The sequence below is a fragment of the Leuciscus leuciscus genome (genome assembly GCF_965113295.1).
Source record: "Leuciscus leuciscus genome assembly, chromosome: 17".
Classification (NCBI taxonomy): Eukaryota; Metazoa; Chordata; class Actinopteri; order Cypriniformes; family Leuciscidae; genus Leuciscus; species Leuciscus leuciscus.
Genome location: NC_138741.1, coordinates 38,415,925 through 38,560,103, shown reverse-complemented (window position 1 = coordinate 38,560,103; position 144,179 = coordinate 38,415,925). Strand labels below are relative to the sequence as shown.

Genomic DNA, 144,179 nt, shown 5'->3' with positions numbered 1-144,179 from the left:
TCTTTTCTATCCCTCTCTCTCTCAGGTGCAGCTCTGCCTTCATTGAACGTGTTCCTCAAAGATTGGCGGACGAGAGAAGAGTCCTTTGAAACACAGTGTGGATGCTGATGTGGAAGAGAGATGCTGTTGGCGTTTTGTATTGAGAGAGTTTTATAGTGGTTGTCTTATTAAATCTCGGACAGCAACAAATTGTCAGCTCACATCTGGGCCGTGTGGACTCCAGGTGTACCACATCTGAGCCGGATCTGGGCCGACACTATGTTGGCTGTCTGGGTCTTGATCTGTAAATTGTATATTTTATTGTAAAGTGACCTCCTTTTGACTTTGTTCCTCATGTTCCATGTGTTGTATTTTTCATTTTGTCTTTTTATTGTGGCTGAAGACTTTGCTTCATTTTTGTTTTTGGCAAAGCTGAAAGAAAAAAAGAAAGAAAAAAAGAAAGAAACTGTTAAAATATTGTTTCTTTTAAATCTTCAAATCTCTCTATATCTCTCACATTTTTGTATTAATAATACTTGTACCATCTAACTTGAAAATGAAATCAAGATTTATATTAAAATTAGTGCTGGGCAAAGATTAATCGCGATTAATCACATCCAAAATAAAAGTTTGTGTTTGCATAATATATGTGTGTGTACTGTGTATAATTATTTTGTATATATAAATACACACATATGCATGTATTTATTTAAGAAATATTTGCATGTATATACTGTATATACATTTATACATAATTTATATTATATATAAATATAAATAATTTATATATAAATAAATAAAAATCTTAAATATATACATGCATATGCGAAATGCTAACAGCATGTTAAAGGGATACTTCAGGATTTAGCATTAAGCTTTGTATTAGTAGAAAACCTGTAGTATTTTCGAATTACCGTGCTTCCCTCCCTCATATCCCCCTGAGACAAGAGATTTATGTATTTTTTGTCTGGAAAAAATCCTCCTATGACGCAAAAATCATCATTTTACATCATCAGAGGATTTTTTGGCCAGAGGCGAGAGACTACCGGCAGTAGTAGGAGCTGTCCCGCATGTTCTCAACCCGCCCATAGAGGGATCTCACTCACAGAATAGTGTCAGCCATCTTTTTTGGAAGCTAAGCTAGCAGGCTCTTGCTCTGTGGAGCAGTGTTAATTTTGACAGCAAATTTTGATTTAGTTTTAGTCATAGTCTTTTGACTAAAATGCCATTTAGTTTTAGTCATATTTTAGTCATCTGAATTGTTTTAGTTTTAGTCTAGTTTTAGTTGACGAAATACAATAAGATTTTAGTCGACTAAATCTACAGTAGATTTAGTTGACTAAAATATAATGGGTTTCAATTTAAATGCATTTATTTAGAATTTATCAAAAATGTCCAAACCGATATACTCCCGGAGAAAACATATATTAACCTGCTAATATGAATGATTTTAAAGTTTGAACGTGCAATACAGATACAGATTTAACTACTGTAACTTAAAAAATATCTTAAAATGAAATAAAACCACTTTTCCTAAAGTAGAAGACAGTCTTTTTTTCAATGAATGATATATGAATTTTTGATAACTACTTGCATACATCATTCTCTATTCTTTCAAGCAGACATATTTATTTATTAAATATAATTAATCCTTATTAAAGCTATTAACGAACAGTGAATGCTTTTCTCTTTTTCTTTTGTTGCTTGCTCAATATTAAGGACACAGACCGCATTAGGTTTATTACCCACTGTCACTTTAAGACATCGGATCATGTCCAATGACATGCAGATCTAATGCACTGATGCACATATGATACACACACAACTGTTTAAGACATAACCGACATAATTTACGTGAATACTCTCCAAAACGTACATTTAGCCATAATATTTGTGTGTATTTGTCCATTCAGACACGAAAGAGAGCTCAATTCTGTACTCGCGCGCTGTATGTCTATGTGAATGGCTGCACGCTTCGGGTGTGTGCGCACAGAAAACCGTACCGAATATAGCTCTTTTTTTGCGTCGTCACTCTTATTCAGATCTTCATGTCTGCTCTACTCATTCTCCCAGACGTTTACATGTTTTAACGTTTTATGAGACATGCAGCGCATGCCAACTCGTGTGCCGCTGGGTAGATCACGTTACAGTACAATTGTGCGCATCTACCACAAATGCAGGACATCAGACTGGATCGCTTCCCAAATCGTCACTATCTGACATTTTCGTCTAGTTTTTATTCGTTGACGAAAATGTCAATAGATTTTCGTCATAGTTTTTGTCTACGGCCTCGCGCCGTTCTCCCGCGCCCCTCAGTCTCGTCCTGCTCGCCACAGTAAACATAATGAATGGCGACTGTAGAACGCAAAAAAAAAACCAGAATCCCGCACATTTTGGGCGATCTCGAAATCAGACTCTTCACGGAGACTCACTAGTAGCCTAGCCTTGTTGTTTTACTGTGCTCTCTTACCGGTAGGCGTGGCTTGGGAGTGGCCTCGTAGGGCAGCGAAGCAAGTCCATTCTGGGAGTTGTTGTCTTTCATCCACATGAGCCAAAAATACATTGTCTGGCTTTTCTCAGTCTAGAAAGCTCCAAATTCAAAAATAATTTCACATTTCTTCTACATAAATGACCCATTTTAAATACATATTCATCTTTCCAGCGGTGAAGTATCCCTTTAATCATGTTAGCAATATGTGAATCGTGGTAACAAAGTGCTAAAAATGCTAGCAAATTGTTAAATCATGATAGCAACATGCTAGCAACAAGCTAATCATTTTAACAACATGTTAGCAACATGCTAATCATACTATCAACATGTTAACAATATGTTAATCATGCTAATCTTAATAGCAACACACTATCAATATGTTAGCGAAACATGCTAATCATGCTAGAAACATGTTAATTGTGTTTGCAAACATGCTAATCATGCTAGCAATTTGTTTAACAATGCTAACAAAATGTAAAAAAATGCAAGCAATGTGTTAAATCATGTTAGCAACATGCTAGCAATATGTTAACAAGATGTTAATCAAGCATATAAAATGTTAATCATGCTAGCAACACACTAGCTAAATGCTAGCAAACAGGCTAAACAATGCTAGCAACATGTTAATCGTGTTAACAACAAACATGCTAGCAAATTGTTAAATCCGGTGTCATGGTGAGAAGCTGACAAAATGCTAGAAACATGTTAATAATGGGGGGGGGGGTAAAATTCATATTGAGCGTTGCACTTTCTCCTAGACGAGTGAATAGCGTTGCCACCCGTCCCGGTTTTCCAGGGATTGTTCTCTTTTTTGAGTGACAGTCCCGGAAAATTTATATTCTTTCCCGGGACACGAATTGTCCCGTTTTTTTGTACAAATGTACTTCTAAAGTAGAATTTCCTGGTTTCAAATTAAACCGTTTCCTTCTACTGTTACTGCAGAGCTGCCAAACGCAATTCACACGCTCTCACGCCACACATCCATTATCTCACGCACAGAAAAATCGCGAAGCAAAGAGGACACGGAGACCGACAGACTAGACAGAGCAGGTTACTTATGATATAAAAAAAAATCTCAGCTCTCAGATTCTGTCAATTTTATTACGAAATTCAAACAATACCGTTTTGGCGTTTGTAAATGTGATGTGACAGATCCCTAGCGGCACGTGACCCGATCTAGCTAATGGTAAATAAACACGAATGAACAATGTTAAAAGAAACACTACAGTAGCCTACAACTTACCGAAATGTATATTCATCATAGGCTACATAATATCGATCAATCAGTGTTTTTCAACCGCGGAAAGGGTCCATTAAACAGCTGGAGAACAATTGTCACATAACATTTACCTCAGGAAAGCCATTTGATGACCATAATATAGGCTATAGCACGTTAGATGGCTAGAAAAAAAAGAGCTATAGAGAGTATTTTGCTAAACATGTGTAGGCTACTATATTACATATTTATTATATTTTTACTTATCATTAAATAAAGTTGTTATTATAATAAAAAACGCATTATATTTAATTTGAGTTATTTTTAACCTTAAATAATACTACAAGCTGATAGGGCTCTCTGTATGTTTACAGCATTAGGTGAGATTTTTTTTCTTGAGAAAAATTAATGCCTATCTTGTGTACCTAATATTTATCCAAATTAGTCAATTAAATCAAATCACAAGAATTGAACTGAATTGAAATCCTGAAATTTGTTTCAAGCAATAATAAAAAAACGTGGCTTACCAGAAATTGCACCAGATATAAACATTGTAACATGTTGTCACTAAACCTAATAAAATTCAGTTTAGTTACTAAAATGTTTTGACAATCACAATACACTTATTGTGATGCAAGATTATTATTTTTTTACAGTTAAAAAAATTCAATTAAATATGAAGGAAAAACAGCGCTGGAAAATCATGCAAAAACAAAGAACAAAAAAAATCCCCTAAAAAATTAAAATCATCTGAGTGTCCCGAAAACCAGAACGGTTTTTCACAAATCAAAGGTGGCAACCCTACGAGTGAACCATCTTTGTGTATCTAAAGTCTTTGGTAAACCAGAATTAAGAAAAGTATATCATAGTAAATCATATCATAATTAAGAAGGATTATGTCTGTAAAGAATTAACTACTGTACAATAAAACAGTTATTTTTAGTAAAAATTATGTTTAGCAAAATGCTAGCAACAGGCTAAACAATGTTAGCAATGTGATAAAACATGTTAGCAAATTGTTAAATCAGGTGTGATGGTGAGATGCTCTTCTCATCTGTGTTCTGCTTCATTTGACAGATATATGAGCTTTTCAACTCCTCGTTCAGCTCTGAAATCAGCATTAAAATGAATATAAATGTGTAAATGTGATGTATGTGGTCCCACACATAAAGAACAGCTGCCATCAAATAACAAAATGCCTGATGTTCAGTCAGCATATGTGTGAGTGTGTGGTGTGTGGAGGAGCACAAGCACTGAGAGAACACACTCCTGATAGACGTTTGAAGCACAGATGAAGGTCTGTGATGTCCAGCTGCTGTTTCCCTCCGTCAGAACTGATTGTGCCGTTCACACTGTCCCAGGGTTTAGTGTGCAGTGACGGACTGGCCATTGGGCAATGTGGGCAAATGCCACTGCGGCCGCCTGGTCTCATCACTTGTTGTGGCCGCATCACAAACAAATAAATAGGCTAAATAAAGCGAGGAAGCGGGGCGCAATGGCTGCAAGCGGCAGCACCACCAGCGGCTCGCTCGCCGCTCATCACAACTTGTGGCGCACAACCATATAAAAAGGCTAAATAAATAAATAAAGCGGAGATGCGGCCGCCTTTTGGCGGATTGGCCGCCCGCAACCGGCAGCACAGCCAGCGGCTCGCTCGGCGCTCATCACAACCATATAAAAAGGCTAAATAAATAAATAAAGCGGAGTGTCTGCAAAGCGTCTGCCAAATGCATAAATGTAAATGTAAATGTAAATATGAATAAAATAATAATAAATTAAGCGGAGCTGCAGGCGGCCACAAAAAAACAAGGAAAAAAGCAAACAAACAAACACCACGGCCTATCTCTGAAAAATAATAGCCCTATGAACTAAATAATAATAATTACTTTTTATTTATATTTTTCCTGTGAAGGACAAATAGCCTAAATGTATGTAATCTCTCTATAAGGTATTTTGAATGTTTTTAGTCAGTGGAATTTCTCGCGATCATTGACCTGATGAGATGATAGATAATGACAAGTGAATGATGGGTAATGAGAGCATATCAACAACACGGACTGAAAGAAAATGGATCGAGGAATGAGAAAACGGCGAGTAGAAAAGGGTGGAGCAGAAAAAAAGAGAGAGAAGAAGTGTAAGGCTTTATTGGCTGAAAGTGGGAAAAGCGTGGCCTCTCTGCTAAAATGGCCAGGGCCTCTACACTGTAAAAAATAATTCTGTGGCTTAGTAAATATTACAGAAATTTTTAACTTTATTAACTTAATAAAATATCTGAATATTGTTTACTCGATTGTTTGAGTTAAACATACCAAAATAATTGAGTAAAAATCTAACAGTTAATTTTATCTAAAATTTACAGATATATTCAAGTTTTTTTCAATAAAATGATTTTGTATTTTACAAACCAATTATTTCTTTATAATATACTTAATATATTTGTAAAAAATGTTATAAAAATATTTGAGAATGTTGAATTAAACTGATCTGTTTCAAGAAACTAAAATATTACTTAATTCAAATCAATATTATTGATATATTTAACACTCTTAAGAAATTGAGTAAGTTTACTCAATTAAAACAATGCACCCCTCCCCCGCCCTCTGACGTGACGACAACTCGACGGTTGAGTGAGCGCGGGCTGTTTGAACTCTTCAGTCTCCAGAACAGCAGTCCTCTTCTCAGCGTCGCAGATTTGGTGCATTTCCTCTGTGAAATTCAGGTTTGTGTATATTTTATTTTCATCTATAAAATCATTACTGTGCTTTAAATCATTTTATTTCATGCAAAACAACATACAGAGGCGTAATTAGACACCTAAACGAGAGTCGCGCCTGTCTTTTCGCGTGATTGAAACGCCTTGCATAAACGCACGACTTTATTCCTAATGATAATGAATATAATTCATTTGGATGATAAAATGTCCTCAGAATTGTGCACTGTTTGTTTATTGGCAGGTTATGGAGTCAGTCGCTCGCAGTATCTTTCGGCTGTGAGTGAAACGCAGGACGGCGGTATGAAGTTCAAAGTTCACCCGCTGAGCGCGAGTCCATCTCCGGCTTGAGAACCAGCACTGATCCGGTGGAAATTGGATAACAGACCGATTGATTACACTTGAATTAGGCTACCTGAATGTTTAAATGTTTAATTTTTACTTATAAAATGTTTTTTTTAAATGAGTTTAAATGAAGGCAATATTGTAACTTATGTGTTAAAAGCCATGTAAAATGTGCTGTATTGCTGTACTCATCAACAATAAAGGCCAAGTCATGTAACGTATACTGGTTGTTGTATGGAAAAGGCTACCATTTTACAAAGGTTTAGAGAAAATAAAAAAAAGTTAATATTACTCATAAATAAAAACAGTTAATATTAGGCCTACTCATAAATATTGTTTTTTAAATGTTTAAATGTTAAATTATTTCTACTCATTTTTATTTGTTAATGTACCAGATGCAGTTACTCAGATTTACTTAATTTTTTTACTTGAATTTACTCAATTCATACAGTACATTTCATAGATTTCACAGCTTTAAAATGTACTCAATATTTTTAAGTGTAAAAATGTTTCACCAATAAAATTAAGTTTATCCCAGTAATAGTTTTTAGAGTGTATTTGGTGCCAGTCCGCCACTGTTAGTGTGGCATCAGTAGCAGCTGAGAGTTCAGTGCAGGTGTGATGGAGAGATGCTCTTCTCATCTGTGTTCTGCTTCATCAATCCTCACATACAAACAGAAAGAGACCAGCACATCATTCATGTCTGGAGACCTTCTTCACGTTTAACAGCAACTATTTCAGAATGTGTGATTCTTCAAACTCTGAGGCTTTACCTGCACGACTGCACTGAAGAAACGTGTGTTGCCCAGAGAGAGTTACTGAGAGCCCTGACAGACACGACACCAGCGCTTCATGTGGAGCTGATTTCAGGCTTTTGGGATGTTGTCCTGTTTTTATGTCTTTCTTTCAACCTTTCCGCTTCTCTTTCGCTTTGTCCACCGTCTCTTCAGGATTCTCCATGATTCTCTCTTTCTTCCTCGCTTCTTATTCTCTGATAGTTATCATTGCAATATGTTACAAGACAGTGTTTTTATTTTCAAACATTAGGTCATAGATCCTAAATAATATGCCTTAATATTGTTATGATAAAGTCACTAACAAAAACATTTAAATTCAGACAGTCTCAGGGGAATCTTGTCCCGACTGTCATCTGAAGTTTATAGAGTGTACGGTATAATATAAAGGGACAATGTCTAATAAATTCATTTTTGGTTAATTAATTGACACACAAAAAAAGGTATTTTAATCATCAAGTTAATGATTAAATAACAATTCCATTTATTAATTAATTCACATAATTATTACTAGTGTGAATTATGTTTAGTTGATGAAGGAACACAGCACACACACCAGATCATCATTCAGTTTTGGAGCGAATCAACAGAAACCAAATCTGGAAACTGTTAAAGGGATCCACCGTGTTCAAGGAGGCAGAATTAATTTCACGAGGACTTAAACCAGCAGGACAGAGAGGCTAGGGGAATACTATGGCCACGCATTAAACAAGCGCATGCTGGAGGGAAAGTGGCATACTTTCGTGGTCCCTTTATTTTCATTGAAGCGAAGCAAAGATTCGCCTGATGATGAAGACTTGGAAAATGGGAAATATGTTTTTTTGGGGGCTTTTTTTGTAAGTGTTGCACTTTTCTTCTTCTGATCTCATTGTCGACTGACACTCTCGGCCCGTTCACTGTGAGTTCCAGTGGTGTATGTTCTCATTGAAATCTCGTCTAACTTTTCGTTCATTAAATGCAAGGGGACTAAAGGACAAAGTAGAACGCAAAGGTATATTTTTGTTTTGCAAGGGACAGAATTCACATTTTGTTTTTCTACAAGAGACTCACTCTACTGAAGAAGATGCTGCTTTTTGAAAGATGCATTCAGGAGAGACAATTGTGTTTAGTCATGGCTCTAATCGATCAGCAGATGTCGCCATACGCCTTAACAATTGTGTTTAGTCATGGCTCTAATCCAGGGGTGGGGAACGTTGGTCCTGAAGGGCCACTTTCCTGCAGAGTTTAGTCCCAACCCTAATCAAACACGCCTGAACAAGCTAATCAATGTCTTCAGGATCACTAAGGCTACAATCAGGTGAGTTTTTTTCATGGTTGGAGCTAAACTCTGCAGAACAACTGAAGGTGTTTTTCAGGCTGTGCCGTGAAGGAGAAAACATGATATATTAACGGAGAACAAACGTCAAGACAGTAAGTACTTTAATGAAATATGCGCATGAAATATGCGCCGCCACCACCACGGATAAGACACATGCCTTTGGTGTGAGAGACCCGGGTTCGAATCCACTGTGAGACACCAATGTGTCCCTGAGCAAGACACTTAACCCCTAGTTGCTCCAGAGGCGTGCGACCTCTGACATATATAGCAATTGTAAGTCGCTTTGTATAAAAGCGTCAGCTAAATGAATAAATGTAAATGTAAATGTAAATATTTCAGTGCACTGGGACACATGGATCATATTTGCTTTCAAGATGAAGTGAATGAGTGAAATTAAGTATGACTTGGCTTATAGATTATCACATTATATATTTAACATAGACTTAACTTCATTCTCTGAGAGTGTCTATCATTTGTTAACTGCACGTTTAATGTTGGGATTTTGAGAAAACAAAATATCTGTGATAAAATATTAATAAAAAATTATAATGGACATACATTTAGTAATATGGATATTATTAATCCATTTAGTGGATCTAAACAAAACTGAAGAATAAACAAAAGAAAAAATATATGGTAAAAAACTATCACAAAAAAAAAAAAAAACTTTTTAACAAAAAAAAACTAGCTTGCAAGGTTTTCTCAAAGTTCTGATCCAGTTCATTCAAAGTTATCAGGTCTTTAATAATGTTCTCAGAGCATTAGCACGCAAACAGCTTATGACCTTTGAATCTGTGGAGAAAGTGAGAAACAGGATTCGTTTATCTTCGGAACACAAATTATGATAATTTTAAAGGTATTACACTACTTTTGTAGCCTAGAAATCTAGACGCACCCTAGCGGCAGCAAAATTATTTTGCAGCCAGGGTGGGTCTAGCAACTCTCAATAGACCTTTTTGCTGCAAAAACCTAAATTGGGTCAGGCCAATCACGTTGTGTATAGAGTAGGCGGGGCGGGCTTAACATATGACGACAGAGTTGCGACGGTTCCTGCCACTTGAAAACAAAGAATGACGGCTGCTGCGGATGGAGAACAGCGGTCTTTCGAATCGGCTTTGGCCGCAACTCTGGAGGACTTGGAGTTAAGTTTTTCTTTGAGAAAAGAACAAAGAATGGCACTTAAGTCATTCTTAAAAAAAGGAAGATATGTTCGTAGTTTTGTCGGCCAGATTTAAAAGTTGAATCTATCAACTAACGTTAGCTCCGCTGTTGGGAAAACGCTCTGGGGTGCGTTTCCCGAAAGCATCGTTAGCCAACTATGGTCGCAAGTTCCCTCGTTGCCAATAGAGTTCAATGGACATTGCGATGAACTTGCGACCATAGTTGGCCAGCGATGCTTTCGGGAAACGCACCCCTGGTTGGTTGAAGCGCTGTCCTATTGTGTGCAGAGGGAATTTGAAAGACAGCCGTTTATCCCACCCATCAGATTGACCGTGTCTATGGTGAGTTGCCAGACTAAACATCTTGATGTACGTCTGGTGCCAGGCTACTACTTTTGGTGCTCTAGCGGTTAATAAACAAACTGCTGCGTCTTGCGGAAGAACATTGTTGCCGGATCTACTTCTCTCTGTTTATGTCAATGGCGAGTCACGCAGGTACTGTGCTACTCCGCAGCGGTTTAAAATAGTCCGAATATAAACACGTATTATTACACGTAGTGATTCAGGATAACACAAGAACATCGGTTGGATGATGGATTCGTTATATACTCGCTCATTGTATACATTTTATGAATTTTTACAAATAAAGTTTCATGTTAGGCATAGTATACCTTCATTAACAGTCTACGCAACTAAAGTGAAAGTAAGTTAGTGTTCACCTGTCGACATTTTAAGCAGGTAAAATGCCAATACTATACGGAAAAACAGAGCATCAAAGTGTTTAATAGAAACGTTTACGCAGGAATTTCTATGTATCTTTATGATGTTAAAGCTGGAGGATTTGAGATCCTGTATCTGGTAAAAGTTTGATCAAGGTGAGTGTTCATGTGTGACTTCCTCATATTAATATGAATCTCCGGAGGACATTTTAAGTGATTGTTTTATATGAAATCTTTAATAAAGGGTTTCTTTCACTTCAATGTTTCTTTTGTGTTTCATGATGTCTGTGATTCTTCAAGAGTTTAACAGCATATGTGTAAACATGAGCTTGAGCAGTGGCGGTTCTAGACCATTTCAACTGGGGGGGGGGGGGCCAAGCTGGGGCCAGTTGTACTGTTAGAGGGGCCAGTTACATTTAGACCTTATTGTTGTCATATCATTTTCTGCACTGCACTATAGGCATTAACAGGCAAAATACCATGTTAACAATCATTCAACAATGTATTTGCATTTCCATGATATTTTTTAGATTTGCATTACATATTCAGAATCAGTCACATTAACTGTATTCTACGATTTTTGTGTTTTTTTGCAAAAAGATCAGCAAATTCATCTAGATTTAAGGCCTTTGCCCTCCTTGACTCAATACTTAGAACACCTAAATTGCTTAATCTGTCATCTGACATTGTGGACCTGAGATAGGTTTTCACCAGCTTTAGTGCATACAGTATAATATACAATTAAATTATGCTTATTTTAAATGTATTGTGCAGGCTAGGTATAACAAATATAGGAAAAACCATGATAATATGAAACGCTTCAAAACAGAGCGCACAAAGAGCGTATGCGCATCGCGGGTGCAGAATGATGTGCTCAAAGCAACATGGAGTCACAGTGTTCAGCGCTGCACAAGTGCGCATTTAAAAGTTCACGGCACAAAGCGAAGAAATGTTGAGCGCACAAATCCTGGTGTAGCCTATATCTGTCCAACAGTTTATTGATCATTTGTTTCTTCACATAGTGAAGTTTAAAATTCCAGTTATTGTGGGTTTGATGCCGATTCATAGTCCTTGTGGTGTGAACAGGCACACGGTAGCGAGTCGTTTTAAAACAGCAACAAACATAAAATACAAAGACACAAAATAAAGTCATTTTATGCAAATCCACAGCCTTTTATCTACAGATCAAGCATTATAATGTGAATATATCATATTGGAGAGAGTTTTACCGTGCATCCTGCTGTAACCGGACGAGGCGCGCGCGCTGTTTGAATACTGAATGGAGAATGATTGACAGATGAGGGAAAACAAGTTTCCATAAACTTTAATTTAATGATGTAAATAGACTTCTGTCCCTCACATTAAGCTATGGAATGGCTTCAGATGACTTTGTGAAATCATAATCAGACCCTCTCAGACCCAAGTCACCCAAACTGACGTGAAAAAGAGGCGCAGAAAAGCGCGCTGTTTGCATCCCTGTTTAAGTAAAAATACTCAGCACCATGAGTTTGTTGATCATAATTTGATCCTTTTTCAAACTGCCACAAACTAACAAACGGCCAGGTTAAGATTAGCTGATCTAACGTTACACTTCTGTAATGCATTTAATACAAATAGGCCTACAACATAGGCTATTAACAACTTTACTCACCTCTATATTTCCTTCTTTGCTTTAACTATAATATTCGCGCAAAACGTCCACCAACTTCTGAATAGAAAAAAACCTTTTTCTTTTTGCTGCAGCACCCCCTGTTTTCACAGAATTGTAAATGCAATGCATATGTTAGTTCATTAAAATGTATTCATTTTTAGCATTTAGTCATTTATTTGTAATAAACACTTTAAGTGGGCTATTTAAAAATTGTTATATATGTTAAATTATGTTTTTAAAACATAAGCGCAGAGTGTAGGTGTGTGTGTGTCGAAAGAATTTGTCCGCAGCTGCAAAAAAAACAAAAAACAAAAAAAAAAACAGTCAAAAACCCCACTGTTAGTGTTTTGTAAGGAACAGGCAAATATGTAAAATATAGCAGGAGACATTTTAATTGTTTACTAATAAAACAGTTTTTTTTTTATGTCAGTGTGGGCTATAGCCACGAAGTTGACGAATCGCGATCTTCGCAGCGCCAGAGAGAAATGCACATTTCATACGAATTACATAAGCAGCGCAGTCTGTTTTCTTTCGTTTTGAATTGTTCTGCTTAAAAGTAGACATTTCAAGCTATCTATATGTCTCAGGTCTGTGATGCGATAGGCTATAGGCCTACGCTGAGTTTCGGTTCATTATGAGACGATTTTCTAATAGCCTATTTTCTAATAGCCTTCTTATTTATTAGACCAGACAATTTTTTTGATGAAACATCGATTAAAATTAAGATACAATTAATACAAAACGAAATTAAATTTAAAGACAGGCTTTGTGCTTTCAGTTTGAGGTCTCTGTGAAAGTTTTAAAACATTCGTTTAGTGCCGCTTTAGAGCGCTCACGTCCGTAGCTGAGAACTGTCTGTAACATGTTTTTTTCTTTTTTTTTTGTGAAATAAATTTCTAAAAAAATGCGACTTAGTCCAGTGCGACTTAAGCTATAGGCCTATATGTTTTTTCTTCCTCGTGACGCATTTTTTGACTGATATGCGACTCTGGAGCGACTTATAAAATAGGCTACGGTAAGTTATTTATTATTTTTGTGCAAATGTCCCATACAGTCCCATCCTTTAAGGATTAATTTATGTCCCGTTGACCGGTCCATTGCGTTACGAATAAAAGCAGAATCAATAAAGTAAAAAATGTGATGTGCAGTCAGGTTTAAGTGTGTGCTATTTGAACAAGTGTTCTCACTGATACGTTTGTTGTGATACGCGGAGATTTGACGAGTTTTATAGTCTTGATATTGTTTCTCATTCAAAAGTGGTGACGCCCCCCCCCCCCCCCCCCCCCCCAAAAAAAAATCAGCACCCCCAACCTAAAACCTCTTCCCGCGCCCCTGGGTGTTGCCACTATCTAATAACGGATCATGTGAAAGCGTTTTGAAACGAAAACGCGCGTTTTCAAATGTATCCGGATTAATGTAGACGAAGCCTTAAACTGAGCTCATCTTCATGCTGGATGATAGTTGATGGAGCTCAGGTCATTACCTTCCTCTCCAGCAGATCCGCTCCTCCGGGTGGAGTAGAAGATGTAGTCGACCATGGCCGCCCCGTCTGAGTTCAGTGTGGAGACCGCAGGGGTCTGAGTGTCGGGACGCACCTCGCTGTAAGCTGACGCCAGGCTCAGCGTGTGATGTAAGGTGAGCCCGAACCTGCAAACACACAATCAGATTCATGTGAGGAACAGCAGATGCTTCTGATCTGGGGTCATAATAACTGTACATAACTGTGCGTAGGATCCTTACTAAAAGTGTATGTTCACACGAAAGCCAAAAATGGCTTACGGCAAAGAATATTCAGACTTATAAAACCGTGCGTCTGCCAGAACCTGCACAGAATTCCCTTTATAAATCCCAGTCAGCGGAAGATTGTGCGCTCATGATTCTCCTCCCCGAAATAACCATATATGGCGCTTACAATGCCTCGTTTTACTATGCATATCCTCATCTGCATATCATTTGCATATGCATATTCATCCACGTGATACCATGTTTAATTCTTGCTGTATTAAAACATTAAAACACAGAATGCCACAGGAAAAGTGTTCAAAAGCAGCGCATCCACTGCAAATATTTATATTTATTAGAATGTTGTAACTTCTCAGTAATGATTTCATGTAGGTTAAGTGCTTAACTCCATTAATGAGAATGGCATATTTAATCTAAATGTGTATATCAGATGTAAAACATAGTTTAAATCATTATTTTATTAATTTAAACTGTTATTGTGAACATGCACTGTATTTATGATTAGGACTGTATTTATGCCGTCAGTCCCTCAGCTCACCATCGGTGTCGCCAAACGTCTACAGAATGTTCGTACGCATGGGTCAGATTTTTCTTACAGGTCCGCACATTCTCCCGTCAAGTTTGCTTTTAGAAATCACAACTTGAGCGTGGGAAGTGGCATACGACTCTTTCAGGGCCTGTTTTGTGCGACGCAACGGTTATAAATGAGGCGGCTGGTGTTTCAAACGGCTGCTGAGTTTCTCTTCGTTTTCTCCATGGACCATAAGGACCAGCTGACCAATGAGCTTCCAGATGTGAAGCGCTAGAAATGTACAGCATTGAACTGAAATTATGGTACAAAATAAAACTATAGATTAAATGTATGGCTCTGGCAATAATCAATATATCGACTTATCGCACAATATATGTACATGACCTCAATCATTTTTGGTGACGCAATATATCGGCCATTATGTTTTTTTGTTTTTTTTTAACAAGGTCTGTTTATTCAAGATTTTACAACATACCAAAAAAACAAACAAAGGAGAACTGAAACAGTACAGTGTACAACAAAACCCCAACACAACCCATCCCTCTACCCATCAGACAAAAATTATTGGATATATACAGTTAAAAAAAAAAAAAAAGAATAAAAAAAAGAAACACTTGTAAAAATTATTAGAAAAGGATACATAAATATACATAGACATGAAATAGATACAAATATATATATAATTTTGGGACTGTATTCTCTACTTGATTTTTTCAACAAATGTCAAGAAGGGTTGCCAGATTGCATAAAATCTCTGGACAGACCCTTGAAGAGAGTATCTTATTTTTTCTAGTTTAAGATACTGCATAATCTCCTTAATCCAATGAGAAAAAGTGGGAGGAAGAGAGTCTTTCCATTTAAACAATATTAATCTTCTGGCAAGAAGTGTGCAAAAGGCCAACATTTTACAATTATAGCTGCTCAGGTGCATGTTCTGTGGTGTAACACCAAATAAAGCAAGAAAAGGAGATGGTTCTATTGGGAATCCTATTGTTTCTGAAAATGCGTCGAAAATCAATTTCCAAAAGTTATACAAACTTGGGCATGTCCAGAACATGTGTAAAAGGCTTGCAGGAGCTTGCCTACATCTATCACAAATAGGATCTAGTTCTGGTCTGAATTTAGATAACCTAACCTTCGACCAATGGAGCCGGTGTACCGCCTTGAATTGTACAACCACATGACGTTGACAAATAGATGATGAATAGATCTAGAGTTTAATAATTTTTGTAATTTTTTTCACATTGTCTCTGAAATTCGTTCGTTCAAATCTTTCTCCCATTCATTTTTTAGGTAATCTAAATCTGTCAGGCAATGCTGAATCAGGAGATTATAAATTCTACCAATGACTTGTATTGGATCTTTTCCTTTTACTACCTTAAAAACAGAGTCTAATAGAGATGCAGGAGGATGTGAAGGAAAACAATCAGTATGTGAAACCAAAAAATTCCGTACTTGCAGAAATCTAAAGAAATGGGACCTGGGAATCTTAAATCGATTAACCAGCTCATCAAAAGATGCAAAGGTGTTCTCAATATAAAGATATTGTAATGTACAGATCCCACTCTTAACCCAGATATCGAAGGCTTTATCTAATATTGAAGGAGTAAACATAAGGTTTTTACTTAATGGGGCACATAAGGAGAGGCTACGAAGAGCAAATGATTTTCTAAATTGATTCCAAATTTTTAAGGATTGTGACACAATAGGATTGGAGGAATAGTGAGAGGCAGGTTCAGGCATTGGAAGTTCAGAGCATATTAAAGAGGATAAAGAGACAGATTTGCAGGAGATTTTCTCCAAATTAAGCCATTTAGGGATGTCAGAGCTATCATTATACCTCATCCAATAAGTCAGTCCTCTAATATTGGCCGCCCAGTAATAAAACATAAAATTGGGGAGTGCCATGCCGCCTAAGGTGCGAGGCTTTTGTAATACACTTTTCCGAATCCGAGGATTTTTGTTGTTCCAGATAAATGCTGATACAAGTTTATCTATGGAGTTAAAAAAGTATTTGGTCAAAAAGATAGGAAGATTTTGAAACACATATAGGAACTTAGGCAATACATTCATCTTAATAGTATTAATTCTACCACTTAAAGAGAGGGGCAGCAGGTCCCAGCGTTTGATATCCCGTTTCAGACCTTCTATCAAGGGCAGGAGGTTAGCTTTATAGAGGTCCTTGTAATTATGTGTTTCCCAGATCCCCAAATATTTAATCTTTTTGGTGGTGACTTTAAAAGGAATCGAAATGGGGATAGATAAGTGAAGCAGCTGCATTGATTGGCATTAACTCGCTTTTTTGAAAATTTATTTTATAGCCAGAAATCTTACTGAATCTTTCCAATATATTCATTAATTTAGGGAGACACGACAAAGGATCTGATAAATACAACAATAAATCGTCCGCATAGAGCGAAATTTTGCACTCCACATCTCCCCTACGAATTCCTTTAATAAAAGTGTCTTGCCGCACAGCTATAGCCAGTGGCTCGATTGCGATGGCAAATAGAAGAGGGGATAGCGGGCAGCCTTGCCTGGTACCTCTTTGTAAACTAAATGGGGCAGATCGATGATTGTTAGTGCGAACCGCTGCCATTGGGGAGGAATAGAGAATCTTAACCCACAATATAAAATTAGGGCCAAATCCAAATCTACCTAGAGTGTAGAAGAGGTAGTCCCACTCCACCCGAGCAAAGGCCTATATCAAAATCTCTGGTATGTCGGGTGAGGAGGGACTGTAAATAATATTTAAAAGATTCCTAACATTAAAAAAAGAGTAACGATTCTTTATGAAGCCAGTTTGATCTGTGGAAATAATGGAAGGATCAAGCGCCTCAATACGTCGGGCTAGCAGTTTCGCAAGAATCTTAACATCAGAGTTCAGGAGGGAAATCGGACGCAGAGCCATATAGAGAGAGAGTTGCGACAACTCCATTGACAACAATGGAACGCTTTTTTACAGCAATGGTGGCTCGTGGAGCCCCTCAATAGTTCCCGGAAGTAGCAGCAGCGCAGTAGAGCAGACCGTTTGTGATGGACTTTTATAAAAGGTAAGACGTTTAAAGAATACGATTGTATATTATCAGTACATCTGAATCAAATTAACTTGTATTAAAGCATGCTAGTTGATTATTGCTCTCTAAATTAGTAGTTTTAGGGGACGTTATCAGATAAAAGATAGGTCATTGGATAAAGTTAGTAACGTTAGCGCATAACAAACCACGAACAGTCTATTAATGGTTAAACCCGTTCTATTAATGCAGTTTTATCCTTTGTTGTGTAATAAGAGGGAAAGGCTTCTAAACAGGGGTTAAATATAACATTGGAGAGTGTGATATGTGGAAGTGATAAAATGAGAATATCCGTTTCATTCCTCATTAAATGTGCAATAACAAAACAAAACAAAAACATTATTTTAGATTGCATTTTGGAGTAACAAAAACGTATGGGTGGAGTTTTTTAGACATTGTGTTTCTGTTGACTGTCTATATTATGTTTCAGCTCAGCTGATTTTTGGATTGATGGGAAAGGGAAATGGAAGTTTATTTGTGAGATTAAAAACAATGCTTAAAAGCAGCAAGCCATTTTAAAAAACAAATCACACTAGACTTAATGGGGAATAATACTTATACACAATACACAATAATATGTATATAATTTGTCCCGTTTTTGTCTCCTTTATCTCTCTCAACACAAGAAGCTCAAAGGGATTCAGTGGATCATGAAGACTCCCTGCACTGACGCTGTACCCTCACCTTCAGTTTCAGCATATTTTCTCCTCTGTGTCAGACACCACAAGAACAACATAGAGGAAATGACAGACAACATGCTTGACGTGCAGTTTATTAGTCATTTATAAATCCCATTGTGCTAAATCAATGCAAAAGTATAATATATATATATATATTAAAACTGATGTAATGTATATTTTTGAGTAGTGAACTTTGACTTTTTGAAATTTAAACAAGTTTCAGCTGTAAACATTTCTAAATGTTTAAATTCACCTGACATGGAAAGTGTACCAACCAACCCATACTTGAAAGCAGTTTTTACCAGTATTTGAGAGATCTACAACCCTTTTCACTCATCATTAAGGCTCCTCTGGACGATGCATTATCATGTATACTTTAATTACTATAATAAAATAACCAAATAAATAGGTTTTATAGATTAAAGTGATGTAGGTCATGAATTTATCAAATTATGTTAAAAGTAAATGCACATGGACACTAATGAAATAATGTGTGTGTGTATAATCATGTTTTGTTTGAAAATGTAATATTATACATTAATATATTATGTATTAATGTATACAGTAATAAGTGCATGGGGTTCATAAGCATTGTAAACATTAAGATTAATGAAATTTCACTTAATTAAATTCTACATTTTACTTGTTTGCGATGGATTTTTTTTAAGACAATCACCTGTTACCTGCAAGTCTCTGTCCTTGTGAAACCATAGTGAACATTACGTGATACCTTTAAATATTCTAGTTTAAGAACAATAAATAGTCAAGTCATCTTCATTTATATAGCGCTTTTAACAATGTAGATTGTTTCAAAGCAGCTTTACAGAGATTCACGTATAATTTATGGTAACAGAGATTGTTTTTTGCTTTATAGCGGTTCTTTAATGAAGTTATTTTCCAGCTAAAGTTATTGTTCATTGATTCGCTTCCGTCGGAACGATCATTTGTTATTAAATTAGGGGCCGCTAAGACGACACCATTCTCTCTACATAGACTTTAAACGCGAAACTAAATGAAATACTTGAAATACTTCAAAACAACTGCAACACGGTCTTTAACCAAGGTAACAGTTAACGTACGTAGCCAGAAATATGTTAACAAACGGCAGGCAACGCTGGTTGACCACTATAAACATTAAATACTAGCAGATTTGTATCTTTTAAAAATAAAATTACTGTAACTACAAACACATACTACATTCACATATCAGTGTATTATATACATATTGTAAATCAATTAATTTATTGACTACAAACTACCAAAAATCTAAGTTCTGCTCTCTAACTCCATCGATTTGAATTGGCGCTGAAGCACTTCCTGGAACTATCTGAGGTCTACGCGAATCACGTGACAACTAAGCATTTTGAACTTCCGTTGTCGCAACTCTCTCTCTATATGGCTCTGATCGGACGATAGGAGCTGCACTGAGAGGGATTCTTGTCTTTCTTCAAAATAAGAGAGATAGTTGCTTCACGCATAGTGTGAGGGAGAGAATTTGAGGACAATGATTCTTTGAATACAGTGAGGAGCAGAGGGGCAAGTACGTCTGAATTTTTTTTAAAGAACTCAGATGGATAGCCATCTGGCCCTGGCGACTTGCCATGTTGCATACTTTTAATTGTGTCAATAATCTCTTCTACCGAAATGTCTTTCTCTAGATCTGATGCCAAATCTGAGTCTAACTTAGGAATATCCAGGTTACGAAAAAACGTATCAAGGGCAGTGTAGGAGCCATTTATATATTTACCTTCTCTGGATAGGTTAATATTGCTATTATTATTCTAGCCACTGGGTGGGAGTGTTGCACTATGTGTGACACGTCACTGGGAGGTAGATATATTTACAGGTGTTGCAATCAGTTAGGAAAGGGTGTGGATGGCGAGGAACACACGGTTCTTACCGTAGCCGTGAGCACTCAGGTTACCAACAGCACGACAGCACTTTAATATTCACCACTGGGTGAAGTATCATTTTATGTAAATTATCCCTTTTTTACCTTCATAATAAACGGGAACACCACCCAAAGAGAGTTAATGTTTGGACTCAGAATTTTCTGCTACGCGTTGAGAACACCATGCCATCTATGCCGAGGCTTATAGGATAGCCTCAACACAGTAAGAACTTATTCCTTTTCGTTGGGAGATGCTTCTGAACTGGACAGGAGTGGCCTGATCGCTTGGATATTGAAAGGATTGTCCATCTCATTGGATTGCTTACCTGTCACGGAGCCTGGAAGTTATAATTGAAACATCTGTAAGTCCTCACGCAGACCGCAATCACAGAAAGCTGGTGGATACACTTTCATATATTTCTGCTGATGTATGGAATTGGAAAAAGGTGGACTCTCGAAGTTGAAATGAAAGACTGTTTCAGTGTTGTTGCTTCGTAAACTTGAAAGTGCTATGTTGTGTGTGCTGTTGGTTGCCTCTGCATGAGCAAGATTAATTGTGCTGTTATCATTGAGTGCTTTGAACTGGATGCGCTTAATGTATAAAGATGATTGCAGAGGAAGAAACTGAGCTCGATAGAGCCAAAATTGCTTCTGTGGCTACAGATGAAAATTATATTTCTGATAAGTCTAGTGTTGCTGTTGATGACTCGGGGAAACGCATAAGAAAATTAACAGCTAAGGGATTTACAATGTTGTTCGAAAATCTGCAAAAAAATCGGAAATCCCAACTTATGCAAGCTAATAAAATTAAGCAGAGGATTAATGAGGTTCTTTCTGGAAAAATAACATCTCAAACTGTGTTTGATGTGAAGAAATGTCTAAACAAATATACCACGTTGTGCAATGAGGCTTTAGAAACCCAAACTACGTTGCTGGAAATGCCTATGCCAGATTCTGAATACGACAAACAACAACATTGGCTTGCACATAAAACAGTGGAATGTAATACATTTGAGGATGAGGTGAAGAAGTGGTTGGCCGATGCTGCTGCAAAAAATTATGACGAGAATCTTGATGTGCTGTCTATAACAAATGTTGATATAAGGCCTGAAGATAGTATTTCCAATGTTTCAAGTAAAGGGTCAAAACATAAAGATCACTCTTCTGTCCATTCAAAGGCTTCCAGTATTAGTTCTGTGCGTTTAAAGGCAAAGGCTGAAAGGGCTGCACTTTTACAGTCTGCAGCTGCTTTGAGAAAAAAGCATGACATTGACGCTGAAGAAGCAGCCCTTCAAATGGAAAAGGCAAAGCTGAAAAGGAAAAAGGAACAGCTAGAGGTTGAGGCCAAATTGGCTGTTGCTACGGCTAGATTGTCTGTGTTTGAAAATGTGCGTGGTGGTGAAGATGTGGATGAGTATGAAGAGGATAATGGAGAGGATGCCATGAATGCCTATCTTCATGCTCATTTGAAATCACAAACATCAAGTTATGCAAACACAGTTCCTGTCTTGCAACTTCCTAAAACTGTCTCTTTCCAACGGGACCATTCTCTGCCATTGGCTGTACGGCCTAAGGAAAGGCCGCATATTTCACAAGCCCAGTCTTCTGACAGATCCAGACTCACCAACGCTTCAACAGCAGGATTTCAACCACTGACCTCACAAGGGAGTACACGTATGCAATCACAGTCGCACCATCATTCCTCTGTTGACAATGTTCAACACCCTACTTTGTATGACCTTATGCAACAGCAAACTAACATAATCGGTCAGCTGGTACAGAACCAAGCCTTAGCCTCTCTTCCGCCACGAGCTATCCCAGAGTTTGATGGTGATCCACTTAAGTATGCTGCCTTCATTAGAGCTTTCGAGCAAGCAATTGAAAGGAAAACTACAGATAAACAAGAATGACTTTATTATCTTGAACAACATACCAGAGGGCAGCCCAGAGAACTGGTTCGGAGTTGCTATAACATGGCTCCTGGGCATGGCTATGAGAGAGCAAAGAATCTATTGAAAGAATTCTTCGGAAATGAAATAAAAATTGCTGTAGCTTATATGGAGAAGGCTATGACGTGGCCTACGATGAGGGTTGATGACATTAATGCTCTGCAGTCCTTTTCAATCTTTTTAAGGGACTGTTGTAATGTTATGGAAGATTTACAGCATATGGAGGAGTTGAACGTGCCATCCAATCTTCGCCTGATAATGATGAAGTTGCCATATAAACTGAGGGAAAAATGGAGGTCTGTCGCTTGGGAGCTACAGGAGCGCCGTGGCTACAGAGCTATGTTCCCAGACTTTGTGGCCTTCATTGAGCGTCAGGTAAAGATTCTGTCTGATCCTCTCTTCGGTGACCTACAGGGTACGCCATCAGACTCTTCTTCTAAACAAAAGAGTAGACATACCGGAAGAGGTCAAGCTACTGTTGCTGCCATCAATACTACCTTAGGATCAACCACATCAGCAGCTTGGTACCAACAGCACAGAGGGCCAGCTTCACAACGGAATGACGAAGAGTTATGCTGTGTTTGTAAGAGTTAGCATCCAGTGGAGAAGTGTTCACAGCTTGATGAGATGTCACACAGGGAGAAATTGGAGGTTTTGAAGGTGGGCAGAGTGTGTTTCAGCTGTCTGAGGAGAGGTCATATGAGCAGGGACTGTGATAAGCCTTTGACTTGTGATATATGTAAACACAAACATCCAACTGTCCTACACATTAAACTTAAAACACATGAAGTGTCAGTCAATAATGCATCTGTGTCATTGGAGACATGTGGCCATACTGGGGCCGGAAGTGATGAATGTGTTCTCTCCATTGTGCCTGTACAGGTGAAGGCCAAGTCCGGGAGCACGATTATGAACACCTATGCCTTTCTAGACCCTGGGAGTTCAGCTTCTTTCTGTACTCAACATCTCATGAGAAAACTGAATCTTTCAGGAGTCAAGACTAGCATTCTTCTTCGTACTCTTGGCCAAGAGAGGTCTGTAGACACATTCTTGCTTAGTGGTCTTGAGGTGTCTGGCTTAAATGAAGAAAACTTCCTTGACTTACCTGAAGTTTATACCCAGAAGACCATGCCTGTGAGCAGAAATAACATTCTCACTCAACAGGACCTAGAGGGATGGAAATACCTCAAAGGCATTACAGTTCCCAGTCTTGAGGCAGAGGTGGAATTGCTGATTGGCACCAATGCACCGAAGCTCATGGAACCATGGGAAATAATAAATAGCCAAGGCAAAGGACCTTATGCTGTCAGGACTCTACTGGGGTGGGTCGTGAATGGCCCGCTGAGAGGTGGTGAGCCGCGTAAAGGCAAGATAGGCCTTCCTGAAGTCACTGTCAATAGGATCTCAGTCGCCAAGCTACAAGACTTATTGGTTTCCCAATACAATCAGGATTTCAATGAAAAATCAGACGATGTTTGCCTTTCTAGAGAGGATCAAAGATTTATGCAAATAATGGAGTCTTCAATTCAGCTTGACGAAGGACACTATTGCTTTGACTTGCCATTTAAGGCTAAAGATGTCATCTTGCCAAATAATTATAGCATCGCAAAGCAGCGTCTCTTAAGTCTTGGCAGGAAGTTCAAGAGGAACAAAGATTATCATCAAGAGTACACAGCTTTCCTCTCTGAAGTAATTGAAAAGGGGTATGCTGAGCTTGTACCACATCAGCAGTTGAAGCGAGATGACGGCAAGGTGTGGTATATTCCCCATCATGGGGTATACCATCCAAAAAAGAAAACCCTTCGAGTTGTCTTTGACTGTGCTGCTGTGTTTAAAGGAATTTCATTGAATTCTCAGCTGTTGCAGGGGCCTCACCTCACAAGCACCTTACTTGGCGTACTTACTAGGTTTAGACAAGAACGAGTAGCGCTGATGGCAGACATCCAAGCCATGTTCCATCAGGTGAGGGTGACTCCGGAGCACACAGACTTTTTACGCTTCTTGTGGTATCCTGATGGCGATACAAGACAAGCTTCCATGCAATACAGGATGAGAGTTCACCTCTTTGGGGCCGTGTCTTCGCCCAGTTGTGCGAATTATGCACTGCGGAGAATTGTGCAAGACCACAAAGAAAACTTTGAACCTAGTGTTCTGAACACAATACTCCAAAATTTCTACATGGATGATTGTTTAAAATCTGTGTCATCAGAGGCTAAAGCCATAAAAATGGCGCATGAATTGACTGAAGACTGTGCGAAGAGAGGATTCCTCCTGTTGAAGTGGACAAGCAACAGCAGTGAGGTCTTGGCTAGTATTCCTCAGCCACAGCGCTCCAAGACCACCAGGGGGCTTAACCTGGATCAAAAGGCAAGTCCTGTCGAAACAGCTCTTGGTCTTCATTGGTGCATAGATACAGACATGCTGACCTTTAGGATAGCCATCGAAGAGCGCCCACATACAAGACGTGGCATATTGTCTGTGGTGTCGTCTATCTATGACCCTTTGGGTTTTCTTGCACCATTTACTTTACCTGTTAAAAGGATGCTGCAGGAGATGTGTAGGCTGAACATCGGCTGGGATGCCAACATACCTCATGTCTTCTCCGAGCAGTGGTCTAAATGGCTGGCTGATCTCCATCACATCACTGATTTCACTGTGGACCGGTGTATCAAGCCGAAGGATTTTGGAACACCTACTCACCTGCAGTTGCATCACTTCTCCGATGCCAGTGAGTATTGCTACGGAACTGCGTCATATCTCAGGATGGAGAATGAGAGAAATCATGTCAGTATTGCTTTTATCTTGGGCAAGGCCAGGGTTGCTCCTTTAAAGCAAATAACAATTCCTCGCCTTGAGCTGACTGCTGCTGTCCTGGCTGTCCGGGTGGACAACATGCTGAAGAGGGAGTTGCAGCTGGATTTATACCCATCAGTATTCTGGACAGACAGTACAACTGTTTTAAAGTATATTGGAAACGAGATCAGGAGGTTTCATACATTTGTGGCTAATAGGGTGGCTGTGATTAGAAATGAAACGGATGTTGCACAGTGGAGACACATTGGCACAAAACTTAATCCAGCAGATGAGGCCTCCAGGGGTCTAAGTGCTGAAGAATTTCTTGCATGTGGGCGGTGGCTGAAGGGACCAAACTTTCTCTTGAGGGGGAGGTGGAATGGCCTAAGACCATCATGGAACAACCTCTAATCGCTTTGGGTGACCCGGAGGTGAAGAAAGATCTACTGGTGAATGCCTTTGTATCCCATCGTCCACTGAATGCAACAAAGGTGTTTTTAAGCTACTTTTCAGATTTTAAGAAGCTGAGAACGTCTGTGGCATGGATGTGCAGATTCAGAGATGTGCTTCTAACCCTGTCCAAAAGGAGAAAGGTTCTTGAAGCCTCCAAAGGCATTGGCCACGATAATGGAGGCCGAAGAAGCGACTACCTTTATGCCGAAATGCAAAGGGAAAAATTGGCACTTCGTGGACAGCCACTGACTGCAGGTGACCTTGAGAGGGCAGAAAGTGCCATCATCTATTTTTCCCAGCAAGAAAGGTATTCCGATGAGATTGCAGTTTTGAAAAACGGAGGATCTGTCAAAAGAAACAGTGACCTCTACAAATTGGACCCAGTGTTGGAGGATGGATTGCTGCGTGTGGGAGGAAGGCTTAGTAGGGCTGCCATGCCAGAAATTGAAAAACATCCTGTCATTCTTTCTAAAGAGCAGCATGTGTCCAAACTCATCTTAAAGTATATCCATCAAAGGCTGGGTCACGCAGGTAGAAATCACATGCTCTCTTCTCTCAGGAAGCAATACTGGATTACTCATGCCAATTCTGCTTGCAGGAAGGTCATCTCTGAGTATGTAGTTTGTCGCCGCCTCCAAGGAAAGACGGGGGAACAAAAAATGGCTGACCTACCAGTAGAGAGGATTGTGCCAGACTTACCTGCTTTCACAAATGTGGGAGTCGACTACTTTGGGCCAATTGAGGTGAAGAAGGGCCGGGGCAGAGCAAAGCGCTACGGCGTTCTCTTTACCTGCATGGCGAGCAGGGCAGTTCATCTCGAAGTTGCTTATGCTTTAGACACTGACTCATGCATAAATGCCATTCGCCGTTTCATGTGTCGCAGAGGTCAGGTGACACACCTGACATCAGACAATGGCACCAACTTCATAGGAGCTGAGCGGGAGTTAAGGGAAGCCATTGCTGAGTTAGACCAACAGAAGATTCAGCATGTCTTACTGCAGAATGGTCTGACATGGTCCTTTAACCCTCCAGCTGGGTCTCACCATGGAGGGGTTTGGGAGCGTCTTATTCGTCTTGTGAAAAAGGTCCTTTCTTCCACGCTCAGACTCCAAACACTGGATGACGAAGGGTTTCATACCATTCTTTGTGAAGTCGAAGCCATTCTCAATAGTCGTCCCATTACAAAGGCTTCTGATGATGCGAATGACCTCGAAGCACTTACACCCAACCACATCCTGCTCTTAAAGTCAAAGCCACACCTCCCTCTTGGGCTCTTTTGTAAGGATGACCTGTATCTGAAGAGAAGATGGAGGCAGGTGCAGTTCCTATCTGATCTATTTTGGAAACGCTGGGCGAGGGAATACTTACCACTACTCCAGGAGAGACAGAAGTGGATGAGACCAAAAAGAAGCTTTTCTGTTGGAGACATTGTGGTCATAATGGATCCTGTCGCTCCACGAGGGTCCTGGCTGATGGGAAAAATTACGCAGACATACCCTGACAAGAAAGGTTTCGTTCGCTCAGTGCTGCTGAAAACAAAAACGGGTCAGCTGGAACGGCCAGTAACAAAGATCTGCCTATTGATGGAAGTCGAAGTGTCACAGATGAGGTCCTGACTAGAGGATCTGACTACAGATGTCCTAAGATCAAGAGAAGAAGATTTTACTTAAGATTAGCATTGCACAAATGGCTCCTTTAGTTAAAATTGGTAATTTGGGTAATTGTGGTTAAAGTAAACATTCACAATTATGGGGCCGGGGTGTAGGAGCCATTTATATATTTACCTTCTCTGGATAGGTTAATATTGCTATTATTATTCTAGCCTGACAACTGATGTGCTAAAATTTTCCCAGCCCTCTCCCCGTATTCATAAGAAACATGTCTGGATTTTACTAAAAGGTTTTCTGCTTGACAAGTTGAGAGGAGATCAAACTCCATCTTAAGCAACAGACGACGTTTAAGTATATCCTCAGAAGGTGAGTGGCTGTATATAATATCTAATTTCAAAATATCGTCCGTCAGCTGCCTAAGATGTTTGACGGTGGCTTTCCTTTGCATTGAACCATACGAAATGATCTGCCCCCTCAGATAAGCTTTCAATGCTTCCCAAATTGTTAAAAAAGACATACCCGGGGTCTTATTGTGGGATAGAAAGAGATTGTCATAAAATTGACAAAAGTTTCATCCGACAGAAGGAGGGGGTTGAATCTCCATGGGCGGTATCCAGGATCTGTGCCTGGAATATTTAACTCAATTTTCAAGGGGGCATGATCCGAGATGACTATGGAATGATATTCACAATCAACAACCATGTGAAGAAGTTTATTATCAATAAAAAAATAATCGATTCGTGAAAATGAGTTATGTACTGGAGAAAAAAAAGGAATAACCCCTAGAGGTAGGGTTTCTGAACCGCCAAATGTCTGTCAAACCATATGTCTGAAGAAGATGATTAACTGTTTGGGATGACTTAGATTCAGGACACACTTTAGATGAACTGCGATCTAACTTGGAAGAAAGGACACAATTTATGTCCCCCCCTAAGATGAGGTGGTGGGTATCTACATTGGAAATTCGGGAGAAAGTATGGGTGAAAAAAGTATTATCATCCCAGTTTGGGGCGTAAATGTTTACTAAAATAACAGGGAGTCCATACAATCTTCCCATCACAATGATATAGCGCCCCGTGGGATCTGAGTCTATATTAGACACCACAAATGGTATATTCTTACGCACTAGGATTGCTGCCCCCCTCGTCTTGGAATTAAAACTGGAATGAAATGTTTGCCCTATCCATCCTCCTGTTGGTCTAATCTGGTCCGCCACCCGGAGATGAGTCTCCTGGAGAAACACTATGTCAGCCTTCAGATAATCAAGGTGCAAGAGTACCTTTTTTCGTTTCACAGGATGATTTAAAGATTTCACATTCCAACTAATAAAATTAATCATGCACCCTGCATTTCCCACTGAACTGGTGTTAGCCATTAGGAAATTTAGTTAAGGGAACACTGAGAACACAACCCCACAAGATAAGACAGTGAAATGATAAAAAAATAAAACAAAACAAAAAAATAAACCCTTCCAAAAAGTCAAGTCTGATAGGACCCCCACCCCAACCACCTAAATGAACCTGGTGGCTGTAACACCCATTGCAAGATGTGCCATACATTATATTATGGCAAAGGAGAACCACTTTAGTGTCAAATAATAAACCAGCTTCCATCCAGCTTAAAAAAAAAAAAAAAAAAAAAAAGAAAGGAGAGGGGAGGTATAATAATAAATAGTAAAAAAAAGAAAATATATATATATATGTATATACACACACACATATTATATATATATATATATATATATATATATATATATATATATATATATATATATACACACATATATATATATATACACATACACACACATACATACACATAAAAAAAAAAAAACGCTTCACATTGTATTGACATTGAGCAACATCAGTAGAATATTATTACTGCATACATAAGAAGGACAATTGCCATGGAATATTACCGTTTAGATGAACCAAAAGGTCCCAAATTGGTCTCTTATTACTAGTATTGAACCAAGGTAAGTGACATCCCTGCGCTCTCAGTTTCCAAAGAAGAGAGAGGCTAAAATGTAAATGTATATTAATAGTTCTTTACTATAATACCAAAGCAAATGCCACGAGATGAAAAATTGTAATGGATTGGTCTTTGTCGACGTAAAGAAAAGGCAAAGTCCAAAACAAAGTAACGTTAGTAGAATGGCGTATTAAATTCACTTGTTTGATGTTTACTTGCCTTGAATCGTGGACTTCACGTAAGCCATTGCTTTCTCCGGGACCAGAAATTCCTTGTTATCACCCTTGTAGGAGATTCGGAGACGGGCTGGGAACATTAGCCCGTAACGAACATCACGTCGGCCTCGAAGAAGGTTCCTGACATCGTTGAAAGCGGCCCGTGCTCTGGCCACACTTGCGGTGTAATCTGGAAAGATGGCTATCGGTTCACCTTTATAACGAAGTGGGCCTTGTTCTCGGGCTCGGCGGAGAACTTCAACGCAGTCCTGGTAATAATGGAGCTTCGCGACAATTACCCGGGGCTTACTGTTAGGCTTTTTAGGCATTAGGCCTCTGTGTGAACGGTCGATTAGGATGTCTTTCTCCAGGTTTAAAATTTCCTTCAGCAGCTTAGAGACAGCAACGGTAGAGCTCGAGCCGGTCTCCTCTGGAATCCCCACAATGCGTACGTTACATCTCCGCATCCGTCCCTCCAAATCGTCGTTCTTTTCCTTCAGGTTAGCCAGCTCTGTTTTAAGTTCTGCAACTGTCGCCTGTAATGAAGTGATCTCGTCCGACCATGATGATATTCCTGTCTCCACATCGGTGATAGTAGCCTTCATGTTATCTATTTCAGCACGTACCGCCGCCGTATTGTTCGCTATTTCCGATTTGACTTCTTTTAACTCATTCTCAAGGAAGCTAAAATCTTCAGCAAGAGCATTTTTAAGTTCCGCACGGATGAAGACAGAGATATCCTCTCTCAGGGATGTAAGAATATCTGCTTTCCAATCCTCCGTGTCCGTCACCGACTCTGGATGCGAAATAGGAGGCGAATCAGCGGGGGCGGTATTGGCTTGCGTCGAGGTTGTCTCCGGCCTGGTGCTCGCAGGGCCGCTGTATTTATATTTACGCAGCTTAGACGCCATTGCAGAGACTGATACGGATGGCAGTTGTTCAGAGGGGTGTCACGAATATTAGAAAACGGCGTCCACAATAAATTCACTGAAAATGCGCTATAAAATAATAATTTTAAAGGAAGCTAGACAGGAGCTAAGTTACACATGTCTTACTCCATTGAATGCTCACTAGCGCCCCCATATCGGCTATTATGTTTACATGACAATAAATGTCACCAACATTTTGCCAGTTGTGCTGTGATCTTGTCTGTTTTCCATGTCGGAGGCAAAAGTGGGGATCGGTCAGTTCCTTCATACACTTCGACAGGTGAAAAAAAAGCGTCATTTGAGCCGTTATAGTGTTTTACTACAGACAGTTTGGAAAAATAAGTCCAAATGCACTCGATTTAAAAGCCACAATCCACTGTTCTGGTGCAAATATAAACGTCACAGTGCAAAATGGTGCATATTAAAATAGGTTTAGCAGCAGATATGACCTGTTGAGGCATCTGTGCCTTTGTTCATACGGACATCTGACTGCTAAGTAGGGTTTGTGTGAACCCGTACTTTACAGAGAAAAGAAGGGCAGGGAAATATCTGTAAATGGAAAATCTCCATAAGTGCCTTTTGTGCATGATACCTAATTTACGATGATCACTAAAATATGCGATAGGAAAAAAAGGCAATTTAAATAAGTGTCTCAAGGAAGAAGCCGATTCTCTGATTAATACTTTTCTCCTCAGGATTATGGCTTGGGAAAGACTTGTTAAACCTGAACAGCTGACTCACCTTCTACTGAACATTTCCATGTCTTCTGGGTCTGGAAATAAACACAAGAAATACCATCATTGCAAACACTTCGTCCACAGTCCACAGTTACGCTCATTAAAATCCACTCTAGAGACTTAGTAACTACTAGTTAATAAGTTTGTAATCAACTCTGTACATTTGTTGCACCACAATTGAATAGTGCATAAATTGTATCTCAGTGCGGATTAATGTCAGAACTAGGCTTAGCGTTGACTCGAGCGCAGCCGGTGTGAATCGATCACCTGGTGTTTTGTCGGTGACTCCTGGTATGAGCTCCAGATCCGCGGGCCGCACACACGCCGCCGGACAGTAACGCAGCTGAAGCATCGAGTCATGGCTGTACTGGCGATTATACACTGGGAAAATACCTTAATGCACAGAATTAAACACATGCATGTTGGGAATCAAAACCAACTGATAATTTTGGTTCCTTAACGATTATATACATTATACACTGAACAAAAAACAATGCTATGTTTGATATCTTAAAGGATGAGTTCACTTCAGAATTAAAATTTCCTGATAATTTACTCTCTTCAACGTCAATCAAGATATTCATGTCTTTCTTTGACCTTTCTCGTGACCTTTCACGACTCGCATCACAACTAGTGCAAGACCAGCATTAGTGGTTTAAAAGTATATAAATGTTTATTTAGTTATAAAATGTCGGCTGGTTTGTCTAGATAAGACTCTTATTCCTCGGCTGAAGCTGCACTGAAACTCACATTTGGAACTTCAACCTGTTGAACCCCATTGAAGTCACTATATGGAGAAAAATCTGAGCTCACTAGTTTACAACTATGAAAACAGCTCTCTATGGCAAGCCGTTTTTTACTTTTATTCATTTCCAGGATATGAATTGTTGATATCAACAATTACATTTTTGATATCAACATTTACATTTTTTGATATCGAAAATGTAATCGTTGATATCAACAATTTAATTATTGATATCATCAATTGAATTCTTGATAGCAAAAATGTAATTGTTGATATCTGTAATTATATTTTCACTAGTGAAATGTCACAATAGGCTGCCATTCAAAATCAATTGTTGATATCAACAATTGATTTCTTACTAGTAGAAATATAATTTTTGATATCAATAATTACATTGTTACTAGTAAAAGTTCGAATTACTGATATCAATAATTAAATTGTCACGGTATGCAGAGAGAGAGTGAATCCAAAAGGCGAAAAGCAGGTGCAATAGTTCTTTAATAGAAATAAGACAAAGCCGCTGTGGCCGATCAAACAAAGGAAGTTCACAATAGAAATGTTCAGGTAGAGACTGTGAGAAAACTCAAACGGCAACTGAAGCGGCAGGTCCGGAAGGCTTGTATATAGCGAGGCCAGGGAAGCTGGTGAGGCGTCGGACCCTCTGCTGCTCTCCACGGCAGGTAACTGGGCAAAGCACAAATCAGGTAACACACGGCAGATAAAGACCAGACGGGACAGGACAAGACTGGACTGGACTAATCTTCTGTAGGTAGAACACAATTGTAAGAACATACGTGACGGGCAAAAATAATCCGACAGAGAAAAGGAGAAAGATAGAGCTAGAAATAGAGAGACTAATGACAGGAGATAGAGAGCAGGTGTGAGGATGAGAGAACGAGGAGCAGCTGAAGGAGATGAGTGAGTGATAACGGGTGAGAGAGAGAGACCGGAGAAACAGGAACAGAGAGAAGTCAGCAGATGGAGACAGAGAGAAAAGAGAAAAGAACCAGGATCATGACATAAATTGTCACTAATATTGTTGATATCAACAATTTAATTGCTACTAGTAAAATTTTTCATTTTTGATATCTGAAAATGTATTTCTGATATCAATATTATTTCAGATATCTTAAATGGCTTTCTTACTAGTAACAATCACATTCATGATATCAGAAATTAACATTGTCACTAGTGAAAATTTAATTATTGATATCAAAAATAGACATTGATCAACTAGTGACAACTGAATTCTTGATATCAAAAATCAAGGTTTTTACTAGTAAGAATTGTATTTCTGATATGTGAAACAGGAATTTCAACTAGTAAGAAATAAATTCTTGATATCAACAATTGATTTTGAATGGCAGCCTATGGTGACATTTCACTAGTGAAAATACAATTACAGATATCAAGAATTATAGTTTTTACTAGTTGAAATTCAATTGTTGATATCAAGAATTATAATTTTAACTAGTGAAAATTTAATTGTGGATATCAAGAATTAGCATTGTTACTAGTGGAAATGTAATTTCTGATATCAAAAATAGCCATTGTTACTAGTAGAAATCTAATTCCTGATATCAATAACTATCATTTTAACTAGTGAACATTGAATTGTTGATATCAAGGATTCATATCCTGGAAATGAATAAAAGTTAAAACGGCTTGCCATAGCTCTCACAATATTCTAATTTTGAATTTGGGGTTTTCATAAGCTGTAATCCATAATCATCAAAATTATAACAAATAAAGGCTTGAAATATCAAATTTTGCATGTTATGAGTCTATATAATATATTAGTTTAACCTTTTAAGTTTAATTACTGAAATAAATGAACTTTTGCAAAAAATTTCGAGTTTCACCTGTAGGCCTATCTTCCTGAGATTCAAACAGACATACTGTATCTGACCCTTTAGAGTATGAATAAACATTTTTATATTTATCTGAGATCACAATTGTTACATTTATAAAATCGATTTGTCTGATATAAATGGTCAGTATATTTTATAGGCTTTATAATATTTATATACTATATAATATTTAGCCTAGGCATACAAAAGCAGATAGGGTTGCAGTTTTCGCTGCATTTCAATGTATGGTAAAGCGTATTTCTATGAAATATGAGACATTGTCTGTTCCTGAAACTTCCGTTTTAATGGGAGATGAGGAAAAATGATGTGGAATATCTCATGCTTTTCCGAATTAGCCGTCAAAGCATGCCCGGTTTGATAATAATAGCCTCTGCTACTTTATTTAACTTTAATAATACACCGCACATAACTTTCTAAATCAGCCATTGCAATAATCAAAGGTGGACTAGTTAGAGGATACAATCGAAGCATAAGAAGTTAAACTATGGTAAGAAAAACATATACGTGTTACAACCACTGATCTATATAGAATTACTGGATAGCTCAAAACAACACGGGCATAGCGACAATTGTGCATATAAATGACTATAGGGCTTGAATTACAACCTGTGGGCAGTTTTTCTACATCCTTTTGTGAATGTCATTTTACACTTGTATGCTGCACAAAAGTGCCGTCGGAGCAACCAATCTCTGTATAACTGTAATAATCATAGACAGTATATAAACTGGACACAGCGACCCCATAGGTTTCAACGGAGACAAGTGAAGTCAATTAGAAGCTCTTCTTCCTGATGGTCGAGCGTACAGCGCAGACTCAAACTGAGCTTGACGACGTAGATGTGACGTGAGCAACCCATCTGTCTTCTAGTAGCTGTGCCAAGAGAAATCTAAATCATTCCCTTCCGAAACTTGCAGAGACGGAGAGTGTAAGTAGGAGGTGTCCATGAGCTAGGAGCAGGAGAAACTTTTGCTAAGTATTCTGATGAATTACTTTGTCATTTTGCCTCCACGTCCCCCCGATTGCCCGCAAGCTTCTCCTCCTGTCCATACGGTAATCTCTCTACTGTGTGACAGAGAGTCGCGTGGTTATGACGCAATCATTAGCTTATTTTTACAAAAACTGCTTCTACGGGGCCATAATGTAAGATACAAGGTAATGGAGCCTTTTATACATTTTCGTGTTTCTTTAGAAATAAATAATGGACAAATGGAGTCTTTAAACGCCTCAGATGTAAAGTTATTCGCTGTCAAAGTGACGCCAAAATGAATGGGAGTCAATGGAATGCTAACAGCAGGTGATGGTCCGCTAATCAATGGCGGCGCCCGGGGAAGCTTCAATATTTTATGAAACCCTGCCCCCCGGTAATAATCTGCTGGTAGGGAATCGTAAGATGGCCGTTCGAACGCTTCCGGTGGTTTCAGGAGAAGAGTATTCCTGCACAACCGGAGGCTGCCGTTTCAGGACCTTGTTTTTTTGTGACAGTGCCACCTACCGGACTCGATCACCAAAAACACTAGTTTGACCGCTTTCAAAGATCACAGATGGCCCCAGATTATTGTTGTTCAACATTCATTACTCGTTAAAACATCACACTCTTACTTGATCTGGACAAACTGAGCATCATTAGAAAGATTTAAGACTCCAGCTTCGATATTTGACGACTGTTTATGATTAAACTGGTTTGCAGTGACATTAATTTCTTAATTTATGACAGGAGTAAAAAAATATTAATCTGTAACGTTCGTGATTTTGAATAGAAATCATCACTCATAAAGCAGTCATTCACGTCTTCTCCGGTTTATTTGTGTTCACACAGGGCCGGCCCAAGGCATAAGCGAACTAAGCGGCTGCTTGGGGCCCCCTCACCACCAGGGGGCCCCCAATCGATTTATTTTTTTTACATATTAATTAACTTAAACAAGTGACATATATGAATGAAAGGATTAATAATTCAAGACAAGAAAATTCTGATTTCATGATCAATATACCTGCCTACAACTGCTGCTGTGTCTCAGTGTCTGCCAGTGTTTGAGTCATGTGCATAACCTCGCGTGCATAGACAATTTGTGCGCAAAGTCACGGTAATGTTAAGCCATGTCACAAAAATTTGATTTGATCAATGATTTATCCTTTAAATGTAATGATATTCAGAACAGAACAAGAATAAAAAAATAACTATAAACAAGCCAAAACGAAATAATTTAAAGTGAAAGTAAGCGGCATTGGGCTCACGTAGGCTATCTCTCTCATTAGAATCAAAATGTTTGGATGGTAAACTATTCTTTATCATAGGCTTTTTACTTCACTCACGTTCCAATATCGGCGGAAAAAATCATCCTCTTCACACGCGCAAAAATGTGCTTGGAAACATCACAGTGGAAGATTACAAAGCTGGAATATGTTGTGTGTGTGTGTGTGTGTGTGTGTGTGTGTGTGTGTGTGTGTGTGTGTGTGTGTGTGTGTGTGTGTGTGTGTGTGTGTGTGTGTGTGTGTGAGTCGCGGGCGCGATCGAACAGTGGAAACATAAAAACATACTCCGTCATGTTTCATACAAGACATCATTCAAACTGCAAAGTGTTGCAAAACGTTGGAGGATATTTTGCAAAAAAATTTTTTATATGTTTTGTGACAGTTTGTTTTCAGAAGTTTCCAAGAGTTAGTAAAAGAGTAAAGAAAAAGTTAAAACTTTTTTAAGTATCTATTTTTTATTAAGTATTTATTTTGTATTAATACATAACCTCATTGTATTAATTTATAATGTAACATTATAGCGTGACATTGTGTCAATAATCGTCAAGCACAGGTGACTCTGCGTGGTGGGAGGGGGCCCCCAAATCAAATTCTGCTTAGGGCCCCAAAAAGGCTCGGGCCGGCACTGTGTTCACATACATGCAATATACAGCATCCGCCAGGGCTATTAGTACAATGGTGCGCTTATTTGGAGAAATAATGATTTATCATCACATGTTTGTAAAATATTTTGTCATACAGAATAACATAAAATAAACATTTTCCACTGAATTATGCGATCTGAAGAGCTCAAACAGCGAACACAGCGAGCTCTGTCTCTCCTCTTCCTGATTTGCGTCAGTTATGATCTCAGCTCTCTCTCATTCGCTGTACAGCTGTCAATCCTCTCACGTGGTTCAACGTGACCATAATCCGGTGTGGTGAACAAATGAGTCCTATTGAAGAGATGAGTCCGAGCTTAGGGCACCATTAGTATGCCAGTAGTATGCCTGATCTAAATCTGTTCTTGCGATAACTTGTAGCCAGTGATGGGAATAACGGCGTTATAAATAAACGGCGTTACTAACGGCGTTATTTTTTTCAGTAACGAGTAATCTAACAAATTACTGCTTCCTCCATTACAACGCCGTTACCGTTACTGTCAATAAAAATGCGGCGTTACTTTAATTGAGCTCACTGAAGCGGTTTTCATCCGAGTAGGCTCTCTCTCAGCCATAGGAGCTGCAAAGTTTTTTCTCTGGTGTGTGAGTGTTTATGAGGCGCGGGACTCGACAAAAACGAGGCGAATGCCGCGAGAGTGCTCGACAGTGCAAGAGAGAGACCGAGTGTGTCCGAGAACGCGCTCGACAGTGCGCGAGAGAGACCGAGTGTGTCCGAGAACGCGCTCGACAGTGCGGGACAGTGACCGAATGTGTCCGAGCATAAATACTTTATTTATAAATAAATTACACATATCAGCATTTGAATAATCTCTGTAGCATATTGGTATCATATGCAATGTTTTAATTCGTTTATATAACATAAACTCCAAAATAACCTGCAGGGAACGTTCAAACATACTTGTTTGACGGTTGTGAGCACGTGCGGCAAACACAACTAGAATTTGGCTAAAATAACCTCTGATGATGACGTTCTCTGTAGGTTATAAAAATAAACCCCCAAAAGATTATATTGCATTATTATTATTTATGTTGATACATTGTTCAGTATTATATTGAAAGCACTTTTTGTTAAACTTACTATTGTGAGGAAGAAAATACTTCAAGTAGGCTATACAGAATGTCTACCAGTTGTAAAGGTGTGTGAGTTTTATCATTTTAATTATATGCACTAGTGTATGTGTATGTATATTTTTATTAGGCTACTAGCCTATTTATTTATTTTTGGTACATTTCTTAAGAAGCATAATTTATTTTTGCCAGTTGTGGTCTGTGCAATAAATATTAAAAGTTCTAAACCATCTATTGTTTTATTGTTGCACTATAGTAATGATAATATTTAAGTTAATAGGTGTCTCTCACATTGTCCCACAGCAACATTAAAATAGTGTAGATTAGTGTACAATGTTTTATAATAAAAAGATGTTCTATTTAGTGTCAATTTCATTCATTTAACATTTCATATTGGGGGTATCCAAGAAATTTCTTATATTTAAACTTTTTTTTTTTTTTTTTTAAGTAACGCAATAGTTACTTTCCCTGGTAATTAGTTACTTTTGTAATGATGTAATTCAGTTACTAACGCAGTTACTTTTTGTGAGAAGTAACTAGTAACTATAACTAATTACTTTTTTTAAGTAACTTGCCCAACACTGCTTGTAGCTAACGTGAGCTGTCTAAACTGTTAACAAGTAAAATAGTAATATACACAAATAAACATTATTTTATGGTTCTTTTAATTTTAAATAAAAAGTGTACTTGTAACATATTGTGCTGATTATTACGATTAAAAAATAATGACAATTATAATTGCATTACGAATTGCTGTGAATACGGTAAGGCAGTATAAGCTCAGGTAAAGCTCATAGCACGATCATCGGATAACGTTGGCTGTATGCTATGCTACTATCTATGCTAACTAAAAAACACACTAACAACGAGAAATGTTTAATTTCACAATCTATAGCTGTGGTTAAAGACTAGTTTATGAAACGTATAAGTTAAAATACATTAATGACTCGTTATAACGTAGTACAAACTTCTTCTATAATAAAGTGATTTTGTATGATTTGTAACCAGCCACTAAAGCGATTACCCATAAAACGTGCTTTGAACCAATCCGATCGCTTGGGTCTTATGCTCGGACTCATCTCTTCAGTAGGACTCATTTGTTCACCACACCGGCCCTCTGCTGCATGACGCGGTCCTGTGTACACTTCCTCATTCTGACCTCCGTGATAACAAAGCTAAAGACACATCTCTTCACCTGAAACAAGAAGCTAATAAATGCACAATTTCGAGTATATGTGGTTTGTGTGTGATTTCCGTGCGATTTGGGGTATTTTCATATGAATAAAGAATGTTTACAGTACTGCTAAGCAAGGTGTAGCCATTAGCTGCATATAAAATGCTAAATATAACATATTTCATTTTTTACTTAAAACCATTTTAAACCATGACCGGAATATGATACAAATACTCTATGGTGGTTTAAAGTGAGCTTTAAGTAAAAGTGTAATATTATTATTTTAAATTGTGTCATGTAGCTTGATGCTACTTGTTGCTCTAATCCACCTGCTGCAGGAGCTTTTCTATTCCATAATCTTTTTTCACATAAGGTCCCAAGAATTGTTTTTTGTTTTTGTTTTCTAACAAGACTTAAGATAATAGGTGGATCTTGATACTATGTGTAAACTAAACCACCTGGGTCTTAGAACTATGGTCCTGAAACTGCAGCCACCGCTATATTATCCAAGTCTGTATGTGACGCTGTCACAAAAAAACTAGGGTCCTGGAACTGCGGTCCTAGAACTGCGGTCCTGAAAGGCAGCCTCCGGTTGTGCAGGAACATACTACTGGGCTTCACTGCCTGCTGGCAGTTTAGAACGTCATGAGCTATCCAGTCATTATATAGGTCAGTGGTTACAAAGGGACTTCACACGTAAACAACACGTTGGGAAGACGATCAGTTACTCGCGCTTCCACCGGTCACCATAGGAATGCGTTAACAACACGTGAGCACATGTAGGAACGTGTTACATATGATTTTATGAAAATGATCAATAATTTAGTTTTTGCTCATTGTTTATACGTGGCAGACATGAAAATCAATGAAACTTAATTACAAAGTAAAGTATATTCAGCAGATTATGTCTAAATGTAATACTTGAACTCTTATACATGTTTTTAACCTTTCCACTTTAACATTTATGATGTTTATTTGTGAAAGATTATGATAATTTAGTAATTTTATTAGGATGTTGTTTTATTAGGACATTTATTAGGTTAGTGTTTAGATCTCTTAGTTCTTGAAATAAAAGATCATGTTTGATTAGATTTTATCCACTTTTTATTTGTTTGTTATTTGTTTGATATTGCCTGTCTGTGTTTAGCATTTTGAAACATACACTCACCTAAAGGATTATTAGGAACACCTGTTCAATTTCTCATTAATGCAATTATCTAATCAACCAATCACATGGCAGTTGCTTCAATGCATTTAGGGGTGTGGTCCTGGTCAAGACAATCTCCTGAACTCCAAACTGAATGTCAGAATGGGAAACAAAGGTGATTTAAGCAATTTTGAGCGTGGCATGGTTGTTGGTGCCAGACGGGCCGGTCTGAGTATTTCACAATCTGCTCAGTTACTGGGATTTTCACGCACAACCATTTCTAGGGTTTACAAAGAATGGTGTGAAAAGGGAAAAACATCCAGTATGTGGCAGTCCTGTGGGCGAAAATGCCTTGTTGATGCTAGAGGTCAGAGGAGAATGGGCCGACTGATTCAAGCTGATAGAAGAGCAACTTTGACTGAAATAACCACTCGTTACAACCGAGGTATGCAGCAAAGCATTTGTGAAGCCACAACACGCATAACCTTGAGGCGGATGGGCTACAACAGCAGAAGACCCCACCGGGTACCACTCATCTCCACTACAAATAGGAAAAAGAGGCTACAATTTGCACAAGCTCACCAAAATTGGACAGTTGAAGACTGGAAAAATGTTGCCTGGTCTGATGAGTCTCGATTTCTGTTGAGACATTCAGATGGTAGAGTCAGAATTTGGCGTAAACAGAATGAGAACATGGATCCATCATGCCTTGTTACCACTGTGCAGGCTGGTGGTGGTGGTGTAATGGTGTGGGGGATGTTTTCTTGGCACACTTTAGGCCCCTTAGTGCCAATTGGGCATCGTTTAAATGCCACGGCCTACCTGAGCATTGTTTCTGACCATGTCCATCCCTTTATGACCACCATGTACCCATCCTCTGATGGCTACTTCCAGCAGGATAATGCACCATGTCACAAAGCTCGAATCATTTCAAATTGGTTTCTTGAACATGACAATGAGTTCACTGTACTAAAATGGCCCCCACAGTCACCAGATCTCAACCCAATAGAGCATCTTTGGGATGTGGTGTAACAGGAGCTTCGTGCCCTGGATGTGCATCCCACAAATCTCCATCAACTGCAAGATGCTATCCTATCAATATGGGCCAACATTTCTAAAGAATGCTTTCAGCACCTTGTTGAATCAATGCCACGTAGAATTAAGGCAGTTCTGAAGGCGATAGGGGGTCAAACACAGTATTAGTATGGTGTTCCTAATAATCCTTTAGGTGAGTGTAAGTGCATCACAGTGAGAAATGTGTTTTAGTGAGTGAGAATGTGTTTAGAGTTTTGCAAAAAGAGTGCATGAGATTTTCAAACAGTGTTTTAACTACCTGAATTTGTTTAATGTTTTACATAAGGAGTGATTTATTCGAAAAATTGGTTTAGGCTATTGAGAATTTGGTTCAGAGAATGGGGTTGAGTGTTTTAGCAATTCAGAAAAACTGTAAACACAAACCCACATTTTCAAACTAAACTCACAAAACCATTGACTCAAAAAGTCAAACAATTGCTGTGCTAAAAATTAAACAATGCTTTCAGATCATACACACATGAGTCAATAAAATAAGCACTACAAATAATGAATTAGACGCTACATAAAAAAGGAGAACAAAGCATCCAAAACGTTACAGAAAATAATAATATTGTATACAGTAAACAATTTTTGCAATTACATAAAAAGTATAGTAATTGCAAGCAACTGATAAGGAGAACATATTGTATAGGTAGCTCGAATGCACTGCAAGTATAGTATTTTACTGAGTATTGAATAGTAGGCCTATTGAATGTCTGTATATTCAGCACTTGTCACAAATCTCTTAGCATTTTTAAATCTTACTTTAAAACCATTTTTTAGGGTAACTTTTAATTGAATTTTTGCATACATTTTCCATTGTGCATTATTTTATGGTGTATTTTGTTGCTTTAATTTTAATTTATATTGTTGATTATTTTATATGGTGTATTTTTGTTGTTTTATTTGTTTCTGTAAAGCGCTTTGAGATGTACAGTTAAAGGCGCTATAGAAAATAAAGTTTATTATTATTATTACTTGCCAAAAGCCAAAAAGGTCAAATAAAACATCTTAATGAAAGGTATGTTACAGTACACTCAAATGCTGATCACATTGATCACATCATTAGAAATCAGTGTGAACAATTTTGAATTGTTTGAATTGCAAAAAGAGAATTGCAAAAAGAGTGCAGGAGATTTGCAAACAGTGTCTAACTGCCTGAACTTGTTTACGGTTTTGCAGAAATAGTGATTTATTCGACAAATTGGTTTAGGCTATTGAAAATTTGGTTCAGAGAATGGAGTTTTGTGTTTTAGCAATTCAGAAAAACTGTAAAAAGGCTTATTCAAGTATAGGCTACAGTACAGCAGGATGCAGTAAATATTTTAGTGTTGTTTTAGGTGTACAATATCTATATTTATTGCCTTTAATGTCCATTTATAGTCTTTACACATCAGGTTAGATACTTGCATGGTTAAAAAACTGCTAATTTCAAGACGCTGACGTCACGTGTGGTTGTCACATGGGTCACCCGCTCGGTAAGACCCTCAAAAGTACAAGACGTTTGGATAGAAGTTAGGATACATGTTCGATCGGTCAGTTGATCGTTTGGATGCTTAATTTAGGCACGGGCTGCGTGCCATAACAGACGCATCCTTTATGAACAGCCTAGGAAGGAAACGATTAATTATTTTTGCTAATTATTATTTTATTTCAGTTAGTTTTTCAGTTGTTAGTTTCGTTTAGTTTTAGTTTTTCATTAATTATGATTTTAAAATTTTATTTCAGTTTACGAAAATGTTTTTTGACCAACAACATCCCACAACGGTTATTTCAATTCTATTTAGATGTTGTCTCTTGTGAAACACCACATAGTTGTTTGCTGACATTGTTCCTCCAGGACACAAAAACTGGAGGTATTTTTTTGTTGTTTTTACTTCAAATAATGACGTTGTATTTTTGCGTCGTCTCACTCTGGACATGATGGTTTATTTGAAGCATTTTATTGTTGACCACCACAAACTTTATACATTTATTTAAGTACTTGTATCCACATTGTAAAAATATATATTTACAGTAAATTGTGGTTGCCAGCAAGCCTGTCAATTAGAGTACAGTAAAAACACAGCATATTTGTAAAAACTGCAGAACAAGAGTAGCTGTGAATTAACATGTAACATTTTAGTCCAGTGATGGTGATGAAGAGTTACAAAATGGTTTAAATAACATAAGGATTAACCAAAATCAGATAAATCATTGTGTAGTGTTTGGAGTTTTCCTGTTCTGTTCCAGCACACTTTTATTTCTTTAATTATTAAATTGGTTAATTTGTTAATAAAAATATGTATTTTTGTTTATAATTAATATTTAGAGTTTGTTCTGTGAGTGACGTCATTGGTAATGGACTGGTAGCGCGACTGCTCTCTTTCAGAACAGCCTGTGACTGGAGAGAGTCAGATATGTCTCTGTATTTAAGAGCGAAAATATGCTGTATTAAGTAAAGTTTCAAGTTGAAATTTATTATAGAAGTGTCATAAAATGGGAACAAGTTTATATATGCATTTTTCTGCCAACAGTTCAATGTATTTTCGGAGTTTTATAAACACATGTGTTTGTTTTATGTTGCCGCCTGCGCGCCAAATTAAAGTGCAGGTTTTTTCCTGTTAATAATTTTCTCCACTTATAATTTTGGTGGATTGAGTATGTGGAATTGTCCTTTAGTATATTAAATGTGTGTAGCTTTCATTTGGATATTAAAATGTATGTTTATAGCCATATGTGTGACCTGTGCATTAGATGAATTGCAGTTGCTGTTAGGGAGGATGGTACTTAACGTGTCTTTTCTCATACATCCTTCAGCTGAAAGAGAGTGAACCTGAAGGCTTGTGTGTTGATTGTCTGTCCTCTGTCAATAAACTGCAGACGTGGTCCACCGAAGCCAGTGGTGTCGGGGAGTTTATTTGTGCGAGACATAGTCCGCTACAATTGGATACTTGAACAAACAATCTATCTAAAAATAAAGAGCAATAAATAAAACACACAAATAAAGTGTATTTTTTATTGCCAATATTTGTGTTTTTCATTGTTCTTTATTGTTTGATTCAAGGTTTTAATTTATAGCATTATACCTGAGAAAGTTTTTGTGATGATATAGAAACAACGGTATTGAAGGTTTGTGGCTGAAGGGAGAAAAACATTGAGCACTTGGTTAAAAATTCTCTGCAAAAATGTGGCTCACCCGAATAAGCCTCTGGAGTAGGTAACCATGGCTCCAGTTGGCGGCTGGGTGCTGGAGGGGTGGGGGGAACAGGTGGCGTTGGTGGCGCAGTGGGACCCGCTAGTTGTTGAAGCTGCAGGGTGAGTTCGGACACCTGCGTCACCAAGGCTTGCACTGCACGACCAGTAACGGCCAAATTCTCCTCTTGTTGATCCATTCGAGAAATACTGCGAGAAAGAAACTCACCCAAATCAGGAGTACTTGCTGAATCCATGATTGGTCAGATCGTTCTGTAATTATATAGAAACAACGCATTCAAATGCAAGTAAAATAGTGTTTATTGATGACAGTCAGATGGAATGGGATGAGTGGTGGGAGAAAGCAAGTACCCGGAACAGTCTCTCTTGGCGATGCAGGGACTCCGATGAGCAACCCGATCCCACGAAGTGGATGAAGGAGCGAAGGAAGTCCAACTGGAACTCAGAATCCCCACAGGAACTCGAAGGGAAGACTTCTGTAGCAGACGGCAGAGAGAACGGACTGGTGCGCTAAAAAAAGTATCTGGTTTGATGTTCTTGGAACCCGGGCGGTACAAGAGGGAAAATTCTAAACGGCCGAAAAAAGTGCCCACAGAGTCTGCCTGGAGTTGAGTCTTTTGGCGGTTCTAATATATTCCAGGTTCTTGTGATCGGTCCACACGATAAAAGGTACCCCCGATCCTTCTAACCAATGATGCCATTCCTCTAACGCTAACTTGACGGCCAACAACTCTCTGTTACGTGTCATAATTACGTTCGGCAGGTAATAAACGATGGGACAAAAACACGCAAGGGTGCATCTTGTCGTCTGTGGGAGAGCGTTGGGAGAGAACTGCACCTACCCCCACCTCTGATGTGTCGACCTCCACCACGAACTGACATGAAGGATCAGGGGCTATCAAGATGGGAGCTGAAACGAAGTGGCTCTTTAGGTTGGCGAATACAGCCTCGGCTGTATCGGACCACCTGAACGTCGTTCTGGGGGAGGTCAAGGCAGTCAGAGGAGCGGCTAGTTGGCTGAAGTTGCGAATGAATCATCGATAGAAATTGGCGAACCCCAGAAACCTCTGTAGGGCCTTATGGGAATCTGGACTTGGCCAATCTACCACAGCCTTAACCTTGTCAGGATCCATACGCACTCCCTCAGACGAGATGATGTAACCTAGGAAAGGAACAGACTGTGCATGAAAAGCGCATTTCTCCGCCTTGACAAAAAGCCCATTCTCTGGCAACCTCTGAAGCACTCGTCTGACATGCTGAACGTGTTCCTGGAGAGAAGAAAAAAATCAATATGTCACTCAGATAGACATATATGAACTGGTCTACCATATCTCTCAGCACGTCATTGACGAGTGCCTGGAAAACCGCTGGGGAGTTGGACAGCCCGAACGGCATAACCAAATATTCAAAATGGCCCCTGGGGGTGTTAAATGCGGTTTTCCCATTGATCCCAATTCCTGATGCGAACCAAATGATGTGCATTGTGTAAATCCAATTTTGTGAAGACAGAGGCTCCATGCAACCGCTCGAAGGATGAAGACATCAATGGCAAAGGGTAGGTATTCTTTACCGTGATGTTGTTAAAGGGATACTCCACTTTTTTTTGGAAATAGGCTCATTTTACAACTCCCCCAGAGTTAAACAGTTGAGTTTTACCGTTTTCAAATCCATTCAGCCGATCTCCGGGTCTGGCGGTGCCAGAGTGCAGCAGGCGTAATGATATGACGCAGCGCCTGCAAATAGTCCCCAGCTCGGTAACCAATGAGTCCAGCTGGGGACTATTTTCAGGCACTGCGTCATATCATTACGCCTGCTGCACTCATGGTACGGCAGCAAAGTTTCTTGATTATTACGCAGGAATGAGAGTATAGTTCCTAGCCATATCAGCCTAGAAAATAGCAACTTTGTATTTTCCGTCGGTCTTAGTACACGATGTAACTACAGAAGAGTCAAGTTTTAAATAGGAAAAATATCGAAACTCTTTGGTCATTTTTTTGAGAGAGATGCTAATGGTCATGTCCGATTAAATGATCTATGCTAAGCTATGCTAAAAGTGGTACCGCAAGACCCGGAGATCGGCTGAATGGATTCGAAAACTGTAAAACTCAACTGTTTAACTCTGGGGGAGTTGTAAAATGAGCCTATTTCCAAAAAAAAGTGGAGTATCCCTTTAAACCCTCGGTAATCAATACACGGTCGCAGGGAACCATCCTTCTTCCCCACAAAAAAGAACCCTGCCCCCGCTGGAGAGGCAGAAGGACGGATGAACTCGGATGCTAGAGAATCAGAAATGTATTTCTCCATGGCCTCCATTTCTGGAGCAGAAAGCGAGTATAACTTGGGAGTGAGTGGTGGGAGAAAGCAAGTACCCGGAACAGTCTCTCTTGGTGACGCAGGGACGCCGATGAGCAACCCGATCCCACGAAGTGGATGAAGGAGCGAAGGAAGTCCAACTGGTACTCAGAATCCCCAAAGGAACTCGAAGGGAAGACTTCTGTAGCAGACGGCAGAGAGAACAGACTGGTGCGCTAAATCCACTGTGAAACACTGGAAACTCGGGGACAGGCAGAGGATGGGAAACACACTGGGACAACTCCACAACGATCTGACAAATACAAGATGCAAACTGTGAGCATAAATAGGAGCCGCTGATCAGATGCAGATGGTGCTAGTGATCAGCGGTAGTGATTAGTGACCACGCACACACAACAACACAAAGCGAAAAAGAGTCAGTGAATTCATGAACCGTGACAGTTTCAATGGAAGTTTTGTTCAAATCTAATCTGAAGAAATCCTGATGTTGTTGTTTGAACCAAATGTGATCATAAACTCCACCCTCTTACAACACTTACCAGGAAGAGACTGACTTATTATTTCTCTTTTCTGTCATGCTGACTCTTTCTCAAAAAAAGCAATAAAGAAGCAGTGATCAGTGGAGAATAATGAACACTTTCATGAAGGATTTTTGAGGGATTTGTTTCTGAACAGACAGCAGATCGTTGTGATTCTCAAGGCGATACATTTTTTAAACCGTTATTCAGAAAGTGAAAGTAAAGTTTATGTTGCTGGAGCTCAAACGGTGAAAATGGCTTCACTAAATGTCTCTGCAGAAGAGCTTTCTTGTCCCGTGTGCTATGAAATCTTCAAGGCTCCTGTTCTTTTATCATGTAGTCACAGTTTCTGTAAAGAGTGTCTTCAACAGTTCTGGAGAACCAAGAAAACTCAGGAGTGTCCTGTCTGCAGGAGAAGATTCACAAAAGATCAACCTCCTCTTAATCTGGCATTAAAAAACTTGTGCGAGTCAATCCAGAAGGAGAGAAATGAGACGCATTCATCAGGATCTGAGGAGATCTGCAGTTTACACAGTGAGAAACTCAAACTCTTGTGTCTGGAGGACAAACAGCCTGTGTGTGTAGTGTGTATTAATTCACAACAACACGACAATCATAAATTCAGACCCATCAGTGAAGTGGTTTCATCATATAAGGTAAGACAAATATCTCTTGTTTTATATGTAAATGAAACTGAAAGTGACATGAAGAGAGTAGTAAACACACACACACACACACACACACACACTCGAACACACACACGCACTCACACACACACACTCACACACACACACACACACACACACACACACATACACTCACACTCACACTCATTCACACACTCACCCACACACACATACACTCACATTCATTCAGACACACACACACACACACACACACACACACACACTAACTCACACACTCAAACACACACACACACACACACACACACACACACACACACACATACACACACAGGACCCTATCATACATCTGTTCGCCCATGGGCTGCTGGTCTGAGAACGAGGAGTGTGTTCAGGCGCATTGTTGGACCGTTGCTATTTTGAGGAACTGAAATAGACTGAGCCATTGACCAACTGAAACCTGCAGTCAATGGCGCATTAGCGCAAGAGCGCGTTAAACTGAAAGTGACATGAAGAGAGTAGTAAACACCCACACACTCATTCACACACTCGCACACACACACACACTCACTCACACAGACATGCGCACACACACACTCACCCACACACTCAAAGACTCACACACTCAAACACACACACACACACACACACACACACACACAGGGCCCTATCATACATCCGGAGCAATGCAGCGCCAGGAGCGACGCAAGTGTTTTGCTAGTTTCAGCCTGAAAAGTTTTCATTTTCACGACCTGCCCACATTGTTTAAATAGCAAATGCGTTTGCGCCCATCTGTGCACCCATGGGCTGCTGGTCTGAAAACCAGGAGTGTGTTCAGGCACATTGTTGGACCGTTGCTATTTTGTGGAACTGAAATAGACTGAGCCATTGACCGACTGAAACCTGGTCTAAAGTCAATGGCGCAATATTTTTTTGTTATTTAAAGAGCGTGTAAGTAATGTGCGCCTATTGGTGGGTCCACAACGCACGTACACTCTGCTTATCACACACACAGGGACGCACAGCAGCACACACACCTGACAAATATTAAAGGGGTGGTTGATTATGATTTAATTTTTCTAACTTTAGTTAGTGTGTAATGTTGCTGTTTGAGCATAAACAACATCTGCAAAGTTCAAAGCAAAGGGAGATATTTTATTTTACAGAAATTGCTTTTTAAGGACTACAACAAACGGCTGGTAGAGACTACACGACATTCCTCCCGGGTTAGTGACATCACAAACCCTAAAGTTGACATAAACCCCGCCCCTGGAACACGATTGATAGCTTATCAAGAAACAATATGCTAATCAATGACTAGAAGATAGTTAACTCCACATCAACTACATAAATTCATCAACTAACCATTCAGAAATGTCCCGTTGCTTCTACATGTTGGCACTTCTTCTTGAGACTCTCCATCATTGTCTGAATCCGGTTTGAACATAAAAGGCTAAAAGTTTTTGAAATTTTCAGTTCATGTCTGTGTGAGGTCACAGAACAAAGAAGACATTGTTTGCCGGTAGCCAATGAAGACCATAGGCGTTAATTATGCAAATGTGTTACATTGTTACGTATGCCGGTCACAGAAATGAGACTGGAGTTACTGACGACTCGTTTAGGCGGTTCAGACTCGATTATTTCTTTTGGGAGACAATAACTTTATTTATCGTGCACTTTACACTTTACAACTTTGCAGAACATTTACATTCACAAACAGCCGTATTACACACTGCATGAAAGGGAATATTAGAAAAAGCATATGGGGCACTTTAAGACCTTTTAACAAACTTGATGCTGCTGAAAAAGTCCTATTTACGTGTTGATTTGATTGAATAGGGCTTCAGTAATCAGGACTGGTTGTGTTTAGTCCAGCTGAACCGCACTATAAATACATTTCAAAGATTTGAGGAATTAGGAATTTTCACTATTAAACTATTAAAACTAACATTTTCACGCAGGCCTTGTTGGTATTGGATAACTTTTTGCTTCAATTAATAACATTTTATTTTACAAACTGTACTTTGTGTTTACTCAGGTTGTCTTTGTGTTATGTTTTAATTTCTGAATATGAGATGTGTGCAAAAATTGAAGATATCAGGATGAGGGCAAAAACTTTTTCACTGCATTATATGATCATATAACTGTATTGTCTTCTCTTCTCTTCTCTTTTTTTTTATATATATATATTTTTTTTAAATAGCGCTTTTAACAATGTAGATTGTTCCAAAGCAGTTTTACACTGATAATAGGAAATTAAAGTAACCGAGATTGTTTTGGCTTTATAGCAGCTCTAGAATAAAGTTATTGTCCAGCTAAAGTTAGTTTGATTGATTCACTTCCGTCACAACGATCATTAGTTATTAACTTAGGGGCCGCTAACACGACACCGTTTTAACAGAAAACTCTTAAGTTCTCTCTGCACAAACTTTAAAAATGCAAACCCGTGAGAACGCCGATGGCGTGCACATGCGCATTACGAGTTCAGTCTATAGATATGCGCGTTTGAATATATGTGCGCAGGTGTGTAGTCCTTCCCTACAAATCAACCCTCAACATACTACTTGTCTGGCCTTAAAATTTATAATACAGAATTTGATCGCTTCCACGTAGCCACGCGAGCCGGAATTATCCCAACAACGCTTTCCCTGTAGAGAGGTAAGGGGGGAGGGGGAGGGAGGCTTTCACAGGGAAGAGCCTAGTTGACATTTCAGGACTGCACTGTCGTCGCGTCCAGGCACAGGTCCTTCATCAGATCTTGATACAGCCTGGATCCGGCGGACTGCGGGTTAAACCTCGGGTTAAACAGAGAGACTAATATTAGCGTAGACGCCATTCTTCTTATGATGTAACGAGTACATCAGGATTTATGGGAAGTGTTCCCGGTTCCAGCTGACCAAATCTATGCAGCTGTAACGGTCATCAGTTGGAGTGCCCTTGAGAGCCACCTGAGGGCACTCCACATCAGACTATCATTATTCACTCACTACTACATTTCCCATAATTCACTGCCCGGACTCATCATCCCTGATTATCACATTCACCTGTGTCTCATCATATTGTTTAGTTCACCCCATATAAGCCTGGTTCATCTCATCATTCCCTGTGAAGTCTTGTACGTTTCCACTGCATTTCCTTTGTTGTTCCTGGTTCCTGATCTCTGCCCGTGTCCTGGTTTTCCTGTTTTCTGCTTCACCCTCTGGATTTGTCTGTTTGTTGGATTGCCTGCCAGTGTATGACCTTTGCCTGGATTTTGACTACGATTCTGTATAACCCTTTAAATAAAACTGCATTTGGATCCTTAACCTTCGTGTCTTGGAGCAGTATGTAACAGAAGACTTCGCCACAATGGATCCAGCAGTTTGTCTCTTCGACCTCCGCCAAGGCAACCGTCCAATTGAGGATTTTGTCAAGGAGTTTTGTGAGCTTAGCCAAGGGGTTAACTTTAATGATGCAGTCTTAAAGGACATTTTTCGTCATGGACTTAATGACATTCTAAACTACCTCATGCCTGACAATACCCCTCACTGGACTTTAGTTCGATATATAAACCTTGCCCTTTTGCTGAGCAGCTCATCATTTACTGTGGGCTTTACGGATGTGGAGCCTCGCAAGCCTAAGATATCCTCTACGCCTGAGCCACTTCATGTCATGCCCACTCTAGTGTTGGCAACTCCTGTGCTAAAACCGCTCACAAGTGCAGTCACACTAGAGCCTCATCCTGCCATGGCCTCTGCAGAACCTGTGCTTCTTGTCAGCCCTGCCAAGCCTGAGCTTCTCCTCGTCAGTCCTGCCGAGCCTGCGCTCCACATCAGTCCTGCCGAGCCTGCGCTCCACGTCAGTCCTGCCGAGCCAGAGCTTCACGTCAGTCCTGCCGAGCCAGAGCTTCACGTCAGTCCTGCTGAGCCAGCGCTTCACGTCAGTCCTGCCGAGCCAGAGACTTTTCACGTCACGTCTGCCGATCCAGAGACTGTTCACGTCACGTCTGCCGATCCAGAGACTGTTCACGTCACGTCTGCCGATCCAGAGACTGTTCACGTCACGTCTGCCGATCCAGAGACGTCACGTCTGCCGATCCAGAGACTGTTCACGTCACGTCTGCCGATCCAGAGACTGTTCACGTCACTTCTGCCGATCCAGAGACTGTTCACGTCATGCCCGCTGAGCCAGTGTCTCAGGACAAGATGGTCTCCGCCGAGCCAGTGTCTCCGGACAAGATGGCCGCCACCGAGCCAGTGTCTCAGGACAAGATGGTCTCCACCGAACCAGTGTCTCAGGACAAGATGGTCTCCGCCGAGCCAGTGTCTCCGGACGAGATGGCCGCCGCCGAGCCAGTGTCTCCGGACGAGATGGCCGCTGCCACGTCGCCTGAGCCCTCAGCAGAGATGGCCGCCGACACACCTGAACCTGAGTCCTCAGCAGAGATGGCCGCCGACACACCTGAACCTGAGCCCTCAGCAGAGATGGCCGCCGACACACCTGAACCTGAGCCCTCAGCAGAGATGGCCGCCGACAGGCCTGAACCTGAGCGCTCAGCAGAGAAAGCCGCTGCCACTATGTCTGTTCCTGTCCCTGAGCCGGTGTCTGTCCCTGTTCCTGAGCCGGTGTCTGTCCCTGTTCCTGAGCCGGTGTCTGTCCCTGAGCCAGTGTCTGTTCCTGTTCCTGAGCCGGTGTTTGTTCCTGTTCCTGAGCCGGTGTCTGTTCCTGTTCCATGGTCGTCTCCGCCCTGGCCGCCTGAAGGGTCGTCTCCGCCCTGTCCGCCTGAAGGGTCGTCTCCTCCCTGGCCGCCTGAAGGGTCGTCTCCTCCCTGGTCGCCTGCACTGCCTGCTCCTCCCTGGTCGCCTGCACTGCCTGCACTGCCTGCTCCGCCCTGGTCGCCTGCACTGCCTGCTCCGCCCTGGTCGCCTGCACAGCCTGATCCGCCCTGGTCTCCTGCACAGCCTGATGCGCCCTGGCCACCTGAACTGCCTGGTCTGCCCTGGCCAGCTGAACTGCCTGGACCGCCCTGGCCATCTGCACAGCCCTCTCCGCCCTGGCCTTCCATCTCGCCGCAGTCTCCAGGTCCTCTTCCGCTCCACGGGCCTGGCCCTCCATCCCACCCCCATGTCCGCCTCCGCTCTACCTCCCTTCTGGAGTATTTTAGGAGCATCTGGAAGCTGCTCCTTTGAGGGGGGGGCTATGTAACGGTCATCAGCTGGAGTGCCCTTGAGAGCCACCTGAGGGCACTCAACATCAGACTATCATTATTCACTCACTACTACATTTCCCATAATTCACTGCCCGGACTCATCATCCCTGATTATCACATTCACCTGTGTCTCATTATATTGTTTAGTTCACCCCATATAAGCCTGGTTCATCTCATCATTCCCTGCGAAGTCTTGTACGTTACCACTGCATTTCTGAGCATTTCCTTTGTTGTCGTTGTTCCTGGTTCCTGATCTCTGCCCGTGTCCTGGTTTTCCTGTTTTCTGCTTCACCCTCTGGATTTGTCTGTTTGTTGGATTGCCTGCCTGTGTATGACCTTTGCCTGGATTTTGACTATGATTCTGTATAACCCTTTAAATAAAACTGCATTTGGATCCTTAACCTTCGTGTCTTGGAGCAGTACGTAACAGCAGCCTAACATTGAATTATAAAAGTCTATAATGTGTTGTGTATGCTAGGTCAAAGAGATTTTAGACTTTAACTCCAAAATGTGTTTTTAGTCTAGCTTTGAACTGCAGAGGGTGTCTGCTTCCCGGACAATGTTAGGAAGACTGTTCCAAAGTTTTGGTGCTAAATAGGAAAAAGGATCTACCGCCAGCAGTCAATTTTGATATTTTAGGTATTATCAACTGGCCAGAATTTTGAGATTGCAATAGACGTGAAGGACTATAATGCGTTAAGAGCTCGCTCAAGTACTGCGGAGCTAAACCATTTAGTGCTTTGTAAGTAATCAGCAATATTTTAAAATGTATACAATGTTTAATAGGGAGCCAATGGCTAATATGGCCATACTTCCTGGTTCTGGTAAGAACTCGATCTGCTGCGTTTTGGACCCGCTGTAATTTGTTTATTAAGCGTGCAGGGCAACCACCCATAATAGCATTACAATAATCTAGCCTTGAGGTCATGAACGCATAGACTAATTGTTCCGCATTTGTCAATGAGAGCATATGACGTAATTTAGATATATTTTTAAGATGGAAAAATGCGGTTTTACAGATACCAGACACGTGACTTTCAAATGAAAGATTGGTATCAAAGAACACACCCAGGTTCCTAACCGACGACGAAGACTTGACAGAGCAGCCATCAAGTGTTAGGCAGTATTCTAGATTATTACGTGAGGAAGTTTTCTGTCCAATAATTAGAATCTCTGTTTTTTTCAGAATTAAGCAGTGGGAAATTACTAGTCATCCAAGTTTTATATCACCTATGCATTCCGTTAATTTTGTGAATTGGTAAGTTTCGTCAGGGCGTGAAGAAATATAGAGCTGAGTATCATCAGCATAACAGTGAAAACTAATTCCATGCTTCCTAATGATATCTCCCAAGGGTAGCATGTACAGAGTGAAAAGCAACGGTCCTAGTACTGAGCCTTGTGGTACGCCATACTGAACTTGTGATCGATGAGACATCTCTTCATTTACTGCTACAAACTGATAACGGTCAGATTAGTATGATTTAAACCATGTTAATGCAATTCCACTAATGCCAACATAATTTTCGAGTCTATGTAAAAGAATGTTGTGGTCAGTGGTGTCAAATGCAGAACTAAGATCAAGTAACACTAATAAGCCCCTTTCACACAGAGATTCTGGAAAATACACGGATAAAGTGACCCGGGATTTGACCCGGGTTCATTTGATTTTGGTTCATTCACACTGCTAGTGATTTTCCGTAATCAGAGAGTGCGTTCACACACAACCCGTAAAAATCCCGTAAAGACACGTGACATCGATGTGACTTGAGATGTCTCAGCAGCGTCTTAAGTTTGCTTGTTAGCTGCGATTTCTCTCTCGCGAAACCACACTTGTGCATTTTTTTCTCTGATTCGATCATAAACTTGCGCATTACGTACCGTTTCACAGCTGGCGAACGATCCCGGCTTCAGTGTCATCACTACGACACGGCATTATTATGGCTTTTGTTCACACAGCGCGCGTTCCGGGACTGAACACGGCAATGTCACTAGGTCCCCAACCCGGCATCGATGCCGGCATCAATCCCGGGTCGTGTTTGCGTTCACACAGAAGGCACTCTGGCAATTTGCCGGCAATTTCCCGGGTTCAAAGCGCTGTGTGAAAGGGGCTATAGAGAGATACAACCACGATCGGATGATAAGAGCAAATAATTTGTGACTCTAATGAGAGCAGTCTCATTACTATAGTACGGTCTAAATCCGGACTGAAAATCCTTGCAGATATCATTTCTTTCTAAAAAGGAACATAGTTGTGAGGATACTGCCTTTTCTAGTATCTTTGACAGAAAAGGTAGATTCGAGATCGGCCTGTAATTGACTAATTCTGTACGATCAAGTTGCGTTTTTTTAACAAGCGGTTTAATCATAGCCAGCTTAAAAGTTTTTGGTACGTATCCTAGAGACAAAGATGAATTAATGATATTAAGAAGAGGATCTATGATCTCTGGAAGCATCTCTGTCAGTAGCTTAGTTGGAATAGTGTCTAACATACATGTTGTCAATTTAGATGATTTAATGAGTTTAACGAATTCTTCCTCTTCTGTAGCAATGAATGAATCAAATTTTTCCTTTGGGAGACTACAATGCACTCCCTGATGCGATACTGTAGTAGACGGTTGCATAGTTATAATTTTCTCCCTAATGTTATCAATCTTATAAGTGAAAAAGTTCATAAAGTCATTACTGCTGTGCTGCTTGGAAACTTCTGGGCTTGAAGCTTTATTTTTCGTTACTTTAGCCACTGTTTCAAATAAATACCTAGGGTTTTGTTTATTTTCTTCTTATAGGGTTGAAAAATAAGCAGATCTAGCAGCTTTCTGTATGGCCTCTCTGTATGCAATCGAGCTCTCTTTCCATGAAATGCGAAATACCTTGAGTTCCCTTTCAGTTGGGTAACGTTCGACTTAGTCAATCGTACCGACTGAATGGGATAACGCCTAGTGAGCCCAATCACTCTGATTACTCTTAAAATCAAGCCAACAAGCTTTGGCAGGTGCGTAATCAACGCCCCGCCTTACCCTGCAGGTATTAACACGAAAGTGGTTGCACCTACCAGTTGTCTTTCGCTTTCGGAGCTGATCGGTTCATTCTGATGGTCTCTGATCAAGCAACTATACAACGAGTCTTCCGGTGTTCTTTTGGAAGACTCTCCTGGTGTCAGTGTTTACAGTCATTGCAGCGGTGGTCGCGAGCTGCGGAAGCTGTCTTCAGCTGTTTGCACAGCATTTTTTCTTCTTAGTAAGAGTGTTTTGTTGACGCGGTTAAGGGCGGAAGTAGTGAGTGCTTCACTTTCGAGTGTTGCCGTGGTTGTTCCCCTGTGTGCTCCGGCACTGGTGACGGGTCCCATTTCTAAAAGAGCAAACACGGTTGTGATTTGTGTGTCTTTTTCAAGATGCCATTTCATCCGTGCGTTTCTGGGTGCGGTCGGTCTCTGTCGTCCTCTGATGGCCACGAGAGCTGTGTCATGTGCCTGGGCATTCAGCACGCTGAAGCGGCTCTTGTGGATGATTCATGTCCTGATTTCGGGGATATGATCATCTCAGTGCTAAGATCGAGACTCACTTCCATTAAACGCGGTGCCTTTGCCCCGTTCTAGAGCGCCCCCCCGGGTAAAAAAAAAAAAAAAACTCCCAGGGGAAACCTGGAATGCCGCAGTGTACGGGTGATCTGGGAGTTACGGTGAGGGGTAATCCGCCCGGCGTGGCCCCGTGGATCCCTCCCGTTTCTCAGGCATCGCAGCCGGGGGAAGCTCAGCAGGAATGCGCCGGTCCCTCTGTGATGGACCGACAGGACATTTCTTTTGGGGCGACTCCGGACGATGTGATGTCCATCGCAGCATCGGAGGGGGAGCTTGATTTGACGGAGGAAAACTCGGTGCCGTTGCCCTCCTCCGGGAGGGTGGCAACGCCAATGTTGGATCCTGAGATGACGGCTATGCTCAAGAAGGCCACCGAGGCGGTCGGGCTCGTGTGGAATACTCCACCGCGTCCCGAACCATCTCGGTTGGATGATTGGTTTCTTGGAGCGGGCCGGTCTGGTTCTCTGCCCGCCGCTCCGAGACCTTTCTTTCCTGAAGTGCATGAGGAGCTCACTAAATGGCAGCTTGGTTGTGGTGGTTCAGTATCTACCTCTGAAAGAGCTATGGATACTAATACTTCTGCGTGAGCCCCCTCCATCTGGAGGCCTGCTGGTGATCTGAAGTAGAACCGGTTCATTGGCGTTCTTAGAAATAAGAACCCCTGAGATGTTCTGTCATTTTGTCACTTCCCTCCTGCACTAGAATTGTGGGGTGCGGCTTCCGCTCCACCTTTCTGGGTGACGTTGTTCTCATGGGCACATCACAGTGCGGCTTCTGAGGTGGGTACAATTTGATCGTCTGGTTCCTAAGCAATGCAAGGGGTCATCCTTCTTGCATAGCTCTTACCTTCTCGGAGACTTCTCCAGTGCCATGCACTCGGAGCGGTCCCCTGAGTAGTCAGGTAGCGAGTTAAAAACTTGTTTTAAGTAACAGTTCTCCTATTGTGTTTTACTCCTCAGAAGGTGGGAACTAGCATCATTTCAGTTGGCGAAGTCTGCCTGGAATCGGGCCAGGGCTACTCCTGCAGGGGACCCTGGCCTGGATATATGCCAAGGCTCCTATCTCTCCTGTGATGGGAATAGATAGTGAGCCTGCGAGCGCTGCCTCGGAGGAGGCAGACCCAGCCCTGACTTTTTTCTGCTTCTCTCGCTCTGCGGTGGTAGAACAGAACGCAAAGTCTCGGGACCGGACTAACTATTTGTCTGTTTGGGGACCAGCAGAAAGGAGGGCAGTTCCCTGTGCGATGGTTGGCCCACGTGGGAATGTGTGGCCATCATCTTGGTGGAAGTCCAAGGTGCACCGTGTCCACTTGGGTTAAAAGTCCCTCCATCTGGAGCGTGTGCTCTTTCCTAAGCGTCGACATGGGTGCCTCGCTGAACAGATATTGTGTTAGGGGTTGGGCGACATTACACTAATGTGTACTGAACTCATGGCTTAGTAGGCTCCTTCATTGAAGTCAGCCTCACTTAGCCTGAGTTTAGTGTTGGCTTGCTACGCCATTCCCCTCCTATGGACTGGATAAGTGCATAAATTTACTCTGGTGAGTTCTACGGAACCCTATTGAGTTCCTCCGAGCCCCCTGTCGGTAGTAGACGTGGCGGAGCGTCTGATACTAGTCCTATCTCTTTAATACTTGTGAAACTATTAAAGAGTTTTTCTCTACGACATGCTTCTGCGTCTGGAGCCACCTCAATGACATCCCATATGTTGTACTACCCGCGTAGGCGCCTGGTCCATATGTGTTTTCCACATGTTACTCTCATGTAGTTGTGGCTTCGCAGCGTAAACCTCTCCTTCAAGGTATGCTTTCCCAGTGGTCCTGTGCAACAGCAGTGACTTCCTGACCTAAGCTCGACCGTCCGCCACGCGGAGGCTCTTGCAGCCTGTGTTTAGGCACTGGAAGGTGGCAGTAGTAGTGGCGTGTTAGAGGATCCCATACAGTCGGTACAAGTCTCGGTTACCCGACTGAAAGGGAACGTCTCGGTTACCAATGTAACCCTCGTTCCCTGAAGGAGGGAACGGAGACTTAGTACCCTTGCCACTTCTACTGGAGCACCGCTGACTAGGGAACGATCTGCTCCTCAGCGAAAAACAACTGGTAGGTGCATCAACTTCCGTGTTTATACCCGCAGGCTAAGGCGGTGCGTTGATTATGCACCTGCCAAAGCTTGTTGGCTTGATTTTAAGAGTAATCAGAGTGATCAGGCTCACTAGGCGTTATCCCATACAGTCGGTACGATCGACTAAGTCTCCGTTCCCTCCTTCAGGGAGCGAGGGTTACATTGGTAACCGAGACATTTGTTTTCTTCCAGTTGCGCTCCATTTTTCTGGCTGCTCTCTTAAGGGCCCGAGTGTGCTCGTTGTACCACGGCATTGGACGATTTTCTTTAATCTTCTTTAAGCGCAACGGAGCAACTGTGTCTAAAGTGCTGGAAAAGAGAGAGTTAAAAGTTTCTGTCGCAATATTGAGTTCTTCTAAGCTATCTGGGATGCTGAGATGATGTAACTGATCAGGAAGTTTATTAATAAGTTTATTAATAAAAATCTTTAGTGGCAGAAGTGATAGGTCTAACATATTTGTAACACTGAGTCGGCTTTGCAGCCTTGGCTAAATGAAGTTTACACGAGACTAGATAATGATCAGAGATGTCATCGCTCTGCTGCAGAATTTCAACGGCATCAACATTGATTCCGTGTGATAATGTTAGATCTAGGGTATGATTACAACAACGAGTAGGTCCTGATACATGTTGTCTAACTCCAATAGAGTTAAGAATGTCTTTAAATGCCAGTCCAAATGCATCTTTTTCGTTATCTACATGTATATTAAAATCAACAACAATAATGACTTTATCTGCAACCAGTACTAACTCTGATAGAAAGTCCGCAAATTCTTTGAAAAAGTCTGTATGGTGCCCTGGTGGCCTGTATACAGTAGCCAGCACAAATCTCAAACATGATTTATCACACTATATATTGTTATATTAAGCACCAACACTTCAAAAGAATTATATTTGAAACTAGACTTCTTAGTAATTCTAAAAATATTACTATAAATAACAGCAACACCTCCCCCTTTGCGTTTCAGACGAGGTTCATGTTTATAACAGTAATCTTGCGGGGTGGACTCATTTAAAGTAATGTAATCGTTTGGTTTTAGCCAGGTTTCTAGTAGTAGTAGTAGTAGTAGTAGTAGTAGTAGCCTTTATTGTCACTTAGTCACAAGTACCAGCGAAATTAGCCATCAACCTGTCCATACAAACATACATACAATATGACAAGGGGGTAGACAGGACAGGAAGACAGGGGGTTGAGGAAAATACAGCATGACATTAGGAGAGGTGAGGAGAAAAAGGCAACCCCCAGACTATGCTCCTGCGAGGAGTACAGTGTGGGAACAGGAAAAAAACACCTCAGCAACATAAGCACATAATCAGTACACTCTACAACATGAACACACAAGACTTGCAACAGGGGAGGGGAGTGGGGGGTGGAGGTAACCCAGCACAGGCAAGCAGCCATCCGGTCCTGCAGCCATTCTCGGCGCTGGTCACAGACCTGCCTGTCAGACTGGGGGTACAAACGGCGAAGGCGAGGGATGGGGGGTCATAGCGATACACACAGGGTCCGAAATTAACACCCGCCAAGCGCCAAATGCGGGTAGATTTTCTGTTTGGCGAGTAAATCTCAAAAGGCTAGCCGCCACACTGGCGGGTGAATGTTCATACCAAAATGTGAAATTTTAAGCGCGCACGCGCTCTTCTGCCTCTAAGAACGAGCAGAGAGCGTGCGCGAGAGAGAGAGAGAGCCCCGGCCGCGCACGCGCACTCACTATTCAGAGTGGCCAAGCGTCAAGTTTCCCCGTACTTTTTGACAAGCGTCCTTGACAGGGCGGCCAGAGCTTCTTTGCAGCTCCAGTCGACGGCGGTGTGTACGTACAGTTAACGCTCTATCTGTTGACGGCGCTGAGGAAAAAGCTCCCGCCACTGGAAGAAGCGGTCGCCGCCCATTTGTGTCCTCCTGCGCACCCATCAAAGCCGTGCAGAACGTCTTCAGCACTCGCGGATCGTGCAACTCCGCCGCTGGCCAGGCTGCTTCTGCTTTACACACCATGGTCGTTCTTTTCTCGAGAAAAGGAGTTTTCTCATAGCGTTTGAAACACAATACTCGTTCCCTTATCTCTCAGGGAACTGAGGTTATAAGTAACCGAGTACGTTCTTCCTTCCCTTCCACATGAGTCAGGTAACAAAACTGCCAAAAACATTTTTTATTTCACCCCAATGATAATATTTCATATATTTCTCACATTTTGATCAATATATATATAGATTCTTTTTTTATTATACATTTCAAATTTTGCTCTGGACAATTTTTTATGTTTGTATTCAACATAATAGGCCTACCTTATTATCTCAATTAAAAGTACTGAAATTAATGTATATGTGACAAAAAAAAAGGCTGTTTATTATTTTGACCGGTAAAAAATATGCTTGGCTGGTGGATTTTTTCATCTACCAGTCCCCGTGGCAGGTGAGCCAAAAAGTTAATTTCGGACCCTGGATACACAGCAAGTTGCCATGGAGACAACCTTGATCAGGTCCCAGACAGAGTCAACAGTCAGCAGGTGTCTTTGGGGATTGGGGGAAGGAGCGCAAGAGCGTCTCACTGCAGTGCTCTTCCGGGGGAGTTGTTGTTCCAACAGCGGCCTTGGCCAAGGCCAGTGCTGGTTGAGGGGGGCCGAAAGCAGATAAGATTGGGATTGTTTGGTCTTGGGGCGAGTAGCCGCATTCCAATTTACACGACTATTCTCCTGGTCCATTTTGGTCTCCGAATCGATCCATTTGCCTTTGCCAAAGCTGTGAGCTTCTCCATGATGTTATCCATATTGTGGTTCAGAGTCCCAGTCTGAGTGTTGACAGCTCTGCCCACTGCTTCAATCATGACGGGCAGCCTTGGGCTTTGGACAGCTGTCACCATCTTCTTAATTCCTCGATAAACCAGGGCAATGCCTAATCGACCCGCCACCTCTCCCACGCGTCCATCGTGTAGCCAGCTGCAAACGTTCCGGCAGGGCAGTCAGGTTCCCCCGAACCCAAGCTTCTCAATTGCGTTGAGAGACCAGTTGATCAAATCCATGATTTCTTAGTTTGGAGAGCAGTGCGGAGAGAGTCTCTCAAAGTACAAGACAAGTAGACAGTAACGAGACGAGAGGAGCAAAGCAGGGGAGGTAAGGGGGAGGAGAGGGAGAGAAAATGCGACCGCCTTCGTTGAGAGCCAAAGCAAGAAGTGTTTCTGTCCAACACAGCACATCTAGATTATAGTCTGTAATCAGATCATTGACAATGAATGCTTTTGAAGTAAGGGATCTAATATTCAGCAACCCAAGCTTTATCATTTGCTCATTTGTATTATATCTGTTTTTTATTTGTTGAACATCAATTAAATGTTTACCCTTAGATGGGTATGGAAGTTTTTTGTAAGTCCTAATTCGGGGAACATATGGGGAACTATATGGGTTCCCCATATCAACCTATGGGGAACTATATGATGATATCTGGATTGATGTGATGATGATGGATTTATCTGACCTTAGTGATGTGAGACAGCTGGCAGACGGTCGGTTTAGCCAGTCTGTCTGCTTCCTGACCTGAGCCCCAGATTGTCATGTTTGAGCTCTTCACTGTAATCTTGTGTTTTATGTTTTTTGTTCAATTCTAGGTGGAGCTCAATATAGCACTGAAGACCTTACAAGAGAAACTTAAACGCAATGAAAAAATGAAAGGAGAGTTTGAGAAAACAGTTCAACACATCAAGGTGAGGAAACAGAATCAAGAGTCATGTATAGTATCACTGTATACAGTTATGATTTAAAGGGGACATATCATGCTAAATCCACTTTTTTAGCCCTTAAATGCATTTTGTTGTATATTTGGAGTGTTTAGAAGTACAGAAAAGTTGAAATTATTCTCTTCAGGTGCTTCGTTGATATCTTTATATTCCTTTTTGGTCATATTTTTCAACCTGTTCCAATTTTCCTGTTATCTATGATGTTTTTTGAACTATTACGTCACAGTATTTGCAGCGGAACTGCCAAATAAGGACATTGACTTCCGGCCCACCACTTCGAGCAATCCGCCATTTTTATTTCTCGCTGCAATTTTGTAGTCCAAGCTAAACGATGCAGAAGTTACGAGAGGGTAAGTTAAAATGTTCGGTTGTTGGATGTAGTAACCCACACGCTTCATTACAGTAACACACCATTGCGATACATACATCCATATGAAGACGTTGTTTTGCAGGTTCGTCGTCTTCATTTTCATCTCGCTCCGGCTCCGACTCTGGCTCGAACATGTAAGGCTGGATGGACAAGTCTTCCGTTGTTGACATTTTGTTAATAACGTGTGAATAAAACGTTTCTGTGCCGCTAGATAATCGTATCTCTCTGCTATCAAAGTACAAAAATGGCCGAACGGGGGGGCGGGGTATGAAGTGTCTCAATTGTATTTAAAGAGACCGCACCAAAACGAGTTGCTCTCAGACGCACATCAGAAAAGGGGTAGAAAAGGGGCCTGTGGAGCTATAATAATGAGGAATTCAGACCCAAGCATTGCAGTTCCACTTTATATAGACTACAAATGTATGATTTATATGTAAAAAGGAACGATTTAAAAGCATGATATGTCTCCTTTAATATAATGGATTCCAGTTGATTATTTCTGTAAATGACGAGCATCAATCTGCTTCTGGATCCGTTCTATGTCGGGTATCTGAGTTTATCTCTGATATGAATGATGTGAAGTGTTGATGTGTGTCGATTGAGATGATTGAAGTGAATGTGATGTGATTTCAGTCTCAAGCTGAGCACACAGAGCGTCAAATTAAACAGCAGTTTGAGAAGCTTCATCAGTTTCTCAGAGATGAAGAAGAAGCTACAGTCACTGCACTGAGGGAGGAAGAGGAGCAGAAGAAGCAGATGATGAAGGAGAAGCTGGAGGAGATAAACACACTCATCTCAGCTCTTTCACACACAATCAAAGACATGGAGGAGATGATGAAAGCCAATGACGTCTGCTTTCTGAAGGTCTGATTTCAGATCATTGGTTGATCATTGGTTGATTGATTGAGTTGTTGATGATAAATGGTGTTTGTTCTGCAGGAGTTTCCAGTCTCAATGGAAAGGTGAGTGATCAGCTCCTGTCTCTGGTCTCTCTGGTTCTGATCCAAAGCCACTGCAGTTCTGACTCCTGAATGTTCTTCCAGAGTCCAGAGCTCACAGCCGGATCCACAGATGGCTTCTGGAGCTTTGATTCATGTGCCACGATACTTGGGTAACCTGCCGTTCAGAGTCTGGAAGAAGATGCAGGACATCGTCCAAAACAGTGAGTTTGACAGCAGAAGATCTGAGCTGGACATGATGGATGGGTGGAGAGTTACAGGTTCTTCATGAGACAGACTGATAGATAGATAGATAGATAGATAGATAGATAGATAGATAGATAGATAGACAACTTTAAAGGCAATTTTCTCAGTGTTTCGATGTTTTTGCACCCTCAGATTCCAGATTTTCAAATAGTTGTATCTTGGCCAAATATTGTCCTATACTATCAAACCATACATCAATGGAAAGCTTTTTTTTTTTTTTTTTTTTTTTTTTTACTTTCAGATGATGTATAAATCTCAACTTCAAAAAATTTACCCATGTGACTGGTTTTGTGGTCCAGGGTCACAGATTAGAAAGGTTAGATATAATGGCAGTTTAATTGAGTCTAATAGAGAGAGAGCGACACGCTTCATAATCTGAAAATCATGTCCACCGGGGGGAAAACAATCCAATTTGTGTCCTTAAATGCTCGTTTTTTAGGTTGACGGCTTATAAAACTTTATTTCTGGATTTTTTCGCTTTTTTGTCAGTTGTGTCAAAGTTTTGGCTCATTTGAAGATTCTGTCAAAGACAGTCAATGAGATTTTTCAGAGTTTTGATCATTTTTAGTTTGATCAGTTATAAAATATAAAGCCGGAGTCAGAACAGTCTGAAGGTCTGAGCCGAGGTTGGAGGTTGTTAGGAGAGTTACAATTAGAACATTTAGTCTCAGAATAATAATAATAATAATAATAATTTCTCAATCCAAAATAATTAGTTAGTCAAACACAACGGACTGTAAGAATAAACTGTTTTAAACGATACACAGACTGTCCACCTTATTTCTAGCTCCATACCATACCATCTTCTTCCGCTTATTCGGGGCCGGGTCACGGGGGCAGCAGTCTAAGCAGAGACGCCCAGACTTCCCTCTTCCTAGACACTTCCTCTAGCTCTTCCGGCGGGACACCGAGGCGTTCCCAGGCCAGCCGGGAGACATAGTCTCTCCAGCGTGTCCTCGGTCTTCCCCGGGGTCTCCTCCCAGTGGGACGCGCCCGGAACACCTTCCCGGGAAGGCGTCCAGGAGGCATCCGGAACAGATGCCCGAGCCACCTCAGCTGACCCCTCTCGATGTGGAGGAGCAGCGGCTCTACTCTGAGCTCCTCCCGAGTGACCAAGCTTCTCACCCTATCTCTAAGGGATCGCCCAGCCACCCTGCGGAGAAAGCTCATTTCGGCCGCCTGTATCCGGGATCTTGTCCTTTCGGTCATGACCCAAAGCTCATGACCATAGGTGAGAGTAGGAACGTAGATTGACCGGTAAATCGAGAGCTTCGCCTTGCGGCTCAGCTCTTTCTTCACCACGACAGACCGGTACATCGACCGCATTACTGCAGAAGCTGCACCGATCCGTCTGTCAATCTCCCGTTCCATCCTTCCCTCACTCGTGAACAAAACCCAAGATACTTAAACTCCTCCACTTGAGGCAGGAACTCTCCACCAACCTGAAGTAGGCAAGCCACCTTTTTCCGACTGAGGACCATGGCCTCGGATTTGGAGGTACTGATTCTCATCCCAGCCGCTTCACACTCGGCTGCAAACCGTCCCAGTGCATGCTGAAGGTCCTGGTCTGATGGAGCCAACACGGCAACATCATCCGCAAAGAGCAGAGACGAAATCGTGTTGTCCCCAAACCTGACACCCTCCGGCCCCTGGCTGCGCTTAGAAATTCTGTCCATAAAAATTATGAACAGAACCGGCGACAAAGGGCAGCCCTGCCGGAGTCCAACATGCACCGGGAAGAAGTCTGACTTACTGCCGGCAATGCGAACCAAGCTCCTGCTTCGGTCGTACAGGGACCGGACAGCCTCTAGCAAAGGACCCCGGACCCCATACTCCCTGAGCACCCTCCACAGGCCGCGACAAGGGACACAGTCGAATGCCTTCTCCAAATCCACAAAGCACATGTTGGATTGGTTGGACAAACTCCCATGAACCCTCCAGCACCCTGTAGAGGGTATAGAGCTGGTCCAGTGTTCCACGGCCTGGACGAAAACCGCACTGTTCCTCCTGAATCCGAGGTTCTACTATCGGCCGTATTCTCCTCTCCAGTACCCTGGCATAGACTTTCCCAGGGAGGCTGAGAAGTGTGATCCCCCTGTAGTTGGAACACACCCTCCGGTCCCCCTTCTTAAAAAGAGGGACCACCACCCCGGTCTGCCATCCCAGAGGCACTGTCCCCGACTGCCACGCGATGCTGCAGAGGCGTGTCAACCAAGACAGCCCCACAACATCCAGAGACTTGAGGTACTCAGGGCGGATCTCATCCACCCCCGGTGCCTTGCCACCGAGGAGTTTCTTGACTACCTCGGTGACTTCAGCCTGGGTGATGGACGAGTCCACCTCTGAGCCCTCAGCCTCCGCTTCTTCAATGGAAGACGTGACGGCGGGATTGAGGAGATCCTCGAAGTATTCCTTCCACCGTCCGATGACATCCCCAGTTGAGGTCAACAGCTGCCCACCTCCACTGTAGACAGCGTTGGTAGGGCACTGCTTCCCTCTCCTGAGGCGCCGGGCGGTTTGCCAGAATCTCTTCGAGGCCAGCCGATAGTCCTTCTCCATGGCCTCACCGAACTCCTCCCAGGCCCGAGTTTTTGCCTCCACAACCACCCGGGCTGCAGTTCGCTTGGCCTGCCGGTACCCGTCAGCTGCCTCAGGAGTCCCACAAGCCAACCAGGCCCGATAGGACTCCTTCTTCAGCTTGACTGCATCCTTTACTTCCGGTGTCCACCACCGGATTCGGGGATTGCCACCTCGACAGGCACTGGAGACCTTACGGCCACAGCTCCGAGCGGCCACTTCGACAATGGAGGTGGAGAACATGGTCCACTCGGCACTCGGCTCCGCCGGAGGTGGGAGTTGAAGATCTCTCTGACAGGAGACTAGGCCAAACGTTCCCAGCAGACCCTTACAGTACGCTTGGGTCTGCCGTGTCTGTCCAGCTTCCTCCCCCGCCATCGGATCCAACTCACCACCAGGTGGTGATCAGTTGACAGCTCCGCCCCCCTCTTTACCCGAATGTCCAAGACATACTGCCGCAGGTCAGATGAAACGACCACAAAGTCGATCATCGACCTACGGCCTAGGGTGTCCTGGTGCCACGTGTACTGATGGACACCCTTATGCTTGAACATGGTGTTCGTTATGGACAAACTATAACTAGCACAGTAGTCCAATAACTGAACACCACTCGGGTTCAGATCAGGGGGGCCGTTCCTCCCAATCACGCCCCTCCAGGTGTCACTGTCGTTGCCCACGTGGGCGTTGAAGTCCCCCAGTAGAACGACAGAGTCCCCAGTCGGAGCACTTTCCAGCACCCCTCCCAGAGACTCCAAGAAGGCTGGGTACTTTGCACTGCCGTTTGGCCCGTAGGCACACACGACAGTGAGAGACCTATCCCCGACCCGTAGGCGCAGGGAAACGACCCTCTCGTTCACCGGGGTAAACTCCAACATATGGCGGCTGAGCTGGGGGACTATAAGCAAACCCACACCAGCCCGCCGCCTCTCACCATGGGCAACTCCAGAGTGGTGAAGAGTCCATCCTCTCTCAAGGAGTGTGGTTCCAGAGCCCAAGCCGTGCGTAGAGGTGATCCCAACTATCTCTAGTTGGAACCTCTCAACCTCACGCACAATCTCAGGCTCCTTACCCGCCAGCGAGGTGACGTTTCACGTCCCTAGAGCTAGTTTCCGTGTCCAGGGATCGGGTTGTTGAGGCCCCCGCCTTCGACTGCCGCCCAATCCTCTCAGCACCGGCCCCTTACGGTCCCTCCTGTATGTGGTGAGCCCACGGGAAGGCGGCCCCACGTTGCTCCTTCGGGCTGAGCCGTGGGGGGAGGCCCGGCCACCAGGCGTTCGCCTACGAGCCCCAACCCCGGGCCTGGCTCCAGGATGGGCTCCCGGCTGCGCCATACCAGGCGACGTCACGGTCCTCGATTTAAGTTTTCTCATAAAGGGTTTTTTGAACCACTCTTAGTCTGACCCGTCGCCTAGGACCTCTTTGCCTTGGGAGACCCTACCAGGGCATATAGCCCTGGACAACATAGCTCCTAGGGTCATTCGGGTACTCAAACCCCTCCACCACGTTAAGGTGGCAGTTCAAGGAGGGTGTGGCAGTTCAAGGAGGGTGGTAGTTCATTTCTAGCTCCCATGATTCCATTTCTTTGCGTGAATTACGTTTGATGAGTAATCGCTTTAGTGTCTGGTAACAAATCAGATATCACTTTATTATATAAGTCGTTTGAACTACGTTTTAACGACCATGAATGTCTTTTAACTTATGTTTCATATACTAGTATATATCCGAAGCTATAGATTGTTAAATTAAACATTTCTCGTTCTCAGTGTTTTTTTAGTTAGCTTAGATAGTAGCATTGCATATAGCTATCCGGAATGATTAGAGATAAAAAAAAATTTCACCATATGCGATATTTTTCAATAAAAAACTTTGATAACAAATATGATACAAGCATAATTCTGTCTAAGAATTAATTATGAGATTACATGCTTGTAATTTTAAAAAATTTTTTGCAAAAAATGCAATTTCTTTCACTTTAACTATATAAATAATCAGGATAAAAAATAAAAGATTATTACATGGATTAAAGTTTGATTACATCAAGAATCACGAGAACAGCTTTAGATCAGACATAATACTGGGGTCCTAAGCTGGACTCAGCACTTCACCACACCAGAACCAGAGGTTCTTCATCTACAGCAGAAATCTCAACAGATTTATTAAGTTGGCTTGAAAAAGCCAACTTACTGATATTGTACTTAACCCCCTGAGGTCGGCGGTATCGCCGGCGATACCAGCCCGCTTTTTTTTTATCAGTGTAAAAGAAACTCATAAATACTCTGTTGACTTTGATTTTCCATAGGAGTTTCATACATCAATCGATTCTGTTAAATGTGTATTATTTTTGTGTATACTCACAATAAAAACAAAGTGTTGTGCTTTTTGCCAAATAAAGAAAAATAAACACGAAGCGAGTTCTGCCTTCTCTCTGCCAGTGAAGTCCATTCTGAAACGCGTCCGAAAATGAACAATAACTCAGCGAATACTCAGTCAAACAGGCATACAGACACACAGGCATGAAGCTTGAATTCTCTTCTTTTAAATGACGTAATTTATATAAAAAACAAATATTCTCATCTTGTGAAATCTGTATTAAAAGAGAGCGATTCCAGTAGAGCTCATTACAGCTCATTCAAATGTAATGTGACCCCGCCCACGGAGAGCGCGCGCTATTCAAATTACTGAGGCAATCCACGCAAGCCTGTGAACGCCCCCATATCAGCTCGAGAAAACACAAGTTTATTCAGATCATTACTTGTTTACACCGTCTCGCAGCGCTGTGAGGAATAATAATAATGGAAAATGTACCTCAGAAGTGCGGGTATATCGAGGCGAGCTAAGGAATACTGTAGTAAGTTTTTTTCCTTCTCACGTGAATCGGGTTTCTGTTTATGAATGAATGAACGGCAGAGATGCGCGCTGTTTACCACAGCTCGCAAAAAGACAGTTTAAATTTAAATCGCGTGTGTGAATGAATGAGTGATCTGCTTTTAGCAAACTATTTTGCTATACTGAGTAAAAATCGACTGAAATATGTTGAAATAAAATGTATTTGTATAAGCAACGTATTAAACTGCAAATTAACATTTATATTCCTTGTAATAAAAACGAAAGACCTATGTTACTGACAAATGAAAGACAACATTTCGTTGATTAGTTTTGGATAGATTACACATTTTTACTGTAAAATATCTGCCACCTCAAATAAGCTTTTGTTTGCCAATTTTTGCTAACATGTTAAATATAGTATGTTTTGTCAATGTAGGCTATATTCGAAGTAATGAATCCTTAACTTTGAAATATGTATGATAAAATGTATACTTTAGTTTTTACAAAGAAAGATTACACTTCAATTGTTGTTGTAATTGTAACCTTTTTAATAAAAAAAATATATTTACAAGGTAGATGTAAACAAATTTTAAAAGGTAAATATAAGCCTTTTCTTTAAATAATTTTTATTGTGTTTTATTATTGACAAATTTGGGGAGAGGATACATATTCCAAAACTGAAAATACAGTATGAGAATTAACTGCACAATTACTAGACATGTTTTCCTTGGATATTATACAATTTGCAAGCAAAATTTGTAAAAAATAAATAAAAAAATAAACAAATTGACATGCTTCCAACTGTGAACCAATTTGGTAGAATATATATATATATATATATATATATATATATATATATATATATATATATATATATATATATATTGCTCTTGCATTCTTTCTTGTGGCTATAGGTGACACACCTGAATGAATGGCTCATGAAGTATGCGGGCCCCATTGTCTCCTCAGGTGTGAATCACTAAATATGCACGATTCTGTTGAATTGTTGACGCCCCTTGCGCATATTGTCTTTACAAACAAAAAGTGTTTTACAAGATTTAAATCAATGTATTGTGTTATGTGAATGATAAGGGCAGGATGATTTTCACATCATTTTGAAGAAAAAACTCTAGGCAAGGACATCCATTAGTCAAAAGTCTTATTGTCACATATTTAGTATGTGTTTTGTGGCCTTATTTCAGAACATTTAGTTTTTAGTTTTTTCAATAACCATGCATAAACATTATTCTCTCAAAAATACAAACATGTACATGCATGTTGCTCACATATTATGGTAGCCCTGTTTGTGCTAAATAGAGTGTAATTATACCTTTGCCATTAATATGTTTATAAGCAACTGAAAAAAGCACAAATGTCAGGGCATGTCAGAACATCTCAAGGACCCCAAAAACCACTCAGACCCCAGAGGGTTAAGCTTATTATTAAGTTGGCTTAAGAGAGCAAACTTACTGAAATCCTAATAAACTTATTAGTGGTGCTTGCCAAAGGCAAGCCATCACTAGTGTTCTCTTGCATATTTATTAATGATGCTTGCCAAAGGCAAGGCATCACTATTGTTATTGCTCATACTTATTATTAGTGGTCCTTGCCAAAGGCAAGGCATCACTAGTGTTCTCTTGCATACTTATTATTATAAGTATTACAGGGTGACATGGCTGCTTATTGTCAGCAGCCATGTCACCCTGTAGCCCAAGACTGGTTGCCCACTGAAGCTAAGCAGGGCTGAGCCTGGTTAGTACCTGGATGGGAGACCTCCTGAGAAAACCAGGTTGCTGCTGGCAGAGGTGTTAGTGAGGCCAGCAGGGGGCGCTCACCCTGTGGTCTGTGTGGGTCCTAACGCCCCAGTATAGTGATGGGGACACTATACTGTCAAAGAGCACCGTCCTTCAGATGAGACGTTAAACCGAGGTCCTGACTCTCTGTGGTCATTAAAAATCCCAGGATGTCTTTCGAAAGAGTAGGGGTGTAACCCCGGCATCCTGGCCAAATTTGCCCCTTGGCCTCTGTCCATCATGGCCTCCTAATCATCCTCATATATACTGATTGGCTTCATCACTGTCTCCTCTCCACCAGTAAGTTGGTGTGTGGTGGGCGTTCTGGCGCAATATGGCTGCCGTCGCATCATCCAAGTGGATGCTGCACATTGGTGGTGGTGGAGGAGATCCCCCCTTCCATGTAAAGCGCTTTGAGTGCCGAGAAAAGCGCTATATAAATGTAATGAATTATTATTATTATTATTATTCTTTTTAGTAGGTGCTTGCCAAAGGCAAGGCACTCACTATTGTTATTACTCATACTTATTATTCTTTTTATTCCGCCAAAAGTTTTACGCGCTACTCCTCCCGCAGCTTTTGTCACAGACCCACAAATGAGGCGTCAAATCATGCGGATTATTCGGGAATGGTGTGCTATGACTTTTAAGTGATTGGGGGTACAGTGTTCGCCCCAGGGGCGAAAAAGCGGCCTAAAAATCCCATAGACTTAACATTGCGACAAACTTTGACAAGTTATAGCTCAGAGCAAGGATTTCGCGGAAACGTGTGATTTACCACATTTGAAGAGGCTGACAGGCTCTGTAAGACCATACCTCACAATGGGGTAAAAGTTGCATCCCTAGGGGGCAGGAGCTGCCCAAAGTTTCCCATTGACTTACTATGGTGTAGGATGGCCCATGAAATGCATGTGTTTTTCCTACTATGGAAAATTGCATAGAGATTTTGTATTGAACATAGCTCTGGATCACAGTGTCATAGAGACAAGGGGGTAGGCTCATTTTACTCAGATGACCAATCAGTCTCTCAGGATCATTGTGAAGCTATCAAGCCACGCCCTAGCAACCATTTAGAGCACCTTAGCAACAAGTTCCATAGACTTCCATTGAAAGAGATCAAAGGGATATCTCCGGATAGAAGAGTCATAGAAACACGAGGGTGGTCTCGTTTGACTCGGGGCAGCAAACAGCCAATCATGAATCACCTCGACATTTCCTAGCCCCTCCATAGCAACCATTGTCAAGCACCTTATCAACCAAAATCCATAGAGGGATATCTTCCATTCTGAGTGTCACAGAGGCATGGGAGTTGGTTTATATCATTTTTACTGACAAGCAGCCTTTGGAGTGTCATGATTGGCAGCTGCCAGGCCACTCCCTAGCAACCAAACAGAGTACCCTAGCAACCATTTTGCAAGACCTATATCTCTGCATCAGAACATCATATAGAGATGGGGGTTGGCTCTTTTGACTCACGCTAGCAAACAGGACTTCCAACATGCTACACATGCTAGCTATGAATAGCTACATGCTAATAGCAATTAGGTAAGTGCTAAATCATGCCAAGAAAATGCTAAGAACTCCAATAGAAACCATCTGTGAGAACTACCAACTACCTAGTAATACCATAGCAACCACCCAGAATACCTTAGCAACCGCCCTGAACACCCTAGCAAATGCCTAGCAACACCATAGCAACCACCCAGAACACCCTAGCAACACCCTAGCAACTGCCCAAAATACCCTAGCAACTGCCTAGTAACACCATAGCAACCACCCAGAACACCATAGCAACCATCCAGAATACCCAAGCAACACCATAGCAACCACCCAGAATACCCTAGCAACCACCTAGCAACACCTTAGCAACCACCCAGAACACCCTAGCAACGTCCTAGCAACGCCCTAGCAACCACCCAAAATGCCCTAGCAACTGCCTAGAAACACCATAGCAACCACACATAATATCCTATCAACCGCCTAGCAACACCATAGCAACCACCCAGAACACCTTAGCAACCATTGTCGAGCACCTTAGCAACCAAAATCCAAAGAGGGTTATCTTCCATTCTGAATAGCACAGACTAATGGGAGTTGGTTTATATCATTCATACTGACAAGCAGCCTTTGGAGTTTCATCATTGGCAGCTCCCAAGCCACTCCCTAGCAACCAAACAGAGTATCCTAACAACCATTTATCAAGACCTATCTCTGCATCAGAACATCGTATAGAGATGGGGGTTGGCTCGTTTGTTTCGGTTGGGAAACAGTCTGTAAATATCACCATGGTAACTGTGTATTCACGCCCTAGCAACTGCCTAGTAACACCCTAGCAACCACCCAAAGTACCCTACCAACTGCATTGCAACCACCCAGAACACCCTAGCAACCACCCAGAACACCCTAGCAACCACCCAAAATACCCTAGCAACTGCCTAGCAACCACCCAGAACACCCTAGCAACCACATAGCAACCACCTAGAACACCCTAGCAACCACCCAAAATATCTTAGCAACTGCCTAGCAGCCACCCAGAGCACCCTAGCAACCACATAGCAACACCATAGCGACCACCCAGAATACCCTAGCAACCACCTAGCATCCACCCAGGACACCTTAGCAACCCACTAGAAACACCCTAGCAACTTCAAATTTCTTCAAACTATACTTTAAACTAGGGCTCCACGATATTGGGAAAATATGCGATATGCGATATTGTTGTTGAATATTGCGATAAGGATATTTCTGGCGATATTACATTTCCCTAGAGAAATGCAAGTTTTATTAGCTATTTAAAAAAAATTATATATGTAATGATCATACTAAAATAAACAGGTAAGAGACATTCTTACGATTTAATTAAATGCACTGTGAACAAAGGCAATTAAACAGTCCTTATCTCACTTTTTTAAAATAGTTTTTTTTTAAACTATCAAGGTGCAAACATTTAGACTTTAAAACACTATGGGCCCTATTTTAACGATCTGAAATGCAAGTATCAAGCGCGAAACGCAAGTAACTTTGTGGGCGGGTCTTGGGCGCTGTTGCTATTATACCGGCGGGATAAATTACTCTTGCGCCTGACGCAAATCTAAAATGTGTTGGTCTGAAGTAGCTTCATTATTCATAGGTGTGGTTTGGGCGTAACGTGAAATAGACCAATCAGAGCGTCATCTCACATTCCCTTTAAGAGCAGACGCGCTTATTCTATAGCGGATTCCTATTATAACGGCGGATTTGCCAGACGCGCGCCAGCAGCGGTTCACAGCCGCGGAGACCGAGGTTCTTGTCACGGCCGTAAAACACAGAGAAGTGACATTGGGGATGGAGAAACACACCCAAATTAACTTCGGTTAAACAGGCGTATGATAATTTGGGTAAATGTGTAAGCTAGATGTATGCTTTTATAATAAACTATCTATCTAAATATCTATCTATCTATCTATCTATCGTAATAATGTATGATTTGCAAAAATGAAAATTGCTGCTTCTATGTAGATGAGAGAATCAAAGTGTATGCGACACGCTACATTGATTATGGCCAAGCATGCACCCTTAAAATAGCATATGAATAACATGCGCAACGCGCCACTGACTTTAAACTAGATTTTTTCGGTTAGTGGCGGAATTGTTTTCTAAACCTGCAAAATAGAATGAGGGAAAGTTTGCGCCGGAACACGCCTCCTCTTTGCGCTGAACCGCCCCCAGAAGCGCAAGTGTATTTCTTAGTTAACCGACGTTCGTCTGTGGAGGGAAAAGTCCGCTGTGCGCGGGTGCAAAATAGGAATGATACATGTGTCGCTGTACAAAGTCACTTGCGCTGGGTGCAAGATAGGGCCCTATGAATGACTGAAAACCTCTGCATATATTCTGATTTCTGGTTTGCTGTTACCATAAACCTGCAAACACAAAGAAATGCATTACTCTCAAACATTACTTTATTCACATGTAACCATGCAATCATCAAGAGCATCTTGAAACAAAAACAAGAGCATTTTTTAACAAAATATTCCCTTTCTTGCCTGTTTTTTTAAATTAAAATATACTATTAAACAAAGTTTACAGGCCTTAAATTACTATTTAGTGGAAATACTAACATCCACAAGAATAAAATAATTAAGTATTAACATGTAAACATTAAGTAATAACATGTAAACCTATATTTCAGCACAATGCAATTGCACTGCCATATGTGCTTAACAGTGAAAGTCAAACAATTTAATTTCAGTTTTTTTACCAGGAAAACTAGCATATTGACCTTGGTAGGTTTTAAACATGTGCGTTGGCATGTCACAACATTTCCTGCTGTACTAAAAAGTCTCTCTGAAGGTGAACTAGTTGCAGGTATACAGAGATACTTCCTGGCTAGTTTACTCAGTTGTGGGAAGTTGACCTGATGGAGTCGCCACCAAGTGAGAGGGTCCATCTCACTCTCTATGGTGGGAGACACCAAGTAGCTGTTCAGTTCAGCTTCCACAGCGTGCGATGGTACCATAGATGACGACGGAGCTGGGGATGTCTTGAAGAAACTGCCCAGGGATTTTTTGGCCTTCTTTAGGATGACATCTAATGGACCCATGCCCTGGTGATCTTGATTACTTAGGCTTTGCTTCTAAAATAGAGAAATAAAGTAAATATTGCAATCAAATCTAGTAATAGTGTATTATTATCACTTTAACATTGTGTAACAGTGTGTAACATTGCGTAATAGTGTAACATTTACCTTTGACACAGTTGCTTCAATTTCAGACATCACCCTGGCTCTGATGTCTGACACCTTTTCACTGCTGATGAAGCCGACTTTGAATCTGGGGTCCATAAAGGAGGTCATGTCCAGAAGTTCTTGAGTTGCTGGGTTGTCGTACTCACTGTTCATGTAGTCTAGAATCTTCATCTTTAAGGACTTTGTTAAATCACTGTCTTCTTCCTTTGCAGCAAGAACTGAGGTGTTCATCGAGTGAAGTACAGGTTTCACATACGAAACACTTACGTAACTTTCACCTGACAGAGCATCTGTAAATTCTTGCAGAGGCTGCAATGCCTGGTTTATAGACTCAAGTACATCTAGGTCCTGCCAAGAAGGAACCAAATGTCTTGACTTTCTGTTTGCTGACAGGACGTCGCTTATGGCCCGCTGCTGCTCCAGAACTCTCTGAATCATTTTCTGTTTTGAACCCCACCTTGTAGTGCATTCTGTGATGAGGTAGTGCTCTGAGAGGTTGTGCTCTTTTTGTGCATTTTTCAGGGCCATCTTCTTCCAGCTGTGGGAGAAATGTCCCACTAATCTTTTGCAAAGACCAACAGCTCGAATAATGCGCTCATCACCTTTAACAGCATTTTCTGAAGAGAGAAGACAAAACAAAACAAAACAAGGACATACAGGGTGAAATAACATTGCAATATTATAATTACAATTTTATATAACAGAAGACAGAAGAGATAGAAAACAGTCAGCTACAATTTACTATATATTTATTAAATAAACACATTATCTTAAATATTATATTATAAAAAAAGAAATATGTTATTGTAATTTATAATATCCAAAATCATGCCTATATACTACATTCAACTATACAAACAACTATACCTTTTTCTGTTTTCATTTAATTATTGCAAATATAAACATTCAACACTCACCGATGGCCAGATGCAAGCGGTGACCAAAGCATTGTAGTCTGACCCAATTGTTAAGTTCGGTAGCTTTCACCACATTGGCGCCGTTGTCTGTAGTAATGGACACTTGATTCTCTTCTTTTAAGTTCCAGCTGGCTAAAACTTCCCGCAGTCCATGTCCAGTCTATGTTTTCACTGGTGTGGGATTCGGGGAAATATACAACGCCCAGACAACGTGCTTTTAATTCAAAATCTTGAGTAAGAAAGTGAACGGTAAAGCTCATGTAGGGCTCAGTCGTACGACTGGACCACAGGTCAGTGGTGCTAGCGTAGAAGTCCACTTGGCGCAGCTCGGAACTCACGGTCTTCACGCATGTGTCGTACATCTGTAGAATTGCAACTTGAGAAAAATAATTTATCGATGGCAGCTGATATCTCCGGTCCAATTTGTTAATTAGACTCACAAAGCCTTCTCTGCTCACGGTGTTAACAGGCATCATGTCTTTAGCTAAAAAGCGCGTGATAGCTTCTGTTAATTCCCTGTGGCGTTTTGACGTTTTTTTTCATATGGAGTTACATTTGCAAAACTTTGATCAATGCTTGTCTGTTTCGTAAGCAGTTTTGGGCCTACTTTTGAACTCGTTATGTAGCTCCCTGTGGTTGTGTTCCAGGTGAGAGTGGAGATTCGTTGTGTTTTAAATTAGTTTAAAGTAGTTTAAAGTAGTTTGAAGTTTAAATTAGTTTGAAGTTTAAAGTAGTTTAGAGTTTAAAGTAGTTTAAAGTTTAAAGTAGGGCTGCACAATATATCGAAAAATTATCGTTATCGCGATAATAGTATATGCGATATCCGTATCGCAGAGAGGTGTGATAAATAATAAAAAAAAAAAGTATGTGCCAACTTTTCAAAACTTTTTTCAACTTTTTCAAAAGTATGGGCTACGTTTCCTCTCGACGTGGCCACAATTGTTCGGCACGACCTACACAGTACCTGCAGTTGTGACACGTCTCCTCTCGAGAAGCCAAAATATTGCCATATTTCTGACGTGGAGTTCTTTTTAGCCACAAGTTCTTCGCTACTGTCATTTTCGTTTGTCTCAACACCCGCCATTAGTTTTAGTTTTCCACCATCTGCTCTGAGCGCTCTGAGCCACTAGGTTCCTCTTACTGGGGAGGCGGGTATAAAGATAGTAAGGCCCCATCTGATTGGTCAAATTTGGATAAACAACCTATGCATGCAACGCACAAATGCTTGGCAGAAGATGGCACATACTTTTTAAAAATTATTTATCACACCTCTCTGCGATACGGATATCGCATATACTATTATCGCGATAACGATAATTTTTCGATATATTGTGCAGCCCTACTTTAAACTTTAAACTACTTTAAACTCTAAACTACTTTAAACTTCAAACTAATTTAAACTTCAAACTACTTTAAACTAATTTAAACTAATTTAAACTAATTTAACTCTCTGGGGTCTGAGGTGTTTTCTGGGCCCTGGAGGTGTTCTGACATGCTCTGACATTTGTGCTTATTTCTGTTACTTGTGACATTTTCATGGCTAAATTCTGATTACACTGTATTTAGCACAAACTCTGCTACAATAATATATCAGCAGCATGTATGTAAAAGTTTGTAGTTTTGAGATAATGACATTTATGCGTGGTTTGTGAAAATACAAAAAAAAATTGTCACTGAAATAAGTTCATGAAACCAATACTGATTATTTCTTCACAAGACTTTTGAAAACTGTATCATGTAGCCTAGAATATTTGCTCCAAAACTATGTGAAAATCATCCTGACTGCTCATTAAGATAAGACAATATATTGATTTAAAAATTGTAAGACGTGTTTTCTGTAAGAAAGCTTTATGCAGGTAGGCGTAAACACATCCTGGATATGTATGGATTTTCACACCTGAGAAAGACAAAGACCCTCCCCTTATGGCCCTATTAGGAGCTATCAGGCCCTATCATTCTGAGCAACATTGCACAAAGAATGAGGAGATTTAAAAAAAGAATGGCTTTTAGATTGTTTGGATTTATTTACAACACAACATAATCCAAAGATACACAACAAATGACAAAAAAGCACATTATTGAAAACAATGATCCAAAGACAGAGACCTTTGTGCCATTCCTAAAAACATTGTACATACCTTTCATTTCCAAGGTGTTTGATTTTCACTTTACCATGTTCATGTACAGACACTCATGTGAATGTCTTCCAAACTCGACAAAAAGCAGAGACTTGTGAAGTTTGGTGCTTTGTTTTTGAGGTAACGAGCGCGTTCGCGTGACGCGTGGACGATTTGCATGTGAATCTCTTTTGCGCGCGTGGGCGTGGTCAAATAAAAAATAATGAGCAAGGGTTTGAGATACTGGACACCTTGTTGGTTTTATACAAATTACTTAAACAGAGAATATTTGTTTTCAGTTTGAATCCGATCATTTAAAAGTACACACTTAAATATTTATAAAGATATATGGCTCATAAATGTGTGACAAGTATTCGCTGAGTTTTGTTTCAGTTTATAGACGTGCTCAAGAAAAAAAAGTTCAACGAGACGGAGAGGCAGAAAGCACACCCTGTTTATTTTCTTTATTTTACAAAAGCACATTTTTTTTATTTGATTGTAAGTGGACATATACAAAAGTAGACATACTGTATCACAGATTATTTTTTCACATTTCTTTTTTCTGTATGACCATAAATGACAGAGTAATTTAAGTTTATTGTGCTACTATGTGAAGAAAATCCAGCAAAACGCGGGGGCGCGTTTGCCCACCTCAGAGGGTTAAACTAATTTAAACTAATTTAAACTTAAAACTACTTTAAACTTCTTCAAACTTTCTGGTCCAAACTTTCTCAAGCCAACTTAAAGTTTGTCTCGATTAACTTATTTAGACTAAATTTCTAATTGCTACTCCTCCTAGACTTTTCAAGCTACATTCACCAAACTCGGCTCAGACCTTCAGACTGTTCTGACTCGAGTTGCTATATCTTTTCAGACTGATCCGACTTACGGTTTTCCTAAAAATGACGACTACAACTCGGATAATTCCCATTGACTTTCATTGCAGAATGTTCAAATTGAGCCTATTTAACTGTCTGTCTATCTCTTTCTAACTAATATATGTGACCCCGCATGTGAAACCCCGGCTAAAGTCGCAGAATCGAATTATGAGTTAACGAGCGTCAAAGCCATAAAAATGACAAAAATAGTCCATGTGTATTTATTGCTGTAAATGATAGATTATACAAATGGTTTTGAGATGCAATACTTACATTTTCATTTATAACATGATAAATACTGAAATTAATGATTTTATTGACACTACGTTATACTTTTGCGAAAAAAAAAAAAAAAACGGACGCGGGCTTCCTAAACATTGATTTCAATCGTCTCTGGGTTTATTTCGCGCAACAACACTGCTGATTCGTATATCATTCGTTCCAGGAACTTCTTTTCTGTGTCTTTTCTATTAGAAAGAGTAAAAACAGACTTTAATATCAATCCGCGAGCCGTAATCAGGTCAACACAATGAAAAAAAGAGAGAGAGATTTAAGCCGGGTTTAGATGTCTGTCGTGATTTTTTCTTGTCATAGCCAATATTTTAAGAACTGCTTATTTGTTTTGTAGCTTAGTATTCTGCCAATAATATTAAACTTATTTTAAGGACATTTTTGGCCTGCTACGTGTTATTTGCTGGATGGTAACGTTAATGCGTTGTTTTGACATCTGACATGGCCATGGCTTCGCCGGCGACACTGAATTATGAGCAGGAAAATAGCTGCTTGCTTAAGCAGCTTGCTTGATTTTAATCTTGGTGGAATTGCCCCAAATTATGATTTAACCGGTTTTATTTCGGATAATTTTCTGGAGGATGATTGTGATGATGAACAGGACACATTCTTTGACGAAACTGACGAGGAATTTGACGGTAAGTTTTTGTTATTATTTTTTTATGCTAAATATGTAAATGTATACTGTCAGTGTCCAGCCAATGTAATGCTAACACATATCTGTGATGCAAAAATAGTGGATTTAAATGTTTATTACATTTGTTGATTGGAATTGAGTCAGTTTAAATGAATTACGTTTATGGCATATGATGTTTATTTGTTTCATTACACTCTGAATTGAAGTCTGCTTACCACCTATAGGCTGTTTCTTGTTCCTATGCCCTCCCCTCAATTAATCAGATCCAGTCTGACTAAACTGAAAAAATTGTTTCTGATATTTTCATATAAAATGCTTCATTATCCATTTTAAATGTGGAATTAAACCCACTTCCCATTCTTGCATGTTACGCAATCATGTTTTTAGGTATCTTGCTTTGAATTGAAAAAAAAAATTATCTTTGCTTTTTCAGGCAGTGACCAACATGATGAGGAGGACAAGCCAGTTTTGGTGATTGAACCCCAAGCTATTTGTCTGGCGAACATGAAGAGGGAACACCAGCAAGAAGAATTTGCTTCGAATGCTGGAAGTCCAGATGTGAAACTGAAAATCATTTTGATGTAGAAAGATGTAGAGATCTGGTATGTCCTAATCCAACAATGCAGAACAAGGTTCAGAGTGATGAAAACAACGTTGTCCATGCAGAGGTGCTGACTCCTGCTCCACCCCACACCCGTGGTGTTGGAAGACCAAAAAAGAGCCCACATGGTCTTGCCAAAAAAGTTAAACTGGCTTAGCTTAATTGACTGTAGTCTCTGTGGAGCTGCTTATGTACTTAATATTAATTTTTGACTTTTTAATAACAAAATGTAATACTTTTGTGAATAGAATCCATGACATTATCAAATATTTTGCATCTGGACAATTTTAGAATGTGTACAAAGTTTGAGACTGACCTGTTAAAGGGATAGTTCACCCAAAAATGATATACTCATACTCACCCTCATGTTATTCCAATCATGTATAAGTTTCTTGCTTCTGTTTAACAAAAAATAAGATATTTTAAAGAATGTTGGTAACCAGACAGTTGGCTGCACCTATGGAAGTCAATGGGTGCCGTCAACTGTCTGGTTACTAACATTCTTTAAAATATCTTATTTTGTGTTCAGCAGAAGAAAGAAACTCATACAGGTTTGGAACAACATCAGGGTGAGTAAATGATGACAGAGAATTGTAGTTTTGGGGTAAACTATCCCTTGAAATCTTATTTATTTATTTATTTATTACTCCAGATTTACTCAATGTTACACCGTGGGCCAGTAAGATAATGATCATTTCAGAGAATGAGAAATGTTATGTCATTTAATTGATATATTATTGACATTTCACTGATATTACATTTTACTAATAAAGTTATACAAATCATTCCACTGAATTGACATGGTAATTGTTGCTACGATCAAGCTCTTGTGTCACCCCCATTCGTTTCAATGTTTTTATGCTTTTAGCTTTTTGGACATGCACATCATAATAAATAGACCTGTTTTACAAAACTTTTAAGAATTTTTCCACTGATGTGTCATATATCACTAAAAAGGGGAGAATCTCAGCTTTAATGTGTTATATGGCACATATGCAGGATAACTATGGATCAAATGTGTTGCAGTTTTAACAAATAACCCATTTTTAAATTGGAATTTCTCAAAAATATGATTTTCTGAGCCCGAATTTTAGCAAATCTTTGACAGGGTCTTACTCAGTCAATATTAAAGATATCAAGGTTATATTTTCACAGAATGTTCTTTACATTGTGTAGGATGATTTTATGTGAAAACATTGAATCACAAAAAAAAGACTTTAGCTGGGTTTTCACAGGCAGGGTCACATATCTTTCTTTCTTTCTTTCTTTCTAACTAATCTTTCTTTCTTTCTTTCTAACTAATCTGTCTTTCTTTTTAACTAATCTTTCTTTCTTTCTTTACTAACTAATCTTTCTTTCTTTACTAACTAATCTTTCTTTCTTTCTAACTAATCTTTCTTTCTTACTAATCTATGTCTTTCTTTCTTTCTAACTAATCTATCTTTCTTTCTTTTTTTAAATCTTTCTTTTTTTCTAACTAATCTATCTTTCTTTCTTTCTAACTAATCTATCTTTCTTTCTAACTAATCTTTCTTTCTAATATTTCTTTCTTTCTAACTAATCTATCTTTCTTTCTTTCTAACTAATCTATCTTTCATTATTTCTTTCTTTCTTTCTAACTCATCTATCTATCTTTCTTTCTCTTTCTTTCTTTCTTTCTTTCTTTCTTTCTTTCTTTCTTTCAACCTAATCTTTCAACCTAATCTTTCTTTCTAACTAATCTATCTTTCTTTCTAACTAATCTTTCTTTCTAATATTTCTTTCTTTCTAACTAATCTTTCTTTCTAATATTTCTTTCTTTCTAACTAATCTATCTTTCTTTCTTTCTAACTAATCTATCTTTCGTTATTTCTTTCTTTCTTTCTAACTAATCTATCTATCTATCTATCTATCTATCTATCTATCTATCTGTTGATTTAAAAATCTTGCTTTCCCCTGTTGTTTAATTTCATGGAAACAGACACCAGTGATTTTGCCAAGAGATATCTTATTTATTTGGGTTATAAAACATAGGAGGAAGAGACAATGGATCAAGCGAAGGTCTAATTCAGCTTCTCAGTCATCTTTCCTACATTTCCATCTCTTCCTGATTTTCGGACAAACAGGGCTTGGTTTTTATATCCCTGACCAAGGAAAAAACTACATCACCATAGGAACACATACATTCAGCAGAAGAACATATGGTTTCCATTAACGTTGGAATGTATTCCCCTTATACTATGCTTGATGAAAAACTGCATATACATTTCAGTCCAGCAGCACACTCAAGTCCAAAGTCTCCCAAAGTCTCTCCCACATATTCACAAAATACAATGAGTACAAATAATTATGAATGTATATAAAGAGTATAAAAGAGATACATAATACTACTGATTATGAATATTAATAAAAGGTAAAAAAGTAATAATAATACTAAAAACATTAAATGATGAAATTTGAGTCTTCAGTCCCTACACTGGAACTACGGCCGTCAGTTCCACCATCATTCCCAGGTGGCCAACCTATAGAAGTGATAGTGAGGAGGAAAAGCAGACCAAGAAATAGATATAAAGAATAGAAGACTAGAAACAGAAATGAAAACAAAACAAAAAGTAAAGAACAAAGAACCCCAACCCATGTTATGTCCCCGCATACTATGTATCATTTAACATCTATGTGTATGTATTTAAAAATAAACCCCAATCATCTAAGAAAAGAAAAGCTAATAAGTCTTCTGCCAGTGCCTTGACTCGTTAATTACTTAACTCCTCAAGTTCCTGGCCAAAACAACAAACTAAAATAAACGTTGATGTTAAAGGATCCTATCCCTTGGGGTAGAAAATCAGTAAGCGGGTGTTCATTGTTTGTGAGGTTGTGTTTTGTATGTAGTGTAGAATGTGTAAAATCTTCTATTTCACACCGAATTTCCCGTTCCCGGTTCTATCCATTTGGTTAGTAATAACCAATTTAACAGGTTTGGTACTTTTCTTCCTAGTGACACATATGATGATATTTATTGCTAACAGAATCACCAAGACTACTACCATAGTCAAAACTATCCATTCTGACCATGACAGATTTCCTGGAATTTCTGTTAATTTTGTCTCAGACATCAATTTAGCTATTCCATTCGCTACGATGACATGACCCATTGCTTGAATTCCCTCTTCTTGGGCTGCCTTAACACTTCCTTTAACTCTGTTAACCATTTCAAAGAGTTCATAATTCCTATCCTCCGCCAAATCATTATTCCACCACTGTGCCTCTAACTGCAACAATTGCACATGTGGAACATGAATTCCACCCAAATAAAGAGGATAGAGAATCTCAACGCAAAATGGATCAGGAGGAATTGGACATAACTTCCCTCCGTATATCATATTTTCACTTATTCCATCATGTAATATGCACCACTGTGCTTCTGACACCTGCCATGCACCTGTGGCTTGATCTAAAGGAACTACTTCCCAAACTGCAGATCCATTAAGAGATAAACTAAACATTGTAGAGCATGATCAAATTACCCACTCATGTTCCTCAACACAACAGTCTGTGGTAGAAATCATTGGTGTATCACCTTCAGCCCAATATCCATTCTTTCCTAATCTAATTACTGAATTTCCTTGTCTAACCCCCATTGATTGGAATTGTCTAACTGTCATAATATTACGTTTCCCATATTGAGGCCATACTATAAACAAGGGTAATGTTCCAGAACCTGACAACAAATTTTCATTAATGACAATTTTAATTAATGGAACATGTTTAGCAGAAGTCAAATTAAGTTGATTACCGAAAACCACTAACACAGATTCCACTATTCGCTCAGGAATTTGACCCATTCGAATAACTTGAATATCCTCTACCATTTGATCCTTCAAATTTTGAGCCAGAAATAAACACGCTGCACGATGCGTCTCAAAATTAAATGACTTTGTTAATGCATCTGCCAATTCCTTCGCTGCGTTATTAAGATGCTGACCCGCTGCTATAATATGTAGAGAACCTTGAAGAGCCTCAGTGAGTCCTTTCCCAGTCATTGTTCCCACCCACTGAGTATATTTGCTTAATTGATTCATTTGAGCAGTATTACTAATTGAATTGACAGAACCAAATACCCCCGCTATATCTCCCCATATACTTCGAGATTTACGATTTCGACTTCTCAGAGGATCTTTAGAGGTATAATATTTAATTTCTTTTTCTAACCAACTCCGTATTTGTGTGAAATTTCCACAATAGGACTGATCAAAAACAGTAAGAAGAGATATCAAGTTATAATTAATGCGTTGTCGCACCATATGGGCTTCATTTATCAAGGTTTTGGTTTCTTTTGCTAACAAGATACCATGAGCTGGTGCCTTAGTCGTATTTGGGCAAGTATTAGCTTTGTTTGTCTTTTCCGCAGAAAGATAAAAACACCGTCCAATTTCCCCAGTTTCTAGTTCAGTCTCACAATATTCATTTGCATCTTCCGAATGCCAAACTCTTATGTAATTTCCCTTGAATCTGGTTGTCCCTGAGGTAGTATCCCTTAGAAACCCCTCACATGGCAACACTATGGGATAGATACAGCCTTGGGCTAGTGAATCCCATATTGTAAGCATGTGGGTCCGATTCAAAATGAAGTTCATTTCCACATTAGTAGATGTTATGAGGTCTAACCCCACAATTTCACATTGTTCTTTTGAACAAATTTCTCGTCTTTGAGCACTACCAGAATACCCCCCCCCATCTTTCACTGGCCAAATTATTCTGCTTTTGTAACATTGATGATGAAAGTTACATCCACCATAGATGCCCTCACGATATTTATCAAGGTCTTTATCATTACGTGGCACCCAATCCCATAATCCCCATTTGGAAATAAAGGGAAGAGTAAAACGTTGGCCTGATTTCAGAGTTGCATTCCGAGTGATTCCTTGAACTCGAGGAGTCCATAAAGCCTGGCTTCCTTGGTAAATGCCAAGTAAAATGAAAAATAAGCATACCATTGTTGCTGGGTATCGAGAATAACTTGCAACCATCTCTAATCAATGTCAATGGAAATGATCCCTGAAATGGAAGCAGAGAAATAATTAAACATCACTTCTTTATTCCCAATCTTTAAAGCTAATGGATGAACAGTGCTCAATATCAGGCCATAAGCCGTCATTATCATTTTGTTCATTCACTAAGCAAGGTTTAACTTGTGACCAATGATACCATCTATCTGTTCCTACACCCTTCCCTTTAAGGCAAACACTTGTATCGGTTGTTAAGAGTATCTCATATGGTCCCTCCCATCTAGGCTCTAAACCTTTCCTAGCAATGCGTTTGACCATAACAAAACTGCCTAACTCAGCAATGTGTGGAATATCAGTAGTGGTATGTTTTTCATCCCATTGCTGTTGAGATTCTCGCACTTTCTTATTATTGTCTTTGGTAGCTTTGTCCAGCATTGTTAGATAGCGTCGTAACTTCTCTTGGAACAAAGTAGAATCTCCTCCCGTTCCCGCAGGTGGCGGAGCATCAGGAGGTAGGACCATTGCTCTTCCAGTCATCAGTTCAAAAGGAGTTAGTCCTGTTACTCTGTTTGGAGTTGCTCTCAAGTTCCACAGAATAGCAGGTAATAACTTATGCCAACCTTGGCCAGTTTGCAGAATGGCTTTGGTAAGAGCGGTTTTCAACGATCTGTTCATTCGTTCTACCATGCCTGAGCTTTCCGGATGGTACGGAATGTGAAACTTCTGTTTGATCCCCATCAATTTCATTGCTTCCTTCATCAGTTTTCCAGTGAAGTGAGTTCCATTGTCAGAATCAATTTCATATGGAAGACCCCAGCGAGGAAAAACTTCTTCCACCATTACTCGTGCTGCCGCTTCAGCTGTGCAAGTTCTCGTAGGGAATGCTTCCACCCACCTAGTAAATCTGTCCATGATTACTAGAATGTATTGGTACCCTCCACTGGGTGATAAAGGTCCTGTGAAATCGATTTGGAGGTGTGTCCATGGACCTGTTGGTCTGGGTGCATGTGACATTCGCACCTTTACAGATTTTCCCACATTTGCTTTCATGCAAATTAAGCATCTTCTACAGTAATCATCAATGTCTCTCATCATTCGTGGCCACCACCACGTCTCACTGATTTGAGCTTTCATTGCTTTTGCTCCAGCATGCACTTTTCCATGATACAGCTGCATTAGTTCTCTTCTTGTTCCAATCGGCATCACCACTTGTCCGGTTGGAATTCATCCTTGTCCGGTTGGAATTCATCCTTTTTCGCTCCTGCTTTTATCCATTGTTCTTTCTCTTCATCTGTCTCTGTTTGATATGACAGAAGATGATGCTCAGGATTATCTTTGCTGTTTTCCTGTACCATGGTAACAGGAGTAAGAGGTAGTAAAGCTGCTTCTCTAGCTGCTGCATCTGCTGCCGCGTTTCCTTGACTGTCTTTGGACTTGTCTGATTGATGTGATTTTACTTTGATCACGGCTGCTTCTCTTGGTAAGTGACATGCTGCAATCAAGCGACGAATTATGGAAGCGTGTTGTATTTCGCTCCCGCTACTAGTGATAAGTCCACGTCTTTTCCACAGAGCAAGATAGTCATGGACCACGCCAAAAGCATAACGACTATCTGTGTAGATGTTGACTCGATCTCCTTCTGATAGTTCAAAAGCTTCCGTAAGTGCCGTGAGCTCAGCTACTTGTGCTGAAAATTGCCCAGGAAGAGCTCCTTTCTTCACAACAGTTCCATCAGCTTCCACTACAGCCCATCCAGTATGTCGTTTTCCATCAACGTAATAACTGGATCCATCAACCCATAACTCCTTATCTGGATTTTCAAGAGGGATTGGATTAACAGGACCATGGCTTTCCTCTTCTACTTGTTTTTCACACTCATGTGGTGTTCCCTCATGTGGTTCTAGCATCATTGTTGCAGGGTTAAGGGATGTGTCTCTGATTATTTCCACTCTCAAATCCTTGTTCAACAAAGTTGCTTCCCATTTTGCTCTTCTTGCGTCAGTTATGGTCTTGATGTTTGTGTTGTTCAACAACGTCACTATACTGTGTGGAGTGTGAAGTATGATAGTTTGTGCTCCTATCAAATTTTCCACAGCATCCACTGCCCATGTGGCACCATCGAGAGCTTGTATACATCGTGGTTGACCAATCATTGTGACAGGAATCTTTGTGGAAAAGTATCCAACTGGTCTGTATCGATCACCTGGTTTTTGACACAGTACTGCTGAGTAGGTCTCATTTCCCACCCTGGTCCACAAATGGAATGGCAATCGTCCATCGGGAAGTCCCAAGGCTGGGGCTGATGTCAGTTTCTCTTTCATAGATATAAATGCTTCCTCAGCTTCTGGTGTCCAGGTTATCTGCTCCACTCCAGGCTTTCCTCCCTTGTACAAGTCGATGAGAGGACTAGTGATGCTGGCAAAATCAGGTATATACTGGCGACAGTAGTTGAAAAGTCCCATCACCTTCCGTATTCCTGTAACTGTTAGAGGTTTTGGGAGTTTCCGTAATGCCTCTACACGCTCTGTTGTCATTCTCCTTCCCTCGACAGATATTTCTTGGCCCAAGTAGATAACCTTGGTTTTGGCCAACTGTGCTTTGTCGGGGTTGACTTTGAATCCTCCTTTCCTAAGGGCTTGTAGGACAACATTCAGAGCAAATATATGGCTGTTTTCATCTGGGCTTGCAATCAACAAGTCATCAACATATTGGATGCAAACACTCCCTGAACTCTCAATTTCAGCTTTTCGCTCTGTTAAGAACTGATCCAAAGTTCTATGGAATACCACAGGAGATAGATTAAGTCCTTGTGGGAGTCTGTTCCAGACAAACTGTTTTGCCCCCACTGTGAAGGCCAATTTCTCTTGAGATCTTTCGTCAATAAGTATAGACCAGAAAGCCGACAGTACATCTAATACTGTGAAAATTCTTGCGTTTCCTGGAATATCATTCAGAATGGTGGCTGGATTGGCCACAATAGGATGCGGTTTTGGTGTTACACTGTTAAGTCTTGTGTAATCGATGGTTAATCTCCATGAGTTATCCGATTTCTTGACAGGCCATACAGGACTATTAGTGGTTGATGAAGATTGTCTGATGATTCCTTCAGCTTCCAAGTCTGCCACTATCTCTTCCACAGCTTGTCTTGCTTCAGGTCGGATAGGGTATTGTTTATGAGGGGCATGTATCGGTCCCTCAATAACAACAGGGTCAATGTTGGCTTTACCGCAATCCAATTTGTGTTTAGCCCAAACATCTGGATATAAACTGCACAGAAGTCCCCACACACCATCTTTTCCCCAATCTCTGATAATTGGTTTTGCTGTACCAACAGACGTTAGATTACATGTGCGATCTTCGTGTGGTATTATTCCAGCTGTTGTAGCGATTTGACGACTGTCGGTAAATATGATCATGTTCAACAGTGGAAGAATGTCCATGCCAATAAGGCTTCCTTGTGAATTCGGCCCTACCCAGAAAGATGTCCATAAGACTTCATCTTCATGTATTTGCAAAGGAACGTGTATACTTTTGCAAAATTGAGTGATACCTCCTCCAACTCCTTCAACTTCCATAGTTTCATCTGTTGTAGGTAGGTTCTGATCTGTTATCGAAATCGCTGCTCCTGTGTCAACCAAAATGTCACATGGGTGGCCCCCTATCAATGCATTGACGAAAAGGCGATTGTCTCTTTTCTTACTAATACAGGGGGCCGCTGATTCCTATTGCGGATGCATAATTCCCTCTATGAGCTGACGGACTTGCGCTTCAGTCCACATCTTCCCTTGAGAGGTTTCATCATTTTTTTTCGCACTGACTTGTTTAAATGATGGACCTTGACCTTCTGCTCCACCTCCTTTAGCCCAACAATCTTTTATTGAGTGGCCACGCTTTCCACAGTTGGTGCAGAAAATCATCCTCTTCTTTGTGTCCATGTTGTATTGAGCTGTTGCCACTCCTCTTCGATTTGGCTTGTTTCCTTCTTCCTTGTTTGATCTCATAGCCATCTCTAAGCGCCCAGCCCATTGCAAAATCTGATCATATGTCTCACCTGGATTGACTCCAAGTGATAAGGCTTGTTGGTATTTTGTACTAAGTCCATCCACAAGTGTGTCAGTGAACTGTACATCATCTCTGTCAGGTTGTTTCTTAGCACAGAGAGCCCATCTCTCGTAAGCATTCCACTTACGCAGAGCATATTCATCTGGAGATTCATCATCCTTTTGCTTAATCAATGTCACTAATGTGAAAGGAATTTTTCCACTGCCCAAGATTTCTTGGATTTCTTTTCGAAACACATCTAATGCTTGCCAAAGACCCAGGGGTCGCCCCTGGTCATCAACCCACAAATTTATCCATTGGGCTGTGGTTATCGAAGCTGGCAAGCGTTCCCATCTGTCTCTTGGGATTTTAGCTTTCACAATGGTGTGTATGTCTTTTAATGTCATTTGATGTGCTTCAACCAGAGAGTCTAATTCTCGCCAAAACTCCGTGTTTGGATCTTGTCTCTTCAGAGGAGGCAAGGCTGTGAGAATGGCTTGACGTTCTCCTGGTGTGAATGGTCTCTCTTCTGTCATCATTTCAGATTGTAAGTCTTCCCTTTTAATAACAGGTGAAGAAAATTCAGGACCGATCTTGTCAACTGTGATCATGTCGTCATCTCTTGTCTCATCATCCCAGTCAGATCCATAATTACGAGCTGGTGTACATCGCAACATGTCTCTGTTTGGCTGGGCTGATTTAGATCTTGTTATTACTGGAGCTGCTTGTGCAGATGCAATGTACATCTTGTCAACTGGACCTCCATTTGATCTCGAAGGTTGAGACTGTGTCACAGGTTTAGATGAACTTGTATATTGTTCAGGCAAAGCTGGATAGATTGGTTTATAAGGAGGAGGCGTTACTGTGGTTGCGGATTTCACTGGTAGTTGTGAATATTTTCTTTCCGCTTCAGTTATTATATTTGTCCAATCTGGATCAAACGAATCATCATTGGTTGTATTTTCTCCATCTGAACATTTAATAGACATGATTTTGTTCAACTTATTAAATGCTTCAATTTGAGGCTTCATTGCTTCAGCAAGTGGAACTGGACCGCCATTTATATCACAACAAATTCCACCTTGCTTTACAATCCAATGAGCTGCCAGTATTGGAAATGCTTGTGATTTTATCTTGTCTTTTTGAGACTCGAACCAGTGTAACTGTACATCCATATTTGCATTTATGTCAAGTCCTTTTTTCAAAAGCTTAGCTTGTTTCTTGTTCTTTCTTTCAAGGTACCAAGCCGAAATTGTTCTGCTGTTACAGTCACTTTCTGCCATCTTGCAAAGTTACTTTGTGCTGCTCAGAACAGCAGGGATGTGTGTGTCTGTGAGTGTGTTTCTCTAAGGGTGGGGCTATGGTACTCTGCTTCTCTCTCGCTCTCTCTGTATATTATGTGTGTGCGCTCAGAACTGCAAGCCTATGTATGTGTGTGTATGCATATGTGCATGTATGTATGTGTGTGTGTGTGTGTCAGAGGCTACCCTTCTTCTCTCTCTCTCTCCCTCCCTTCTCCAAACTACAGTATGTGTGTGCATGAAGGTATGGAGCAAATTCTGAAGGGAGGGGCTGCCTCACTCTTTCTCCCTTTACAGAACAAAAGAAAATTTTATAGAAAAGTTAACTTCAATGTTTTTCAGTATTTTGTTTAGGTTCCAGTTAACTCAAAACAATTTTTTTTTATTTTTTTTTTAAATATTTGTGGATTTTCTCTCAGATTAATTTCTTGTTTTCTTTTTCCTTTTTTTTTCTTTCTTTAAGCTTACTCTGATCAGTATCCTCAAATATTTGAACAGCTTTACGGTCAAAGTTGGAATGCACGCGATCCTAACTATTTTAACTCGTATTACTCCAGCGTGTTAATGTTTTAGAGTTTTTCCCTGCCATCGTTTTAAACAGACTCGCCACACTTAACCACTCATGTCAATCGAGCTTTGCTTGTGTTTCACCTCCTCGCCTCGAGTACGAATCTTCCGTGTGTTGGATATATTTTAGAGATTACTCTGCCATCGTTTTAAACAGTCTCGCCATATTATCCAACCACCAATCAGTGACAACCAGCAAATAATAGTTTTACCGTCTTACAGCTAATTCTCCCAAATTTTTGACTAGATGGTCTTTTTTCTAAAAAAGATCCTTCTCAATCCCAGCATATCAAATAACTTTAGAGGTTTACTTTTCAGAGAACTTAAATAAGCCAAATTAAATTGAATTATTTTTATTTTTTTATTATACTATGTTTTATATTCTTTGGCAAAACCACAGGCTCCTTAAACAACACAGTTCTTTTTAGCAGTTACAGTCATTGTCTCTAATCATCAGGCAGACTTAGAACTTTTATATAAAGGAAAAAGTCTTACCTTGAGACATTATTTCTGGATATACTATACTATCCTGTTCTTCGTGACGCCAAATTGTTGATTTAAAAATCTTGCTTTCCCCTGTTGTTTAATTTCATGGAAACAGACACCAGTGATTTTGCCAAGAGATATCTTATTTATTTGGGTTATAAAACATAGGAGGAAGAGACAATGGACCAAGCGAAGGTCTAATTCAGCTTCTCAGTCACCTTCTTTACATTTCCATCTCTTCCTGATTTTCGGACAAACAGGGCTTGGTTTTTATATCCCTGACCAAGGAAAAAACTACATCACCATAGGAACACATACATTCAGCAGAAGAACATATGGTTTCCATTAACGTTGGAATGTATTCCCCTTATACTATGCTTGATGAAAAACTGCATATACATTTCAGTCCAGCAGCACACTCAAGTCCAAAGTCTCCCAAAGTCTCTCCCACATATTCACAAAATACAATGAGTACAAATAATTATGAATGTATATAAAGAGTATAAAAGAGATACATAATACTACTGATTATGAATATTAATAAAAGGTAAAAAAGTAATAATAATACTAAAAACATTAAATGATGAAATTTGAGTCTTCACTATCTATCTTTCTTTCTTTCTTTCTTTCTTTCAACCTAATCTTTCAACCTAATCTTTCTTTCTAACTAATCTATCTATCTTTCTTTCTAACTAATCTTTCTTTCTTTCTTTCTTTCTTTCTTTCTTTCTTTCTTTCTTTCTTTCTTTCAACCTAATCTTTCAACCTAATCTTTCTTTCTAACTAATCTATCTTTCTTTCTAACTAATCTTTCTTTCTAATATTTCTTTCTTTCTAACTAATCTTTCTTTCTAATGTCTTTCTTTCTAACTAATCTTTCTTTCTAATATTTCTTTCTTTCTAACTAATCTTTCTTTCTAATATTTCTTTCTTTCTAACTAATCTATCTTTCTTTCTTTCTAACTAATCTATCTTTCTTTCTAACTAATCTATCTTTCGTTATTTCTTTCTCTTTCTAACTAATCTATCTATCTATCTATCTATCTATCTATCTATCTATCTTTCTTTCTCTCTTTCTTTCTTTCAACCTAATTTTTCTTTCTAACTAATCTATCTATCTTTCTTTCTAACTAATCTTTCTTTCTTTCTTTCTTTCTTTCTTTCTTTCTAACTAATCTTTCTTCCTTTCTAACTAATCTTTCAACCTAATCTATCTTTCTTTCTAACTAATCTATCTATCTTTCTTTCTAACTAATCTTTCTTTATTTCTAACTAATCTTTCTTCCTTTCTAACTAATCTATGTATCTTTCTTTCTTTCTAACTAATCTATCTATTCTTTCTTTCTTTCTTTCTTTCTTACTTACTTAATACTTTATTGTCAGACTGAAGTCTGAAATTTTTTCTTACATGACAGTATCCATGTTTACTACAACATTTAACATACATTCAACATTGACATTCACTCAAACCACACAATTATACATTCAATACAACACTTATCCATCTACAACCCCACCATCCCAATACTCTTGATCTCTGATTAGGTTTTTTTGTTCAGCGCTAGGATTACCTGATGCACAAAAGAGTGTTTCAGCTTCACCTTATTAAATTTGGGAACTCTATACCTCCGCTTTGACGGTAGTAGTTCAAACTCTCTGTGCAAAATATGCATGGGATTAGAAGCTATATTGTCAGCCAACCTGAGAATATTATTGTGATAAGCTGAGTCATAAAGCTTCTCAAGCGGCTGACCTACTATCTTTGAGCAGATTTTTAATTGATTAAAAACCTTTGTTTTTAACACGACAGACAGACTTTTATACCAACTAGAGTTGCAGTATTGCAGTAAACTCATTATCACAGACCTAAAAAACAGCAGAAGAATCTGCCTTCTTACTCCAAAAGACCTAAGACGGCGAAGAAAATAGATTCTCTGCTTAGTCTTTTTACATAGGGTCTCAATGTGATCTTTCCAAGATAACATATCATCTATGGTCACTCCCAAATACTTATATGTCTTGACCAGTCTAATTTCCTCCTTATGAATAAAGACAGGCGCTATATCTGCCGTTGACCCAAATACAATCTCCTCAGTTTTACTCGTATTAATGATAAGAGCATTATTCTCACACCACTCAATCAATTTACTTACACCGCGATGATGAACCTCAGAACTATCTAAGTCATTCAGCACAGATATTAGGACAGTATCATCAGAGTACTTCAAAATATACTTTTTTAACATGTCCGTTCGACAGTCGTCAGTATATAATGTAAAAAGTATGGCGGAACTAACACAACCTTGCGGTACTCCGACATTTGTAATAATTTCAGACGACACGTTTTATTCACCCTGACTCTCTGAACTCTATCTGTGAGAAATGATGTATACCACTGAATCAGATAAGGGTTCACCCTCAGCTGTACGAGTTTTAAAACCAGTCTGTCAACCTGTATGGTGTTGAATGCAGAAGAGAAGTCCAAGAACAGAGTTCTCACAATTGTTCTTGGTTTATCTAGATTTTTAGAGATAATATGCACTAAAGCAGCAACTGCATCTTCAGTACTACAGCCTTTCTTATAGGCAAACTGCCATGGATCTAATCTATCTTTAACTGCCGCAACCAAATACTGAAGTAACAGTCTCTCTAGACATTTCACAATCACGGAAGTGAGAGCTATTGGTCTAAAGTCTTTGTATTTTTTTGGACATGATATCTTCGGTAGTGGTTTTATGTCTGCGGTTTTCCATATCACAGGAACAGCATGTGTGTCAACTGAAGCTTGAAATACTGGTTGCCACACAGGTGCTAGTTCCTGAGCGAAATTTTTTAAGAGGCCTGCACTACATCCATCAGGACCCACAGCCTTTTTTGTATTAATAGATTGAAACATTTTCCTAACATCTTCAACCTCAATAACAATTCTATCTGATGGTACTAGAACTTTATGTGTTGTTTCTTTGTTCTTATCTTGTTTGCCTGTTAGTTCAAACCGTGTAAAAAAGGTGTTTAATTCGTTCCCAAACCTAAGTTCATCATCAGTTACAATGGATTTATTTGAGGACGAGAGTCCAGACATAGTTTTCATGATATCCCAAACCTTTTTAGAGTTGTTAATTTTAAATGCTTTCTCCAAACACTTCCTATGAACTTCTTTTGTTTCTTTTAATTAAATTTTTAACTCTCTTTCCGTTTGTTTAAGTACCAGACTATTTTTATCTTTAAAAGCACATATCATATATTTTACTGAATAGTTTCGACACCATTTCTCATTTATATACACACAGATACCTCCCCCTATATTTTTACCTGACGATTTATCTCTATCAGCTCGAACTAAAGTGAAATCGGGGATTTCAAAAATCAAGTCAGGCATTGTAGGCTTCAACCAACTTTCCTTGAAGCAAAGCAAGGATGTTTCACGAAATTCGTTACAGTACCTTGTGTGTGATCTTATCATGTCTATTTTGTTATTCAGAGAACGCAGATTACTGAAGACAATTGACGGCAACGGTGGTCGTTTAAATCTCCTTCGCAGTCGGCTCCGAATTCCTCCTCTTTTTCCTCTTTTCTTTCGTTTTGTTCTCACCAGCTCACGTGGAACATTTTCAAACAGATCCTTAGACTGGCCTGTTATCGACTCTTGCGTTGTCTTGAAATTTAACTCCAGCAACATCTCCCGAGTGTAGGGGCGTGCAACCTTCGTAACACCGCATGTGTTTGAGATTCCACGTGCAGTTGGGCATTGCATTGCATTGTGCAGTGCAGTTGGGCATTGCATTGTCAAACATAGTCCATAGCCGCCGATCATCCACAAAATCCAGATCAGAAGTACGTTATTCTCAACCTTCATCTTTCCACTACTAATCACCGACCGGACTTACTCACTCGTAAACAAACAAACAAACCGTAAACATGGTATACTGAAACGCAGTGCTGCCGCTGAGCAGCGCACCGGAAGGATCTGCTTCTATCTTTCTAACTAATCTATCTTTCTTTCTAACTAATCTATCTTTCGTTCGTTCGTTCTTTCTTTCTTTCTTTCTAACTAATCTATTTTTCTTTCTTTCTAACTAATCTATTTTTTTCTTTCTAAATAATTTATCTGTCTTTCTTTCTTTCTTCCTAACTAATCTTTATTTCCTTCTTTCTTTCTAACTAATATACAGTATATTTCTTTCTATCTATCTTTCTAACTATTCTTTCTTTCTTTCTAACTAATCTATCTTTCATTCTTTCTAATCTATCTTTCTAACTAATCTATTATTCTTTCTTTCTAACTAATCTATTTTTCTTTCTTTCTAACTAATCTATTTTTCTTTCTTTCTAAATAATCTATCTGTCTTTCTTTCTTTCTAACTAATCTTTCTTTCCTTCTTTCTTTCTAACTAATCTTTCTTTCTTTCTAACTAATCTATTATTCTTTCTTTCTAAATAATCTATCTGTCTGTCTGTCTTTCTTTCTTTCTAACAAATCTTTCTTTCCTTTCTTTCTAACTAATATATATTTATTTCTATCTATCTATCTATCTATCTATCTATCTATTCTTTCTTTCTAACTAATCTATCTTTCTTTCTAACTTATCTATCTTTCGTTCCTTCTTTCTTTCTCTTTCTTTCTGTCTTTCTAATCTATCTTTCTAACTAATCTATTTTTCTTTCTTTCTTACTAATCTATTTTTCTTTCTTTCTTTCTAAATAATCGATCTCTTTCTTTCTAACAAATTTTTCTTTCCTTTTTTCTTTCTAACTAATCTTTCTTTCTTTCTAACTAATCTATGTATCTTTCTTTCTAACTAATCTATCTACCTATCTATCTATCTTTCTAACTAATACATATTTATTTTTCTTTCTTTCTTTCTTTCTTTCTATCATCTATCTATCTTTCTTTCTAACTATTCTTTCTTTCTTTCTAACTAATCTATCTTTCTAACTAATCTTTATTTTTAACTAATCTTTCTTTCTTTCTTCTTTCTTTCTTTCTTTCTTTCTAACTTTTCTTTCTCCTTCTTACTTTTCTTTCTGTCTTTCTAACTTTTCTTTCTTTCTTTCTTTCTAACTAATCTTTCTTTTTAAGAGAAGATTTTAAGAACTCTATAAAAACTCCATAGTAACCATCTGTGACAACTACCAATCACCTAGTAACACCATAGCAACCACCAAAAATACCTTAGCAACTGCCCTGAACACCCTAGCAACATCTAGAAACGCTTTAGTAACCACCCAGAACACCTTAGCAACTACTTATCAACCACTCACAACACCAAGCAGCACCATAGCAACCACCCAGAATACCTTATCAACTGCCTAGAAACCACCCAGAACACCATAGTAACCACACAGAACACATTAGTAACTGCCTAGCAACCTCCCAGAATACCCTAGCAATATGTTAATAATGCTAGCAAACATGCTAATCATGATAGCAACTTTTTAAAAAAATGCTAGCAACATGCTAATCAAGCTAACATCATGTTAGTAACATGGTAATCATGCTAGCACAATGCTAAAAACATGCTAACAACATGCTAATCATGTTAGCATCTAACTAAAAACATGCTAGCAACATGCTAATCATGTTAGCATCATGCTAACAACATGCTAATCATGCTAGCATCATTCTAACAACATACTAATCATAGTAAATCATGCTAGAATGTGGTAAATCGTAGTAAATCATCATAGAAACATGGCAAATCATGTTATAATGTGGTACATTTTGGTATATCATGCTAAAATGTGGTATATCATAGTATCACAACATGTTAATTGTGTTAGTATCTACCCAGTGGTGAGTTTTGCCACTGCAAGCACCACTCACATTTTCTTCAGGAAATGAACATTCTAGTTATAAAGTTGGCTTGAGAGAGCCAACTTACTGAAATCCTAATAAACGTATTATTATTATTCTTTTTCTTCGGCCCCTAAAATTTCTGACTCAAACTCATCCTAGAGCTTTAACTCTACATACCCCAAACGCGACTCAGACTGTTCTGACTCGGTTGTGCTATATCTTTTGTAACTGATCGGACTCACGTTTTTTTTCTAAAAATGACAATCAAAACTCGGAAAAACTCCCATTGACTTAACATTGCGGAATGTTCAGATTTTCAAACTCCCCAACTTTCAAAAATTAAAATCTAAACTCCTTGAAGCCCTAGACTCAATCAAACTGCCATTCTATATACTATATGAGCCATTGAGACTCATTTAAACTAATAAACTCTCTACTCCATACACTGATAAACTAATTAACTTAACTCATGAATTCATAGACTTATGAACTCTTAAACTCATAAATGAATAAACTCTGAACTTTAGTAACACCCTAGCAACCACCTAGCAACACTCTATTAACCACCCAGAACACCCTAGCAACCACCCATAACACCTTAGCAACCCACTAGAAACACCCTAGCAACTTTAAACTACTTTAAACTACTTTAAACTTCAAACTAATTTAAACATAAAAACTAATTTAAACTTCAAACTACTTTACACTTCAAACTTTCTGATCCAAACTTTCTGATCCAAACTTTCTCAAGCCAATTTAAAGTTTGTCTTGATTAACTTTTTTATCTAGTTATTAAAATTTCCCAAAGTATCAGTTTCTCTTGATGGACACAAATGTCTGAATCCCATATTTACTGATGATGATAAAAACGAGTGTGAAACTAATAACAGCACTGACAGTGATCAGAGGAAAATGTGTTTGATCAACAGGACAAGTGTCATAATTCATAATAATCTGTGTTGGGTTCACTGTTGATCATTATATGAAGATCAGAATAAAAGCATCTGTTGATTGTGTCTCATCAGCTCCTGTGATTCTGGATCCAAACACTGCAGATCCACGTCTCGTCCTGTCTGATGATCTGACCAGTGTGAGATACAGCCGGAACAATCAACCTCTTCCTGATAATCCAGAGAGATTTGACTCTCTTCCCTGTGTTCTTGGTTCAGAGGGTTTTAACTCAGGAACACACTGCTGGGATGTGGAGGTTAAAGAGAATAAACACTGGACTCTTGGAGTAACTACAGCATCAATCCAGAGGAAGGGAAGTGTTTTCTTCAACACTGATGTCTGGAGTGTGTCGTACGGATGGACTCTAGGTTTTCGTGTTAAACAGAAGCTTGATCGTGTGAGAGTAAATCTGGACTATGACGGAGGAACGGTGTCATTCTCTGATCCTGTAACTAACACACATCTACACACATTCACAAACACCTTCACTCACACACTCTTTCCATTCTTCCATTGTTATGGCTCTCTGAGGATCTTACCGGTCAATAGTCAGTAAACGTCACTCCTGTAGGCAGTGGCGTAACTTTGTTTTAAAAAGTGGATGGGACAGGTGGGGTGGGACAGGTGGGGTGAGGTGGGGTGGGGGTTGCTAATACAATGCTAAATTAGATATATGTACAATAACATTACGATGTCCAGCAATCGATTTAAATAGTAGGCTAGATGGGGTTTAATTTGTATAAGATGTGTATCTTAATGGTCCAGTGGTAGAGCTTTCGCCAAGTGTGTCAGAGGTTCTGGGTTCTAATCTGCACTTGTATAGTTTTTTTTTTTTCTTGTATAGTTTTTTTTTCTCATCAAAACCGATTATGTTTATCAGTGGTTGTATATCAGGAAGGGACACGTTTGTGTACATTATGTTTTGTGATTTCACCAGAACGAATAGAGAGTATCCGCAACGGACTGAAGCGCGCGTCCAAGTGAAGACAGTGTGGCGTGTGCGCGAGCCACACGAGAAAACACTGTATCCGTGTCACTGATCGCAGCGGCAACGAGCACTTTGATCCATTGATTTAAAAAACACATTTCAGTGCTAGATCGTCTCTTATTTAAAAAACGAACGAAATGAATGCTCTGCTGGTTAACTGGAGATGTTTTATTTATTTGTAGAATTGGTACATTCGTGCCGCAAGATGTTTTAAAAAGTGGTGGGGACAATATCGACCCTGGCAAAAAGTGGTGGGGACATGTCCCACCCGCCCCACCCGTAAATTACGCCTATGCTTGTAGGTCTGGATCTTCCTACTTTCATCATGTTTCCAATATTTAATCCATATCTCATGAGTAAAAGTGCTGTTGATCTGAATATCAGTACGGTGGCTGTGATTGGGCCGTGATGATCACATGACTGATAACCAGCACTACAGCAACACTCTCATGTTGCTTTAAGAGATAAATAAACAAGAGTGAATTTTCACCTAATTATATATATATATATATATATATATATATTTTTTTTTTTTTTTTTTTTTTTTTTTATAGAAACTGAGCCTAATTCTACACATGCACATTTTCAATTAAATTGTGAATAAATAATTGTTTATTTAAGTTTAAATGATCATTTGCTCATTTAAGTACATGGATGTAAATGATAACCATTATGAGGAGATGAGAGCATAGACATAATAAATACATAGACGCCCCATTGGCCGGTTTGGACCGTTGCCGCGATACGTCAACGAGTCGGCCATATTGATCAGCGCAAGATCACTCTATAAACAAATACAAGTAAACGAGGAGCTGCGGTTTTTCTGGACAAAAAGCACAATAACGTTGATATTTCTCAACCGATTTCAGTGGTTTATGATCTACGTGGAGTACGAAAAAGGTTCTGTCTGAAATTATTAAGAATCTTGCTGGTTAAGAGCTTGACATTTTTAAATGGTTAATTATTAATTAGGAATTGTGAAAACTCAAGTGTGTCAAGCATAGTTTTGTTTTGTTTTTCTGAATTAATAACTTGAGACGTCCTTAATGTAATATCAATTAAGGGACTGTTCGTTTTTTTTATTTAAGGGGCAACCGGAGGAGTTTTGAGATCTATAGTCAAAATAGACTGCGTATACAGCAGTGCAGAGATCGTTTCCACACCGAGTCTATTTTTGCTGTGCTGCACGCGCTGAATTAAAGTGACAGTGCATGGTTCGTGGTCAGAATGAACAGATTGACATGAAAATATAATAATCTCACCATAAATGCATTTAATTAAATAAAATGTAGTAATATCACCATAAATGTATTTAATTAAATACTACTATTTTTCAGTCATCTTTTTTACTTTAAGACTGGGGTAAAGCAAGGGAAACTACAATTTACCTCAACAAGGCGACATAATGAACAACACTCGTCTCATTCGTGGAGGTGGAAAAACAAGTTCTTTGTGAGATACAATATTTATTGTATTCAAATTTTAATGCAAAAGAAAAGGCATGAGAGTCTGCTTTTTTTGGTCAATTTTAAATGTAAGTTTCTTAAGGAGTGTATGTGTATAGAGAGAATCGCAATGCTGACAAAACTTTTTTTTAAATAAAAGTTGCTGATAACTTCTGGATTTGAAATAAAAATAGTGAGTATGTGTTTGTGGTACAACCGTGGATCAGTTACGCACTGCAAACGCAGCATATGTGAAAGCACTATAGCGTGCTGCTCCTGTACCGAATACGCACTCCACATGGAGTATGTGTGAAACAGGCGTTAACCTCTGCTTTCTCATTTTACACATCACACTCCACTGTTATGGTGGCCATTTCAGTAGATTTACTCACTAACATTGTTGTGGAAATATAATAAGCATGGAAACTAAAATATGGTAGTATCATGCTACAGTGCACATTCTATCAGCTGCAGTTCTAGCACCATCAGTCCCAATACTGTACCGGTATGTTAATGCAGCGGTAGAGTTACACTCACAGGACACTGCACTTATTCACAATAACAAAAGTTCATTATTTGCTTGTGCTTTAAAACTTTGCCGGGTAAACATTTCATTGGCGTTCTGTTCTGACATGATGCACTTTTTCTGAGCGTGTACGCCCCGAAGCGCGCACGCACTGTCAAACAGCGCCAAACTGAACTTTTGTAAGGTCAGACCCATCTGCTAGCGATGGAAAAATATGCACAAAACAAGCCACTTTGAAATTTAGCTGTTTTCATGAATACAAAAGTTGGGTGACCCTCCCCCTAGACTAAATTTATTTGGATGACCCTCCCCTCAACAAAGAATAAAAAAGACATGACCCTCCCCTATTTTACTCCGGTGGTCCATTCCATAAATACCGAACGGTCCCTATGTACATGAAATATGCATAATGTATTTCATTGTGGAAATGTCTTTTTCTGTCTTAAACACCGTCATATTAGCTTTTTCTCTTGTTCCTTTATATTTCTGTCTTCAGTCACGTCATAGCAGGTTATTATAGTTTTGCTTTTTTAAATTAGTTTTTATTTTAATATCGTTTTCAATTTTGCTTTAAATTTAAGTTTAGTTTTAGTTAGTTTCATTAATGGTTTTGTTAGTTTTAGTTTAGTTTTTATTTTGCAAACACATTTCTATTTAGTTTTTATTTTATTTAGTTTGAGTTTTAGTTTTAGTAATTATAGTTTAGCAGAGCAAACAGAACACTTCCAGTGTAGACCAAAGCGAGACGCTTAATTTCAGCAAAGTTTAATGTTTGCCGAGATTACAGTTAACTCTTGTGCAGACATCTTAATAATAAAAATAAAAATAATGGTTTGAGATTGAACAAAGCACCAAATAAATGGAACTTAAAAGTATACAAGAAAAAAAAACTATGAAAAATACAGACAAACTAATTCATATTAAAGATGGAATCTTGTTAAACATAGTTTACTTTTTTCAGAGTGACACTGGTACATACAACAAAAAAACAGCTAAACGAATCTGACAACCTACTGTGAAGCCAGTGTGATTAAATAATGAAGTATCTATGCAGTGTGTGAGTGTGTGTGAGTGTGTACATGTTTTTCTATCGTGGTGGGGACTTAAACCTGAATGCACACACACTCATGGGGACTTGTGTCACTGTGGGCCTAAATTAAATCACACAGAATGAGTTTTTTTGAAAATGTGTGTGATGGGTCAGTTTAGGGGTCGGGTTAGTGTGTGTGTGTGTGTGTGTGTGTGTGTGTGTGTGTGTGTGTGTGTGTGTGTGTGTGTGTGTGTGTGTGTGTGTGATGGGTCGGTTTAGGGGTCGGGTTAGTGTGTGTGTGTGTGTGTGTGTGTGTGTGATGGGTCGGTTTAGGGATCGGGTTAGTGTGTGTGTGTGTGTGTGTGTGTGTGTGTGTGTGTGTGTGTGTGTGTGTGTGTGTGTGTGTGTGTGTGTGTGTGTATGTGTGTATGTGTGATGTGTCGGTTTAGGGGTCGGGTTAGTGTGTGTGTGTGTGTGTGTGTGTGTGTGTAGTGTCCCGGGACGTCTCCACATGGATAACAACATTATTAGCAGAAAATCTTTTGTAAAAACAAAGATAACAACAGCACCTTTCAGCCTGTCAACCTTCATGAAAGCATGACATCACCACATTAAAGGTATTTTTGTTCTTGACGGACTTGTTTTGCTGTTGCACCCGCGTCTCGCAAATGAAAGGACATTCTAAAAACGCTTCGCTCAAGTTAAAAGAAGTTCAACTTGCGTCTCATTACCTTGAGTTATTATTTCCCATTCCACTGCCACAGACGCATCCTTTATGAACAGCCGCTTAGGACTAGCGATGTGTTTGCTGGTCCTTCATTGAGCGCGTCACAGGACAGCGGTTAAAGGTGAACTAAGTAACTTTTTTTACCTTAACTGAACAGCTTCGGAGTCATTGGAATGGTTATATTACTTATTTCGGGTTGAATGGTGGTCGTTTCGCACCCCCCTGGTGCCCGTGAGCGGAAAATACGCACTTGCAACTTTGAGCCGGCGGGCCGCCGGCCGCTGCGTCAGGAAGTCTCGCGTGATATCAGGTCTCGCGATGTAAACAGTTGCTTTACGGCCAAAAGAAATCTGCTAAAATGCTGTCATTATTGCGCTCCCTCACGCTGTCCGAACCCGAATGAAGAAGACGTTTTAAAGAACGTCCCATCTGCTTTGATGTCGTTGATCTATAGCCTCTGGTGTCTGAGAATCACCAACGAGTTTTTACAACAGTGTTGTCAAATATCTATTCCGAAGCTGTGGGGGGAGCTCTAGAGAGAAACCTGCGAGCAAAAAGCGAGAATACAGCGAAGAAATCCCGAAGCTACTGAGTGCTGCTTTAAAGACGCGTGTGAAGCGTCATTTACAGGCATTTCCCTAAACAGCCACAGGTCAGACTTTCCACCAAAGTAAAGAGCTTATTAAATACGAAAACGATTATTTATTTTTGCTAATAATTATTTTATTTCAGTTAGTTTTTCAGTAACTGTTGTTAGTTTTGTTTAATTTTAGTTTTTCATTTATTATGAATTTCTAATTTTATTTCAGTTTACGAAAATGTTTTTTGACCAATAGTTTTAGTCTTAGTTTCAGTTTTCGTTTACGAAAATAACCTTAGGGCAATTTTAAATGAATGTGAAGATAATTTGCAGCTCAAAACCTTATTTATCTTAAGGCTCTTTTCATTTATATAATTTATTTCTATATAGTTTTCCTCCTAACCTTTTGCTTGCAGTTTAACACACAAGTGTTTGTTTTATTATTCATACATAAACAATAAATGTTTTTATAGAAATTTAAAAAAATAAATGAAATTGTCTCTTCATTTTAAATGAAGATTTTAAATGTGTTTTATTGGGGTCCAAAAAAAAAAAAAAGTAACTTTAGACTTTATTGTAATTTTTAGTTCAACGTAATTCTGTCTAGTTAATCTCGGTAAAAGACCTAAACAAAAACAAAACTTTTTGTTAATAATAAACAGCAAAAATTACAGCAAAATAAAGTGCAATTAACTCACTAGCTGGAAGATGTGTGAGTGTGTGTGTGTGTGTGTGTGTGTTTGTACAGTGTGTGTGTGTGTGTGTGTGTGTGTGTGTGTGTGTGTGTGTACGTGTGTGTGTGTGTGTGTGTGTGTGTGTGTGTGTGTGTGTGTGTGTAGCGGGAGTAATGGAGGTCACAGCTCTGGGAAAGAAGCAGTTTCTCAGTCTGTGTGTTTTCATAGCCGGTACATGTAATTAATTATCTATAAGCGTTTCACTGATTTTTTAGATGATTGACAGGTCAGTTTACTGTGACAGGATGATTGACAGGGAGCAACCATTAAAGACGCAATTGTATGACATGATAGTTTGTCCCAAAGCTTGTTTACTTTTTGTTACACACTCAAAAGTGTGAATTTAGTCTCAAAACGATTAATAAATGCATGCTCAATTATCCATGAACTTGATAAATGTTAGTATGTTTCACTATCTACAAACAAATGCCTTTCAACTCTGTTCAACTTGCGTGTGCAAAATTCAGAATTAAATGAAGTTGCAGCAATTCTTTATGCTTTAATAAGGCAGGCCTATAGTCTTGCCGAGTTTGGTATTTAATGCAGTCTTAACGCATTAGTGGTAGCCTAAGTGTTTTCTTTATAAACATTTGATGTAAAATGTGTCGTGTTTTGAGTTCATATTTTTCTGCTTGTCTGTACAAGATATGTTTTATTAATAAAATTTGGTGCTTGAATATCCTAGTCTTAATCCACATAAAGCGTCCTAAATGGGGAAGAAACCCTGAGAGTAAGGGAACGAGAATTGCGTAGCTATACGCAGTGGGGAAACTCCTTTTCCTCAATAATACTGAAGCCTAAAATGTAATACGCATTTGCAGCTGCACAGCTAGCGCAGTGAGTGTCTGGCTCACTCATTGGCTGTGCTGCAGCAACTGCACATCCAATGGCGTGGCGCCTGAGACCGCCAAATAGAGCCCGACTATATTAGAGCCCGAATTCGCCATTATAGCAGATTTATCTCCTTCAGTGACACAATTCACGTCTCTGACTCCTCTGCAAGCCTTCGCCGTAGAAACAAAGCCTGAGCGAGCCGTTTTACTGCAGACTACGCCTTCAACACCCGAAGTCGTTTTTCTCCTGTCGCCGTTCTCCTGTGGCCATCCGGCGATCGATGCATATCCTTTTCATTGCATTATTGCAACTGTGTGTTCGCAGCAACGTTCACAAAGTCTAAAAGAGCAAGCGAGCGTTGTTACAAATGCCTCGCTCTACATGTGCCACGTGCGGATGCCATCTTCACTAGGCCGATGGGCACACCAAGTCAAGTCAAGTCAAGTTTATTTGTATAGCGCTTTTCACAATACAGATTGTATCAAAGCAGCTTCACAGTATTAAATTAAAATAATACAACAAAGTTTGTTTCAAGAGGAATTTATTGATTGATCAAATTAAATTAAATATCCCCAAAATATCCCCAACTGAGCAAGCCAAAGGCAACAGTGGCAAGGAACCGAAAAACTCCATCAAGTGACCTAATGGTGTCCTAAAACTCCATCAGGTGACCTAATGGAGAAAAAAAACCTTGGGAGAACCCAGGCTCAGTCGGGGGCCAGTTCTCCTCTGGCATTTATGAGCTAGAGGCCGGATTGTAGTTAGAACTGTAGGATTATATGAATGCCTTGCTGAAGAGATGCGACTTTAATCTAGTTTTAAACTGGGAGAGCGAGTCTGAGCAACGAACAGTATCAGGAAGACTATTCCAGAGTTTTGGAGCCAAATGTGAAAATGCTCTCCCTCCTTTGGTGGTTCTGGATATCCTAGGTATGACCAAAAGCCTTGAATTTAGTGATCTTAAAGAGCGCGATGGATTATAGGGCGATAGAAGATCCGTTAAATAGACTGGAGCTAAGCCGTTTAGGGCTTTATAAGTCAGTAGCAATACCTTGTAATTAATACGGAACTTTATAGGTAACCAATGCAGTGATGATAACATCGGTGTTATTTTAGGTCATTTAGGCCAGTTTAATGCCAGTTTAAATGTTCTTGGAACATGACCTAAAGTTAAAGATGAGTTAATAATATTGAGGAGAGGCTCTTCCACTACAGGTAACACTTCTTTCAGTAGTTTAGTTGGTATAGGATCTAATAAACATGTTGTTGTTTTAGATGAAGTGATAAGTTTATTTAACTCTTTTTGTTCTATAGTTGTAAAGCACTGTAATTGTTCTTTCGGGGTGATAATTGAAGCTGAATTATAAGGCGCGATTGAAGATTGAACGTTTACAATTGTGGTTCTGATGCTTTCTATTTTCTCAGTGAAGAAGTTCATGAAATCATTACTACTGAACTGTAACGGGATATTTTGTTCGGGTGACGTCTGTTTATTTGTTAGTCTAGCCACGGTGTTAAATAAAAACCTTGGATTGTTTTGGTTGTTTTCTATTAGTTTGCGGAGGTGCTCAGCCCTGGCCGCTTTTAGGGCCTTTTTATAACGTGACATACTGTCTTTCCACGCGATTCTAAAGACCTCTAAATTAGTTTGTTTCCATTTACGCTCTAAAATACGGGTTTCTCTCTTTAAAACATGCGTAGTATTATTATACCATGGTGCTTTATTTTTCTCTCTGACGAAGTGCATCACACGCCTGGGAACCCCCCCATGCTGAAGCTGCACTCTCTGCCGGAGGCTGCTCTTTCTGCGAGAGTATGCCTGTTCTGTGACTGCATACGCGGCTAGCTCTCTGCTAGTGCTCTCTGTGCGCCAATGAGCCAGCAGCGCGCCGACACACGTCAGAGACCACCAAATTGGGCATGGCTAAGTCTATATTAGAGCCCGAATTCGCCATTATAGCAGGTTTAAATCGACTGAAGCGACAAATTTACCATGTTACTATAGTGCGGCCGGTTACGCAATACTCGTTCTTTTACTCTCAGGGAACCGAGGTTACAAAAGTAACATTCTGTTACGTCCACTTATATATTTGGCATCTAGAGGTTATAGGACGTAACACTCACAAAAGAAAGAGAATAGATCCAATAAAATGTTATTAAAAGTAGGTTACTTTACTCTACTGAGGAAATGTGATGTGTGAAATTTAGAAACAGGCAGAGACCAAAACTGAATTTGTACTTGCTTTTAGTAAGAAGAAGAATTTGAACACCCAATAATACAATAAACAGTGAACCAAATATACTTCCAAATCAATACACATCTATTTACAAATTATATACAACATAAAAGACTAACGATTACAAAGTGAGGGACAAGAGCGGTGCTAAAGAAAAGAAAGAAATAAAACAAACAAACATGTTAACTAAACCCAGGACAAACGCTAAACCTAAGTAAAGAAAACAGGAAAGAAAATATCTTCAGCGTAGGACGCCACTAACTACGCTACCTAATAAACAGAAATACATGGATTAGCAGGATAACCTAGTGTGTTGTGAGATGTAAATCACATGATGTACTAACCTGGTCCCATCACTGTGTATCGGAGAAAGACTTAAATAAGTTTTGGGAAATAAAGAGTCGTATCACAGCATAAACGCGGTAAAACAGCGTTATAAAGAGTAAAGTTCCAACGGAAGAAAACTTTAACACAACATAAAAAAACTAAGCAAAAGCAAGCAAAGACAAACATCAGCAAAATGCAGAGAGCACACAAAGGAGAAACAAAACGCTCTCCCGCGTTCGTGTCATATCCGGGTCTTTATACACGCTCACTAGTCTCTGATTGGTTCTCGCGATGTCAGGTGGACTCGATGACTGACAGGGACATCATCCAACCACAGGTTCTATAAGATGAAACAGCAAAGAGAGAGAGGAAAAAAAAAACTCTCCCAAAACAATACAGGACGTAACAGTTCCCTTTCGAGAACGGTCACTTCGCATTGCGTAGCTATACGCAGTGGGGACGCCATGTAAAACGCCGTACTATAAGTAACTGGTTGCCTACTGCAGTTCAGGACTCCTGAGCTCACAGAAACAAGCCAGAACCCAAAGTATATATATTGGAAAAGACCGAACACTGTCAGGTCTAATAATATATATAATTTCAGTAAACTCATACCCAACATAATATACCAATAAGACCGGACACCGTCAGGTCTATTAAGTATAAGGGATATCAGAACCGGCCAAAGGCGGGTTGTATAATAATAATGGATAATGTGCTTATGAGCAGTGACATGACACGTAGATAAGACCAGACACCGTCAGGTCTTAATCATACTGAAAGGACCTTCGCCTGCAGGGAAGGTACCTCCATGTTATAGAACCTCATAAATGTGGAAGGCGAGGACCAGCTGGCTGCCGCACAAATGTCCTGAATAGGAAACCCAGAGGACCAAGCCCATGACGAAGCCATGCCTCTAGTCGAATGGGCTCTAGTACCTATAGGGCAAACCTGACCCTTTGAGGTGTACGCCAGAAATATGGCATCCACTATCCATCTGGACAGTCTTTGCTTCGTGACTGGAGATCCCTTGGATCAGCCACCGAAGCAGACAAAGAGCTGTCCTAATTGTCTAAAAGACGCAGAACGCTCCAGATAGATTCTCAGTGCTCTGACAGGGCAGAGCAAATTAGCCTCCCCATCCTCTGCGGAAGGGGGAAGAGCTAACAATGTGATAACCTGTGCTCTAAATGATGTTGAGAGCACTTTGGGTACATAGCCATGTCTGGGTTTGAGGGTGACTTTAGAGTCACCAATTCCAAACTCCAAACAGGAGGGGCTCACAGAGAGTGCCTGCAGATCCCCCACTCGCTTGATAGATGCCAGTGCCAGCAGGAGAGCAATCTTTAGCGAGAGAGGTTTAAGATCAACTGACTGGAGCGGTTCAAATGGTGGTCCCTTCAGGGCCCCAAGGACCATGGAGAGGTCCCATGATGGTACAGACGGAGGTCTGGAGGGGTTCATCCTCCTGGCTCCTTTTAGAAACCGTACCACCAATTTGTTTCTTCCTAGCAATTGGCCAGCCACCGGAGCATGATGAGCTGCAATGGCTGCCACATATACTTTGAGCGTGGACGGGGAACGGCCCGTGTCCAACAACTCTTGTAGGAAGGAAAGTACCACTGATACCTCGCATGACCTGGATTCAAAGTGTTTGTCCGAGTACCAGCTGGAGAACACTGACCACTTCAGAGCATAGAGGCGCCTGATAGATGGGGCCCTAGCCTCAGTGATTGTGTTCAGGACCTTCTCAGGGAGGTCCCTGGGTACTCGTTGAAGGGCCACACATGTAGGGCCTGTGAGGGACCGAGAAGCCAAGAACAAGGAACACAAGCTTTGCACAAAAAATGGGTCTTTATTTGAACCCCAAAAAAAAATTTACTTTACAAACTCATAAATTTCTTACAACAAAAGTAAAATAAACAGACAGAAAATCAAATCAAACAGAGATATATAATAAATAAAGATAAGGAAAGCTAAATGTAATCAAATATCATAAATGTACAACTAAATAAATCAATTAATAAAGACAGTAACGTTTCTTCCTCTCCCGGGCAATTCCAGCAAATGGTATGTTCGGGCGGAACCAATAACGCTTAAGTTCTGTTCCTGCCCGGACTCAAATCTTCGTCACGCCAGGATGCGGCTGCAGCGGACCATGTCAGCGGACCAAGTTCATCACGGTAAACTTAAACTCAAAATAGAAACAAATATAAGTAACATATACAACGTAACTAATTTGTGTGCACTTCAAATCAGTAACAATGTATATAAAATGTGCTGTAAATGTAAACATATGAAAACCTAACAATAAATAATTAATTAATATTGTTTGTTTCGTGTGGTTATTATGATCCATCATTATACTGAAACAAATGAATATGAATGACAAAATAAGTTTAAATAAAGATTATTCCTAAATACATGTCCTTCGTGTAAATGTATGCATGTTAGCGTGTGTGCGTGTCTGTGTGTGTGCATCCACATTACCGCTCTTGTGCGGCCACCACTCGGGCCGTCACAGGGCCCATAAGTCGGGTTGCGGATGCCATATCATCCCGTTCGCCTGCGTGAGGAGATCTTTCCTCAGCGGGACAGGCCAGGGGACTTTGTCCGTCATCTGAACCAGCTCTGGAAACCACGGCCTGGATTCCCAGAGGGGGGCCACAAGGAGGACTGGGCATCCACTCTCCCTGACCCGTTTGATAACCTGGGGGATCATTTAAACGAGGGGAAACACATAAAGGGAGCGTCTGGGCCAGTGATGGGCCAATGCGTCCCTGTTCTTCAAGAAGAACACTGCGCAGTGAGTGTTGGTTTTGTAACGTAATGTATATCTGACTCATGGGTCAATGCGAATTAGCTCAAGGATATAGGGAATTTGGAAATATTAATAATCATAACTCATGGTCATAATTCATAAATCGCATATACATTTACTTTATCAATTATCGAGATTACCTTGTTCTGTAACTGGTTTAGTCATCAGTCATTCGTCCAGCGAATAAATGTAAGATTATCACAGTTAAGAAGGGGTATCCCGTTTACAAACTCCAAGAAAGTTTATCTTCTGGCCGTGAACATAAAACTTTTGGGTTTATGAATTAAAACTACTCAAAGTAGTCTATAATATCGAGCGTGTAGCTTAGATCTTTTGCATTTCATTGACTTTATAAAGGTGGATTTTCAAACACAGAGACAGTCAAAGTATGAATGGGTTTTAATAAATGTCAAGACTAGAGATTACATGAGCTACAACTATAAAAGTACGTAAAAATGCAAACAATAAAACAAACAAACATTTAAACAAACAAGAACATAAGAAATAACGTGATCAGAGTGAATGAAATGAAAGAGAGAAAATAAGGAGAGAGAGAGAAAGTAGCTGGTAATTATTACAGACAGAAACCTAATTTCAAGAGGCACCTGGAATCAGCTTTTAGAGAGATCAGTAGCCTACTTGCAAGTTGGTTCTCTGTTCGAGTGATGCTGAGAGGCAGGAAGCGTGGACGGTGTCCTGTTGGTGCTGCGTCTTCTGGTGTCGCGGGAAGCTTAAAAAGGCTCACTGAATGTAACGTTTACCGGAAAATAAGATTCATCTCCCGTGAAGGAAGAGGCAAATATATATAACTTAGTTGCAAAGAACGGCAGCTACGACTCGAACATGTGTTGTCCGAGGGAGAAGGCCGGAGCCTTTTCAGATGTTCCTTGGAGAAGCGTTGCGCGGGGGAGAAGAGGACGAAGGGTGAGAGAACGAAGGTGAGAGAGAGAGTCAGAGAGAGGGTCTCTACTTTTAAAGGACTTCTGCTTACGCCCTCTTTTTGGGACAACAGCAAATCGGATCTGCTGATCTGAAGCGGGAAAGAAGTTTCTTTGTTGGTGAAGAAACGCCTACTTTGACTCTGTCATGTGAGAGATCGAATTTAACATTCATATTTAGAAATATGGTATTTCCTAGAATAAATGCATATTATTGTACTTTGCAGTCAAGATTCGACTCCGACATGTTTTTCCCATTACATTGACACCTCGAATGAGGTTTTTGCATGACAGAAATACAGGGTTATATAATTTCCTCATAATCACTAGCATAGTGAATTTGATTAACATAATAACGTTGCATAGATACCTCAGACATTATCTGGCCAATTATACACACATAAAAATACATATCAAAAACATTCGTAATGGCTATTAGATTTGGGTTCTTTGTAGGACTTTAATCTCAGAGTCTGTGTGTCTTATAGGAAAGTCTTTTTGTGTGTGTGTGTGTTTGTAGCGTGGCCACATAAAGGGAAGTTATAAATAAGGTTAGTACCACATAACTAAATATATTTTGGCACTTTATGTATTACCTTGTCGGCTTTCCTTTGTACGCTGTATGCCTCTTCTTTTGTGTGTTGGGAACCTCATTATTGTTCACGCGAGATCTGCGCGTGACGTTTCGTCACGTGTGGTCCTGTCATGTAAACAGGAAATGACTAGGAGTTTGGCCATATAAGGAACCGGTATGCCGGTCGTCGGGAGAAGCGTCTTCTCATTCACAAACCTGACGGTGTGTATGTGGATTATCCTGTGGTTGACTGTCCTGGAAGCGCCGAGTCGCCGATCCTCCTGGGAGTATTTCAGTGGGCTCGCTGCCAGGATTACTTTGTTCAGAGGACTTAGGACAGTTTTCGACTTCATTGATCACGCTCTCGGACTTGACATTTGCATGACATTGTTACCGGTGAGGCTGATCCTAACATTGTATATACACGCTGGACTATATGACTCTCCGCACGCACTCACACACATCCACACATTCTCAACTGGTTGTATATAGAGGTGTTGTATAAGGTATGATTGTATAGGTGGTTATTTATTCTGTGAAGTTGTAAATACACGGACGATGTTGGCTAAACATATCTCTTTGTGTTATTTGTGATCTCTTGCACATTAGTTATTGATATACGGAACAGACAACGGGAACAGGCGATCCTAATTATTTTGTAAACTCGGCTGTTTAGTTCGGTCAGAGCGTTACATAGTGGTGGCCCGTACAGGGACCGTACTGTTTCATTGTGATATATTGTTTTCTGGTATGTCCATAATTATGGAGGGAGATACAAATGTGAATGATGAGAGAATTATTCAGAATGTAAATGATGATGACACCCATACTCTGACTGTAAATACAGATAACCCTGATGATAATGTACCGGGATCTAGAAGGGATTCGAATGAGACACAAGTTGCAGATTTCACTGCAGGTCCATTCGTAACTAGACGTAATCCTCCCGGGGAACTAACATCTATGCTCAGTTCATTGTATATTTCCGATGATGAGGGAAAATCTGATGATGATGATGAAAGCTGTGGGTTGAATGGAAATGTTGTTCAAACAATGCAAACTGAGATTGACAAACTTAAAGTGGATTTATTGGACCTTAGTGCTAAAGTACAGACAAATGAACATAATTTTAAACAGTCCGTTGAAAGTGCACTTAATCGTGAGACAAGTTTCCGGGAGGCAGTGGACGCTGGTTTGGCAGATTTAGAAGATCATTTCCACCGTTCCATAGAAAAGTTGGAGAGAGCGGTTACTGATTGTTTCCTGAGAAGAGATGCAAGATGGGAGACTCAAATGAAAAAGCTGCGATTCACCAGTAGTCCTTCTCTTTCTAGATTGCAGCCTTACACTCCAGCTACCTCCGTAACATCGGGTCATGATTATAGAACTTCCATGTCGGCATCTAGAGTCAAATATCCTCCTTCTAAGACAAGCGATGCTACGTATGATATAACTCCTGTAAGGTCTGTTCCAACTATTGTGCCTACCCCTCCAGTTGTTCCCAATATCTCATCCTTCTGCGGTCGGCCTCCGATTCGGTTGGAGTTTCCTTCTTTTGGTGAGTCCTGTGAGACTGCTGATGTGCTCAACTTCATCGAACAGTGCGAGAACTATCTCGACATCAGGCCCCTCCCCAGTGTGGAACTGGTCTGCACCCTGAGCACGGTTCTGAAAGGACCTGCGCTGAGCTGGTGGAAAGCAGAGAGGAGTAAGGTGACAGATTGGCAGTCTTTCAAAGAGGCATTTACCAGATGATTATCTTGCCGAAGTGGAAGATAAGCTAAGGTCTCTGGTGCAGCAGCCACGTCAACGCCTAAGAGATTTTGCCTACGATTACCGAGCCCTCTGTCTTAAGTGGAAGCCTGATATGTCTGAGGAAGAGATGGTGAGCCGCATTCTCAACAATACCAACCCCAGGGTTGCAGGCTGTTTAAGGGGAACAGTGAAAACAGTGGAACAACTGGTTAAAGTGGGTTCAATGGTGGAAAAAGACTGCATGGGAGCTAAGGATTACTGGCAGAAGGTGGATAGTCAGAATGGGAGAGAAAAGACCCACAAGAGACCAAATGAACGTAATACCTCTAAAAACCTGGCTGGATTATCGATTGCACAACCGCATCCTATAAGTTCCCTTCTGGTAGTGCCGGTAACGATAAGGGGCCAAGAGGTGAAGGCTGTACTGGATACAGGGAGCACGTACACCCTGATTAAAGAAAATCTGTGGAAACAGTTAGGGGGTGAAATGAATGCTGATCACCCAGTCCCCCTTCAACGGTTCATTATGGCAGACGGGAAGGTACATCAAGCTTTCAATAAGAAAACCATCTGTTACAACTGGCATGAGAAAGTATGTGGGGTGGATACATATATCATGAAGGATGCTCACCTGGCGTTTCCCTTGATCGCTGGCTTGGATTTCCTCAGAGCCACTGAAGCTATCGTGGATGTTGGCCAAGGTAGATACGGGCTGAAAGTGGGCAAAGGTTATATGTATCACTCTTTTATAACGGCTACCATAAATCCTGGAGTGGCTACGCTTCCAGTAGGGGAAAGAGGACACACTTCTGCTACAGTGAGTCTTTATTACGCCTTACCTTCAACATGGCAGCCATCTCTCGCTTTGCCAGTTGCTGAAGTTACTCCCAACTGGGACTCTGACAACCAGGAAGAGTTGCGGAAGCTGATCGAGACCTGGCCTCATATCACTTCCAAGCTGCTCGGGAAAACATCTGTAGAACAACACAAGATCCTCTTATGTGATGAAATGCCTGTGAAATCTAGGGCTTACAGAGTTTCTCCATTCAAGAAAAAAATAATAGACGAGCAAGTCGAACAAATGCTATGTGATAACATCATCGAACCCTCTTTCTCTCCATGGGCATCACCCGTAGTCCTGGTCCCCAAAGCGGATGGGACTTACAGGTTCTGCGTTGACTATAGGAAGCTTAATAGTAAAACCTTACCTGACGCATATCCAATGCCACTCATCCATGACATACTGGAATCCATGGAAGGCGCCTACTGGTTCAGTACATTGGACTTGCGGTCAGGATATTGGCAAGTGGAAATGGAGGAGGCTAGTAAGAGTAAAACTGCCTTTATCACTACCCAGGGGCTTTACCAATTCCGCTCAATGCCGTATGGTCTCAGGAATGCCGCAGTCACGTTCCAGAGGCTGATGGAGAAGATCCTAGCGGAATTGAGGGGGAAGATTTGCTTTGTATATATTGACGACATTATAATTTATTCCCAGACATTAAAAGAACATGTACAACACCTGAACACCATTATACACAGACTAAACCAGGCTTCACTTACTCTCAACATGAAGAAGTGTCACTTCTTTAAACGTCAACTAAAATTCCTGGGACACATGGTGTCGGAGAGAGGAGTAGAAGTGGATCCGGAAAAGACCCAGGCGGTGGCTGATTATCCTCCTCCTAAAGACCTTAAAGCACTCCAACGCTTCTTAGGATTGGCGGGTTGGTACCATAAGTTCATTCCTCACTTTGCGGACATCACTGCTCCTTTAAACCATTTAAAGAAGAAAGGGGTAAAATGGGAATGGACGCCTGAGTGCCAAATCAGTCTGGAGACTATCAAGCTGAGCAGTGTTGTGCCTGAACGCGTTCATATTTTGGGCGAACGTGAACTGAACGTACTCTATTACTGCCTGATGAACGTTACTGTGAACTCGTTCATTCTGGTGTCTGTGAACGGCACGCTCTCTCAGTTTAACTTCGTTCAAAAGGGTGCAAGATTTCTATATAAATGTATTTGTCCCGTTCGGAACCTCCGTTGTCCCGTTTATTGACGCTGATCTAACCACTGATGTATGACTGAATCTGATACAACAGTGGCACTTGATCACGACACCGGTCATCATCCAATCACAGTCCACACTCACGCGCATCAGACCATACGAATAACAAACTCTAAATTGAGAATTAATTATTATTTTGGGACAAATCATTGTTTGATTTGCGCACAGAATCCTCCGCTGTCTGGTCGCTTCGATCCGGACTCGCGTTAACGGCAAATCCCTTTCACTGTCCGACTGGGTTTTGATTTCGGCAAATCAGTTTTAACGAATTCAAACAACGTGATTATTGTGAGTCCAACATACATCCAGCCACGCAAGAAAGCATGAAATCGTCCTGAGGGAATAATATACTGATGTGATTTGCTGGCCAAGAAACATTTCTGATTATTATTAATGTAAAAAAATCAGGATTCTTTGATGAATAAAAGGTTCAAAGTAAATTTATTCGAAATAAATGGGACTAGGGGCTATTATCTCCCAACTTACTCCAGAGGGGGAAAGGGTAATAGCCTATGCATCTAGGACCTTGAGAGGACCAGAGTTAAACTAGTCTACATCTGAAAAAGAGTGTCTAGCAGTGGTCTGGGCGGTGGAAAAATTGAGACATTATCTGGAAGGAAGGCCTTTTGACATTTATAGTGATCATGCTGCGTTAACGTGGGCGTTTCATTGCCCCAAAACCTCTTCACGGTTTACCCGGTGGACACTGAGACTGCAACAGTTCACTTTCCAGGTACATCATCGTAGAGGATGTCTCAATCTAGGGCCAGATGCCTTGTCTAGAGCTTACGAGCCGTTGGAAAAAGACAGTGTGCCTTGTATGACCATAACTACACCCAAATGTGCTTCAGACATACCTCACACGCTAGGACAAATCTCGCAGGCCCAAAGTCGAGACAATGCCATTGCTCTCCTGCGGGGATCCCACCAAACCCGTAAGGCTCAAGATCAACAGATCACCTTCGAAGAACATCAGGGGGTGGTATATCGGCGGATACCTGTCAAGAATACGGGAGAGAGATTCCAGTTGGTAGTGCCTCAGGAGATGATACCAGGTTTTTTGCATTACTTCCATGATAACCCATTAGGAGGACATCTGGGCCGTCTAAAAACCTTGTTGCGGCTATTGGAAGTAGCATGGTGGTCATCTGTCCGTAAAGACATATGGCAATACGTCAAGGGTTGTGAGATCTGTCAAAAATACAAACATGACAATACAAAACCTAGCGGATTCCTACAGCATACCCAAGTTCATGAACCGGGACACACATTAGGTATGGATTTCATGGGTCCGTTTCCTAAAAAACAAAACACATACCTTCTGGTGATTGTCGACTATTTCACAAAGTGGGTAGAGCTGTTCCCCTTGCGAGATAGCAAGACACAGAAAATAGTTAAAGTTCTTAGAGAGGAAATCTTCACCAGATGGGGAGTGCCGAAATACCTGGTGTCGGACCGGGGAGCACAATTCACATCCAATGTGCTATCTGAACTATGCAGGTCTTGGGGAAGCATCCAGAAACTCACCACCAGCTATCATCCGCAAACCAACCTGACTGAAAGGGTTAACAGGACTGTAAAAACCATGATTGCGTCCTATGTAGGACAATATCATCAGACGTGGGATCAGTGGTTACCGGAGCTAAGGTTCGCCATCAATACAGCTCACCAAGAGACCACCGGTAGAGCTCCGGCTGAGTTAATGTTGGGTCGTCAGCTTCATGGACCTCTAGAGAGGTTGATCCTTAGACCTCCCACGCCTGACCAAACTTCATATACTCTAGTCGAACGTCAAAACAACATGGCAGAGGAGGTCAAATTCAGAGTAGGGGTACAACAATCCAGACAAGCTAGATATTATAATGCCCGACGGAAGGATGCGCAATTCAAGCCGGGTGATCTAGTCTGGATTAAGACTCACCCTCTCTCATCGGCCTCCAGTAGATTTTCTGCCAAGCTAGCGCCCAAGTGGGAGGGTCCAGCTGAAGTAATAAAAAGAATGGGTCCAATAAATTACACTGTGAGTTGGGGCATTCCACTTAAAACAGACAATGTAAATGTGGTTCAAGCCTTGTCGGCTTTCCTTTGTACGCTGTATGCCTCTTCTTTTGTGTGTTGGGAACCTCATTATTGTTCACGAGAGATCTGCGCGTGACGTTTCGTCACGTGTGGTCCTGTCATGTAAACAGGAAATGACTAGGAGTTTGGCCATATAAGGAACCGGTATGCCGGTCGTCGGGAGAAGCGTCTTCTCATTCACAAACCTGACGGTGTGTATGTGGATTATCCCGTGGTTGACTGTCCTGGAAGCGCCGAGTCGCTGATCCTCCTGGGAGTATTTCAGTGGGCTCGCTGCCACACTGTAAAAAATTTCCTGTAGAATTTACAGGAATTTACTGCCAAAAAAGTTGCCAATAAAGTCCTGTAAAAATGTTGGTAATTGCTGTAAAATTGATTACAGTATAATACTGTAAAGCAATTTACAGTTAATTGTTGTATATGAAATACAGTAATTTGTAGTTTTTTTTTACAGTAACATTGAATTAAACTTGTATTTTATTTTACAGCAATTTTTTTTTTTTTTCACCAAAGTACAGTATTTACCTGGCAATAAAGTTGCCAATAAAATCCTGTAAATAACCCCCAAAATTCAAGAAGATGCTGTAATAGTTTAACATTTAAAAATCATTTTAAAAAAACCAAACATTTTAACAGTAAACTGTACTCTATTATTTACCATTATATTGATGTAAATGCATTAAAGCCCATGTTGCAGGTTAGAGTACCCAGTAAGCCAATGTATAGAAAAATAATGTAGGAACTATATTTAAATATAAACATATACTTATAAAACGCTATTTAGGCTTCTGGAGTCGTTTTTGTGAGAAATTTTTACTTCCGCATTTGAAAACCGCCGAACCGGAAGTGACGTAACATGAGGTAGAGCGGTCAAAGTAAACAATAGGAAAGCAATGGATCGCAATGACAGCTCGGAAAGCTGGGGGAATTGTAGTCTAAATGTTTACTCGTATGTCGTATGATATATATATATATATATATATATATATATAACGTATATATAATTCATATATATGATGATATCATATAATTATGAGCCTGAAATGAAGCCAAGTGAGAAGGACAGGCCAGGGTTAGACAGAACAACTGTGAGTTGTGGTGTGAGGAGAACAGGGCGAGAGAATAGTGTTAGCTTATAGATGTATTCACGTTAGCCGACGATATGTACAACACTATGCTCAGATCATAATACTGTACAGATTATTATCATCATGTATCAGGCAATAGCAAAGCTAGTACTTAGACCCTTACCTGCATGTGTTATGTGTGTCAGCCATTAGGAGACAGTTTCCAGAGGAAGAGGGACTTTATAAAGGCTTTGAATTGACCCATTTGGTGACGATGAATTAAAAAAAAATATCACAATCACAACTGTCTTACTGTACAAAAACTTTATATGTAGAAACAGCCAACACAAACATTAAAGTCGGTTTTTACAGATTGAAAATGAATTATAGAACATAATATATTATATTTATAATAATAATAATAATAATAGTGTCTTCTGCAGACTAATAACAAACACATAAATGCAGTACATTACAAGTTTATGTAGGATATGTTAATTAATTAAATTAAGACAAGGCACATTTTGTAAAACAGATGTTCAATGTCTGACGGATCCGTGAGCGTCATGTTTCCCGCCGGCGGCCGAACCACATGCTGATGGCGGACCGTCACCGCGGGCGACCCGATGAAGGAGCCGGGACAGTGTCCACATATCGCCGGGATTATAATCATCCGGTCTATAGTGAACGCTACACACTACCGCGTTTTTCAAAGCAGAAGCAGAAGTGAAGTCCCGTCTCTTACCCGGCACAAAACGCACACAGGCACGGAAGATCGCACCGTCCTTTTATTCGGAAACCTGTGGACTCGATGTCCTGACAGGCCATAATTCACAATCATTTACCACGACGATGATTAATTGAAATACAATAAGCACCGAAAACACACTGAATCATGACCGCTCCAACTGAATACCAACCTATCTCTGCACTGAGCGCGAACGCAGAGCCAAACGACTACCTCATGTGGCGTCATATGACGCGATGGTGAAAAAAAGCGTTTTTTCAACACGGTCAAGGAAACTGTCACGTTTTCTATTAAATTTGTGCCCTTATGTCTTGCAAAACAATTTTTAATCCTGCATTTACTTTTCATATGGTATTTTCATACAAGGTTATATTAATAAAAATTTTTTAAAAAAAACTGCAACATGGGCTTTAAATATAAATTTTAAAAAACAAACACAAAGTCAAAGCTGCTGTTGAAAAATATTTATTAAAATAATAAGCAAATTACTGCAAGACTGGTAACAACAATTTTACTTTTTCAAGTACAGAAAATCTTTTCAAAATCAGTCACAAAATATTTTAAAGAATTTTGGTAACCAAACAATTGAAAGTAAATGGCTACCATCAACTGTTTGATTACCAACATTCTTCAAAATATCTTCTTTTGTGTAATCTCATACAGGTTTGGAACAACATGGGGGTGAGTAAATGACAGAATTTCCATTTTTGGGTGAACTAACCCTTTAAGCTCAATCAACAGAATGGCATTATGGTTAACTCACATCTCCTGATAAAACTCGCATTTCTGCTTTTTAGGGCCCGAGCACCGATGGTGTGAGGACCCTCTTGGAATTGCTCTGTTTATTATTATTATTCTTCTCCGCATTTAATCACATTTTTGAGGGCCTAAACATGCTCGAAAACTCACGAAACTTTGCACACGCGTCAGAACTGGCGAAAATTTACATCTGATATAGGTTTCAGAATTGGGCGGGGCAAAATGGCTCGATAGCGCCACCTATAAAAGTTCAACGGAGTGCGCCTCCCGCTATGTTCCACGTACGTTTACGAAATTCGGTACATACATGTAAGGACCTAATACCTACAAAAAAGTCTCTTGGAGCGTAGCCCTAAACACAACAGGAAGTCAGCCATTTTCAACTTCCTCTCAGATTTTTGTGCAGTTTTTGCCATTTTCATGCCTCGTACTTTAACGAACTCCTCCTACAGTTTTAATCTGATCATCTTCAAATTTGGTGAGTGTAATCTTAAGGCCTTTGCGACGTTAAATTGCGAAGATCTTGAGTTTTCGTCGAAGGGCGGGTCCTCGGCGGCCTGACAAATTTCGATGTTTCGCCATGAAACAGGAAGTTGCTGAAACTCAGGCATGGAATGTCCAATCTGCGCCAAACTTCACACGTTTGATAAGCGTTCTGTCCTGAACACATGACCATGCTCATATTCAGTTACAGTCATAGCGCCACCTGCTGGCAACAGGAAGTGACATGTTTAACACTGTTGTGAACTCCTGATAACATATAAAAAAGTGCCAGCAAGTGCTAAGCATGCTAACAACATACTAGACACATGCTAAAACATGCTAGCAAACACTTAGCTAATTGCTAAAGCATGCTATTACTGCAATTAAATAGGAATTTGCTGTAACTCAGGCACGGAATGTCCAATCTGCCCCAAACGTCACACGTTTGATAAGAGTCATGGCCTGAACACATCTACATGAGAATATTCAGTTATAGTAATAGCGCCACCTACTGGTAACAGGAAGTGTCATGTTTAACACGTTGATGCCGTTCTAGCAACATGTTAAAAATGCCATTGACTTCTAAACATGCTAGAAACATGTTAAAACATGCTAGCAAAACTTAGCTAAGTGCTAAAGCATGTTAATTCAATGAAACAGGATGTTGTTGTTATTCAAGAAGGCAATGTCCAATCTGCGCCAAACTTCACACTTTTGATAAGCGTTCTGTCCTGAACACATGACCATGCTCATATTCAGTTACAGTCATAGCGCCACCTGCTGGCAACAGGAAGTGACTTGTTAAACACTGTTGTGGACTCCTAATAACATATAAAAAAGTTCCAGCATGTGCTAAACATGCTAACAACATACTAGAAACATGTTAAAACATGCTAGCAAACACTTAGCTTAGTGCTAAAGCATGCTAATACTGCAATTAAATAGGAATTTGCTGAAACACAGGCACGGAATGTCCAGTCTGCCCCAAACGTCACACGTTTGATAAGAGTCATGGCCTGAACACATCTACATGAGAATATTCAGTTATAGTAATAGCGCCACCTACTGGTAACAGGAAGTGTCATGTTTAACACGTTGATGCCGTTCTAGCAACATGTTAAAAATGCCATTGACTTCTAAACATGCTAGAAACATGTTAAAACATGCTAGCAAAACTTAGCTAAGTGCTAAAGCATGTTAATTCAATGAAACAGGATGTTGTTGTTACTCAAGAAGGCAATGTCCAATCTGCGCCAAACTTCACTCTTTTGATAAGCGTTCTGTCCTGAACACATGACCATGCTCATATTCAGTTACAGTCATAGCGCCACCTGCTGGCAACAGGAAGTGACATGTTAAACACTGTTGTGGACTCCTAATAACATATAAAAAAGTTCCAGCATGTGCTAAACATGCTAACAACATACTAGAAACATGTTAAAACATGCTAGCAAACACTTAGCTTAGTGCTAAAGCATGCTAATACTGCAATTAAATAGGAATTTGCTGTAACACAGGCACGGAATGTCCAGTCTGCCCCAAACTTCACACGTTTGATAAGAGTCATGGCCTGAACACATCTACATGAGAATATTCAGTTATAGTAATAGCGCCACCTACTGGTAACAGGAAGTGTCATGTTTAACACGTTGATGCCGTTCTAGCAACATGTTAAAAATACTATTGACTTCTAAACATGTTAGAAACATGTTAAAACATGCTAGTAATACTAAGCTAAGTGCTAAAGCATGCTAATATAATGAAACAGTTGTTGTTACTCAAGAAGGCAATGTCCAATCTGCGCCAAACTTCACACTTTTGATAAGCGTTCTGTCTTGAACACATGACAATGCTCATATTCAGTTACAGTCAAAGCGCCACCTGCTGGCAACAGGAAGTGACATGTTAAACACTGTTGTGGACTCCTAATAACATATAAAAAAAATGCCAGTAGGTGCTTAACATCCTACCAACATACTAGAAACATGCTAAAACATACTAGTAAACACTATAAGTACTAAACCATACTATTACTACAATTAAATATGAATTTGCTGTAACTCAAACATACAATATCCAATCTGCCCCAAACTTCACATACTTGATAAAAGTCCTGCACTGAACACATCTACAAAGCAATATTCAGATATATAACCCCACCTACTGCCAACAGAAACTGAACTGGTTAACACAGTAATGCAGTACTAACCACATACCTATTGTGTACTAAGCATGCTAAAAACATACTAAACATGCTAGCAACTACTATATACTGTATACCTCCTTAAATGCACATTGCCCAACCATGCTCTGTCTTCCTAAAGCCAACGAGTGACGATGGCACGGGTGCGAGGGCCCTTTCATCGCTGCTTGCAGCTTTAATTATTATTATTTTTGTATACATGTTTGTGATAAACAACACAAATGCTGGTGATTGACAACATTCCCTCTAAAAAAACATTTAAAATGTTTTAATGTAAAGTACTTTTTTACATTTTGAGTAAGTTGAACACTTTTTGGCAGGAGAACAAAATCTTACTGAACAAGATTGTATATAGAATTAAGTGTCATTTTATAGACATCTCATTTGACAACTTACATGCTTAACCACTCAAAGTCAATTAGACTTCTGAGAAGAGTAGACACATGAGGATTGACTGTGTTGTTCCTCTTCTCTGAGGCCTTTCCACTTTTTTTGACTGTCTTGGTACCAGTGGATGGGTTGATTCCAACAAAGCATCTGCACAAAAATCAGTCATAAAAACACAAGCAGAAGCTTTAGGATCATGTGCAGACTAATGAAAATATACCACTTTACAATAAGCATTCGCTGCACTACTAATGCATTATAAAGGGTTAGTTCACCCCAAAATGACATTTCTGTAATTAATTACTCATTAATCTGTCATTAATTAACTACTGACCTTCATTCATTTTCAGGAATTTGATGAAATCAGAGAGGTTTCTGAACCACACATTGACCACAACGTCATTACAACTTTCAAGGCCCAGAAAGGTAGTAAAACATCATTAAAATAGTCCATGTAACTGCAGTGAATCAACCTTAATGTTATGAAATGATGAGAATACTTTTTGTTCTAACGTAGAACCTGGAAGCGCTGCACTGTGTTTACTACATTAACAGCGTCAGAGACTGACACAGAAGAGAACAGATTGTTGAATAAAGTTGTTATTTGGGGGTTTTTTTGCACACAAAAAGTATTATAGTGGCTTCATAACATTTAGGTTGATCCACTGTAGTCACATGATCTATTTTAACAATGTCTTAACTGCCTTTCTGGACCTTGAAAGTTCCAATGATTTTGCTGCCTATGTGTGGTTCAGAAACCTCTCGGATTTCATAAAAAATATCTTAAAGGAACACTCCACCGTTTTTTCATATTAAACTATGTTATTCCCTTAACTAAGATGAGTTGATACATACCTCTCTTGGGACTCGGCAGCACTTCGACTCGGCGCAGTAAAAAGTCAAATCCTCTCCCCCTCACTTCTGTCATTAGAACCAACGTGACTTTTTACTGCGCAGAGTCGAAGTGCTCCTGAGTCCCAAGTGCTATTCCGCCATACATTATAGTTATCCTTTTTACCAGCTTAGAAAAGCGCCACGTTTTATTTTGTGTCACCATACTTGCTTGTGTAACTACTCGTGTAACTGTATTTAAATATGGAAAACTTGGAGGTGTTTGGTCGCTTCTAACTTCATCTCTGTTTGGTCCCTAATGAATGAACTGGGCTAAGCTAAGTGCTAAGTCGCCGCGCGCCAGAGCGATTAAGTGCACCAAGCGGGAAGGAAGTCGACCGGAAGTTGAAGCCGGCCGCGTGCCACCATCTTGTAGTAGAACTTCACCTGCTGTTAGCATCCCATTGACTCCCATTCATTTTGGCGTCACTTTGACAGCGAATAACTTTACATCTGAGGCGTTTGAAGACTCCATTTGTCCATTATTTATTTCTAAAGAAACACGACAATGTATAAAAGGCTCCATTACCTTGAATCTTACGTTATGGCCCCGTAGAAGCAGTTTTTGTAAAAGTAGGCTAACGATTGCGTCATAACCACGCGACTCTCTGTCGCACAGTAGAGAGATTACCGTATGGACAGGAGGAGAAGCTCGCGGTCAATCGGGGAGACGTAGAGGCAAACTTACAAAATAATTAATCAGAATACCTAGCAAAAGTTTCTCCTGCTCCTAGCTCATGGACAGCTCCTACTCACACTCTCCGTCTCTGCAAGATTCGGAAGGGAATGATTCAGATTTCTCTCGGCACAGCTACTACAGACGGGTTGCTCACGTCACATCTACATCGTCAAGCTCGGTTTGAGTCTGCGCGTCAGGAACGGAAGTCCTAAGAAATCGCTGAAAACGGGCTTCACTTGTCTCAATTGAGTTCCAATGAGATGACTCTGTCCACTTCTTATACTGTCTATGGAGTGCACGCACTGAGACGAGAGAGGTATGCTATCAACTCATCTTAGTTAAAGGCACAATATGTTTTTTTTTGTTTTTTTTTATATAAAAAATCACTATATCTATGTTATATATTTTTTAAAGTTGTGTATTTACATTATCCCGACAGTTCCAATTAACTTCTAAATCCAGAGAAATTAATATTTTAATTCGAAGACACGGACCGTGTCTTTATTTCCGTTTTGTCGCCGTCAATGCCGTCATATCCGTGTTGTCTCTGGTTTCCGCTCGTGCTGCCATGGCAACCAGAGCTATGAACCAGAGCCCTCTGATAGTAACCAAACTGACGCGGACAACTGTGTAGTTCGCAATGTCTATTTGCACGCTGTTGTTGTTTCGTTCAAACATTATGGACCATGGCAAGCAGACTTTGGATAAAAAAGGAGAACTAAACCGAGAATCAATATCAGCGCGGTGTTTTCGAGATGCCGAGAGCTCCCATGGACACTATATAAACGAGAGCTCCACGTCCGAGACTTCGACCGCTTCTACATGTACTTTATTAAACAGGTGAGCATATTTACATAAAACTAATCAAGGTTATATAGTTCAACAATGATAAAATGTTAGAATATGATCTGTATGTTTAAAATAAACAGACAAAATGTATAAAGTAATTTAAAGATTTTGGAACGTACATTACCTAAGGCAATCAGTCTCGGAGAGTCTGGAAGTGTAGAACTTTTTTCCACATCAGCTGCTGTTGCTGACATCTACAAGAAAACAAATAAAAGGAAAAAATTGTGAATGTAATGAAATGCATGGAATCAAACACTTTTACATCCTACTAAACGTCCTGGTAACACACAGTTGTTAACAAGTCGATACAATCATTTGCATCTGACATGCCTATGTTATGAATTCTGTTTAAAATATGAATCGCTTAAACAGCATTAAGTAATATATGAGATTGTAATATTTATGGGCATAAATTTAAGTTAACTTACCAAAAATTGAGTAAATAGTGCCTTTTATCTTCAGCTCTTCTTGTCCTGCTCCAGTCCACCAGTTTTCATTCAAATCTGTATTCAGCCCGCGCAATCCCATAATGCCACATCACAGTATGGTTGTAAAACCGAATGAACTACAGTGAAAACACCTCTACCTGTAAATTAATTTACAGTTTACAGGGAAATATACTGCTAACAACTGTAATACTCTTTTTGACCCATAATGCATTGTGAATTACAGTAATAACTTGTAAAATGATAAAACAATACATTTCTGTAGAATTTTGCTGTAGAATCTACAGCAATTTGTTACAGTGCAGGATTACTTTGTTCAGAGGACTTAGGACAGTTTTCAACTTCATTGATCACGCTCTCGGACTTGACATTGTTACCGGTGAGGCTGATTGTAGCATATATGGGCTATGAATCATTTGTTCGTTTTGTTCTGAATTAACAAATTCAGACTCTCTGTGTTTTCTAAGCACATTCCTTCCCAAAACGTTCTTTGATAAGCTTACTAAAGCTTGTAACCTCCTGACTCCCAAATACAAATCATACGCCGGCTCCAGAGAGACTGGAGCAAATGGACTTTTACGACACTAATCGCACCTCAGAGACACTCCAGAACCTGAAACTAACATTCCTCTCTGCACCGAAGAGATAACGAAACTTTCTCCTGCTACGTGACATCACACCCCCACACACACACAAACATCCCTTCGTGTTAGAACTTAAGAAATATCCCTTGTAATATATGTACAATTCCTTTAGGCATGTGTGGTTAGTTTGCTTTATAATAGAGGTGTATTTCTAATGTGTAACTTCGAATCTTAAGTGTATTTCTAAAGAATGAATCTCTAACAGGATCACATTCCTGTAGATTCCTGATAACATTACCTCTGCTAGGTCATAAACTTTAAAAATTTCTCCCAATCTAACGGAGTCGAATTCCGATAGCAGAATGCAGTAATGTACATTGTTTTACACATTTCATATTTGGGTCAATGACGTATAAGGATTTTCAACAGGCCAATTTTAAAATACGAAAATTAACAATATATATTGCAATTGTTCAATCATTAAGAATGTTGTGTACATATAAATTCAAATAAAAAATTTAAATTAAGTGATTTTAGTGTTTTTTCATCTAGATGAATTGTCCATAGGCTTAAAAAATGTCATGTGGGGCGACCGTGATTTATCTTAAAATTAATTAATTTCCTTAACATAAATGTATTTTTTTTTTAACATGTTCTCAGTAATTAAAGTGTTTAAAAACAGAGTATTTGAATTTCTTTTGAGTTTTTGTATATAATGATCTCATATTTTTGTTCTGCAATTTCAGTCGCCTTCTTAAATGCAGTTAACAGACTTATTTTTCCTGTAAATCACATAAAACTGATAGAAATGTTTTAAAAATATAATTTACTAAAGCATACTGTATCAGTGATTCATATTTCAGCCACAGAAATAAGATATTTTATTTTAAATTTAATACAGTGATAGCTTTTATTGGTCGCACCACATGATAAGTGGTCGCTCCAAATGACACGAAAACCTTATATAGTTAAAAATCTATTTAAAGAGATCAATGAACAATACATTTTATACAAAATTTTTTATTTAAACCAGATTTTATACAAATTTCACAGAATTTTCCTGAACATAAACATTTTATAAACTCACTTTTATAAAAAAAATCACTTCACAAACACAAGTGCACCATTTAATTTAACTTGACTTAGAATTTCTTTCTAACAAATAATAATGTTATAGATATAAATTATTTCATAAAAGTATTGTATACAGGTAACATTTGGAGTCAATAGTTTTTTAAAGTAATTAATACTTTACTAATCAAGGACACATTCAGTGTCACATTCAGGCGCAGGCTATAATGTTCCGAAAGATTCTATTTCAAATAAATGCTGTTCTTTTGAACTTTATATTCATCAAATAATCCTGACATATAAAATGTATCACAGTTTCCAAAAAAAATATGAACATTGATAATAATCAGAAATGTTTCTTGAGCAGCAAATCATTAGTGACCCTGGATCACAAAACCAGTCACAAGTCGCACAGGGTATTTGTGGTAATAGCCAACAATACATTGTATGGGTCAAAATTATCGATTTTTCTTTTATTCCAAAAAATCATTAGGATATTAAATAAAGATCATGTTTTATATTTTGTAAATGTCCTACCATAAATTTATAAACATTTATTTTTGTGAGTGAATATAGCAATATTGCAAACATAAATGGACAACTTTAAAGGCGATTTTCTCAATGTTTCGATTTTGTAGCACCCTCAGATTCCAGATTTTCAGTTGTATCGGCCAAATATTGTTCTATCTTAACAAATCATACATCAATGGAAAGCTTATTTATTCAGCTTTCATATGATGTATAAATCTCAATTTCAAAAAATTTACCCATGTGACATTGACCCATTGAGTGGTTTTGTGGTCTAGGGTTACATATTAGAATGATTTCTGAAGGATCATGTGACACTGAAAACTGGAGTAACGATGCTGAAAATTCAGCTTTGATCATAGGAATAAATTACAGTTTACTATATATTCACATAGAAAACAGATATTTTAAACTGTAATAATATTTCACTCTTCTCCTATCAAGGTACTCTGCTCTTGTTGCAGGGTCAGAACTGTTTCGCTTGGCAGTGGCATCTGGTAAAATAGATTAAAATAGTTTTAAATAAATAAATAGGTAATAATAAATACACTACTAATAAATGCATTATTACTAAACTGAAATTACATGCTCTAATTTTTTTGTTGTTGCATTTTTCTCATATTGTACAAAGAGTAAACACAAACTGTCTGAAATCTATAAAAAATCCCAAATTGCATAAAAATCTATTCCAAATGATACTAAAGTAAAGTACTTTTTTATATAAACCGTCAAGTGAATATAAAAGCATAAAACTGCCAATCTAGGACATATATCTATCATGGAAAACAGTCTGCAGTGGTCGCACCACATGATATTTGGTCGCACCACATGATATTTTCAAATTCAGTCATAATTTACAGGCACAGAATTGGCCACCTAAACAAAACAGGCTAGCTTGCCAAAAAAGGTCACTATGAATTTTATAATAAAGATATATATTTGTAGAAATAACTTTAATATTATTATTTTTTTGAGGTCACACCACATGACATCCAAATGTGGCAACTACATACCAACCATTACAAAGGTTTATTTTTTTTCCAATTTGAGAGAATTACAAACCTGCTTGCTGCTTCCATGGGTCCTTGGTAAATTGGTTTATGATGTAACTTCCTGTGTTTGAATAGTTTTCAACATATAAGTCCCAAAATGGTAGTTCCTTGATGGTCGCACCACAGGATATTTCATAAAATGGACATCATCGGACAAAGTTTGTTTGTATATTATGATGGAAATATAAATACAAATGCTTTGAATTTTTTTAAAGGATTACAAAACACTTTGGAAATCATGCCAAATAGTGCAGAATATAAATTTGAATAAATTCAGTGTAATTTCAAAGACGTTTTCAAAACAGAAGTTATGGCCGGACGGTCGCACCACATGATGTTCTGACACTTTAAATAACAAAAAAAATAACAAATAAGTAAAGGTTTTTTAAAAGTTAAAGTGAGTACATACATGGGAGAGGTACTATAAATATACAGTATCTTTTTATGCATTTAAACCCATTTTTGCCTGAAAAAATGCAATCGGACAGAAAATTTAGGCGTCACGTCATTGACCCATTTACGGAGCCGAAAGGCTTAAGTCAAACACCGCAGGAATTCGAGTCAGGATCGAGGCTGTTCCAAACAAACAAAGGAATCTTCCCGCTCGAAAAATCTCGACAGATGATTTGCCCTTCCCATAAAAAGGGGCGGGGACGGGATTCCCTCAAAAGACGGAACTCGCCTGTCTCATCGCTCTCTTTCGAAAAACTCGCTCTCTCTTTCGGAAAACCCTCTCTCCTTCGGAAAGCTCTCTTTCCCTTTTTGACGAACCTACTTCAGTGAGAAGATACATGGCTCCCTTTTAGGGAGCATTCTCCGTTTCTCTTTTATTTTTCTTTAAGTCTTTTCTTTATTTTCGTCTTCGGACTCAGTGAAGCAAACGCAGCAGGCAACTTCACCTCAAAAGTAAAAGACTCTCTTTGAAATGCCCGCGACCGCGCTCCTCTTCCTTAAGGACGTGCACGAGCACTGCGTCTGAGGGAATTCCTGGCTCCATGGCTCCTTAGGGAGTCCTCATCTCCGTTTTATTTTCTTTACTAAGTTTTATTTTCATATTCGCCTCTCCCTCCACAAAGGGAGATGAACTCTGAATCACTTATTTGGTAACCACGTTCGGTGAACCTTTAAACTTCGCGCGAGTCTGCTCGCACCGGAAGACACGAAAGAGCACGCCCTGCTCCTAAGGAAACACACGTACGCACCCCAGATAGCCACTGTACGCTGTAACGGAACAGGGCCGCAACCGCAAAACGATAGAGCCGGGTCTGGCACGCATCCGCCTCACGGACTCGTTCCTGAGTCCAAACGCACATCGGGCCGAAACCGTTTCTGGTCTGTTTTTAGGGGTTGTTGCGGATATGTGCCAGCGCCGATCCAGCACCGCCTGATCATCCCGTTACAGATGCGTAACGGGTGCGTGAAACGATTCCCCCTACCGGAGCTGTGCCGGATGTGTTACGATTCCACTTAAATCACCACTGGATTGTCCTTTTGCCTTATTTTCGGCATTTTTGTCAGTTAGGGTATCATAGTAACCTATGCTACCTAGGCATACATAAAGTTATTTTATAATAATGCTCTGTCTATCTACAGTAATTATCTTATATAGTTTTCTGTGTAAAATAACTATGAAGTTATGTATAAAAATGCAATAAGTACATACATTCAAATATAAAGTTTGTATATTTACAGTTTTAATTTTTGGTCAAAGTTGTGAAACTAGACCTGCAATCTCTAATTAAGTACTTAATAATAGCAAATGTACAGTGAATTTCTGTTAAATTAACTAAACATACAAGTACGGAATACCTGCACACTTACAGTATTCATTAAACAAACACTGAACATCAAGATACGTGAATGATAGGAAATACAAGCTTAGTATAGAATTTAGAACATGTAAAAATATCCACATTAAAAGGCAATTGCTGTATGCCTTTATACTCTAATATAACTTGTTTTAAACATTTACAATTACATTTTTTCCAAAGTGACTTAAAATTAAGAGAACAATAGAAGCAACAAGTGCAGTGACAAGTCCCAGTTAGTGTAGCACAGTGCACAAATTATTTTTTTATTAAAACAAAGATTTAGTATTATTGGGTCAAGTGTTTATGAAAAGATGGATCTTTAGCAGTTTCTTGAAAATGTGTTGAGTTGGGCAGGTCATCCCACCAGCAGGGAACAGTCCAGGGAAAGGTCAGTGAAAGTGATTGTGTGTCTCTTTGGGATGATGGCACCACAAGGCGCCGTTCACTTGCAGAACACAAGCTTCTGAAGACACACAGATCTGAAGCAGTGAGTTTAGGTCTTGCTGCAGCATCTGGATCAGTTGCAGAGGTTTGACTGATGCTGGAAGAGCTGCAATAGTCCAGTCTGGATAGAACAAGAGCTTAGACAAGGAGTTGTGTGGCTCCGATAGGAAGGGCCGGATCTTTCTGATGTTGTATAAGGCAAATCAGCAGGATCACACAGCAAGGATGGTTTGGCTGAAACCATAAGCAGTTCTGTCTTGGCAAGGTTGAGTTGAAAGTCATTCATCCAGCAAGAATTTTCCATCAGGTAGGCTGAGATGCGAGCAGCAACCGTCAGATCCTCTGGCTGGAATGAAAGGTAGAGATATGTGTCATTAAGTGATAGGAAAAGTCATGTTTCTAAATGAAAAAGCCTAGTTACGCTACCAACAACAACAAAAAAATTAAATAGATGGGTGGAATCTAACACAATCGTGGTCTTACTGTAGTAAAACCAAACCTTGTGCAGTGGCCTCACAAGGATCAAATGAATATTCATATGGGAAAATATAGTATAAAACAAATGACATTTTCTGCCACTTTTAGTGAAATCATATGGAATCAGAAGACTCGGCCATTACAATATTTTAAATTACTTCTTCCCATACCTTGTTTGCCATGATAATTCTGCTTTCCACTTGACCTGAAATCAAAAAAAAACAAAAAAAAAAAAAACTCAGTATTACATTTACACATGTAAGAATATGTTCCACTGAGACAATGCAAAACCTAAACTGACTATGATCTGGAAGCTGAGCAGGAAAGGCTAACAGTGAAGTTTTGAGCTGAGACACCTAACCTTAGGGGTGTAAGTTAACTGTCTGTTCATCTGGATCAATGCAATTTTCATAACCAATGATCAAAAGTATCCTATGAAAAAGGCTACTATGATGACCCCAGGCCATCCAAAATGTAGATACGTTCATTTCTTCATCAGAACACAAACATTCTATCAACTTTTATTTTATAAGCCTAATATATGCACATATATGCATTCTAGATAGCTACGTGTTGGCAAGCAGATGCAGCCAGAATATGCAATTTATCATGTTGTGTTCATATTCTAGTCTCATGTGCTTTCCTGTATCAAGTACAGTATTTACTGAATTCGTTTTCTTAACAGTCTTGAGATAACGTTAGCCATGTTTAACCCTTACGAAAATTAACTATGGTTTAACCACAATGAAAAAAAACAAGAAAAAAAACATGGTAGGCCAGCTAGGCCTATTTGTTTTTGTAGTATAACTGTGGTTATTAAAAATGGTAATAAAAATTGGTTAGTTAAAACCGAGGATATTTTTTTAAGAGAAGAGTTTTCAGCTTCCAGGCAGTGTTTCAAAATGTCCCGCCATTTAAGAGATTGATTTACTGACAGATACTATCGCGTATTAACGAAGATTTTATTCACAATTAAACGGACTTTGATATGTATAACAAGTCTACGAAAGCTTGTTTTAGGTCTTTTGAGGTGTGGGTTCAACTGATCTTTCTTAAAACAGATGGAAAATGTAAAGACGCATGCTACATTTTCAGTGTTTTGCCCTCCAGCTCTCGCCAGTTATGACAGAACATAATTTAAGAATGCTAACGTTAGCTTGAAAACTGTAAACGTAACACAAATGTAATATAAAATATCGTTCACATGTAACTTAGTATAATGAGACTCTTACCTCAGCCGGTGATCGGTTGGCATGATGTCCGCTGACGAACAAGGCTCACAGAAAAGGGTGTTATTTCCAAAGAATCCAAACGGACTGACAGACAACAGCTCCTGCTCACGGCTGCTCTTGACGAACACGATTGCTTTGAACCACTGTTGATCTCACAGTCTACTTCACGAGAGTAGACTGAATTCAAATCTCCCGCTTGCCCAAACTCGATCCTGATCAGCTAACGTTAACCGTTGTGGGCGGGAGTAAACAGCGGAAAAGTAATGGCGGCGAATTTGAATCTGCGTCATCTCGCGCGCGCGCGCGCGCGCACTCACACACACACAAAGCCCTGAATGTGCAGCAACGGCAAATGCCTTTTATTTGCAAATATTTGCTGTATAATGACAAAACGGTAAAAATCTGTAAAAAAAATACAGACAATTACTTGTAAAATTACACTTTTTTTTTACAGTGTGTGCTGTAACGGACCTGTTGCTGTATAGTTTTTAAACACTGATAATATTGTTCAGCTTAATGACAATGCATTTATCTCATGCTCTAAGATAGAAAAATAAATATGCAGACAGGTAACCATGTTGTTTTGAAAATGTTTATTCCACGGAGTTCTTCACACAGTTTGAGAAAAGTATTTCGGATGTGGTCCACATCAGGTAGTCTCTGTCAAAACGGTGTTGGCTCAAATCCGTTTTGCAGATATGGGCCAGAGCAGTTTTTAGCCCTTTTTTAAATGCAGTCGGCTCAGATATGTATCACAGATTCGGGCCACACCAGTGTAGCCTATGTGAAAACAGTATCGGCTCAGATTCATATTGCAGATCTGGACCAAATCAGTGTCAGACACAGCTAATGTCTTTCGGTTACCTATGGGAAAAGTGATCTGGGCCAGATCTGTAAAATGATATAAATACTGAACTGATGGCAGTTAGATTGTTTAAGCTGAAACCTCTGTCTGGCACGGATCTGGTTCACAATCAGAAAACGTCTCTAAGATAGAAACGGAGGCAAGGGGCTTAAAACGGATCCGTGCCAAATGTAATTGCTATCTGGGACGACTCTGCGTTCTTCAGCAACAAAGAGAACCATTTTGCAAGATAAGTTTATTGAACTTTTAATGTAATCTGATTGTTGTCTCTCAAAGGTTACCTGGCCTGTGATTTTGCGTAACTGTGATCTTTCTTTGATCGCACATGTTTAGTTTCACTTTCTCTCATATCTCTCATTTTCCGGTCTCATCTCTCTCATTGTCCAATCTCTCTCTCTCTCTCTCTCTCTCTCTCTCTCTCTCTCTCTCTCTCTCTCTCTCTCTCTCTCTCTCTCTCTCTCGCATTTTCGTTATTCGTTTAGTCTTGTATTTGTTTACGTGTTCTGTATATACTTACATATTTACTCTGTGTGAATTTATGTATTCATTAGTTCAACTCCATATATTCCTGATTGTCTCAATGCTCATTTAACAAAGTCAATGAAGATGTTTCGATCTTAAAGGGACTCTGTGTAGGAATTTCTCCCATCTAGTGGTGAAATTGTATTTTGCATTCAAATGAATAATGCTCTCCAGCGCCTCACTTTTTCAAATGCGCGTTGCATCTACGGTAGCTGTTATGTACCAAAAAGCTATGACAGGATGTCTTATAATAGCACTTCGAGTTTTTCTTGGTGAAACTGAAACTTGAAACAACGAAAAAAAGATTGTTAGTTATCAATTACTGACTGTGAAAAACATTAACTATGGTAATTACTAGTAATGCCTTCTTTACTCGTTATATTTTTTGAAGTACGTGCATTGTTAGATATCATCATCATCAGAGCCTTCTCTATCGTTACTTTACTCAATAGCTGCTATTCATCAAAGAGTCTGTTTAACTTTTAACTATAAATGTTCTACTGTCTCAAGAAAAAAAACTCACCTAATGCTGTAAACATACAGAAAGATACATAATGCGTTTTTTTATTATTATAATAACTTTATTTAATGATATAAATACAAATATAATAAATATGTAATATAGTACACATATTTAGCAAAATACTCTTTATAGCTCTTTTTTTCTAGCCAACTAACTGCTAGCCTTTATTATGGTCATTAAATGGCTTTCCTGAGGTAAATGTTGTGACATACATAATTGTTCTCCAGCTGTTTACCATTTGTTTGATTGATTGGTCGATATAATGTATGAGGAATATACATTTCGGTAAGTTGTACTGTATCTTTCAACATTGTTCATTTGTGTTTATTTACTAGCTAGAGATGATCGGTTCACGTGCCGCTAGGGATCCGTCGTGACTCGCGTCACATTTACAAGCGCCAAAAACAGTTTGAATTTCGTAATAAAAGTGACAGAATCTGAGAGCTGAGATTTTTTTATATCATAAGTAACCTGCTCTGTCTATTCTGTCAGTCTCCATGTCCTCTTTGCTTCGCGATAAAGTACACAACCAAGCAATGAAAAAAAAGCTTGTAATTAAGACCGTAACATTGACTTACCTGTCGAGAAGAAAGCAGGAAACTTCAGCGTCTCTTTTGAAAGCTTTCTCCTGCGTTAGCTATCCCGACATTAACCCTTGTTTTTGTAATCTCCGGTCACGTTTCCTTTTACGGTCTATTTTGAACTTTTTCGACGACGAGGACTCCTTATCCTGTGACTCAGCATATGTATGAATGAACGGTGTATAAATAACCGTGCAGTGCAGCCTTTTAAACTTGCCGGTGCAGTGACAAGCACCTCTCACTGCTCTGCTCCTCCGCTTCTGCTGGCTTCAGTCACGTGACGCTGGTTCTGAACGAAAACGCGTTGTGGAAACGCGTTGGCCTAGTACTTTTTGTCCCTCTCTGCTATTATAGTTTTTCAAGATGGCGGAACTACATGGAAGCCTCCGTGGACTTACCCGTCCCATGTATATAAAGATAATAAATTCTTCGTTTACGAGGATTAGTCTGATCATTGGCATAGGTATTTGTACACCATTGAGGGCATATTTATGAATAAAAATATTGATTTTAGATAATAAAATACCTAAAAAGCTACACATAGTCCCTTTAAGCTACATGCTTTATCTTGTTACGACTTCAGTAACCTAATTTTATAAACACAGAGAGTTGGTTTTTTTCAAGGCCAGAAAAAAAAATACTCTTTCTTGCGTTTGTAAGAAGGATAATTTTCTTTGAGAAGTTGATAAGTTAATCTTACGTTTAATGTTTGCTGGACAAACAGATTGTTTGATAACTAAATTAATTCCATTAAAAGTTATCCCATAACTTCGTTTTGAAATAAGACTATCGATGTAGTAATGACGAAGACGAACCTACCCCGTTATGGTAATCATTCATATATCGATCTAGTTTCAGCTTCGATAAATGAAGGTAACTCAGGGTTTTTCCTGGCTGAAAATGAGGCGGAGGTGGCAAAATCCGATCGCTCGGTACCTCTAGGGGGGTCCGGGGGCATGCCCCCCCGGAAGAAAATTTTGTACATTTTAAAGATAATCTGGTGCATCTTTTTATGTATAATTACCACTAGAAGGTAAAAAAAAAAAAAACTTTTTACAAGCATGTATTTATTTATTTTTAGGTATTTTAATAATCAGATAATTTTATTTTATTTAAAGTTCATAGGGGGCCATGAAATTACAAAACAGTACTAGTAAATTACGTGACTGCTACTTGTGATAGCTTATTTTATAAAAACGGCAGAAGAATTTCGGCTATTGCCTAAGTCAAGCTGGCTCTATGGATATATTTTAAGTAACCTAACTAGTTTGAGAGCCGAAGCATAAGAAAAACAGTATCGGTACCTGGCTGTGACAAGTGAAGGCACTTCGATGCTGCAGAGAAGGTGCTTCTTGACTTTCGTCCGTCTGTGGAGGTTGTGATAACTGACAGGTGATGTTGAAAAGGGGGAGGGGCAGGGGCTCGTGCGCTTTCGCAGAAATTTACCTTGCTCCGTTTGAGACAAGCACGTTTAGGTGCTTAAAGCCCTGCATTTCAGCCCGAGCCCGACGTGCCAATATTATTATTATTGACTTATTTATGCCCCTAAGGCCGGGCTTCGGGCCAATTCTCACGTCATAATTCACATGCGGGCCGGGCCTCGGGCTTTTTTTGGGTTATCCTTCTTTTTATATTTTTAGACATTAATTAGCCTAAAAAAATATGAGAAGCTGACGACGACGATAGAAAAACAAACATAGAAAGACATTTCATAACCTCATAACTTTCATAATCTTATAATTACACAGTGACATATGACTGACATGACAGTCTCATGCATGCACGCACACACACATACGCACGCACGCACGCACACACACACAGAAGGTTTCCCATCAGCGCGACCCACGATTCACCTCATGTGCAAATAATGGAGAATATTAAGAGAAAAAAATCGCAGATGGCCAACTTAAAACGCAGCGGGAAGACTGATAGAAGAGAGGAGGACTGGGTTAAAACCTTAGGCTACACTGTGATGCTATTCTTTTTCTCCACGATGCTCTGTAAAAGACTGCTCTAACTTTTCGTTTCATTGGACTTTATTTTCGTTTAACTGTTGGAAACTACGGATGCTTTTCGTTTGATTGGACTTTTATTTTCGTTTAACTGTTGGAAACTACTGGAAAAAAGAATGGCCATGTTCTGTCGTGCATTTTTGAGGTAAGATAACCTGCAAGTTTATTTAATTTAATTGGTTTAGATAGGCTATTGCTCCTTTCGTTTGCGAGCGCTGGTTCGAGCAGCCTGAGCCTGCCTCAGTATTTCAAAAAAAGTTGTTTTACTCACTGTGGTTTAATAAATAATCATTTGTTAAATTAACTGTCTGTGTGATATGCTTGAAGTGTTGTATAGCCTATCTATGGATTGTAGCCAAGTAAAGTAGCCTATTAGCGTTGATTTGAGAGGCTAAATTGATCAAACATGTTGTAGGCTATACTCGCTGTCGGTTCGGCTGCTTGGTCGTCATTTAAAAAAAAAAAATGCTCCAAAACATTTGTCTAAATTAACATGATAAAGAAATGAAAAGAAACATAACTAACAAAACTGACCTATTTTAATGGCTGCAAATAGGGCAGGCTGCCGCTGTGTAATAATAATAATAATAAAAAAAACGGACTCGAGTCGGACTCGGGCTGATAATTCTGATGAGCTGTCGGACTTGTGCTTGAGCGTCTCGGGCCAGGGCCGGGCTCGTGCTTATTCTGATGCAGTCGAAATGCGCAGAACGGTTTGAGAATGGAATGGAACCCGGCCGTGAACCCGCTGCGGAATCGTGTCGGTGGAAAAGAGGTATCTAATCATGTGATTCCGTCTTGAGTTTTTGTCGACAGACGGAGGCGGCCCGAAATTTGACGGAGGCGGCCGCCTCATAATTCTCTATGCAGGAAAAACCCTAACTGTAATATGCAAAATATTAATCATATTCATGATTAATTATTAAAATTCCCTGTAGATCATTTGAGCTATTTGTTAATGTACAACCCAGTGTTGCTACACTGATCCTAACATTGTACACGCTGGACTATATGACTCTCCGCACGCACTCACACACATCCACACATTCTCAACTGGTTGTATATAGAGGTGTTGTATAAGGTATGATTGTATAGGTGGTTATTTATTCTGTGAAGTTGTAAATACACGGAGGATGTTGGCTAAACATATCTCTTTGTGTTATTTGTGATCTCTTGCAAATTAGTTATTGATACACGGAACAGACAACGGGAACAGGCGATCCTAATTATTTTGTAAACTCGGCTGTTTAGTTCGGTCGGAGCGTTACATGTTCTCCTCGGGTTGCACACAGATGTATTTGTTTGAAGCTCACCGCGTGGTGCGGCTTGTTGGTTTTAAAGAGGGCTCATGCGCTCATGTGCCATAAAAACCCCCTCTGGGGATTCATAACTTGTAATTAGGACGGTCCACGCAAACTTAGGGGCGTCAGTGCAGGACGTGAACAGACCTCTTGTCTTCTCAGACAACGAAGGATGTGTTTGCGAGATCAGGATTCACTAATTTGAAAAGCAGCTGACCAGATGTCATTGTCATTGTTGCTACAGTTTCCAAGGCGAAAAGGTCGACTCACTCCATATCAGACAGACAGTCTGAGGGTTCAGGGGAGTGGTGCCCCGTGAAAGCATATCCGCACCTAGATTCCGAATGCCAGGGATATGTGCTGCCCTCAGAGAGCTCAGATTGGCTTGCGCCCAGAAGAGGAGGGCTCTCGCCATGGAGTACAGGTTGCCCGACCTGACACCACCCTGGTGATTTATGTATGCCACCACTGACATGTTGTCTGTGCGGACTAAGACGTGGTGTCCTTTGAGGTTTGACAGAAATGCTTTTGAGGGCCAAACAAACTGCTTTCATTCCCAGGCAGTTGATATGTAAGCTCTGCTCCGTGCTCGACCAGAGGCCGGAGGCAGGCTTGCCCTCGTGCAGCGCTCCCCAACCTAGGTTGGAAGCGTCTGTGAAAACCACTTTCCTCCTGGAAGTCACCCCCATGGTCACGCCCTCATGGTACCAGTCCTGAGCCCGCCAGGGAATCAGGGTCCGTAAACAACCGTGATTCACCATGATGCACAAGCTGCCTGACTGCCATGCATGGGCTGGCACACGGCGTTTGAGCCAGTGCTGCAGTGGGCGCATGCGCAGTAATCCCATACGGAGTATTGACAATGCGGCTGCCATGAGACCGAGAAGTTTCTGAAACTTCTTAAGGGTGTGCGCTCGCCTGCCTTGAAGGAGGCTGCCAGCTGCTGTATAGAGAGCGTGTGCTCTTATAGTTGTAGAGTCGATAACTGTGCCCAGAAAGATCACACTCTGGATGGGGTTCAGTTTGCTCTTGGATAAGTTGATTTTGAGACCCAGGCATTCCAAATGGCTGAGAATCAAAGCTCTGTGTGTCAAAAGTTCGGTTCTCGACTGTGCCAGGACCAGCCAGTTGTCAAAATAATTTAGCACATGCACTGCTTGATGCCTCAGAGGAGAAAGTTTGAGCTGCTGTGAGAACAGCGTTAGTTTGCAGCGGTGCATGGTTTACAGCGGGCCCCTTGACTGCAGCTATAGCTCTGTTTGAATGGTTATTTAACATGACTAGTTGGCCATGCCTCGTCCAATTGCACTCCTGCTGGGTTTAGATGGGGGGCGGGATCATCGCTGAGCCCGACCAACCTGGACGCTGCCAAAGAGAGTGAGTCACGCGGGGGCGGGGGTGGGGCCGGCGTGAGCTCGTTCACTTTGGTGAAAAGATTGTGAGAACAGCCATCATGAGAGAGAGCAGTTTCAGCGTGGTTTGATTCCAGGCATGAAAACCGCACTGTTGAGTCTGAATCACGGAGAAGGTACTGCGTGATGAACAGAACGGAAGGGAGCGGTAGCTCTCGTGTCATAAATAGAGATAGCCGTGTGAACATCTGACCGCGCGCTTCTTCTGTCGTGGCTCAATGAGGGAAGGAAGCGGGGAAGCGCATGAGAGGGAACATTTTCAGAGAAAACGCACTTCTGTGTGATGTGCAGAACGGAGGGCGGGGTAGCTCTCTTGTGTTGTAAAGAGAGATAGCCGCGCAAACATTTACCCGCGCACTTCTTCCGTCGAGGCTCGACGAGGGAAGAAACGGGGAAGCGCAAGAGGCGGTTTGCCGTCCAAAAGAGTGCTAGCCGCGAGCGCAGGGTGTAAATAAGCCGATCCGCCGAGGGAGACGAGACCCGCCGCTCGAAGGGAGGGGTGCAGGTCTGCCTGAGTGAACAGGACCGGCAAGTGAGTCTGAGATGGAGAGAACGAGGCACGCGGGGATGTGGGCGGCGTGTGCTCGCTCACCTCCATTCTTTCGGGCTGTCGTTGCCTGTGGCACTTCTTTTTCCTCCGGTAAAAGTAAGAGCAGGAGAAGCGGCGTCGCCATCTTAGCAGAGAGCTAGCCGCGTACGCAGTCACAGAACAGGCCTACTCTCGCAGAAAAAGCAGCCTCCGGCAGAGAGTGCAGCTTCAGCATGTTCCCAGGCATGTGACGCACTTCGTTTGCCCGTCGGCCTCGTGCAGATGGCATCCGCACGTGGCGCATGTAGAGCGAGGCATTTGTAACAACACTCGCTTGCTCTTTTAGACTTTGTGAACGCAGCTGCGAACACACAGTTGCAATAATGCAATGAAAAGGATATGCGTCGATCGCCGGATGGCCACAGGAGAACGGCGACAGGAGAAAAACGTAGTCTGCTGTAAAACGGCTCGCTCAGGCTGTAAAAGGCTTGTTTCTACGGCGAAGGCTTGCAGAGGAGTCAGAGATGTAAATTGTGTCGCTGAAGGAGATAAATCTTAGCCTGACGTTGTCATACTCAGATTCTAGTCAGAATGTGAGTCTGATCTGCTCCTTTGGGCTGTGATTATGGGGCGTGTTTCAACCGAACCAGGAAAGAAAATGCCTCTGCACTCAGTTGGATAGACCTACAACCAATCAGAGCAACGGAGTAAGTGACGTATATTTTTCATTCATGTTTCCGATCGACAAATGCCTTGATCGCGGTTGATATCTTCTATAACATGGCGGATGGCGGAATCTACACAGGATGTTTTATAAACAAAGTTCGGGAGGAGCACATTCAAATAATCAATCCAATCAACTTGCCATCAAACAATTACCATGTCTACCCTATCAGCATGAGAGGAAGCTTAAATTCACTTTGTCAACTCACCTAACATTCCTTGACAGTTTTCAGCATCCCTCCACTCACTCTTGGCTTGTTCTTCCACAGCCAGGAATACGGGAGGGAGTACTTTGGGTTCGGGCCGAATACCGAGCCCGAAGCCTCTCCTCGGACAGCACGCCAAATATGCACTTATTCTATCTGACTTATTTGTAAGTGTGAACTCGTGAAATCTCAATTCTCCAGCGGCAGTCATCTTTGTTGTAAACGAAATCCAGGCTAGATAAATCTGCTATAATGGCGAATTTGGGCTCTAATATAGACTTAGCCACACCCAATTTGGCAGTCTCTGAGGCGCCACGCCATTGGATGTGCAGTTGCTGCAGCACAACCAATGAGTGAGCCAGTGTGTGTGTGTGTGTGTGTGTGTGTGTGTGTGTGTGTGTGTGTGTGTGTGTATGTGTGTGTGGGGATCGTGCAAGGCTAAACCAGCGAAATGAAAGTCTCAAAATCCAAATTAATCAAATAGAATCGACGCAGAAACTTTTCAATGAATGCACGCATGTCACCTGATCCACAAATGCACATCTTACTTGTTGCATCCACAAATTCTGACCAACATTAATGCAAAATCCAGGTTTTATATTTATGCTTTTTATATAAATGCTGCAAATTCATGTAACACATGGATTATGCTCACACAAGTTGTAAAGTATTAGTTTAAATGTAGTAAATTGTGAATTTGTCAAATAGATGAGTAGTTGTGCACACATTAATAATCAGCACCAGACCTATTCATTTGTAGTTGTTTGTGTGTGGTTTGTGAAATACTTAAAAACCGCGAAGAGTCTCAAAATCCAAATGAATTAAATGAGAT

At 40.1% G+C, this 144,179-nt stretch overlaps 3 protein-coding genes across 3 annotated transcripts; 1 reads left to right on the top strand and 2 right to left on the bottom strand.

Annotated features, from left to right (window-relative positions):
* Positions 1 to 13,828: 13,828 nt before the first annotated feature.
* On the bottom strand, positions 13,829 to 31,352 carry LOC309478989 (protein angel homolog 1-like; the record flags this gene model as incomplete). Its single annotated transcript, XM_082142834.1, has 3 exons — positions 31,228 to 31,352; positions 30,965 to 30,995; positions 13,829 to 14,030 (listed from the first exon to the last, which is right to left on the bottom strand). The coding sequence occupies exons 1-3, from the start codon at positions 31,310 to 31,312 to the stop codon at positions 13,829 to 13,831; spliced, it is 318 nt and encodes a 105-aa protein (XP_081998960.1). The 5' UTR covers positions 31,313 to 31,352.
* A 15,648-nt stretch (positions 31,353 to 47,000) lies between these two features.
* On the top strand, positions 47,001 to 106,003 carry LOC309479426 (nuclear factor 7, brain-like). The gene is made up of 6 exons (XM_082143559.1): positions 47,001 to 47,634; positions 62,106 to 62,201; positions 63,238 to 63,468; positions 63,544 to 63,566; positions 63,648 to 63,766; positions 99,371 to 106,003. The coding sequence occupies exons 1-6, from the start codon at positions 47,233 to 47,235 to the stop codon at positions 99,850 to 99,852; spliced, it is 1,353 nt and encodes a 450-aa protein (XP_081999685.1). The 5' UTR covers positions 47,001 to 47,232; the 3' UTR covers positions 99,853 to 106,003.
* LOC309478988 (E3 SUMO-protein ligase ZBED1-like) lies at positions 74,893 to 77,006 on the bottom strand (the record flags this gene model as incomplete). The annotated part of the gene is made up of 5 exons (XM_082142833.1): positions 74,893 to 74,903; positions 75,220 to 75,616; positions 75,728 to 76,344; positions 76,645 to 76,804; positions 76,893 to 77,006. The coding sequence occupies 5 exons, from the start codon at positions 77,004 to 77,006 to the stop codon at positions 74,893 to 74,895; spliced, it is 1,299 nt and encodes a 432-aa protein (XP_081998959.1).
* Positions 106,004 to 144,179: the final 38,176 nt, after the last annotated feature.

Bases quoted from the DNA above. Each gene is read 5' to 3' on its own strand.
- LOC309479426 (XM_082143559.1), top strand. From the start codon at position 47,233: ATGGCTTCACTAAATGTCTCTGCAGAAGAGCTTTCTTGTCCCGTGTGC. The intron at 62,202-63,237 runs GTGAGGAAACAG...ATGTGATTTCAG, and splicing joins AAACAGTTCAACACATCAAG to TCTCAAGCTGAGCACACAGA. The intron at 63,469-63,543 runs GTCTGATTTCAG...TTTGTTCTGCAG, and splicing joins ATGACGTCTGCTTTCTGAAG to GAGTTTCCAGTCTCAATGGA.